Genomic DNA, 143,265 nt, shown 5'->3' on the forward strand with positions numbered 1-143,265 from the left:
CTTCTACTTGGGGTTTAAAGTTATTTCCTTCCCCTTGGGGAGAAAAAGTATTTAAAACCATTTCATTCATGCTTCCAGTGCCCTAAGGCATATATATATATATATATATATATATATATACATACCGTGGAGCTGCTACTTCTCATTTTATAAAGGTGAAGAAAAACAGGAAAAGACAGCACTGCTTAAATAACCATACTCCTTTTTTGAGATATATTAGTGGCAGGTGAATACAGATATACAACTCAAACGTAACCAAATGTGAGATTAGCAGATCTTTGATCTTGAGCTTATTAAAATATATGTACATATAAGGGTTGAACCGCTTTTTCAAGGACCATCTTGAAAGGGATGAATTTTTAACACAGTTATAAATGGATGTGTAAACAGAATTTTAATGTGCCAAATATGTGACGTTTTAAAAATGGACATTACCCTGCCTGTATCCTAAGTATCTTCTTTAATTACTGGATCAAAACAGTGATAATATCAGAAATACCATGTCCACAAGTCCTTTTTGATCTAGGTAACTTTATTCAACAAATGTTGCCACATGCCATGAATTGTACTCTGTAACATTATCATGAATTTCATTTTGTAGCCTAAAAATGCTTTCCTGGTTTTTAAAACAAGCTAAGGTACTTTCTTCACAAAAGTCCATTATGTTACTGGTTAATTAACTTTCAATTTCAGTGAGATTTGAAATGTGGTTCACAAATTTAGCACCAATTTGGAGATACATGGCCCAAATGTGAAAGAGCTCATGTATGCCGCTTGACCTACGTCAGGATAAAGTTCCAATGGTTGTTCTGTATAGTGTCCTTTTCCAGTTCAGTCTCAAATAGCTTGCTGAGATTCAGGCTCTTGCTATTAGCTCGGCATTTCAGCATGCTAAGTATGGGCATCATGCACGATTCGGTAGACAGACTCAGGACATTTCATAACCCTCTCCCATCGGTAGCATCTAGCACAATCATGTTGACATCAGCTCTCCCAACTTAATGGGTTCAGAGAGTATAGCAACGTTGCCCAACAAATTTTGGAAAAAAAATATTTAATAAACCATACACTATTCAGTACAAAAATAAAAAGAATCATTACTAACAAGTCCTATTCTGCCACTACTTTACGTGGTCTTTACCAAGTCTCTCAAAATGAGTGCTCCTTCACCTGCAAAAATGAGTTGGAGTAGGCCAAATTCTGAAAATTCTGCAGTTAATGATGTCAAGTGTGTGCACACGTCATTTCAACATCAACTGCATCAATTTTTTAGTTTTCTTATTGATGTTTCAGTGGCATTTATCTTCCAATCTTATCCCCTCCTAACTTGCCTACAATAACATAATGCTCACTCCTCCCCACGATTACTGTTATACAGGCTGTTTCTTCCACCCCTAAAACATCTCCCCCACCTACTCTCCTCTCCAGCCACCAAATCTTATTCACCTTTCAAAGTTTTGAGAAAGAGAAATCAGTTTCCAGCAGAAACTGCCCTATAAAGTACTTTAGTCCACTCATGAATGTACATGATATTCCAACTAAGAATTATGGCACCAAAAAACAAGTCTCAGATTTTCTTACTGCCCAATCCTCTGAACAGATTAAGAATTTGCTTGGGAAAGATCATGTATAATACCTTTAGGAGAATAAGAGAAAGGATATTAGGTTCCAAGTCCAATATCAACTTTCGAATAAACCTCCAAGTAAGATTAACAATCTACTGTATCACTGACTCATTCATTAAAAATGGAGAATAGTCTAAGTTATCATCTCTAAATTAATTGGTTCAAAATGGGATTTAGAAGAGAATCAAAACTGTTCAAAAAATCTAAAGCTAGAAATTACTAGTATTTCTACTGTTGATGTTATAAAACATTTCAGGGCATTTCAATTAGCATTGTACAATGATGATTTATAGCACATAAGCATTTATACTAGAGATTTCAAAATGATCAAAGATCTAATTATAGAACTACTGAAGATCTACTTCAGAAAAAATGATCACTTAATAATTCACCACTGTTTTCTTTTTAAGGCAAAAAATAATGGAATAGAAAAATGTAATAATCCAGTCTTAGTTTTTGATCAATGTGGATATTTATAAAGAAACAAAAGTTGTATGCTCAAGTAATTCAGTTTTCATTTCAAAATTAAAAATGATTTTATTCACATTCATTCATCTATCAAAAACATTCATTAAACCACTATGTGCCAGGAAAAATGTTAGGTACTAGAAATATCGAATGAATAAGACTGATCCTACTGTAGAATTACTTTCAATTGTTGTAACATTTATAGTTTTAAGAACTTCAGGCATATATAGTCATTTTAAACCACAAACACACTTTAACTTTCACCTTACCTTAGTTTTTTTTTTCCTTCCTCAAAACTACCACCACCACCACATCCATCTTAATGAAGAAAAATCCTAAACTTAGTAAAATCTCTCAAATCTCCTGGCAAAATCTTCCTCAGTTCTCTGAGCTTGTCTTTACTATTACTAAGAGCAGGGCAGAATGTTTTATTCGTTTTCATGCACAGTGCTTGAACACAGAACATAGTCAAGAAATGCCTCTGGTAGAATAGGTAGTATAAATGAGCTGCCGTGTTTGAATAAAAGTGAAACTATTTTGATTCAGCATCTTAATTTCATTGTAACGTATCAAAGTCACCAAAAGTGATGGAACACTGGAAAACAGTAAAGAATAATCATTTGCTAAATCAAAGTACCAGAACAATAGTTTTCTTCTAATGTTTAATTATTTTGCTTGCAGTGTGTTGTTGTTGTTGTAATTTTTTCTAAGTCTTTCATTTCTTTTTTAGTTTTTACTGCTCCTATGACCGCTGGAACAATGTTAATACAATTCTAAATTCAAATAGGTGTTATTTAATTTCAGCTCTTAAGTTCCAAAAGAATGTTAAACTGGGTTATGGCATGAAGAATACCAAAAACAACCTCAAATTTTAATTCATTTTAGGGATGAACATTTACACAGTACTGTGGAGTTATCAATAACAAGTTGCAGAAATCCCTTTTCACTGAAGTCTAAAATCCTTCCAGACCTTCCAGCAGATCTAAACATTCTTGCTTAAGGTCAACTTGGATGTAGTTATGTATCTAATCAGAAAAGTAAAGTACTTATTTCCAGGATTTGCTGTCAAAGTTCCCTTAACTTCTCAGTAACAACTCTAACCTTAGCCAGACCAAATGCAATTATACTGAAGTATGTTCTAGGACACAGGATTCCAATCTGAGTGGGAGAATGTTTTACTCCCCGAGTCTGCACATATTTTGGACTGTGTGTTTTAGCTAATACATTTAGTGTCCATTAACAAGTTGTGAATCTGGGTGCTTAACAGTTAAAGAAGGCTGTCCGAGGTACTTATGTCTCATGACTATGAACTAAAAAGATCAGGGAGTTGGGGATCACAGAAGTCAAAGCTGGGCTGGTAACAAAAGCAGAAATACACTAGACTTTATTACTGTCAGATCAGTCCAGTATTTAGAGGAACAATTCTCTTTACAAATAAGTTTTTACAATTCATTTGAATAAGTACTCTGGTACCGTCTTTAGGGTTACCTGAAAGTAAGTTTCTATTTATATATATTCTCTAGGACTTCTCTGTAGAAACTAAGAATAAAGAACATAATAGCCTGTTATCCCTATAGTTCATATTATTACTTCTAAAGATAGTTATTTCAGTCTGTTAAAGTAGCCTTGAAAACAAACCAAAAAATCCCAGACAAGAAAAAACTAGAGTTCATCTCCATCAAACTAGTATTACAAAAAATGTTAGATTTCTTTAAAAAGAAAAAAAAAAAGATCAAAAATATGGATAATGCCAGAAACTACATACCTATCAACAATTACTTTCAATGACAATGGATTAAACACTCCAATCAAAAGGCACAGGGTGGATGAATAGATAAGAAAATAAGACCCTTACATATGCTGCCTAAAGACTCAATTCAGATCAAAAGACACACACAGACTGAAAATAGATGAAAAAAAGATATTTCATGAAAATAGAAATGAAAAAAAATCTTGGGTAGCAATACTAATACTAGATAAAACAGACTTTAAAACAGAGGCTATAACAAGAGACAAAGAAGGACCCAGTAATTCTACTGCTGGGTAGTTGTCTGAAGAAATCTAAAACACTAATTCAAAAAGACACATCCATCTATAGGTTTACTGCAGCATTATTTACACTTGCCAAGATATGGAAATGACCTAAGTATTCATCACTAGATGAATGGATGAAAAAGTGGCACATATATACAATGGAATATTATTCAGATACAAAAAGAAGAATAAAATCTTGCCATCTGCAACAACATGGATGAACCTAAAGGTATTGCAGTGCGTGAAATAAGTCAGAGAAAAATACCATATGATTTCATTTATATGTGAAGTCCATAAAAACCAAAAATAAACAAACAAACAGAAATGAACTTATAGACAGAGAACATTTCCATGGTTGCCAGATTTGGGGGGTGGGCGGGGGGAGGTGGTGACAGGTGAAAGGGTAGAAAGAATTAAGAAGTACAAACTGGTAGTTATAAAACACTCATGGGGATGTAAAGCATAGCATAGGGAATATAGTCAATGGTGCTGTAATAACTGTATGGTGTCAGGTGGATACATTTATCAGGGTGATCACAAGTTATATAAATGTCCAAATGTATGTTGTACATTTGAAACTAATATAATGTTGTATGTCAACTATAATTGAAAAATAAAAAATAATTAAAAAAAAACAAAAAAAAACAAAAACCAAAAATCTTTTTGAGTTACCTGGATAACTGCCTTATCTTTAATCAGAAAGGAACATACATCAAAAGAGAATGATTACTTGAAGTATGTGCCATTTACTAATGTTTAAGGTTGTGAAAACTTGTTTACTAAAGAGTGGGTATCAAGTTAGATAACCACCATCTACTTTATTTCTGTCCATTAATATTTCCTATTGATCAAACCCTATTAAAAAGGAGGAAGCCAGGTTATATTCCGAGTTCATAAATATTGCACTAATAATCCAGATAACACCGCTACCTTATATTAAAATTGAATTAAGGTCCGGAAAGTTCAAATAATTTGTCCATTATACAAACGTATTTCCCAAGTTTTAACAACAATAAAAAAAATCAAAGTTGAAGGAGTTGTATCATCAACTTGTACAACCAGAATAAAAATTCCAACCACTAGCCTCAGTTTTTCCAATGTACCATGCTCATGAAGACTGAAATCAAATCAGTGTTATAGATTTGAACTCATCTTGGCCAACCCCTACACATATACAAATAAAAGTGCTAAAACTGAAGAAATAATATATAATGACAGGAGAAAGGTAAAGAAATAAGAGCGCTCACTCCTATAAAAGCAGGGCAAAAGGGATATCAGGAAACATCAAAGGGAAGGTTAGAGTGTTCTTTTTTCCCCAAATAAACATAAGCTTAAAAGAAAATTTTTGACCTTCACATTTTCATATTAAACACTTAAGAACATCTTTATTTAAGCACGCATGAGATTGTAATCTGCAGCTTTGTAAACATGTTTTTCAAGCTTATTCATTTACTATTCAACCATCCTAGGTGGAAAAGACATGTTTATGACAATGCTAATGATACTTTATTGAGCCAGGAGAATGAAATTTTTAATGTTTATCAATTTAGTTTCGAAAGATATTTGCAAAGGCAAAGTGCAGAACAGTATATACAGTAAGCTCCTATTTGTGTAAAATAAGGGAGCTATATTCATTTCAATATTCACAGAGAATTATAAGGACACATAAGACATTTCTAACAGTGTAATGATGAGAAAATAAGACAGGCTAGATGGAAAAGAAACCTACTTTGACTATTTTTTGGAACTGTCTGAATAGTTTTAATAGTTTATGAAATAATTTTTCAAGTAAAAAAAAGATCTTTGCTACTAATACTACTAGTACTACCACCACCACTACTACCATTACTACTACTACTATTACATGACATATAGTTTATTCTTTACTGCCACACTCAAATAATTAAGATTCACATAAATAATATAATTTTAAATATCCAGATTCAATTTAAACATAAAGTTTACTCCCCAATTCTATCTTTCCATGAAAAACAACAAAAACATTTTGTCCTTCAACTTTTGGATAGAGGTATACTAATCCTATGTGTTACTTTCATGGGTATTGAAGTTCAAGTGTTCACTCGTATTACTGCTTAAGTACTAAAAAGCCTGTAAAACATTTGCCATTTTAGTCTTCTATAAATAACTGGTAAAATTTCAAGTTAGCAAGAAATTTTATACCATATACCTTATAGAGATTTCAATGAATCCCACTAGTCCAAAAGAAATAGAAATCATATAAAAATACAATAAACACAAAGTAGAATGACATTGCTTCTAAAAAAAAAAAAAAAACATTAGAAAAGGTAATTCAGTTTTAATTTATTTTCATCACTTTTTCTTCATGATCCAGATATTTTAAAATGCAAAGAAAATTAACTTTCCATGATATGTCAGGGACTGGCACTAAAAAAATTTCCAGACTGCAAATGAGTTATACAAATGAAAATATCAAATGGAGATCCAGTTATCAAAATGAAAGCATTCAACATATTAAAAGTTCACAATTATTTGTGTAGAGCACATAAAAAAGTTGGTTTGCTAACCAACTGTTGTGATTTTAAAGAACTATTGCAGAGATCTGAAGAAAATAGATTTATTAGTTAACTTATAAAGAGATTAAAGAGCTTGAAACAAGTATTAAAAAGAAATTTGTGCCTTTATTAGAATGGCATTAGGCTTTAAATATACCAATTTTGGTAATCAAATTATTCATTTTTAATAAGAAATAACACTACAGAACTGCAATACTTGTCCAACAGTCTTGTCTTTACTTTTCCTTTAAAGCGACAAACAGAATGCGAGTAATCAGAAAGCACTAGCAGGCATCAGTTAATCCAAGATACTAGCTTCTTAGTTCCAAAGCATTTGCAAAGAAAACCAGTGAGGCAGCACAGGGATATAGAAGCAATTCATAATAACTGGAATCCCATGAGTGTGTGTGTATTTTAAGTCTCATGAGGCTATTTTTTCAATTTACCCTTTACTTGGTCACTTTTTTGTACTCAAATACTAGTTTTTCTTTGACTTTTTTTCCTCAAAGTATAAAAAGTATGAAATATAAACAAGCTCTTGCACTGCACACTCAGAAGTGTACAATTCAAGCATTATAGAGCTATCTACATACCGATAAATCCCATCAAATCTTGGATAATTCAATAATATACAAAATATCAGGGCACAGAGAGAACTAAAACCCACTTTTTCTCATTACACATAAGATTCAAATATTCAATCTAAAGAAAAACAATCATTTTGGCTCTCCTTTACATTCGCATGTTGATATACTTATTAAAATATCTTGTATAATTATGTTTGGTCTTATTATTTCAAGTCAGGTTTAAAACCTCAAAACCAGCCATCCAGACAAAACAGGTAATCAGAAAGATTATTTCTTCCCCACCTCCCTAACCCCAATAACTAGGCAGTCAATTTTACGACATGACTCCAAACACTGGATTGTGACGACAAATGCTAGGTCCAATTTCTTCATAATCCTTTTTGGTGTGGCATACTTGGTAGAACTCAGGCTGAAAATAAAACATATATTTTTATAAAGGCCAAAAACTATTACTTTTCAATATGCTTTAAAATAGATTTGTTAAATCTAAAATGTTTATAATTAGTCTATCCATAGTACTTGAATGAAGCTTCAAAATTCTAGCAACCATAACTTAAAAATCACCTCTAATTCTAACTGAGAATTAAAAAGAAGCATTTAACTCATATCCTTCCACTTTTTCCTCAACACTTGTTTGTCCTTGAATTTTGAAATTTTGAGGAATGGGGAAGGAGGATTCTCAAATACCCAGAAAATTCTACTGTGGCTTTCCCAAACTGTACATTGAATCAATAATCTAAAGCAGCAGCAATTAATTTGAAGTACAGATCAACTACTCTTAGTCATGCTACAAAAACTTGTAGATCAATTTGCTTTCCTCACTCAAAGTTTGGTATAAACAAACTATTCAATGTTTCTCATCTCTCAAATGGCAAAGCTACGAAACCCAGTAAGTTATATGGTACAACTGAAGATGACTAAAATTAAGGAAGAAAATTAACTTTTATCTCTTATTTTTAAATGTTTTTAAATTCAAGGTCGCATTAATTTTCAATAATTCAAAATAAAAGGTTCTTCATTTTACTTAATATTCTGTGCACTATAAAATAGGGCATCAATATTTACTCAGCTAATATCAAAATATTTTCTGAAGTGGCTTTAAGATGTTTTGGTTTGGGGAGAGGGCTCTTAGAACAATTCCCTCTACTTAGTTTAGAACACTGTACTTCCTGTGCAATAAAACATTACTCTTATCTTAATGCTTTTATATATTTGCACAAAAAAAACAATGACCTGATATCTGTATTACGACAGTTAATAAAATTTCCCTACAGATAAATTCAAAGACTCTAAATACTCACTCTAAATGTCTAGCAATCAAAGAAAAATATGAACACTAACTCCAAACGACTTATATTTTTTAAAATGCCACATACCTATATATATCCAATTTTAAAACTTTAAAAAATGTACAGAAATTTCCCTTGTTCTTCTAAATTAAGTATTGAGAGACTTTTCTAAAAAAATCAAATTATAAAAGTAAGTTTCATCTTATTTACCGTGGAAGCCAGCATCGATCCTCCAAACCAAACTGCATACCTCTGCATGTGGTGTGTAATGACTTGTACATCGATAGGTTTTGGCTAAAAAAGACATAATAATATCAGTTCAATAGTAAATTAAAATAACAGTTTTGGTACCATTTAACCTTAAATGTAAATATACATACACAAAAAACATGATATTTCACAAACTCAAAATAAAACTTTAAAGATGCAGAAGGCACATAAGGCAAAACAATACAGCTGAAAAATATTAAGCTAATTTTATTTTATTAAAAACATAACCACAAAGAAGTTGGGGAAGAGACTAATCCAAGTAACTTGGGAACACAGTATTATGACTATGCCCTCAGGCTTAAGATAAAAATTAAGCAAATACTGAGCCTATTTCTCACAGTGGTATGGATCAACAATTCTGAAACTACCATATACATATATTCCAGGACTGAGCAAAGATATAAGTATATTGTACATAATGGAAGCCTGGTTTCTTATGATCAGAGAAGGGCATTACAAATATGGAAAAGTAGACACTAGAATAAACCTCTGGTATTCTGGAACTAGCAATATCAGTATAATTCATTGTTTTTAACTTATATAGAAAACTAGACAGAGGTGTGTGTGTGTGTGTGTGTGTGCGCGCGCGCGCACCCACACACCCTAGCTCTGACCAAGAAGGCCTAGAAGCAGTGACCCACATTAGCAATGAATATACCTAGTGTCCAAAACTTGGTTTCTTAATAGTATTCTCCACTAAAATGAACAAGGTTGCCTTGGGGAAAAAAAAAAAAAGCTGATTCCTAGACTGAAAAAGAGAATGTACATACAAGATGAGCCTGGAATAGCTTGCTGTTCCAGAAATTGAGAAAGTGCTTGAACAAGACTGGGACCTCATCAAAACAAAAACAAAAGCCACCTGGAAATGCTCCCACTGGCTAAATCTGAGAAAATCTAAGCATCAAAAGTATTGATACTAATAGTATTAATATGTTGGTATTAAATCACAATGATATTAATGATATAGCCTACAGAATAATATGACAAATTAGGAGTTCACACAGATCAGAGGGAGGGAAGGAGGAACGAAGGAAAACTCTTCCGTAAGTAAAACATAGAAGAAATGAAGGAATTTGCAAAATACCATATGGCAACTACAACAGTAATAACTATTTTAGGAAAGAAAAATGGATGGTAAAATCAGTGGTTCAAAGTCTGATGAGAATCACGATGGTCACACAGTTTGAAAGTATTTCCCCATAAGAATCTTATTAAATATAAAGGAAAAAATAACAACTTTATGCAAGAAAACCTGTGAGACACAACTTAATCAACTTATCTAAATTAACATATGGGACAAATCATATTATGTGTCTAGTGATATAATGCAATAAAAAGAACACAACAGAAGTGCATAATCTGAATCTGATCATGAGGAAACATCAGACAATCCCAAACTACGAAACATTCTGCATAACAAATGACCTGTCGTCTTTAAAAATGTTAGGGTTACAAAAGACAAAAAAAGACTAATTGTTCGAGATTGAAGGGACATGGTAACCAATCTAAACATGTAATCCTGGATTAGATCCTAGACCAGAAAAAATACATTTTTTTCCCTTTTGCTATTAAAAAAAAAAAATGGAGAATTGGTGAAATTTGAATCAGGTCTATAACTAGATAAAATATTGTATCAAGACTGAATTTCTTGATATTTTGAATTGTAACATCCTGTTTTTAAGAAATACACACTAAAATATCAGGGATAACGGACCATCGCATATGCAACTAATTCTCAAAACAGTTCAGAAAAATTTTTGCATGTGTAGGTATATGTGTATGTTTGTGTATATATAAATAAAGGAAAAAAAAACAAAGCAAATATAAAATGCTAACATTTGGGGAATCTAGGTAAACTATATGTAAGAGTTCCTTCTACTAGGTTTTGCAACTTTTCTGTTAAGTATGAAATAATTTCAAAATAAAAAGTTTTAAAACAAGTCATAAAAAGATATGGCTTATGTTTGTGGCTTTTTAAAAAAGCTAGGTGGTTGCCATTAAAAATTATAGAGTGAAAGGGAATAAAGCCAGATTTAGATACGGATATATAAAGACATTATGAAGATCTATAAATGACTATCGAATAAAACAAAATGGAAGGAGGCAGAATTCTTAGCATACAGGGTTTTCACTATCACTATATATGTCAACTGCTAACATAACTGTGGAAAAAAATATTTCTTATTTAGAAATATATCAAAAACTTAAAAACGTTAAAACATTTTTACTTTATTGACATACTATACTCAAAAACAGCGTTTTTTTCATTTCATGGAGTTGTAATAAATCATTACAAACTAAACAACTACTTAAACATACTTTCACTGCACTCCGAAGGAAAAGATTAAGATAATCAAAATTTAGAAGGTAAAAACAAGCAGGAAACCCTAGAGTGTTGTATTTTACTTTTAAGTAATTTTGAATGACTATGGTAGTCTCAGATGGAGCCTTCAATCTTGGTAATTTCCTAAGTTGAATAAAATGTGTTTTATTTACCAATGTATTCTATGAATCAATGTTTTGTTTCAATATTCTACATTTAACATGGATGAAACAAAATTTACTGAAAATTTGTCTCATAAATAAAGAAAGCAGACATCTAAAAATTTAAAATTAATTTTGATTTTTTGACAGTAACCCCAAAAGTCCAGGACATGTAACTGAAAGGTTATTTTGCTAAACCACATTTTGATTTCATACTATAAGGCTGCTATTGGGGAGGCTAGAGTCAGTTTGTGAAAGTAGACTTGACCTCGCAACATCAGTTTCTCTCATATCTGTTTTATCATCCTGCGATAGAAGTTATTTTAAATTTTGTGGAACCATAAAGAATATTATCCCTAGAATATACAAGGAATCTACTACTACTGCTAACACACACATGCATAAATTATCTATGAGAGAGATTTAAAAAACTCTCACAGCTACAACTAAGAATATTTTCCAGAAATGTAGATAATATCCTAGAGAAATCAAATGATCAAGAATCTCATGGACATGAATCTATAATATTAACCACTTTCCAACAGAATACCTGACAAATTCCTCTTACTTTCCTAAATAAAAGCAAAAGCTGGCACACATTTCCCATCTTCATTACAATAATCATCTTCCCAGCAAATGAAAAAACCAACCTTCAATCTACCGCCACTCAATTCCTCACTTAATTTCAGCCTGGCATCTACAGTTCTTTTCAAATCTCGTTGCAAGCGACGTCCGAAGTCCCTGAACATGGTTGACCCGCCAGAAAGGACAATATTCTATATTTATGGAGAAAAATAAGTAAATATGACTTATATTTAAAAAGAAATAAAAATTTTAAAGATATAAGAAATGGTACTAAAATCCTTATATTCTTTTGATGTGAGGTGTTTCTAAATTTAATAGTTAACAATGGAAAGAAAATAAAGTTTTTTAAAGGTATGACTTTGAATAACAATTTAGCTATAAATACTGACCTTGTAGAGAGGACGTCTGACATCAATAGGGCAATTCTGAATTACTTCATCTACAACTTCTGAGATAGGTTGAGTAAAGTCTGGATTAGCAAACTGAAAAGTAAGTTGGATATATAATATAGATTAGATCACTAGTTACTTAAATATCAGAATTAAAAATTAAAATTATTTTTAAGCTCATTCCATTTCCATAATGAGTTATACTGTCAAAGCAACGTTCCTTCTCAAACCTCCCTCCCTAAGAAGTCTATTAAAAAAAAAATCTGTAGAGTATGTTGTATAATACACTTTTACCTACCATCCCAAATAAATTCTACAACCTTAGAACCTGTCAAAAGCTTTAAAAAGATTTAATCCTCAAAACTAGGACTGAAAATATTAACAATTTGACAGAGGATATATTCTATAACATTCATTTAAAGATGTTATCAGCTTGTTAATATACAACTTACAAATTCTCTACATTGTCCTTTGTTAGCTGTACTCTCCATTATTTATCCAAAACACATGCACACACATACACGATTAACCTTCCCATAATATTTTCTCTACCCTTAAAATAGTTTATGTGCTATACTATGAGCAAGTATAAGGCAAAGAAGATAGGGTCATTCATTCCTGTGCTATATCTCTGCACCTTTCTCATAGTTGTTTTCAATCAAGAACATACAAAAATGAAAAATTTACAGAACCTTTAAATATTCACGAAACCTGGATCCACCCACAGAAATCCTGATTTAGAAAGAAATGAGGTCTGATTTGAAAAACTTTTGAAAAATCCCAGGTGACAACAAATAGAATATGAAATAAAGCAGCAAGCAATGAATATTTATTTAGTAAATAAATGAAGGAAAAGAGGAGTTAACAATAAACAAGTTAACAATAAACAGTTGGAAGTTATTCAATACTCTAATATTAACAGGCTCAATCCAGGGTCCCTATTAAGACTACTTTTAGGCCTTTTCTTTCACTTTTAGCAAAAGGATTAGTTCTGCCTCTATATAGCAGCGTTCCCTAATCAGGTGGTCTTCATATTATTGCAAGTGACTATCAAGGTAGGACCACTCTTTCTCTCTTCTGAAAAATTTATGGAGCATACATCCAAAGAAACACATCAAGCTAAAAAGCTTTACCAAAAAAATTTAATTTCCTTAAAAAATAAAAAGCCAAACCATTCCTTCTAAAAACAGTACTTTCTAGTTATTTATGATGTAAAATTTAGCAGTTCAAAAATAAATATCCTTATTCTTTCATACATTTTATCTTCAGTGTTCAAGTTCAGATGCCTATACTTTAATCAAAATAAAAACCAGAGGGAATCCTGACCAAGGAACTATGACAGAAATATCTAAAACTATAGGAGAAAGAATATTAAAATTCACTTGGGAAATGACACAGTTTATATAATACAAAAAAAGTTCTATTCTCAGAAAACAGGGTAAACTGAACATACACATATAATCTTGTTCTCTCTCTCCTAAAAGCACCATTAAAAAGAATTTTTCAAAACAGCATAATCCCAAAGGTATGGAAAGAATAGGAAAGCAACAAAATCTGGTAAACTAGAATCTGGAAAGCAGATAAACAAGACCACGCATTCCCTCCAAAACAGTTAAGTCAACAGTAGAGAAGGCCGAGAACCAAGCTCTTCTGTACCACACAAGTCCCACAGGGAACTGGTTGTACCTGTTATCACTGAAATTGAGGTGGAAAGAGGGCAAGAAGATAGACTGGTTGAAGGTCTCTCTCTAAACAGCAGTTAAAGCCCCAGATGCACTCCAAAATAGTCTATGAAATGCCTCCTCCTCATTCAAGGAGAAAACTAGTTAATCTATTCTCTAAAGGGAATAAAGATATGCAGCCTAGTGCAGACACACAAATGTCAATCAACCCTCTTCAATTTGGCTGCCAATCTTTACCTTTCAGGTAGGAATCTTCTCTCGGAATTGGATTACTCAAATGACCTAAAGAAACACACAGTAAGGGCATTTCTCCAAAGATAAAGCTATAGTCAACAAGCCCTATCCACAAAGCTCAGATTTTCAATCAGCTTTTTAGTGTCTCCTTCTTAAATGAATGACCCTCCAAAAGTCTCTAGCATAAAAAAATGCAGGAATCAAAACAAAAGGAAAGGCAACTTGGAAGAAAGAAACTATGCAGAAAGAATATAACGTCAAAAAACCTAACAGTAATATCCCTAGAAACCAGAAGATAGATATGCAACCATGAAACAAGAACAGGTTATCATAAAAAAGGAATATTCAAAAGCAGGAAAAGAAGAAGCTCTTGAAAATTAAACGTTACCAGAAATAAAAAATTTGATAGAAGGTTCAGAGGTAAAAATCAAAGATATCACCTAGATTTTAAAACATTGTTTTAAAAGACAAGAGCAACTAGAAGACAAAATAGCACACCAAAATGCTAGGGGACAAGGGAAAATCTACAAGCACCGAAGAGAAAAAAATAAGTCCTATACACAGGGGTCCCCAACCCCAGGACCGCGGACCAGTACCTGTCCGTGGCCTGTTAGGAACCAGGCTGCAGAGTAGGTGGTGAGCAGTGGGCGAGCAAGCGAAGATTCATCTGTATTTGCAGCCGCTCCCCAGCACTAGCATCACTGCCTCAGCTCCACCTCAGATCATCAGGCATTTAGATTCTCATAGGAGTACCAGTCCCTGGTGCTGAAAAGGTTGGGGACTGCTGCTATACAAGGTTTAGAAATCATATGGTTTTTTATTTCAAGTTATAATGGAAAGCAGTGGAACACTGGCTTCAAAATGCTGAAGGAAAATGATTTCCAAACTATACATAACTATCAAACAAGTGTAAAGATAAAATGAATGCATTTTCAGACATGCAAAGACTTAAACTTCATATCTCCCATGTACCCTCTTTTTATCAGGAACCCTATTTTGATCACTATCAAAATAAAGAAGTTAACATTAAAAAAGAAAAACATATGGAATAAAGAAAAATAGGATCTAACCCAAAAGAGAGGCAAAGGGAATCCACAGAATGACAGTGAAGGAATATGGCAACTCTATACCAGATGCAGAAGAAAACAGGTTCAGACTGGGACATATCATATGTGCTAGAAAACTGATGGAAAAACCTTATGCATCTGAATATCCTGAGAAGACAGTCATAAAACTGGTAAAGAGAGTTTACAGGTGAGTTAATGATGACTATTTTAAAATTAAGCAAACAACTTACGACCCCATGAAAACCAAAATATAGGAAAATATTTCATGTTGAACTATATGGCTCAAATCTGAATAAAATTTGTGTTCACAAAAATATAAGCACTAAATTTTTACCTAACTGAAACTATAATGTAATAACTACTGGGACGAAAAGGTATGAAAAGGTACTGTTTGCGATGGAAAAAAAGGAGAAAAAGGCAAATCATCTTCCATAGATGGAAGTTGACAGAAAATGCCTAAAACTAAAAAAACTTGAAGTTGCAATATAACCAAAGCAATATGCAGCTATGGAGGCAATACCAAAAGAATCAGTGAAAAAAAGTTTGAACTGATTAGCTCTAAAAAAAAAAAAAAAAAAAAAAAAAAAATAGGGAGAGAAGCAGGCAGGGCACTCCTAGTTTTTATTAGAATTTAAATAACTTCAATGTTTGAATTATGTGCATATATGTAACTGCTATTTACAAACAACTTAAAAGAGAAAGGAAAATCAATTTCTTATACAAGAAATTAAAACATACAAGAAAAATAAAGCTATGGAGAGTAAAAGGTATTTCAAAAATTTTAAAAACTTAACAAAGTATACTTAGCAATATCAAACAATAAAGATTACTTAAATTAATAACTGGAAAAAACTATATGAAACATTAGCAGCAAGATGAATTTTCACTCAGACAACTTTTCCTTTCTTAAGTGATGATACAACCAAAACTCATTTTACTTACATATCTAATGTTTCAAGGTTTTTAAGACAGTCAAGACATTAGCTAAGGATGTCTGTAAAGAGTATTCCATTCAAATGCTGCCTCCTTTGAAATCCAATACATCTCTTTTCTTCCATGCTACTATCTATCTTGTGATACTGATCCTACTCATCTAGGACTTTGGTTCAAGATCTTCTATAATACTCTAATTCCTATTCTCAAGCTGGGGTTTTAATATCTCTCTTCAATATTTTCAACTTCAAAACAATTGATGTTCCTTAACTCAGGTGACCTTTAATCCACCCCTACTTCAGCCACTCACATATACATTGCACCATGGGAAAATTTGCCCTGACTTCCAGCTAGCTACACATGGTTATCTCTCCATCCTCTTGAATTCCCATTAAAGTGACAGAAAGAAATTAAAAGGAAAGGCGAATACTCAAGGAAGAAAAAAAGGAGGCAAAGAAACAATAAAATATTTCAACTGTGTTTGGAATACAAAAAAGGAATGTAATATCCTAAGTGCTTCCAAAGGGGCATATTGCTAAGAAGTAAACCAATTCACCCTGTAGAACCTTCAAAAGGCCCAGAGATTGAAGATATAAGAAACCACACAAAGAAATGAGGCTTTAAAAAAAAATTGTTAAAATTCTCCATATGAAATAGGGAGACACCAGGTTCCCTCCCAGAGCTTGTATAGCCAGGCAGTTAATTGTAACTTTGTTGAATAAATAAAAGAAAGAATAAATAAACAAATAGAAAATGATACAAATGAAGAAATGAGGCAAAAATTTAGGAAAAATTAATTCTGAGAAAAAAAATCACATTACATTACGTCCTCTAAAGTGAACATTCTATAAATAGTATGTAAACAGTATAACATTATTGATTTAGCCAATAACTATAACATAACGCATGGACAAAGTTTAGGAAAAAGAGAGTCTAGGAAAAAAATCAACTAACTGAAAAGGAGGTTAGTAGATAAACTATTTACATTGATTTATCAAAAAAAACCCCAGCAGTACAAGCATAGTATTTGGAAATGAGAATATAATTACCAAAAGTAATGGCTAAGAGCTAGTAGCTGCTCTGCAAACACAAAACAGGTGGAGAAAATGGGGGTGGGAGTGAGGAGCTGCCTTTTTTTTGTTTGTTTTAAAAGCCTGTCAGTGTTGACTTTTACTGTGTGCGTATATCATTTTAATGTATTTTAAAAGCTGCAAAGAAAATGTGCTAAAATCTCATAACTCCTGTATACTTGTCTGACCCCAATGTCTTATCCTTCAGGTGCTGATTCCTTTACTCCTAATTTACAACTACATGCCAATTCATCGTGATTTCCATCCCTGCCTACATCCCTCACTATCTCTTAAGTAATTCAGTCTTCCTGATTCCCTCTTCTCTATGCTGCAACAATCTAACCTCTGTCTTGTCAAAACTGACTGCCTTTCCCACAACTGCCTGTGGGAGTGGGGGGAGGGGGCAGAGAGGGGGCAGAGAGCGGGGACGCAGGACACTATTTTATGATTAAAAGTTTTGGATATCTAACTTAAGTGGTTCCTCACTGTTATCAATTCTCCTCAATAGTGTTTATAAAAGTCACTATTTTCTCCCAGCCCTCAACCTACGTCCAATCCCTCTTCTAACCAAACAGCTTGATCCCATTTCATGAAAAATAACTGAACCTACGAACCATGAACTTCCTCAGCTACCTGCCTGCTTCTCTACTCTTCCCAGCTCCACATTTTCCAGTTCCTATACTTAACTCCTTACCTCTGTCACTGGAATAACCCCTCTTAAAACTAAAACTAACCTCAGCCTTATTGCTTGCAATTGACTTCTTACCAGTCTGCAGCGGTCACAATGCTTTTCTTTCAGAGCCATCTCCCAGGATGTCCAGACTGTCAATTCCCAATCTTTTACCTCTCAATGATGCAACAAGCTGCCTCTATCACACCATTCCATTGAAACTGCTCTCCTAAAATCACCAATAATCTGAATGCTAAAACTCATGAGTACTTCTCAAGTTTCCTCTATTACCTCATTGTATCAACTAGAACTAATCTTCCTCCTTCAAACATTCACTTCTCTAATGTTAGCACCACAATCCCTTAGCTTCGCTTCTCTCTTTCTGTATTTTTCAGTATTCTTTGCAAGCTCCTCTTACTCTGTCCATAAATGTTCACTAGGGCCCCATTCTTCCCCTTCTTCCCACTCCACAATCTCTCCCTGATCAAAATGTCTTCCTTTGCTCCATATGTGGTGATGACTTCATATCTATCCTCACTAGAAGACACACACACCAATTCAAAACCCTTTAGAATCCAAATGTTTCTTTTGGAACTTTTTAAAGATGAATTATAAACTCATCTCATGTTTCCACCTCACCTATTCTTCCCTTTCACTGTTTCTAATACCAGTGTATGGCATGACATCTAGTTGCTGAAGTGACAAACTTGAGAATGATCATAGATTCTTCATATTCTTACTCTCCTCAAATCTAGGGAATCGGTTAAATCATGTTGATTCTATTCATTTTCTCTCAGCTCCTTTGTCATTCTTATTGGCCTACTGACATTATCTTCCATCTGAAAAAAAACTTCAATAAACTCACGTTTCCAACACAATTCACACCTCTGTTCCAATCTATCCAACCCACAACTAGTGAACCTTCTAATACCATATGAAAATCTGTGTCATTTCCATGCTGAAGTTTCCCGCATGACTAAAGAATCCAGTAATTCCTTTGCATAGCATATTAGTCCCTCATGAACACACCATCTGGACCTATCTCCTACCAGTCCTTTCCTTTATACTTTTATCATCTAGCTCTATCATATCCCAAACCTCTACCCAGCTTATCTCCTCTGTTAGAAATATATCCCCCTAGCATTCCTGCCTGACAAACACCTATTCATCTTTTAAATCCCAGTTCAAATGTTAACTCCTTTAAGAAGTTTTTCTGGTTCTCCTAAGCAAACTTAAATGCTCTATGTTCCTATGCACTCACTAGATATATCCATTCATCAGCAACCATACCTTTTCAGATATTCATCTCTCTTATTCTTTAAGCTTGATAAGAGCAAGACAAATTAATTTCTGAATACTCAATGCTTTAACTGAGACCGCGAGAATTATATTCACTTACTATTTGCTGAGTAAATAAACAAGAGTAAGCATTTAAAGTTAGTAATTTTATTACTAAAGTTTCTTAAACTAAGTTACTAGAAAAACTTTTCACTATTAAAAGCACATATTTTTTATTAATATAGCCTGCACGTTACTAACATTTCAGAGAGAGAAAACTATTTTGCTCATAGTTAAATACTTTCTTATGATAATCAACTGTAGGTTCTTTGTACAATGGTGATTTTATATGAGGAGAGTTGAGGGGGTTCCAGAATCCTCCCAAAATACTTTAAACGATCATAAATTTTAAGGACTCCCTTTTTTTGACCTCACATAAGTCATAATTATAGAGACAAAAGTTTCATTTTTCTAAATATATGAAAAATATTAACTGTTTAGCCTATTTTAACATAGGCAATTTTTTCTTAAACAATAGGACTCACTTTAATATTTTAGTATACAAAAGAAAGTTCCTGAGATTAACTCTTTCTGAATCTTACAGCTGATCGATATTTTCTGCTGAATATTTTAAAACAATTACAACTAAAAAAAATTACCTCTGGATGAAAAAAGATTTCAGGTCCCAAGAATCTCTCATAACCAACATCGATGGAAAATTCTTTCTTTGAGATAGCATTGATTCCAGTATACTGTTTAATCCACTTTGATCCATCTGTATCATATTTGTTAAATTCTTTTACTAAATCTGGGCAGACATAACTATAGCGCTCCTAGAAAAACAAAGAAACAATTTTTTCCTCTTGTTTTAGAAAAAATTAAAAAAGGATAGCATATTTCCAGTCAACTAGAAATTTTTTAAAATCTTATTAATTTTAAAAATAATTTTAAAAATAAAATTAGGAAATAAAGCTGAAGAAAATTTTGTATTAAGATATTATTATATGTACAGTATAAATAAACACCTTGTCTCCTACACATAATTCCTGGCTTCATATAGGAATAGAATATGATTTGACAAATAGAGTCAAGTTCTACTATTTCAATATCATTTTATGAAAATGTTCATTAATGTCCTCTAATATTTTATACCATTTCAGTTAATAAAGTCTATATTCTGAAGAGGAGAAAGCATAACATAAACATAGAACTGAATAATAACTATTAATTGATGTATCCTTACAAATTAATATAGAGCCTTTAATATCTCCCGGGAACAAAACTGATTATGTGGTCTAAGTAAGTAAGTAAAGAAGGCTGAATATAAACTATTCTTTTTCATTATATTACCAGCCATGCTGAACTACTGTATATTTGGTTATATGTCCTAAATAAAAGTTTTCAAATAAAATGCAATTCAAAAATATTGTAAGTTTTAACAATCTATTTGCAATTTATGGACCCTGACTGCAAGACTATTTCTTTTTAAATAAGAATATATATTTCATATATTTTTATAAAGCAAGGATACTATCCAAAATAGATAAAAACATTATTATTGATATCAAAAGAAATAAAGGGAAAGTTAGAAAACAAAGAATTTGATCATGTTAAACTCCAGAGATTTCCCAAAGATACCAAAACAACGGTGTTCATATTAATATTTTACATACTTAATATTGATGCCACCAACTTGGGGTAGTTTTTGGCAGCCATTTAGTAATTCTCTTACTACCTAGAAAGCAGTAAATTCATTTCCATTCCTAATCTTTGAAGAGCAAGGAAAACCCTATAATCATGCAAAGACAGGCAAATTAATGAAGTTATTTTTGCCAAAGCCGTTTTGCTTTTACACATTCAAAACATATGTGAGAGACCCACTGAAATTTTTTAGATATGTTGGCAAATGATAAATTTTAAAAAGCAATGTTTTTTGACAGTTTTTATGCAACACTGATATAAGACTTACACAGCATACAAATTATTAAATACCTTAATAGCCTTCACATTTTTCTTCCACTTGCCATATCACTTGAGCCAACTATTCTATAATCAAAGCAATCAGTTACACCAAAAAAAAATTTGTAACAGAAAATTGTCAGGATTAAAATAAGGAATTCAGTGAAGAAATTGAGATGTGAGGACTCTTAAGTGAACTAATTTATTTTTATGAAAAAGAATTATCACAAAAGGATATGTTAAAAATCAAGTGGTATACATGGTCTCTCAAAGGTGAAATGTGGAAAGAATAGGAAAAGAGTTGATAATCCCCCAAAATTTCCTTACAAGAAACACAGAGAAAACATATATATAATAAACGGTAATGAATCGTAACTAACAAGTTTTTTTTTTAAGTACTGTTCTAAAGAATTTTCATGTTAATATTATAAAATCCAATATTAATTTCCAACTGAATTATACTCTCATCATTACTTTTTACCTTTACTGCCTTAGCAGTTTCCAAGGATTGCTCTGGAGGGATTCCTACTTCTCGGTCTCTCAGCAACTGCTGAATAAAATATGTTATATCTCGTCCTGCGATGGGAATGTGCTTAATACAGCTGCCAATCACATATCCTTCAGCCTAGGAAAAAAAGCGTCAAATTTACTGTCGATACTTTCAAAATTAATACAACCTGAATAATTAGACATTAAAGACCAATATCTCAGCTTCGGGTATTTGTATTCTCAAGTATTGCTTTTATCCCAGGAGAATTCTTCTAGTCTTTATTCCTCAACTATATTCCTCGCAGTTTACTTATAAATTTTAATACTGTACAGATATTCTGAACAAGAGGGCCACCAACTAAGACATATTCTAAAACTGAGAAGAGTTTAAACCAAGACTGAAACGGCTAAACAACACAGAAAGAATGATTTTTAGAAGTATTAAATGTTTTAGGTAGCAGACACAATTCAGATGACACGATTTTTTAATCTTCTCTAATTTCAATAAAAAATTGCATTGTAGGAAATCTGATTATCTCACAAGTGCTATCATTTTTCCTAATGAAGTAGATACCAATTTCAAACGACTGAGACATTCCATGCACCATCGTAATGCCAAATAATTAAATTCTGCAGAATGAGTTCATAAATTTACTGATACAAGTCAGAAGTACAAGAAATAATGTAGAAAAATTAAATTTCATTAACAAAAAACATCATGGATGTCTTCATCTGCCCATGACAAAGTATTAGGGATTAGATTCATCCTCTCACCTTAAAGATAAAACAGGACAAATTATATTAAATAAAGGTTTTAGGATATTGGAGAACAAGCAGAGTAGGGCAGTGATCCCTACTAAGAGAAGGGAAAACAAAGTAAGTGCTACAAACACACCCCATCTCACTGCCTATGGAGAGTTCTCAGGCAGCAATAATGGGAGGGAGAACCCAAACAGAGTCTGGTGTTCTCATTAAGTTGAGGATACAGAATTTAGATTTCAGAGAGTTCAAGGTGGCTACAGTTTGCAAGTCACGTTACTAAAGTGGAAAAAGCTGCATAGCTAGTGAGCGCTATAGATATGAAAAGTTATCATTTTAGCAGACTAGTAATTACCACATGCATGTGAGGAAACCATTAAGGCCAGAGAAAAGAATCTCTCAAAAGGAGTGGGCAAAACAATTCCCAAAGCTCATACATAACTGGGAATAGTCTATGTTCCCACTAGCCAGAGTTTAAAGACTTCGAACACAGAACACTGAGTAGAGTCCTCCAAAGAGTATTGCCTCCATACTGAGAGAAAGTTGGTCTAGACAAAAGGTTGTTCTGGACATGCTTAATGTTTTAAAAGAGTCCTTGAAAGGCTCAAACTGACTTCCTAATAACTTAACTATGTCCCAAGGAAAAAACCTTAAAATATTTAAGAATATTTTGAACTCCTAGGACTCTGAAAACCCTAGGACTCTAAAAACCCAGGACAAAACAATGTAAATATATAATATTCAATCGAAAATTACAAGCAAGCAAGGAACCAGGAAAATAGAACCCCTAGGACCCCCCAATCAATAAAAAAATAGAAATGTCAAAGATATAGAATTAGTAGAGAAGAATATTAAGAGCTAATATAGTCTGCATGATAAAGAAGACATGGAAACATGAGGAGAAATGGAAAATATACAAAGACCCAAAGAAAACTTCTAAGGAGAAAAAAAATCTGAAATTAAAAATACATTACATATAAAAAATAAAAACAGCGAATTTGAAAACACAGAAATAAGAACTATCCAAAATGATAGAAGAAAAATAATTAGGAAAAAAAATGAACAGAGCATCAGTAAACTATGAGACAATCTAAAGCAGCCTAAGATACATGTAATTGGAGTTCCCAAAGATAGGAGGTTAAGGGAGAGAGAGAAAAGATACCTGAAGAAATAACAGACAAAAACTTTTCAGATATGATGAAAACCACAAATCCATAACTAACATGGAAGGTATTATGCTACGTGAAATAAGTCACACAAAGAAAAATCCCGTATGATCTCACTTATTTGTGGAATCTATAGAACAAAATAAACAACAAAACAGAAACAAACTCATAAATGCAGGGAATAAGCTGACAGCTGCCAGATGGGAGAGGGACTGAGGAGTGGGGTGAAAAGGTTGAAAAAAGATTAAGAATTACAAATTGATAGTTATGAAATAGTCATGGGGATGTAAAGTATAAGAAATATAGTCAATAATAAGGTAATAACTATATAGTACCAGGTGGGTACTAGACTTGTCAGGGGGATCACTCTGTAAATTATATAAATGTCTAACCACGAGGCTATACACCTGAAACTAATATTACAATATTATAATAAACTAATATAACAGTGAATATTACCTGTAATTGAAAATTTTAAAAAACAGGGAGGTAAAGGGGAATAAGAGCTTCAAATATCCAGGTTTAAAACAAATAAGCTGTGGACATGTGGTGTACAGCATAGGGACTATTGTCATTAATATTGTGATAGCATTGTATGCTGTCAGAGGGTTGCTGGATTTATCATGTTTATAACTTATTTAAGTACATTAATGTTGGAAAGAAAAAAAAAAAAACCTACAAATTCGTAGATGCAAGCAGCTCAATGAACCCCAGGGAAAAGAAACAAAGAAAATCACATTTAGGTAAACCACAATCAAATTGCTGAAATCTAGTGAGCCAGGAATATATTAGGAGAAAATCTTGAAGGTAGTCAAATTAGAAACATTATATTCAAAGCCACAAACACTGGAATGACAGCAGATTTATTTTCAGAAACAAAGCAAGCCAGAAAACAAGAGAGCTACATCTTTAAAATACTGAAAGGAAAAAAAAACTGTCAACCTAAATTCTATGCCAAGGAACACTGTCGAAAAATGAATGCAAAAATAAAAATTTTTTCAAAAGATATACATAAGTTGAAAGAATTCATAGCCAGTAGATCAGCATGATAAAAAATATTAATGGCCATCATTCAAGCTGAATGAAATGATGCTAAATGGAAATCTGATCCTTCACAAAGGACTAAAAACCAGTGAAAATGATATGTGATTAAATATAAAATAATTTTGTCTGCTTTTCAAAATCTTTTATAAACATGACTGTTTGCTATGAGCTGACTTGTGTTCTGCCCCTCCCAAAATTCTTATGTTGAAGTGCTAACCCCCAATACCTAATAATGTGACTGCATTCAGAGATAGGGTCTTTAAAGAGGTAATAAGTTAAAATGAAGTTGATTGGAGTGGGCCCTAATCCAGTATGACTAATGTTCTTAAATATTGCCACATAGACACAGAAGAAAAACCATGGAATATCAGGTCTTCTATGAGCCAAAGAGAGAGGGCTCAAAAGAAATCAACCTTGCCAACACCTTTTAGCCATTGTATCTGTGAAAAAATTAATTTCCTGTTGTTTAAGCCACTCGGTCTGTGGTACTGTTACAGCACCCTAGCAAAATAAGTATACTACTTACAATGAAACAAATTAACAATGTACTATTGAGTTATAACATGCAGAAGTAAAATGAATGACAATGACAGCACAGACTAGAAGAGACAGACTTGCATGGTTCTTATGTCAGACTTATGAAATAGAATATTATTTGTAGAGTGTGATAAGTTAAAGATGTTTACTTACAAACCCTAGAGCAACAACCACCAAAAATAAGCAAACAATAAGAGAAAAAGTACAGCATAGCTAATAAGTCAATTAAAATAAAATAATTATTAAAAAATAATCCATTAATTCAAAAAAAAAGCAAGAAAATAAAGACTATAAATTTGAGTAGTCATTTTGCATCTGAGGCACAATAAAAAACCTAACTGGTCATTAAGATTGCACAAAGCTTGGCAGAAAAATGCTTCCTCGGACAAATAAGCCAATCTAATGCATTTTTCTTAATATGCTTTACCAAATTCAAACCATAACATACAATCTTATCTTTAGCTTTTGTTCAAAAAATTAATTCCCCTAAAGTCAATAATGATCATGTGCTTGCAACTAACTGCTATTTTAGTTAACGCCACCTGTCTGAAATCTGTGAACTAAAGATAAGGCTATCAGCTGGCTAACACACACAAAGACACATCTAAACTAGAAAACAGAATTCTATGTTTAAGAAAAGAAAGCCATATATATTTCCATTCCAAATATGCCAATTTATCATTTCCTAATTAGGAATTAGAAACAGCATATATTTCTAATAATTTTCTAATGACAGTACAAACCTATAGCAAAAGAAACAAATATTTTGGAATTTGTTTATAAAATTTTAACAATTTGACTAAAATTTAGCTATAACTGAACAAATGGTCAAGTTACAAGTTTTTAAAGTATAGTATTTAAAGTTTTTAAAATGTGGTATTAATTCATATAATTTAACTTTGTCAGATGTATTATTTGATGTCTAGCCTAGTAATTTTAAAATTTCCTTACCACAGGAATGACATGAGTGACACCGTCTCCACTGTCTATTACCGTACCAGTCAATGTCCGTTCTCCTACTTGTCTTGAGGTCCAGGATGCAGCTAAGGCAAGAACAGCCTTGAACAAAAAGAAATAAAACAGGTGAAAAATAAAAACAAAGAGAAAAAGTTAATAGAAAAAAAATATTTTAATGGAGTGCTTTATTTAATTTTAAATGTAGTTATTTCTAGGAATAAAATATACAAAATTAATTTACATTATGCAATCAAACTGTTCACATCCTACACTTTATTAAGACAAACTTACAGGCTTATATTTGCTTTTAGAGGCATATTTACAAAATTTCCATATTTTAGTGAAGGCCATTTTTCTCCTAAAAAAAAATGTGGAAGACTAACATAAAATTGTATACTACTACGATTACCAAGATTTAAACTATGTTTATATGGGACAGTCTGTTACAAAGTAGGTAGAGAAGCACACAACCAACCAACCAATCATCAGTTATTCAATACATAGATGGCTATAAACAAGTAAGCCTTATAAGGTTAGCTCCAAATTTTCTAAGTGTAACATGTATTCAGGAATATGGAACAAGTTACTTATCCACAGAAAAAGCCATTGCACACTTCCAAATGCTATGATTTAATTAGGAAACCAGGTTGAAAACATTTTTCTATGAAAAATCTTGACATCAGCAATAAAGTATAATTCTTTTTTTAATAAAGTCTATGAACTAAGAAATCAGCACAGCTAGTTCATTTTTTAAATTTAAATTTCATATTATCTAAGCCTCTAACAAGATATGTGACTAATAATTAAAAATAGAGCTACACTGGCTTTATTTTATCTACTTGCAACATAATAGCTGAAAGGGACTCAGAAAGATATCTAGGTCAACCTCTAATTTTAACACAGGATCACACCACATCATTGTGGACTAAAAGAACTATACAGTAGTTTATACACTTAATAAGCATTTGCAGTATGCCAGGTATCACATTTACTACGAGATTAAAAAATAAGAAGTGAGTTCTGATCCTGAGGGGTGGGACAGAAGCTGTTCCATACAGATACATACATGAATTAAGTGCAGTAAAATATTACAGGGATTTATGATATACAGGATACAAAGAGGCACAAAGGAGAAGGTGGTCAAATATACTGAGCAGTAAACCAGTCAAAACATACTATAAAAAAAAAGGACACAATGAAAATATTACAAGGATAAATGAATATATATATAAAGGTCTTGACGTGGAATAAACACATATTAGTTCCTTTTATTTCTGTCCTATGAAAGGCCTTGAATTATCCAAAAACCATTTATTGTTAATATTTCTTTTGCTGACTAAATAACTCCGTTTCCTATATGATTTCTAAATTACTGATTCAGGAGAGAACTATGACATGCTTTGAGACTGTGAAATAAGTGTGTTTATTGTGTGTGTGTGTGTGTGTGTGTGTGTGTGTGTGTGTGTGTGTGTGTGTGTAAAAATCAAATTAAACCAGATTAAAATTTAAGAGTGATGCTTATCTTGATTTATGAACTTGCTTACCTGCACAGCAATGTACAAGCCTGGAACATTGAAGGATTCGAACATTATTTCAGCAGTATATTCCCTGTTTTCTGGAGTATTCAGTGGAGGTTCAGTCTATTAAATTAAGTAACAGTTTAAATAAACAGTATCAGATTACTTTAATAACCTTATAATTTTAAATGAGAAATTATTTTAAACACTATTTAAAAGTCATTGAACTTAAAGGTAAAGACTGACATATAGAACAAGGAAAAACTACCACAAATTCAAACAGATCTATACATGTAAGAAAACAATATGGTTATTCACATAAAAAAAGAAACAACTCCTGTCATACTACTCATAAGGGTTAAACATTGAGATAGGGAATGGGGGGAGAAGAGAGGAAGGAGACCCAGTCAAATCACCTTGTAAAGATGGTAGTAACAGACCTCCAGGCAAACATGTCAGTGATATTTGCTAGAGAAAGAATCTTCATCTATGCAATGTTTACAGCAGGATGTACCTGGTCTGTCTATAATTATAGTAAATAAGCCAAGATTCTACAAATTTATGGCATGGCTTCCTGGAAAATGTTATGTAGCTGTTAAAAGTAAAATGAAGATGTTTGCACAGTTCTCTTCAATTTAAGTTATGTAGCTGCAGCATACATCACTTAGATGACTGCGGGTTAAGTCTGTGGCAAGAAAGGTCCTAGGGAACAGCATTGGCAATTCTGGAGTTCATGTTTCACCTATGCCTCATGATTATTTAAATCATTTAATTATTAAAGCTTGAAATTGGGTAAGATCTCTGATTCTTATGAGTCTGATTTGACAATCCAATCCTTTTTATTATCTCAAACATTTATACTTGAAAGGCAAAACTTTTAAACTTAAAACATATAGAATTATTTTTTTGACCTGAGGTAAGTCATCATTCCTTAAATTTAGAGAGCAAAACTGCAAAAGGAAAGAACACTAAAACTTAAATTTATTACAATTTAAAATTATTTTTAATTTTAGAAGACACTATAAAGTATGTTAAAAACTAACCAGAAGTCTTTTTCAATATGTAAAACTGCCTGATGTGCTTAAAATTATTTAGAAGGGTTTTGGAATTATACTGAAGAATATGAAGATTTTAATAATAGGTATATAAAAAATTAAGCAAACTAAAAAAACAAGGCAGTAAAACTATAAACTTCAAAACAAACACTAAGTTCAGAGGACTTCACAAGGAAAACATACAAGTGCTCAAAATCATTAGTCATCAGGAAAATGCAAATTAAAAACAAAATGACAGATCTTATCCACCAGAATGGTTAAAATTAAAAAGACCAACACACTAAATATTGGATAGAATGTAGAGCAAACAAATCACTAATATACCATGGATGTGTGTAAAAAGATAAAATCCTTTGGAAAAAGTTCTGAAAGTTTCTGAAAGTTTTCAATCATGTACCTATCCTACAACACAGTAATTTCATATCTAGGTATTTACAAAAGAGAAATAAAAACATGTCCACGAAATAACCAAAGAATGTTCATAATAGCCAAAATATTCTCAACAGAGAATGACTGCAAACAGCCCCTGGGTGATCATCAATAGGAAAATGGATAGTGAGGCATATTCATACAATGGAATACAATCCAGCAACACAAAACAACACATCACTGGTACATGCAACAACATGGATGAACCTCAAGATCATACTGAGTAAAGTCTTATTAGAGAACACATCTTGTATGATTCTATTTTATGAAATCTCAAATACAGGCAAAATCTGTGCTGGAAAAAATCAGAACAGTAGTTGCCTCTAGAGGCATGGGGGCAGGGATTAACCAGAAAAGGGCCTGAGAAAACTTTCCAGGCAGATTCATTCTGTATCTTGGTAAAGGTTAACGACACATCTGTCAAAATCAGGGATGAACAAACTACATCATACATCCTGTAGGCCAAATCTAGCCCATCACTCCTTTTATTTAAATACAATTTTATTGGAACACAACCATATCCACTCATTTAAGTATTATCTATGGCTACTTTCCTGCTACAACAGCAGAGTTGAGTAGCTGCAAAATACACCATATGGCCTACAAAGCCAAAAGTATTCACTATCTGGTCCTTCAGAGAAAGTCTGCCAGTACCAGGTCAAAACCCATAGAACGTAGGGTTAAGATTTATGCATTTTTTGACACATTAGATCAACTGGTCATAACTGACATTTACAGAGCATTTCATCCCAAAACAGCTGCTTATATATTCTTCTCTAGTGCACATGGAACATTCTCAAGGACTGACCACATACTGGGACACAAGAGATAGCCTCAACAAATATAAGAAGGTTGAAATCATACCAACCATATTCTCTGATCATAATGCTATGAAGCTAGAGATCAACTGTAAAAGGAAAATGGGAAGAACCAAATACATGCTACTGAAGAAATGACTGGGTCAGGGAAGAAATAAAGAGAGAGATCAGGAGATACATAGAAAAGAATGGTAATGATAGTACAACATATCAAAACATTAGGGACATGGCAAAAGCAGTCATAAGAGGAAAGTTCACATATCATTATGGGCCTACCCCAAAAAACAAGAACGAGCCCAAATAAACAACCTAACGTTTTATCTTTAAAAAACTAGTAAAAAACAAATGAAGTCTAAAGTCAGCAGAAGGAAAGAAATCATCAAAATTGCAGAAGAACTAAATGAAATTGAAAAAAGAGAAAAGAAAAAAGAAGTGCAACAAAGACCTGGTTCTTTGAGAATGTTAAAAATTGACAAATCCCTGACTAAACGCATTAAAGGAAAATGAGAAAAGACACAAATAAACAAAATCGGGGATGAAAGAGGGAAAATTATGACAGACATTGCAGAAATACAAAGGATCATACAAGAATACTATGAAAAAGTATATAACACCAAATTTAATAACCTAGGAGAAATGGACCAGCACTTAGAAAGTTACAACCTTCCTACACTGAATTAAGAAAAACTGGAAAATCTAAATACACCAATCAGCAGTATGGAAACTGAAACAATCAAAAACATACCAAAAAGTAAAAGCACAGGACCAGATGGCATCACCAGTGCATTCTACCAAACATTCAAAGAAGGTTTAATATCTTTCCTCCTCAAACTTTTCCAAAAAATCGAAGAGGAGGCAATACTTCTCAAATTATTTTATGAGGCCAATATCACCCTGATACCAAAACCTAGTAAAGATAACACAAAAAAAGAAAACTACAGACCAATATCGCTCATGAACACAGATGCGAAAATCCTAAATAAAATATCAGCAAACCAAATACAGCAACATATTAAATAGATTATATACTACGATCAAGTGGGCTTCATCCCAGGGGCACAGGGATACCGTTCAACATAAACAAATTGATTAATGTGATATACTACACAAACAAATTAAAAAATAAGAATCATATATCAATAGATGCAGAAAACGTTTTCAACAAGATACGGCATCTATTTATGATCAAAACACTTAACAAAATCAGTATAGAAGGAAAGTAGCTTAACATAATAAAGGCCATATACAACAAACCCTCAATCAACATTATACTTAACGGTGAAAAACTAAAAACCTTTCCTCTAGGATCAGGAACAAAACAAGGATGTCCACTATTGCCACTGTTATTGAATATAACATTGGAGGTCCCAGAGAGTGCAATCAGGCAAGACAAAGATATAAAAGGCATCCAAATAGGAAACAAAGAAGTCAAACTGTCACTATTTGTGGAGGACATGATTATATAGAAAACCCTAAAGACTCCACAGGAACATTACTAGAAACAATAAGTAAATACAGTAAAGTTTCTGGATACAAAAGCAATGTTAAAAAATTCATAGCGTTCCAATACTCTAATAATGAATTGTCAGAAAAAGAAGTGGAAAAAGAATCCCTTTTACAATTGCAACAAAAAAAAATAAAATATCTAGGAATAAATTTAACGAAACATGTGAAGGACCTATATAATGAAAACTATAAGACCTTATTAAAAGAAATTAAAGAAGATACAAAGAAATGGAAAGATATTCCAGGTTCCTGGACTGGAAGAATGAACATTGTTAAAATGACCTTATTATCTAAAACATTATACAGGTTTAATGCAATCCTCATCAAAATCCCATTGGCATTTTTTAAAGAAATAGAACAAAAAATCATCAGATTTACATGGAAGCACAAAAGACCTCGAATCGTCAAAGTCATGCTGGAAAAAACAAAAAACAAAAAACAAAAAACAAAACCTGCAGGCATCACTCTGCCTGACTTGAAATTATACTACAAAGCGACAGTAATCAAAACGGTATGGTACTGGCAGTAAAACAGACACACGGACCACTGGAACAGAAGAGAGCCCAGAAATAAACCCATGTTTATATGGGCAAAAAATATTCAACAAAAGATCCAAAAACATACAGTGAAGCAAGGAAAGCCTCTTTAATAAATGGTGCTGGGAAAACTGGAAAGCCACTTGTAAAAGAATGAAACTAAACTATTGTCTATCACCACACACCAAAATTAACTAAAAATGCATTAAGGATCTGAATATATGACCTGAAACAAATTGCATGGAAGAAAACATAAGGAACTAAATTCAAGGACCTCGGACTTAAAGAGGATTTCATGAATTTGACCTCCAAGGCAAGGGAAGTAATAGCTGAAATAAATAAATGGGACTACATCAAGCTTAAAAGCTTCTGCACAGCAAAAGAAACCATCAACAAGGTAAAGAGACAACCATCTGAATGGGAAAATATATTTGCAAGCAACACGTCCAATAAGAGCCTAACATTCAAAATATACAAAGAAGTCATACAACTCAATAACAACAAAAAAACAAATGATCCAGTTAAAAAGTGGGCAGAGGTCCTGAATAGACACTTCTCCCAAGGAGACATACAAATGGCCAAGAAACATATGAAAAGATGCTCCATATCGCTAGCTATTAAGGAAATGCAAATCAAAACCACAATGAGATACCATCTCACACCTTTAGAATACCTGTTATCAACAGAACAAGTAATAACAAGTGTTGGAGAGGATGCGGAGAAAAAGGAACCCTCATACGCTGCTGATGTGACTGTAAATTGGTACAGTCACTATGGAAAACAGTATGGAGGTTCCTCAAAAAACTAAGAATTGATCTACAATATGATCCAGCAATCTCTCTACTGGGCATTTAGTCCAAAGACTTAAAAACCCATATCTGAAAAGATATTTGCACACTGATGTTCGTAGCAGCATTATTCACAGTGGCCAGAACTTGGAAACGACCAAAGTGTCCCATGATAGATGATTGGATAAAGAAGCTGTGGTACATATATATAATGGAATATTACTCAGCCACAAGAAGAGATGAAATACTGCCATTTGGGACAGCATGGATGGACCTTGAGATAATCATGCTAAGCGAAATAAGCCAAAATGGAAAAAGTGGAAAACCACATGATGTCACCTATATGTGGGATATAAACCCAAAAGCAACAAATGAACAGGACAAACAAGCACAGACTCATGGACATGGACAATGGACTAGTGGTTACCAGAAGGTAGGGAGGGCGCAGGGAGGGACAGGCGGATGGAGTAAAAGGGGTCAAATATGTGGTGATAGAAAGAAATCTAACTATGGGTGGTGAACAAACACTGCAATGTATATATATATGCCTCACTGTTGAATTGTACACCTAAAACTTATTGGATTTCATTAACCAATGTCACCATAAAAAAAAATTATGCATTTTTATAGCATGTACTTTTTATATATAAAAAAAAATTATAAACAAATAATAAATTCTAGTTGATATGCATGCTAAAATATTTAAGGGTGAAATGACTCATTTTGAAGTGATTTAAAAAATAAGATGGACTGATGAATGAATAACCCAATAGATGTCATAAAACAATTATAATAAAATTAATTGTTGAGTCTAGGTTGTGGGTATATGAGTGTTCATTGTAATGTTCTTTCAAATTTATGTTTATGGTCCAGTCATAAAGAATACAGGTGAATCATATCTTATCGTGCCTTCCCAATTTTTTTTTTTTTTTACAAATACAGCAAGACCCTCAACCAGCAAAAAGATTACAATTTGCTTCATTATAATGGTCTGGAATTGAATCCTCAATATCAAGGTATGCTTGTATTCACAAATTTTGTTATGATAAAATATAAACTATTGATTTAACCAAAAACTATGACATAACTATATTGTGGTAAGAGGGAGAAGATATAGATTCCGTATTACAAAAAGGAAAATAAAAGAAAAAGAATAAAACCCTCATCGTTCCTATTATGTAGTAGAGAGTGTATAATATTTAAAAAACAAGTAAGAAATAGAAGAAACACTGTTTAAATCTATAAAATACTATTAAGAAAAAATTCTAAAAATTTAAAATATTAGCCCCTGGGAAATATGAATCAAGGGTTGGGAGAGGTAAGAAGTAACAGTGCTATTCTTTTGTTTTAAATCTTACAGTATTTGATTTTTTTTATGCTATGAACATGTATTGCTTTGGTATAAAGAAAAAAGTTTAAAAATTAAGTTAGATTATATTTATTGTTACTAAAAATTACAAATAAAGTAATCAGACTAGTTATTAAAAAAGGAAAGTGCTATGTTTCCAACTTTTTTCTGAACCTCACTTACTATTCCTACCATAAAGGTTACATATTATCAAAAAAAAATTAAGTGCCTAAACTTTGGTGCTTCAACATGTTACTACTTACTCTATTGGAACCCAGAAATGGACAGTCTTAAAGATGATAGTTTTCTAAAAAAGTCTTTTAGACATGACAATTTAATAAACAATAAAGTATGCTCTACTGAGTACAGATGTGATTAAAATATTCTCATTAAGTTTCTTCAAGATTCCTCCATGAAATTATTATCTGTACTTACCAAAAGAAAATAATGGTCTTCAGGTTCTGCCCTTAAATATTTAAAGATCACTTGTTCCATAAACCTTTCCATCAAATCCCAATCTTCAACTATACCATGGCGGATAGGCCACTATTAAAACAAAAAATATATAAATTAAATCTTATTAATATCAACAATAAATAAAACTACCAAAAAAATTAAAACTCAGGGAATACTAGATTATTAGTGGATATTAGATGAAGACGGCATTTCTTCAGTGTGATAACCATGCTGTAGATCATTCTTTAGGAGATGCATATGTAACTATTTAGAGATAAATTATTTCTATGACGTATTTTCAGATGGTTCAATTAATGTAAAAATGTTAAAAATTACAACATTTTAATTTTTTAGATTTCTGAAAATTTTGTAATGAACTTAACCTATTAAAATTAAGCCTGTGAAAATTATAATTACAATTTAATTTTTAATTTATTAGCTCTTTCACAGATACTTGTTGTGTGCCTAATAAATGAAACACAACTGTTAAGTATATACCAAGAATAATCATAAATCAAGCATGTAAAATTTTATAAGAAAAGCTGTATAAATATTTGTACAGACCCATGTTTCCAAAACTGAGTCCCAAGGTACTGCAGCAAATTCACAAAGACAATACAAAGTACTTTAAATTTTCCAGGGAAATATAGTGATACTCAAAATCTGAATGCTAAAAACCCATGAGTACTACTCAAGTTTCCTCTATTACCTCACTGACACAAACGCTAAGGACACGAACACCCTGCCCACAAGAAACTCAGTCTAATGAAAGAAACAGATACAAACGTTATACCGTAAGTTTTAAAAGAAATAAAGTATATAAGACAAGATGATAAACTTAGTTTCTGAGGGAAAATATGAAGGTTCAGAGGTCATCTCTAAGCTGGGTCTTAAAGGAGCAACCTTGTCAATTTTATTTTCTTGGAAGAGGGGGAAGGAAAAACATGTAGCCAGAGAATAGAAAAAGATATATTCAAAGACAAACACTGCATAATATACAAACACTTGATTGGGATAAAGGGAACCAGATTCTCAAACACTATAGTTGCCTTGTACCTGGGTTTTATTCTACAGAAATAAAGCATCAGTAGAAACTTTTAAGCAGGGGAATGACAAGAACACCTTTGATTTTTAGGAAGACTATCATAGCAGCACTGAGAAAGCTAAAATGAATCTTAAAAGAACCAAACAAGAGAGAATAAGAGCCTCAACTATGGTATGAATGTTAGGCCAGGTTCAAGATTTCAGTCAATAAGAATGAGAAAAACCTCAAATAGGTTTCTACCTTTGAATTCAGGATGAAGAGGATCTATTATTCAAGACATAAAAACTGTGTTTTGTCTTGTCTTGGAATAAGCAAGCGTGAAGTATATATAATACTTTTTTTTGGATATATTAAATTTGAGAGCCAGGTAGCAGAGGTAGTTGACAGTAGGTAGCTGGAAATGTGGCCAAGGAGTTGGAAGAAGAGATTTAGGTGTGACTAAAGAGAAAGGAATAGATGAGATAACCTACAGAAAGTATTTAATAATAAAAATAAAAGAAAATCAAGGACGGTATCTGGGAAATACTAACATTTGAGCAGTGGGCAAAGGAAGAGGAACCAGTGACAAGAGGGGGGAGGGGAGGACCAATAACAAATAAAAATAACAGTTCATGTCAGAAAGAAAAAAGACAAATCAAGGAGGAGGAAGACCGTTACATGAAACTGGATTTAACAAAGAGTATCAAATAATTTGAGACTAAACAAGAAGATCAGTTTTAAAAGTAAAGAGAATTAAAGAATAGCTTAAAAAAAAAAAAGGCCAAGGAAAGAAGGTAGGAATAAAGATTGAGAGAAATCTTGTTCTGGTTTGTTTGTAGCATTTGGAAGATTTGAAAAATTGTTTAAGAGAACAAATCAGTGCAGAGAAACTCTGGCTCTCAGCACTGACTTCATTACCTTTAAAGACTTCTTTTCCACTTCGGCCACAGTTTAGATCTTAATATTACCAATCCTAAATCCCTGAAATGCAAGAATATCCCACTCTGACCACAACCTTTTATACGACAGCATCTCACTATATCTCTTTTGATCACGATTAGGCTAGTAGCCCACTGACTATTATAACTATTCCTTAGCTATCAACGTCTCCCTCACACACACTCTTAGATTTAAGTTAAGCCCCATCACTTTGACTATTCATATTTCCTTTTGTCATCCTATCTACCAAAACCCAACTCAGTATGACCCTACCCTCTAAACTTGCTTATACAGAGAATACTGATTGTACTGAGGAAACATATGTAACTGGGTTGATTAAACTAAATATTCATAATCACTATTCTCAAGTGGACCTAACTTTGTTTGGCAAGCCTTTGTTTCTCTACTCTGTTCATCTTTACTCTCCACAATAATGATTTAAATGTTCTTCCTACCACTCAAATTTCACATTCTCTACTATTCCCTGGGAAGCAGAGATGATGTTACCATGTATTTCACAGAGAAAGCATAAATCAGCAGTCAGAAATCCTTTCACCTAATCTGTAAAACTTATTCTATACTTACTTCTTTTTCTCTTTCACTTTTTTATAATATAACAGATGTTCCACATATTAATTAGATCATCTGTGCTCTGGATCTCATCCCCTCTAAGCTTTCTCAGAGAGGTAGATTATACTCTATCATTCCTGTTACTTTAATCTTTTTATCTAATGGCTCTTTCACAGTAGCATTTAAACATCTCTTCTTTCTTAACCCCACAACTTGTCTCATCTACTTAAACCCATTAATGTGGCCCAAAGGACAATTTAATTCTTTAACATGGTCTCGCAACACTTTCAACAATCTTATCCTGGCCTACCTATCCAACCTCCTCACTTCTTTCTACCTCATTCTGTTTCAGACACATTGGTCATTCACAGTCCCAGGGTCCTTCATAATTTAGTCTTCCTGAATACTGGAGTCTTTGCCTAGAACAACCTTGCCTACACAATTCACCCAGCTAACTTATTTTATTCCTCAAGTCTCAACTTAAAAGATTTACTCCTCACAGACTTTTCTGAGTCCACAAACTAGTTTAGCTACTCCTGTTATATACTCCAAGAACATCCCATACTTTCTTTTTCTAACAGCCTCATCATTTGGTATTATTTCTTCAATGTTTTCCCACATTATAATAGTCTCGACATCAGGGAAGCCATTTTCTTACTTACCACTGTATTTTCAGCACTTACCCAAGCTTTCTACAAATGGTAGTTGTTCTTTAATGAATAAATTATGAGAATGGAAGAAATTAGATACAAAGGAGGAAATTTGAAATTAAGGAAAGTTAATATCCAAAAGTAAGATAATAAAGGTCAGAGGAGTATTTACCTTTTGGTGGGAGTGGGGTGGTAACTGGGGGAGTAGGTACAAGAAAAGGATCTGGGTTACTAGATTTACACTATATCCTGAACTTTTATTAGTCATAATTTTTAACTGTATAATTAAGACTTACATATTTTACTATATATAAATTATATCTCAATTAAAAAAAGAAAAGAAAGAAGGACAGGGAATGAGAAAAGGAAGAAGAGACGGGCACTTATAGATGGCATACGCTTCAAAAAGGAGAGAAATCGGGTGGGTCTGAATATGAACGAGAAGGAAATGTTGCAATGTGGGGAAGAGAAAGCCAATCACACTGATGGTTCTGAGATCTACTGAGTATGGAAAAGTAAATACTGCTCACTTGAACAGGCTAAAATTTTCCTCTTAGGGAAAGAAATAATAAAGTTAAAGTAAGGTTGGGATGGGCCACAGGGAAGAGGAAACTTCTATTGTGAAGAGGTTGAGAGTATTAGGCCTGTAATGAGTGAAATTCCAAATTGGCACAATTATTGAACAAACTAGTTTTTGAAAGAAAATTTATTTTCTTTATTTTCTTTTACAAAGTTATTTATTTATTTTTACAAATCATAAAAATTTACCTTTGTTGCATATGTAGGTTTTTCTATTGCTTCATCACCAATGAAGAAGTCTAGGTCATCAACACCTTTCATTACTCTCCTCTGAGCTTGATCACCCACTTTTGCTGACTCCTTAATAGCAATACCTTTAAAATAAAAGTTATTTACATGTCAAAATTTATTATTTTCAAGTGAAACAACTTTGTAATTTATACTTCTTCCATTATAAAGTGTTATTAAACAAAACATGCTCTAGTATATTTAAATCGTCAAACTAAAGCACAAAGGTCATAAGAAACCAATGAAAAAATTCACTTAACACAATGAAATCTCAACTTCCGCCCAGAGATAAGGCCTCAAGTGTAAAAAGTCAAAAAAAAAAGTGCTGCTGTAGGATGTTTCAATTGTATCTTTAAATACCATACTAAAATCTATTTTGATTTAAGTAAAATTATAACCTAAGTCAAAATATGCTTGATAGACAATCAGAAATTAAAAACTGAAAAATACTAACAAATGAAAATAGGAAAATTGCAAGGAAAATATTTTAAAAATAAGCTTTTTTCATATTTCTATCCTATTTGATCTATTTCGGATTATTTAAATCTAACACTGACATATGGCTCTCTCAAACTTTAATCACATGTACATAAGGAAATTTCAAACCATTTAGGTAAAACCCACAAAAATCCCTTTAAATAAGTTCAGAAATTCAGCATACAGTTCCAGACTTAAAACTTGTTACACATTTCTTAATTAAGTCATAAATTTCTGAATTCGAGTTAAGCAGTCAGTCCTTCATTATAATTACCTGTCTATATATAAATATCTACAATATAAATAGATAATAGTTATCTACATACACTTAAGTTATATGACATTCATCTGTTACATTTTTATTTAATAACAATTATATCCTTATGAGTAGAAAGTACTGAAGGAAAGAAATTCTGAGCTATTTCATCAGTGTCATCGAAAATCTGTTCCAGGTATTAAAGAATCAGACTTAGGTAGTAGCCTAATTTCTTATATAATAAAATCCTAGAAAAGTATACCAGAAGTATAACAGAAAGGCAAAAGTCGAATAGCTTTGTTTTCAAAGAGTGAAAAAAATATATAAAAGATTTTTTTAATTCATTCATTTTTGTCTTTAAAAAGAGAAATTTGGGAGACTTGGTATATGAAGAGCTCAATATAGATCTGAAATGAATGGTCGGAGGTGCAGAAATGAGGCCACACTTAAATCTTGGCAAACCATGTTTTTTAAATGATTAAATATTACGGTGCTCAGAAATGGTTTCTCTTTTACTTTAATTATTAAGAAAAATTTCTTTAAATCAGTTTATGTGGCTTAAAATACTTACAGGAAGGGATAATAAACTGTGGTTCTGTATTTCCAGCATATCCTAGTTTTGTGTATCTGCAAAACAAAAAGAATTTTATAAGGATATCACTAATATCTTAGCAATTTTAAATTTAACTCTTAGATTTTCTTTTATTGTGAAGTGAGATTACACTGTGGGTAAATAATATATAAAATTCCATAGCTTCAATTCATTTAAACATCTCTAGTTTCAAAATTATTATATCCATAGCTTTTAACCTAAAATTCCACTTCTAGAAACTGAGCCTGCAGGGATATTCATACATGTATGAAATAACGTATAACAAGATAATGTTATTCTACATATACATGTATGTAGATGTATATACTGCATTTTCTTTTGCTATAATCTTGCTTATAACAAACAGCAAAAGACTGGAAATAACCTAAATAACCATGAAATGAGAAAGTAGTTAAATACGTTAAATTTATACTATGAAATATACGTAACTATTAAAAAGAAATTAAAGCTCTTTAATGTCCTGATATGGAACAAACTCCAATATATTGTTAACCGAACAAAGCAAGGTACAGAACAATGTTTCAAGTAAACAGATGCAGTAAGAACATATAAAATATAGTTGACTGTACAGGTGCAGAATACCCCTGGAAGAGTATTTAAAAAATCAGAAATTTTAGGGAATGGAACTGGGTAGGTGATGGGCAGTGGTGATAAGGAGATTTTTACTGCATATTGTTTCATACCATTTGAATGCATTACTATTCAAAATTAACTATAATTTTTTAAATGTTCTGCTCTAGTGGATTCAGCCTATATTCTTACAACAAAGATGATGAGAAATTATAAAAGCTGAGATTTGACTAGCAGCAAAAGGCTGGGGGTTGGGGGGGAGAGAAGCTTCTTAGGAGATAGCTGGATACTTCTGGACTATGTAGGAAAACCTATTAACTATGAGCAGGCTTTACAGAGAAAATGACAATATTTGATTATTATGATTCCATATCCAAACCCAATTAAAAAGTAGGCAGGAAAATTGCTATGACATTCTTGTATTCTAATAGCTGCAGGAAATTTTTTTTGATATAAAGGGGGAAATCTCTCTTTTGGGGGTATTTTAACCCCAAAACTACATTAAAGAAACTTGATACCAAATAAACTAAATCATTAAAAATAAGGAGAAAATATAAACTGTTCAAATGTGATTTTGCTCTACCTACTAAACTGCTTCAAAGATTCCCACTTTTTAGTGTGTTTTAAATAATAAACAAAATTTCTTTATAAGGCATACAAGAGCCCCTTTAATCTGGCTTCTGACCACCTCTTCCAGCAGCCTTGACACCACACCAGACTTTCTACCCATAAAACTGCTGACAGTTTCAGAGCAGACCAACTCATTTCATGCCACAGAGCCACTATTAACACTGCTCTAACTACAGATGAGCTCCTTTCAACGCTGATTGCAATGTCTACTCTTACTCAATCTTCAAAATTCAGCTTAAATTATCTCTGCTTCTATATGAAAACTTTCAGAACTTCCCTGAGAGCTGATTACCGCTATTCTTGTTGAGTACAAATATTATTTAATAATTCCTAAGTATAGATTCTCTCAACTATAAAATAAGAAGTAACTCAAGATTGTTCATAGTATTAAATAAGAGAAAGAGAAAAAACATTAAGCACAGCACCAAGCACAGAGTACACATTCAATACATGTCAACTCTAATAGTAATTATTATTTTTTTTTTAAGGCGAGGCAACCCTTGGTTGATCTCACAGATTGCAAAGACCTTGTCAGCTTACAATCCCTTATCTATTATTTTTTATGCCTACAGCACCTGGTCTTCCTAGGTGGTCTCTCATCTAAGTACTAACCAGGCCCGACCCCTGCTTAGCTTCCGAGATCAGACGGGATTGCACTTGTGAAAGGTGGCATGGCTGTAGATGTAATTACTCTTTTTATCCATTCTCTCTAAATTTTCCATTCCTCCAATAATCAGATAAAGGCCATGCAGATACCTGAACTTTTACATGCTTACAGTTATGATATAAATTATCCCTTTATTCATAAACTAAAGTCAGTCTGTAGATTTTCAGATTATACTTCATATCTGATATATTTTTACCACCCTTCCACTGCCAAACTTTTTTATTCTTCTTCCAAATCAGAGTCTCTCAATGTGAGACCTTCAAGTGTAGAACAGAATTCCTATACTAGATGAATATCAGTATAATTGAACAACTCGCACTCCAGGGACAGAAGAATTAGAATTACTCAAATGAACAAAACCAGCATCATCAACTGATGTGAATAATCTGTTCCCACTGAATTCACTGAAAATCAGCTGTAACCTAGCTGAAATAAGAGGACAGAATTAGTTAATACAGTACTTGAAAAAGTGGAGGCCACAGTGGTGCCAAGAGGAGGGCCAATAGTATATTTAGCCCTTCCAGTACACAAACAGAACTGAGCCTTATCAAAATAAAGACTTCTTTAAAACAGGACAGCCTAAAACTGAGCCATAACACCCTAAAACACTCGACTGTCTGACCAATACTTAGTGGAAAGATTAATAACCCAATCATTCCTTTGACTAATCCCTCCACTTGTCACCACAGCAGTTCAAGTCATTATACACAATACACTAACAGACAGAATAGAATGCCTTGCTTCCAATTCTATGACACCTGCAGAGAGAACAGAACCATCACCCCCGAAAAAATCACTGTCTAACTCAAAATCATCTTCAAATGAGGCTCTACTGCCTACAAGATTAAGTACGAACTTGTTTCCCATTTCTAAAAAATGATTAATTGTAAACAGTTCCTAAAGTCGCTTTCAGATAAAGTTACACGATTCTGATTCCTTCAGCTAAATATTAAGGTTCTCCATGAGTCCCAATTTAACTGTATAAGTCTCTCATAATTTGTTTCCATAAATTCAACTCAAAGCACACTCATTTCTCCCTATGTGACTTGCACACATCCCTTCACATATTATCCGTGCTTACAATGCACCCTCTCAAAAAGCTCTCACCAAAACTTAGGACTCTTGATCATTCTAACTAGGAGGCATCTTTTCCTTCAATAAACTGTCTCAACCATTCACTTTGTTATTTTTCTGTGTATAAAATACCATCTACCAAATATGATATTAAGGTATTTGAGGTAGAAACCATATTACAGTAGAAACTCTCTATGAAGCCTCCATTTAACAAGTTCACCAGATTAATTAATACTCTATTCCTGGTCAAAATCAAACTCCATAAGTTGAGCACATTCAGCAATAAATTACTTTCAAAACAAACACCAAAAGAAGAATCCAATTGACTTACTAAAGAAAACAGTCAATGCATAATCAAAATAGGTATGCTCTTCTCCAAAAACACAAAAATAACTACATATATCAACTGTATGGATATACCAAAACATCTAATCATTTCTACTATATTTAAAACACCATAGCAAAATAATTTTCTAAATTCTGGGGGCCAAGAGCAAAATGTGTTTACTAATGTTCTATTGCCTTCAATTTAAAATTTGAAAAATATTCCAAAATAACAAAATCATGTAAATTCTAGATACACTGAGTACAGATCACTAAGTTATAGTATTTAATGATTATTATAGAGGACAATATTTTCACCAATTATTAAGAAATATAAGGGGAAATGTCCTAGTTCACTTAACTTTAAAAGCTGAGCTTTGAAAATACTCAAAAAATTTCACAAAACAGTTTAGAAAGCATTTAGAAACCATGTCATAAGTTAAAAAAAAGTCAGAATAGGACCACCGAACTCTTGAAAAAGACATTTCAATGCTCAGATCATTTTACTGCTCACATATGACCAGAGAATAGAAGTGCTCAAGTGGGAAAGGAGGAGAGATGAGAGGGAAAGTAGTCAAGGAAGATTTAAATGAACTGAGACAAAAGCCAAGTCTAAAACGATCAGCTGGAAAAGTAAATTTCCAACTCTTTACACAAATGCAAACAAGATATGATTTTATTTGAAGAGTATATTCAAAAATGGGATTTGGATATAGCTGTTAAGAGGTTTGCTTTAAAACTTTATTTAAATTTTCTTTATTATATAGTTATTAGGAAAGATATAAAACTCTAAATTTACAAACGTCAAATAAAAGCTTTTAAATGTAAGTTTCCATTAACCAAACCTAATTCTATCAGTTTTTATACTTGAAATGGCTAATTTGTTTAAGACATCTTCATAGTAAACTCGCAAAATTCTTGATAGCCACCACAGAGAAGAAACCATGCAAGTAGACAGAAGTTTCTGTCATTTTTTCTGACTAAAAGAAACTCCTTTCTCACAATTAATTAGCATCTGATAACTTGAACTCTTTAAATTATAACTTAAGGATGTGTTTATTTAAACTAAAAGCTCTTGGTTTTCATTGATCCATGCAAAGTTCAAATTTTTTGTAATAATGCAAATAGATTTCAAATCAAGCATTTTCATATTAAGAATTTATCTAAGCATACACACATGTATCCTAGCTATAATGTTCTTTAAAATTAAAAATAATACTGACCAAACATCATAGTGAACCATTTTATTTTAATCTTACTTTTCCAAAGTGAGTTTTGCTTTGAATTCATAAATTCTATCTGTATACTTCATTATTCTACAGTCCTTGCAATTCTCTATTAAGTTCTTTGGGTGTTCAAAAAAAGTCATTTATAAAATTAAGCAACTTCAGAAGACAATACATAACAAGATTATACAACATCTCCACAAAATAACATTCACACACACACCAAAATCTTCCAAAGTTGCCTTTAGCAAAAACTCTTCCTTCAGCATCTGAAACTAATATAATATTGTATGTCGACTATAACTGAGAAACAAAAAAAATCATTTGAAAAAGAACCTGTTCCTTCACAAAGCTAGTTGACACTTTGATAACACAGCCTCCTATTATGTTTTAAATATGAGATTAAATAGCTTGGATTTTTCTTAAATTTGCCAACAGGATAACCTCAGTTAGTGTAGGATTCAGACTTGGGACAAACTTTCACACTTGCAAGCAATTTATTCAAACCGCTCTATAGACCCATGCAGTCCCTATCAAAATCCCAACAATGTTTTTTGCCGAAACAGAAAAATCTATCCTAATATTCATATGAAATCTCAAGTGACCTTGCCAAAACAATCTTGAAAAATAACAAAGTTGGAGGTCTCAAACTTCTTGATTTAAAAACTTACCACAAAGCTACAGTAACCAAAACAGAATGGCAGTGACAGAAATACAGACTAATGGAAGGAAAAGAATACAGCCCAGAAATAAACCCTCCCATATATTAAAAATTAAAAACTTCACAGATATATACCAAAAGTGGCCAAAAGTGACCAAGAAAAATTATCTGTATTCAGAGACAAAGAATTAATTTCCTTAGTATATAAAAGATACCTACCTAGAAGGTAATGACAAGGGAGGGAAATAAGAAAGGGGAAAAAAAAGAGGAAAAGCAAAAGATATTACTCATTCAAAGAAAAATAAATAGAATGTCTATAAATGAAAAGATGTTCAACTCCATGGGGTAAAAAAAGAATACATTAAAACTACACTGAGGTAATTATCTTTCCTAGCTGGAATGCAAAATGATACAGCCACTTTAGAAATTACTGAAGCATTCACTTACCATATAACCCACCAATTCTACTTCTAGGTACATAAACCAAGAAAAATAAAAACGTGTCCACACAGTGATGTATACACATTTGTTCACAACAGCTTTATTCATAATGGCCCAAAACTAGAAGAAAAACATATGGTTCATCAACGAAAATAAATAGGAGTGGTATAGTCACACAAACAAAAATTACTCCACATATGAAGAATCAGGAAAACGTAACCCATTCTTCAAGGGAAAGATATTAACAGAAGATAAAATGACCCAAATATTAGAATTATCAGATAAAGACTTGAAAGCAATTATGGTTATCACAATGAAGTAAAGAAAAATACATTGTAATGACTAATCATATAGTAAATATCACCAGAAACTCAAACTATAAAGAGAACAAATGGAAATTCTAGGACTGAAAAATGCCATATCAGATTTTAAAAAGTCACTGGATAAGCTAAACAGAATAGAAATGACAGGAAATAATCAGTGAACTTGAAGACAGCTGAGTAGAAATTATCCAATCTGGAAAAAGAAAAAAAAAAAGCCTAAAAAAGACACAGAGAAAAGAATAAAGCCTCAGAAACTTGGAGGACAATATGAAAAAGGTGACATACTGAAGTCCTAAAGGAGAAGAGAGGATAGTAAAACCTTTTATGAAGGAATAATGGCTGAAAATTCTCGAGTTAGTGAAAGACATAAAAATATGGATTTAAAAGGCTCAAGGAAACCCAAGCAAAATACATACAAAGAAAACCATACCTAGGAAATATCATAATCGAACTACTAAATATCAAAGAGAGAAAATAAATCTTGAAAATAGCCAAAGAAAAATGGCCCATTACCAGGAAACAAAAATGCAAATCAGTACCACCTTCTTCTGAAAGGCTAGAAGACAGTGGAATAATATTTTTTAAGTCTGAAGTGGGTGGCGGAAACAGTCGATCCAGAAATCTATAGGAGCAAAAATATCCTTCAACAATGAAAGTGAAATAAAGACATTTTTCAGATAAAAGAAAACCCACTGCCATTAAACCTATGCTATTAAAGAAAGTGATTCAGACTAAGGGGAAATGACATTAGAGAAAAACCGAAGTGTTAATGAATGAGTAACATCAGAAGCAGTAAACAGCTAGGTAAATATAAAAGACTATTCCCCCCCAACACCGTAATTTTTTAACATGCTTAAAACTATTCAAAGCAAAAATGATAGTATCATGTGGGGTTATAATATGCGTAGACATAATACCTATGACTACTATAGCATAAAAGAATAGTGGGGTAGGGAATGGGAGAGAGTTAACAGACCTACAGAGATGTAAGGTTTCTACTCTTTGCATGGAGTTTTAAAATGTTAACTCTAAGTAAATGGTGAGTAGTAACTTTTCTTAAAGATGTCTGTTGTAATCTGGATAGCAATAATTTTTTAAAAAATGCAGAGATATAGTTAAAAAGCCAAAAGGTAAGTTAAAATGGAATTCTAATATTCAAATGAGTCAAAAGAAAGCAGGAAAGAACAGAACAAATTTTAAAAAATAAATTATATATAATCCAACTATGTCCATTATGACATTAAATTTAATAGACTAAACTCTCCAATTAAGAGAGAGATAGATTTATTTTTTTAATAAAGGCAAACCCCAATTGTATCTTGCTTGCATGCTTTGCACTTTAACTATAAAGACAGAAAATAAGAAAAGATGGATGGAAAACAAATAGTAAGCATAAGAAGGCTGGAGTGGCTATACTGATATCAGATAAAACTATTTAGAAAATGAGTAACACCAGAGATAAAGAGAAATTTTATAATAATAAAAGGGTAAATTCATCAAAAAGACCTAACAGTCTTAAATGTGTATGTGCCTATTAACAGTTTCAACATAATTGAAATGTGTCTGAATTAAGTGCTGCAATAATTCGACACTTACAGGAGGAAATTCTGTCACCTAGTCTCTTAGCAATCAGTTCCTCCCTCAAAAAAAAAAAAATCAGTAAAGACAGAAAGGATGAACACTAATAACCATTTTGATCTAACTGATATTTAGAGAATATATACTCAAAAACTACAGAACATGAATTCTTGCTAAGTATACATGGTACATTCATGTGGACCACAGATCAGCAAAGTATAGCCCAAAAGCCAAATCCAATCAGTGCTCTGTTTTGGTGTCACTGGTGAGTTTAAAATGGTTTTTACATTTTTGAAGAAGGGAGGTGGAATGGAGAGACAGCTGACAGGGAGGGGAGAAAGCAGCAGCAGCAGAGAGAGTCCATAAGTGACTCACAAAGCCTAAAATATTTATTATCTGGCCCTCTACAGAAAAAGTGTACCAATCCCTGACATAGACCATATGCTAAGTCATAAAACAAGTCTCAATAAATGTAAAAGATTTAAATCATAAATACTAATGTTCTCTGACTATAAAGGAATTAAATTAGAAATAGCAATATCTAGGAAATCCCCAATTATTTGGAAATTAAACCCACTTTTAACCATAATCAATGACTCAAAGAAGGTATCACAAAGGAAATTAGAAAATAAAAATATCAACATTTGTGGGATGCAGCTAAAGCAGAGCTTAGAGGGAAATTTACTTTACGTGCATAGGTTAGAAAAAATAGAAAAGTCTAAAATCAATGACCTAAGATTCCCATTCCACCTTTAAAAGCTATAAAAAGGAAAGCAAAGCAAATCCAAAGTGAATGAAAAAAGGAAATAGTAAACAGAAGAGCAGAAATCAAGTTAATAGAAAACAAACAGAAAATTAACAAGTTTTAAAGTTGGTTCCTTGAAAAGATCAGCTAGGCTGATCAAGAAAAGTAGTACAGAAATAGCCAACACGAAAAATGAAAAACTGGTTAATACTATAGATCATACATCAAATGGATGAGAATATTACAAAACAACCAAACCACTAAACAACTCAAATGTAATGGACAAATTCCTTCAAAAACATAATTTAGTCAGTTACCAAAATCAACACAAGATGAAACACAAAATCTATTTGAATAATCCCACAGCTATTAATAATCAGTAACCTTTCCAAAAAGCAAACTCCAGGTCCAGATGCTTTCACTGGGAATTCTACCACACATTTAAGGAAGAAATAACACTTATGTAAGCACTTTTAGAAAACAGAAAATCTTTTAATGAGGACAGCATAATTCTAGTATCAAAAACAGATAAAAACATTCCAAATATAGAAAACGACAGACCAATATCCATCATGAAATTACTGTTGACCCCTGAACAAAGTGGGGATTAGGGATGCCAACCTCCCTGAACAAAAAATCTACATATAACTTCTGACTCCCTAAAAACTTAACTACTAATAAGCTACTGTTGACCAGGAGTCTTGCCGATAACATAGTTGATTAACACATATTTTATATGTTATATGCATTATATACTGTATTCCTACAATTAAGTCAGCTAGATTAAAGAAAATGTTATTAAGAAAATCATAAGGAAAATGCATTTACAGTACCGAAAAAAAAATCCAAATATAACTAGACCTGCACAGTTTAAGCCCATACTGTTCAAGTGTCAACTGTGAAGCAAAAAATCCTTAACAAACAAATACAATATGCAAAAAAGATAATACACCATAACTAAGTAGAGCTTAACCCAGGAATACAAATTTGGTTTAACAATAGAAAAATCAAGCCTCTGCCTTTTAGAACAACTCAACAAATTTCACTGGTTTAAAGATCATGCTATAGTCTGACCCCAGAGATAATTCATGCAGACTTGTGTGCGGGTGTATATATATACACGCACACATATACATATATATACACATATATGTACATACACACACACACACATATTACCTTAACTTAAAACAAGTCATTAGGTTATCTGAGCAGTCAAATTACGAATCCACTTTACTTCTTTATACTTTCCTATACTTAAAGAAATGTCATGTTCTAAATGGTTTTTAAAAAGAGACCATAATATGAAAAAAGCAAAGCTACCCTAACCTAAGTTTATGAAACCCAGAATGTCAATATAATAGTTGGAAAAACAAAAACTGGACCCTTTGTGGTCCAAGGAAGCAAGTTAAATATACAGAAAATCTCCCTGAATTATAGCAGCAATGAAAAAAAATCTACAAAGCTGATTTTGGTTAGCAAAGGAGAGAAAGGACTTGAAAACTGCTTAAAGAAGGGAATATAGTAAAGAAGATAATTCAAAAACACTTCTGAAGTTATCAAAACTTGGCGACTAGAGAACAGTACTGGAAATGTAATAAAGTTAGAGAGAGGGAAGGCCTAGACTGACAGAAATGAATGGCAAAAAATAAATGAGTTGAGTTTTATCCAAGAAATTATTAATCTATCATGGTCCTAATTGCCTCCAGGAGGGGAAGTCTATTTGGGGACAGTCATCAATAATGCTCTTTAACTCTTAAAAAGCAAAAAGATGAAACAAATATGATAAAATGTTAGCAGGTAATAATTCTGATAAATAGGGGTATGTTACGTTAATCATTGTACCCTTCTAAAACTAGTGACTGAAAGAACCTGGACTCCTTTGAGTCAACAGAAAACATTCTTTCAGTCCTTTTAGGCCTAAAACAGACATAAAATCTAACTCCTTTTCACTAGTGGAGAGGAAAGAACATGGAACTTAAAAACAAAGTCATGAGTGAAATGTTTGTTCCAGCATTTACTTTCCTGTGATCATAAACTTTATTCCTAATGTATAAGGAATAAAACCGAATTCACAAGGCTGTCATCATGATTCAAGAAGACAACAGTGAATGGCACTCACTAAATATTCAGTGAACATTTTCCTTCCCAGATCATTTTCCTTTATCCATAGGTCTCCTTTTATTCCTCTATCCATTCCTGTAGTTATTATTTCAAAGACCCCTGACAATGTTTTTCCAATCTTTTTGCTAGTACATCAATCCAACTATCTACCACTAAAGATGTAGATTACGGCAGTCAATATCTGTTTCATGAAAGAGGCCAGTCATAAATGGCGACATACCAGAATAGTAAATCCATCTAAAGACAGGAAGTAAGTTAGTGGTTGCCAAGGGCTGAGGGCAGGGAGAATGGAGAGTTGATAGCTAATGGGTATGAGGTTTCTTTTGGGGGTGATGAAATGTTCTGAAATTGATTGTGGAGATGGTTGCACAACCTTGTAAATGTACTAAAAATCACTCAATATACACTTTAAAAGGGTACATGTTAAGCTATGTGAATTATATGTCAACAGAACTGTTTAAAATAGAATAAAATACTACCAATCTTCTGCTTCATAATCTACACAATCTACACCTATCAAACCAATTGCAAACCATAGCGCACCATTTTAAATCTTTCTGAAATAAGGCAGGATATAAAGAAATAAGATAAACTACTTGCTGTCCCACAGCTTCCAACAGGAATACTTCAATTCCAGGAAGGGCAATCTTCTAATTGTCCCCTCCTTCAAATATTGTGAAATTCCTTCCTGACTTTCCTTCATCAATTAAATATTTACTGGGAATTATTAAATACTATGCATGAGGAGAGCGAGTGAACTTGAAGAGAGTGAACAAAAAAGACATGCTGCCATCACATAGCTTTCAATTTAGCTTACATATTTCACACTGACAAAGTCTTCCTTCCCTTCTACATATCATATCCTTTTTATACTTTTCCAAGGATTTGGTCAAGTTCAGCTCCTCCAAAAATCATCTTCTAACTACTACCACCCTTATTAATCTCTCTAAACAATTAAAGACTAATATGCCATCCTTAATTATTTTACATACTCTAGTTTCATCTTTGGAACTAAACTGTAACCTCAAGTATAAAAGCATGCTATAGCTTTCTGTATATACCATAGTATTCAGCACAGAACTGAGAACATTTTAATACTGAAATAAGTAATTACTTTCATACCTGTATATAATATTTATAACTATAGCTACCTTATATGTTAACTACTTTGCTATGCACTTTATATTATCTCTAATCTTTATCATAACTCTGTAAAATAAATGTTCTATCTCTGTTTACACACTGAGAAACTGCAGCTCAAAAAAGCCACTTCAAATAAAGCTCGATTGGAACTCAAGTATCTATAATCTTCCAAAGTCAGTGCTCTTTTGTACTGAATCCTTTAAGTATGAGTAGTTACAACCAAAACACAACCAGAGGAAGAACTAACAATACAGTTTATCACACTAGCTAAGTGACCTTCGGCAAGTAATCTATACTGTCACAGTTTCATCTGTAAAAAAGTAATAGCATCTAATTCATAGGGTTAGATATCAAATGAACTGACATATGCAAAGCAATCAGAACAGTCCCCGCACACAGTATGCAATATATAACTGTTGGCTATTATTTTTATCATAATTCACCATAATGAAGTCATCAAATATACTTCCTACTCTCATAAGCCTGGTTTATGATAGATTATGGCTTCATACTACCCACAACATAACTGAAGTGAGAATTCAAGAACTTCCAGACTGCCATAATGCAGCTCCAACATATCTTTTTCAGTTTAATTCAACTCAAGAAATACCTATTGAGCATCTACCATGTATCAGACTCTTTCACATCTTTTCTGTACCATAGCAAACATCAGTACTTCCTTGTACCATATCAAACCTAACATATCCAAATGTTAGGTTCAACCTTTACTTTTCCCACATCGCTTTGTTTCCTCCCACTGTTTTCTCACCAGGTAACACTAATCTTATATCTGCCAATCAATACTTTACTCATCTTAAAGGCCTACTTCAGTTATTACATTTACCAGATAGCCTTTTTTCATCTTCCTTGGAAAATATAAATTTTTCCTTCACCTTCAATTCTAAAAAGTTTCATTAATACCTGCCAAAACATTTATCGCACTGTCATAATTATCTGTACACATCTGGGCTTCCTAAGGACAGGCACCATTTTCTACTCAACTTTATAGTATCCATAACAAAAGTATTGCAAAAGTATGCATTTGCATAGATGATGCTTATTAGATATTTACTGAAACCAAGTTTTCCAACTACAAACCAGATGCATAAGCTATTTCCTCCCTTTCTAATACACACACACATACCCTACTATCATCTGGGAAAAAAATGAGTTCAGTTCAAATTCTTTAAATTATAATTCTGGTTCACTATTAAAAAAACACACAGCCTCTCATATCACTGCATTGGCAAGTAGGTGCTACTTGCCAAATACTCCACAATCAAAAAATTACTAGACTGTTATAACTCTGTCCTAATGAAAAAAAATCCCATATTATTACACTATCAACTATTTTAAAAAAAACTGCTCTTTCACATATTTAGATTGAACACTGAAATTCACAAGGGTTTTTGCACTTTTGGAAAAGAATGTGTTAATTCAAATCACTAGTTAGTACTGGATCAAGTAGTTATTAAAATAAAATTAAGGAAATTAAGACAACAAAGAAAAACTGGCAACATATTTCCCTATCCCCATCTTTTCTCCTACATTAGACACTCATTTTTTCAGCCAGAATCGAATCCCCATTCCTGTTCTAAGGGACTCATCAATGATTAGGTCTTAGCAAGAGGCAAAACTCCACATCCATTAGAGAAGGAGGGAACTAATATTGACCCATCCTAATGCTGTCAGCTACTATACAGCAAATGATCTATGTCTTGCCAATCTGAGCTTAAGGTCAAAACTTTGAATCTTGACTGAATATACTCCAAGATGAAAAGATGGTTTAGAATTCATATCACTAGTGTCCAGTTGTAGCATCCTGCAGACCTCCCACAGCATGACTTTGATGGAAGGCTGTTGTTATCTGGACTCTCTTTTTCTCTGCTTTTCTGAGCCTGATATCTCCAGCCTTCCCATCGGCTTTGTGATCTACACCATATCCTTTCAACTAATTCTTTTTTTGTTTGTTTGTTTGTATCAACTACAGCTTTGTTGTTTACATCCAATGTTTCTCATACAGACACGTTACCTTTCTCTTCTTCTTTTCACTGAGTCTTTATATCAATTTTAAATCCTGTTCATTAAAAAAAAATCAAAGCTTTGTTCTGTTTTTTAAATAACTTTCTGCAATTTGAAACAAGCAAGACAGATCCCTTTGAAAGGCATTTTAGAAGCAATAAAATTCTCAATTAATCTTTTATGCAAATAACAAATTAACCAAGGCAGAAAAAAAAGATCTTTCTCCTTTGCTTTGTTACCGCTATCTTTTTCATTATACGGCAAAATTTTAAAATAAATACTTTCAAACAGGAAACATACAATCTTCTACTAAAACTGTGTGCTTTTTATATGAAATGCATCTAAATTCATCTTTTACTGCAGAAATAATAATCTCTTTAATTCTATTTTAGGAAAAAAAATAGAATCCTGGCAATCCATGTGTTTCCTTTAATGTATATATTCATTATTTTCAGAGGCAAATGCCAAATACTAAGTCCTCTGCGCTTAACAAAAAAAAAACTTTTTACAGTTATATATTAAGTTCTTATTCTTAAGCTGAACTATTTCGTTTTATGCAGTCATTGAGAGAAGAATGACTTTTTAAATGTATCAATTTTCAAATTGCAGCTATATGCATACTTTCATTTTGAAAGTTATTTGTAATTAAACATTTCATTAAATGAACTACCCTGAATTAACTAGCAATTGTCAGTTTTATCATGTTAGATACAATATATGTCCTTGTAATATTCAAGGCTAATAAATAAGTCTGTCATTTAATTTGCAAGTGTTTCAGGTTAATCAAATTAATAAACTGGTCACTAAGACCTCTCTATATTTTTCATATTTGTACTAAAAATTTGCAGTTCTAATAATAGGAGATATTTTATATGTATGTTTAAATGTAAACACTCTTCAAAAACTGGGTTAACATTTTAATCACCTTTGTTGAACATATCCCACCTAGGGGCAGTATAGCAGTGGGCTCTGGAATCAGACTGCCTCAGGGCTCAAATTCTCGATATACTACTTAACTGTATCCACTATTTACTTTAGCAAGTTACTTAAGCTCTCTATACCTTAGTTTCCTCATTTTTAAAATGGAAATTAAAGTACTTACTTCACAGGGTTTCTGAAAAGGTTACAAACAATTCTCTCAAAAACAAAATTTTTAAACGTCCTTGAAATGTCTCATTTGTACACAATCCATGTAATAAGTCTATAAATAACTGAAATCTAAAAACTAAAATAAATATATCTAAGATTTATATGCCTAAAATAATTTAAAAATAAAATTATTTTTAAACTTGGTTTAAAATGTTATGTCGAACATAAAAATTAGTTTTTTATGTCAGATGTGTTTGCATTGCAACAAAAACACTAAAACACATGTGTTGCACCAGGTCTCAACTAAAACTACCTCAACTATATATAATATACATTACGTTATTTCAACTTCTAACAAGAAATTTCAACTAGATGGGAACTCTGAAAAAATTTTAAGAGAATTCAATAATGCTATCAATTAATAATTAGGAACACTTCTGAAAGACATTTATCAACTCTGGACCTCTGTCTCATTTGTAAAGAGTGGTTTAAATTCTTTCTCAAAGTCTTTTTAAGTTCCATAAGTCTATGTGAGTCATTAGACACTTCCCTTAATTCACGAAAGTATCACAAATACATGTTAAATGCTATTTTTGTAGCCTCAAGTAACTGAATTTTAAAAATGCTTATATAGCAGTACAACGTAACTAAACTAAGCTCTGAAACTTTAAGCACACTTGTGTCTTATGATAAACCAATACTATGTATTTTTTCACTATTTCAAAAACCAATCCTAAACTGTATTTTTGTACTCCAATTGCCCTTTGTAAGATGTTATCTTCCTTATGACAATTCCCATTCACACTAAATACTGTAACTGAAAACGTCTTAAAGACACCCTCCACAAAGGGCAAGAAGCTTTAAAGGAGAGAATGTTTAAAGATGGAATGGAATGTTCAGCAACAGGAAATGAATAAAATGTTATTTTGAAGTATGTGTTAGGGAGAAGGAATAGAAGGGGAAAAGAATATTATCTAACTACACAAATTCAAGATTATTCCTTTCCTGGTTACAAGGGGTAAGTAAGAATGAATTGAGTTTAAATCCACAATTTGGAAAGGTTTTGAAAAAAAATTTTTTTAAAGAAAATTATTAAAATTCCATGAAATGATCCTTTGGAAAAATTAGGATATCACATTTGTCTTTTTGCTCTGGTATTAATCAACTATGTAGATACCTTTTATATATTTTGATATAAAGGCTCACGTAAAACAAACAACACACGAAGTAATATTAATCACCATCTTACTCTGAAGAACGAAACTTAAAACATTAATCCACTAACATCACCTTATTTTGCACTGTTACTTAATAATGCATGTATTTATAAGTGCTTGGTAAGCTATAAAGCATGTTAATGTAGTGTTATTACTTAACTGCTCTGCTCTTGCCTCTTTATGCCAGTGGCTATAACAGATCAGTAATGTCATAAAAGAGGCTACAAGTTCCAATAGAATTACAGGTGAGCATTCAAATGCCTTTTTATAGAGGAATTTTGTTTCAGAAAACACTGCTTGGAGCTACGTTTAACCATTCCAACACTTCTGCCTCTAATCCAGGCATTTATCTGTTTCTACATGTTGGAGGAGGGGAAGCATACTGGACAAGGAGGAACACCAAGAAGGGAAATTTAGCCCTATTTTGCGCAAACTCTCATCTTAAGGAGGAAAAAAAATGGGATGAGGTAGGAGACTGGCTGTTAGCATAGCTGATGGTTCACCACTTCAAGCTACATGTGCTCATTCTTCTCTCTGTGATGCTCGAGAAGCCAAATCACATATCCAAGATTTTTTAAAGAAGAAACATTAATACTCAATTTTTGTTTTCTCCTTAAAATGTAACTTTATTAGCTTCATTGTATAAATTAAAATCATAAATGCCAAAATCTGCGCTTCATTCTTGAAGTTCCTGTATTTTTAACTTCCTCTAGAACATTTTCAATTATGAATCATCAACTTCAGTAACAAATTCCAATTTCACTCAGCTTCTTAAAACCAACTCCCTTACTGTCCCACCCAAACTCAATCTTGCACTCTTCACTGATGCCTATTTACAATCCACTAGAATCAATTGCCAAGTCCTAGTTTTATTTTCATCTCTCAAATAAGCAAAAACTGTAATAGGCAAAGCACTGCAGGAGGTAAGAAAACAAATATGACATTGTGTGTTCCTTTCCTTAAAATCTTCAATTAAAAAAAAGAGCTAACTGATATGTAATAACTACAATGTATTGAGCTCCTATTATGTGCCAAGCATGATAAACCACTCTTAAGTTAAAAAAAAAATAATAAAAATTAGATACTATAATCTCCAAATAACAGACCTGAAAAATAAGACCTGTAGAATTTGAAGTGCATAGTCAAAGAGCTAGTAAATGGTAGAGCTTAAACTCAAAAAACAGCTATGACTACAAAGTCCCTGCTAACTATAAATAAACAATACAAAGCGATATAATTGCCAGAGGAAAAGTACCACCGAAAGAAGCAACCTTTCCCATTATTTCTCTCCTCTGCTCCAGAGGCTGGTGCTAGCAGAGGGCTGCTTAAATATAGGGGGGTAAGGGGAGGGTAAAGTGCGTAAAGGGGATCAAATATATGGTAGCTGAAGGAAACTGGACTTTGGGTAGAATATACAGATATCGAATTATAATGTACATCTGAAAATTATATAATTGTATTAACCAATGTTAGTCTAATAAACTTAACTTTTAATAATAAAAAAACAACTAGGAAGACCATTTAAGTAAATATCCCTAGGTCCAATCCTTAAGATCCCAAGTCACTGGGTATGGGTGTTTCTGATGATTTTTTTTTTAAACCATACCCCTAATTCTTGTTCGTTCATTCACTCATTCATTCAACAAAGAACTGAGTTCCTACTCTGCACCAAGTCCCATAACTGCTTCCCAAATACCTCTTTTACATCTGATCCTTCAGCATTCTACTCTGCAAATATTCTAAAAGCCTTATTTTCAACATTTCACTCCTCTAGCAGGTTTTTATTCCCTATCAAGTAAAATTATTTTGAATCACAGCTTTGCTCATGTATAATGAACAACTAGTACACAGTTAAGTGCTCAATGTTAGTAGTACCTTTTCACATTACATAATCTGCTCTGAATTATACTATTATGTACTCAATTCATAAAGTAGGGGACTGGTGTAACATATGCTAAGAGGGCTAAAGACAAGAAGCAGCTACTCTTCCCTTTCTGCTATATATGCTTTTCCTTCTCCCTGCATCCTTCTAAATTCTTAAAAGGAGAGCTCATATCCTACCTTCAATAAACATTCCTTGACTCTTCACGACAATAATCTCTTTCTTTCCTTACAACCTACAGAATTGCTATTACTGTCAGAAAAGGACGTATCTTAACATTTGATTTAATGCAGTCCTCCACCATACTCTAATTTTTTAAATGATTTATAGCTCTTGTCTCATTAAGATTCTTGAGAACAGACTGTATTATACATTTTCATTATAATTCCAAGAGTGCCTGGCCTACTGCTAAGTATATAGTAAGCCTTGATTTGACAATACTTTTCCACCTGTGCAAGTACTCCTTAAGTTATTAACATTGCTTTCTGCCTTTATAACATCACATATGAGTTCTCTCAAGAATATCTAAATGATTCAAAATTGTCAAAGGCTCATCCTCTATGTAAGGAGACTATTATCTAGTGTAATGGCTTTATCACACTTGTTTGCTACAATATCTTGGGCAAGTAATTTAATTTATCTAAGCCTAAATTTTCCTGTCTATAAAGAGGTAATACTTCTCTGGTTGCTGTGAAAAGTAAATGAGGCAACAGAAATTATTTACCACAGGGCTTGACACATAATTCTTGATATATGTTAGCTGTTAGCATTTCCTGATAAACAAAACATTTAATGTTTTTCTCCCTTTTATATGAAAGCAAATTTTTTTTCTAGAGATTAAAATTTGAGCAAAACTAAAAGGAAATAAGTCAATAAATTCACAAACCCAGAAAGAAAATCTAGTCAGAAAGATCTGAACTGAAAGGTTCTCTAATTAAATCAAATGCATACGGCTGGGGTTTCGTAGTAAGATAATTTTAAACAAAAATAGAGTTAATCTTACTAATAAAAATAAAACAAAGTACATAGTTCTGAAAAGGGGCTCAAGAGTCCTCACGGTGTAAAATAAAGAACACAGGGCTTAAATACAGAAAAACTTAAGTCCAAATAGCAACTCTCACTACCTGCTAACTACATGACTTTAAAAAGGTAATCCAAATTTTCTAATCCTGTTTTCTCACTTGTAAAATGAAGTAAAAATAGCTGTCACAAAATTAAATAAGGTAAACAAAAATATCTGGCTGGCAGGTCCTCCACTGCTGGATCTTTCTCTATGCTTAAAAATAAAATTTCTGAATTGTGTTTTACAATAAAGCTGGAAAGTTCATTAGAAACATGCAATTAAAAATCAGTTTTTCAACACAAAAGTGTCAGGCAGAAAAGGAAGAAAGAATGAGATTTAGAAAGTCTAAGTAAGGCTGCAACTTCTCGACATGTTCCTGTCGAGAAGTTGCAGCCTTACTTAGACTTTCTAAATCTAACATTTACATTTACTTAAAACATCATGCAAAACATAAGCCATGAAGGAATAAGAATTTTAATGAAATTTTATTTTGGTAACAAGATATTGTGAATGTTTTTGCTCTTGGAGATGGCTGGAGAAACAGTACTATTAAATATTATGTACAGAATTCATGAGAAAATCATGAACTTTCCACCTACTATGTTTTCACCCACACACTCAGTCCCTCCTCCCCTTGCTCTCAAACAAGATCATCCTATCTACACTTATTGCTACAATGCAGCCACAGGATGAATAAAATAAGCTCCTCATCCACTGACACCAACAAAATATTTACGCTTACATTTTAGATTGCTAAGAAGTTTAAATTAGACATATTCTTTATCTCAATATATCCAAGAGTACTACAATAAGAATATATTAACCTCTGCTAACATAATCAGTGGAAATAGTTTACCATGTTATTAGGGAAAAAGAAAGCCATAAAGGGGAAAAAGAAATTTTATAATACAAAGCTCTGGAGCCAAGCTACAACATAATAAAGTGCATAAGAAATTCCTCTATTTCGTTTGAATGTTGAAGAAATTTGAGTGAAAACATGCAAAAAATAACAAGATAATCTTAACTCTGCAAGTGTTACAGCGTATTTAAAAATGCTTTTCTAAAAAAAAGTTTTCCTCACCACTAGCAGCAGAGTTGAGTTCTGTAATTTAGTTCTTGAACAACCAGCTCTATCAACGAGAATCTCTGTGGCCAAATTTTATTCCACGGTTTTGTAATACAGACCAAAAAAGTATGTAGACAGGGTATTGATGAAAACACTCTAAATTCTTTTTAAAAGATGCTATTTTCTTCTATGCTCTGAGCTCAGGTGGTTCTTCATTTTATGTTGAAATAAAGGATCTCTGCTGGAAGATTTTTAAGTTCCGGGATTAAGCTTCATGTTCCTAACTCTTACAAATTTCTTATCTAAGACCACCAAAGTTTCACAGATGGCCGCATTTTTTCAGACATCTTTTGCCTAATTTATATAATTAGATGGAATGAGCAGCCTGATTAAGGTAATTTTTCACTTAACGTTAAGTGGAAATTGCATTTAGAGACCTAATACATGAACACATTCTCTAAAGCACAAAGAACACACAAATCATAGGTGCACAATTTGCATCTGGGGAACCACAATATTCTGGAACATAAAATTCCCTACACTAAGGCCTTACTTAGAAATGCTTAACCCAGGCCCAAACTCAATGAGCTATCCTCTACATGCTAATAAAGCTAAAGGTGTAACATTCCAGGAGCAGCATTAATAGGCAACTGAAAGACCAAAAAATCTTATGAAGACCAAAATAAATGGATCTCTAAAGATGGAATTTCAGATTGTGCTGGATGGTAAAAGAAAGTGATGGGCAATAGGGAATCCTAATCAGTTCCATTCAATTCGTGATGAGTGTCCAGTTAACAACTTCTCTTTGTGAGGTAAAACTAATGTAATGTAAAATGTAATAACTGAAATATTAAAACAAAAATATCCTATATATTGAACCTCTCTCTCCAAGCTTCCTGGTCATTCAGCAGGTGTCTTAAATTTAAGGCTGCCCTATCAGAAAGAGGTCACTTAAGGACAATTAACTTCAATGAAATACCTAGTATACTAATTAAAAAATAACCAAAACTGTATTTCCAAAGGGAAAAAAGAAGTGAGAAATAGTGACATCCTACTAAAGATATTACCCTGTTATTTATTAGGGTGACAATTATCTACATTAATTTTATTGACAACCCAATAATTTCTAAAGTATAAAATATTAATTATGTAGCAGTATTTTTCACTTTAAAACACACTTGAAAATTCTTTCTCAATCAGGCCAAATCTAATTTTAAAACTGACCCTAAACATAAAACTACTCACCAATTAGACTAAGAGATAAAACAATACTGGTTCAGGGAAGGGAGACTGGATTAAGAAAAAAATTAATTTGAAGCTGGTCACCAAAAAAATAAATAAATAGAAATTCCAAGGCTAAACTAGGGTAAAGCTTCCCAAGAGAAAATATTAATAAATCGGTTGTTACCCTATGCATGACTAGGATTTCAGAAAATGCACACTAGCATGAAGTTAAGAGAAATTTTACAGGGAGTAAGTGTGGAGTACACTATCCTTTCAGGAAGAACAGTTTGCTTTATAAAAAAACAGGGATAAAGAAGGCTGGCAACCCACCCCTCACATCCTCCTCACCGCCCAAAATTAAGAATATTTTGAGAATTAAGAGATGTAATAATAAATAAGTTCAGAACACACCCACAAAAAAACACTTCCAATACTGTAACATAAAGAAATCATTCTACATTAAAATATAGATAGTATTTCCTCTACGATTATTGCCCACTAAGCCACTTCATCTACAGTACTTTTCTTATAGGGAAAACGTGCCTGACTTTTAATTAATGCATGGTTCCAGAGTGTTCACATTTTATATGTTCAATCCCATACTGTGAATGAGGGCTGTGCTGAGTGGGGGACCCTAAAGTACAAAGTGTGGCATAACTAAAATGTCTAATACAAAAGGAGCTACCACTTTAACGCCATCCTATTTTAGTGACTATAATAAATAACTCCTTGAAAAGCAAGCACATCTCTTTATAACTGTATACCTTCCGTCTCACTTTAAGATATCATCACAGAATGAATGTGTACAACTTAATTATTTTCCCGGGTGCTTCCTTTCCTTCCCTCCTCGTAGAACACAAATATATTTTTTTAAGTTCACATAAATTGATACCTAGCACTAGTAACTCGGTCTATTTGAAATGGGCTTAATTTTGAAAGTTCTAATAAGATGTGTTCAGGTTGGAAACGAAAAACTACCTTATAAGGGTATAAAAGGCTGAAAGCAGGAAGCGGCTTTGACAAAACTAAGGAAGTTGCAGCGCGCTTGCTCACTGGGGGACTTTTTTGAGGCAAGAGAAGTAACACATGACATCTTTCTCTCTCAAATTAAAATGTGACTTGGTTCACCGGCTTAAAAACGCAGTGGGAGATGGAAAAAACCGGGAGTTAAAAAGGAAGAGGAGGTGGGTGGTTAAATGAAAGCCCCGATTTAGGTTCCCATTTTCAGAGTCTGAGTCTTCCCATTCCCCCACCCACACCCCGGGCAGTGTTGTCACACCAATCTTGCAAAACCTACACGGAGCGCTTCTCTTTTCTCGCTCTTCTGCCAGGCGAGTACCCGCGCTCGATTCTCAAACCCACCGGCAGGAAAGGGTGCAGAGGGAAAGGAGAGCCTGGTGCCCAGGGCTCGGCGACCACCCCCACCGTGCCCGCGAGCCCCGAGGAGGCGACCGTCCCCGCATCTCCTTGGGCGGCGCTGCCCACAGCGGTGGGGGAAGGGCCGCGAAGAGTAGCACGGAGAGATCCACTCCACGGCGGCTTCCCGGTCTCAGGCCTCTGCCTGGGTCCCAGAGGGTGAAACCAGGGTACAAGGGAGGCCCTGCCTCTCCGGGCCCCACCCCTCGCAACCCAGAGGGGCTAGAATGACACTGCCGGCGGCAGCACCTTGCCGCACCATTCATCTCCCAACCTCCTCCCTCCCCCGCCATTTTCCTACCTCAGCCTCAGTTTCCCCACCCCCGCCCGTCAGCCCCCTTACCCGGTGCCACAGTCCACCACACAGGCCGGCAGCCGTCCCGCCATCTTCCTCCTCGCCTGCTCCTGCTGCTGCCGCCGTCTGCTCCGTACTGGTCGTGGCCAGGGATTGGAGGCAGGGGATAGGAACTATCTGACCATCCACAGCCGAGCCGCCCTCTCCGTCCGGGGGGGAGCCGGGAAGCCGAAGCAGTAGCGAGAAAGCAGTAGGCTCGGTCAGCGACTACCACTTCCGCAACCCAGGAGGGCAGGCAGTCCCCGCCCTGCCCCGCCGCGGCCTCCTCCCCCTCTTTCTCCCCTCCTCCTCACTCCTGCCCCCACCCTACAACTTCTTCCCCTCACGCCGCCTTTCCCGGGGAAGTCAAGATGGCCGCCAGTGCCGACGCCCTGGCCAGGCCGGGCCCCGGCGGCGAGCGCTCCCCCTTCCGGCTCCGAGTGGGAGGGGCGAGGAGGCATGCGCAATAAGGTGCGGTCGCCGGCGGCCGCTCCCGTCCCGAAGTTAAGGGAATCCAGTTCGGGTTTTCCTAGAGCGTAGGGGCGGAGAAGTCAGCCCGAGCCTCCAATTCCTCTGAAGCTGAAGGGGGCTTTTAGTTTCAATTACTTCTATGCTAGGGTGAGGAAGGGTGGAACCGCATCCCGCAGCCACGAATGTCTTCTCCTGTGCCCGGGGCAAAACGGCCCAATTGATAACGTTGTCAGCAGCACACACAACCATTCTTATAACTTGAGCGGCTGCTATTCTGGGTGGAAAGCGATATCAGACCGACGGTGAGCAGTCGGGGGTCAGAGGAACAAAGGTTTGCACCGTGACTCTTTTGCCTTTGTGCCGAGGTTTTAATCATTTACTCTTGTGCATTGTAATCACATTTCACATTATAGTAGTTCTAACGTTTAAATTGTAGCGTTCCCCTTCCTCCCTCCCCCGCCCTCCCCGAGAGCGGGCCTGCGCCCACAAGGAAGGCAAACCTTCCGGGAATATATGAATGTATTCTACATAATATGCTCTACACAAATAGGCCTTTATTCAAAGCTTTCGGATGATGGCAAAGATTTCCCTCTGGAATAATTTAAAATTATGCTATTCTACTAGCAAGGTTATACCAAAGATTAAGGACCCCCAAAAAAAATTTTTTAAGGGTTAAAAACTGGAAAGCTAGAACGGAGTTTTTCAAACATTTATCAGAATTAACTGGAAGGCTTGTTGAAACAGATTGTTGGGGCACACCACCAAGAGTTCTCTGATCAGGGCCTGGTAATTTGCATTTTTACCACGTTCCCAAGTGATAGTCTGGGACCCCCACCCTAGGAAACTAGGTTTCCTCTCCACTAGGCTTGTCTTAAATTGATAAACTGTGAATTTGCTTATATGAGACTGAAATAATTTTTTTTTTTTTTTTCAAAGAAAGGATGTCTAATTTACTCCAGAAGATCACACACATAGTGTGGTGTTAGACTGGCCTGGGGGTGGAATGTGGGTTTTTCATTCATTTGATAAAGAAGTATTGCTCATCTCTTATGGATGAGACTATGCTGACCCTGCATATTCAGAATGCACAAAATGGTAAGGTCTCTCACAGAGTTTGCAGTTTAGTGGGGAAACGTAGAAACTGTTAAAAATATTAGAAGGCAGAGAGCAGGAGATGAGAAATGGGTATCATAGGTGAGAGAATGGCAGGAAAGTGAGAGATAGGAAGGCTTCTCCCACATAATGACATTTAAAAGCTGAAGGCTGGAAGGTAGTAAGAGTTAGGGGAAAGGATAAGGAAAAAGGGGAGCCCTCCAGGAAGGGGGAACAGCAAACATCAAGTCCCTGAGATGGGAAAGAGCTTGGCTTCTTCCACAAATTGGAAGAAGACCCAAGAGGTCAAAGTGAAGTGAGCCAAGAAAGATGAAAAGGAAGTTGAAGTCAGAAGAAAGAAGCAGAGGATACAAGGATTTGTAAACTTGTGTAAGCATCTTAAAGTTTGGCCTAAAAGCAACTTGGAAGCCATTGAAAAGATTTAAGCAAAGAAACATTGTGGCTGCTTTGTAGGGAATGGATCCCCCAAAGTAGAGTGAAGTGCATCTTCTGCTTAAATTATATGCTGTAGTTCAGGGATAGAAATATGTGAGTAGAAGCATCCAGATGGGATCAGCTATGTGCAGAGGAGATTCACTTAGGGGAATCATCATCATCAATTAGTACCCAGCATACCCACATCTACTTACAGAAAAATAAATAAACAAACAAACAAATAAATAAATAATCCTGGTGGGTGGCTTTCCTCAGAGATTATCTTCCAAGAAGTCAAACAAAAGTGGTTCTTTTTTCAGATGCATGTTTGGGTTTTTTTCCCCTTACATTTTAGAAGATGCTAAATGGGAATTCTCTGCTGCCTTTTCCACCATCAGGTCATTTGGGAGAGCAGATGCCCGAAGATTGGTTCTGGCAGAAAAGGGAGATGTGGCTTGCTTGGGGTATATTGTTGCTTCCAGCATTACAGATGTAAGTCAGGAGCAAAGGGATCCTACCACAGGGGGCCCAAGGACAGAGGTTAGGAACTTGAACAGGTCAATCAGGGAAACCCACACTGGTAGATCCTCAGGATGGCTGCCTACCCACAGCCTTGGGTAGGTTGTCATGGAAGTAGTTTCGTCAGAGGTCAGAAACTGGAATGCTCCCAGGGTCCAGGCAGGTGACATTATGAGTGAAGAGGGCTATAAGGAGAGTATGACAATGTGGAGAACCCACATCCTAACAGAAAACAGTAGGGAATTTGCTATGCAGTAATGTAGGCCCAGTTACCAGAGCCTCCCTTTTTTCAAGAAATGTTGGAGATCTGTACTTTTGTCTGTTGGTAACAAATTCTCTAAAGGCTAGATTTTACTTGTGTGATACAAGTTTTCAACTTGTGATTTAAGAGGCTGTTTAACATTTACTTGTGCACTACCTTCAAATATGAAACTCATGTTGGTGCTGCATACTGTATCTCATTTCATAGGTATATACATAGTCAAGACTGTCTGTTCTCTATAAAGGCTGTGGCTGTTAGAAGTGTTTGGAAGCTTCCAACACTTTTTAGAAATGTCACTTGTGCTTGTTCCTCTTAATTTGTCTACCCAAACACTGCTTGCTTAAGACCCCTTCTACTTCCTGCTTGCTCCGTGTCAAATTGGTTAGCCTCCGTGCTGTCGTGGTGGCTCAGCCTTTCTTAGCTGTGCGGAGCCTTCGGATACACATCCTGCCAAAGCATTTCTGACCACCATGTTTGCATATGTCTCCTTCCTGCTCACTCTTCTCCAAATACAGAGAAGCAGAAGATGTCAGAGCTCAAAGGACCCTGAGAGATTATCTTATTAGGTATGAAAAGGAAAGCAGTGGTGGATGGGTGGGGTTTGTTTGACTGCCCTACATTCTTTACTCCCTAATAGCACCCTACTTTCCTTTTAACTCTGGTCAACCCAATGCTTGGTTCTTGTCAGTTTCCAAGCCTGGTCCCCAACCTTTCAGGCATTTGTGAGCCTTATAATATCTTTCCAATAAATCCTCTTTAGCTTGTTAGTAGTAACCAGTTTCTATTACTTGCACAAATTTATGAACCCTAAGTGATACAGAAGCCCAGAGAATTGAAGTGATTTTCCCAGTATCTTAGAAAAGCTGGGGAACAAAGTCCAGACCAAAACCTGGTTCTGACTCCTTTTCAAGGCTCTTTAGTTGTAACGCTACAAATATTGTTTAACTTTGACTGATATACTGGTCATGAGATTTCCTAGGGTATTCTAATGCTTTAAGGCCAATGTAGCAAATGTTTCTGGATCTTGAAATGTTTAAGAAATTTACATGTCAATCAATCTCTATTATTTTAAAATTGGAAATATTATTTTTTTAAAAACGAATTTAGATACTTGCTGTGGGGATGACTATTTGCAAATTGGCAGACCAATCAAATCCACAGAGAGCATTGGGGAAGAGCAGATAGATAAATGCTCAAAATGTCCATCCACAATTTGGCGATGGACAGGGGCGAGGGGGTTGGGAGACTGGGAGAATGGGGTGAAGGGCTAAGAAGTACAAATTAGTAGTTGATAGATGGCCACAGGAATGGGGAGCACGTCATAGGGAATGCGGTTAGCATTAATACATTGGCTAGGTGGAAGGTCAGGGGAGGGAGGGAGCAAATGGGGGGATTGTTTTATAAACTATGTAAATATCTAACCAATGTACTGTATACTTGAAACTAATTTAAAACGAATAAATAAAAAATAAATTGAAAAAGATGTCGATTCAGCCTAGTGGTCAGAGGTGGCTGTGAACCCTGGCTTCCCCCTTCTCAAGTTTCATGATCTTGGACAACTAACGTAGTGTATAAAGAGAGCACTGAACTTGGAATCAAGAGATTCGAGTTAAGTATGAGTTCTTTAATCTGTCTCTTAATCTATAAAATTGGAAAAACTACCTAACCTACAGGGTTGTTGTAAAGCTTAAATTTTTAAAAGCATATTATTAATTTAGGAATGATCTTATGAACAGATAAAGAAGAATATGATAGGATTTAAAGTAATGACCCTTTTACTTATTACTTAAACATAAAGACTTAAACATGCAAAAATTGGTCTACTTTTTTCACAGAAGTTATCCTGGGACCTGTGTGCTTACTCTGTTAATGCTACCATTGTACAAAATATTTTTGGAAGGTCTCCTTCAGACTTGCCTTCAGAGCCTGTAGCACATTCCTGTAAATATCGTCATTGATGGCAAATCTTGGCCCTTGTGGGTAGATTTGACTTTGGAATTAGCCAAAAGTCATTTAACTGAGGTAAGTCCAGTGAATAAAATGGCTGATTAACTAGGGCTATGTTTTTGATGAAAAGCTTTGTGTGACTATGAAGTAATAAAACTGGTTTTCATAGGTGACTTATCAACTGCTTCTGACCATGGTTCTAAAAAGAAGTTCCAGAAAGATTTTACTCAATGGCCACATCATTCTCTGGGATAAAAATATTACACTCATCATATGTTTAATTTCAATTGAAAATATATTTCACATAGTAATAATAGCTGTGCAGTGTTTAAAGTGAGGTGAGATTTTGTGGGTTATTACCCTAATTCCCCCCACCGCCTGTAAAAAAATGAATAGTTTATTTAAAATATAACTCTCAAAGAAAATTTGAGAAAGAAAAGTTAGACTGCACACACACACATCATATTACATATAAAAACAAATTCCAGATGAACTACAAATCTTCAATGTAGAATAAAACTCATACCCTTCATTACGGCCTAGTAAACCCTCTGTGTTTTGGTGCCTGCCTTTCTCTCCAGTTTGTATCTTCCTTTCTCTGACTCATTAGGCACATCAGCCTTCTTGCTCTTCACACACACCAAAGCCATTCCTACCTACATCTTTTCCCTGTACTTTCCCCCTAGTCATTAGGTATTCTTGAATTAATTTAAAACTCGCCTTCTCAGAATTGCCTTTCCTGACCACCCAATCTGAAGCAGCCTACTTCATGCTACCATGTCACTATGTTTTCATTCTCTGGTGAAATGCCTGGTTCATTTATTGGTTCATTTGTTTATTGTCTCTCTCTCTCCTGACTAGAAAATTACCCCACTAGAATCTAAAGAGGACCTGGTATCTAATAAGTGCTCAACAAATATTAGTTGAATTAATGAGTTCAGTAGTAAAAGCAAAACTATAACTATATTAGAAGAAAATTTAGGAAAATATTTGTATAATCTCAAAGTAGAGGAGATTTTCTTAAGTAAAAATAGAAACTCATAGCCATTAATGGAAAGATTTGGTTACATAAACAAATTTTCATTGGTTAAAAATTTTTTGAATTTATAGAAGAAAATATTTACATCGCACATGACAAAAGTTAGTATCTCTAATAGTTAAAAATTATAAGAAAAAGGCAAATAATTCAGAAAATTAGCAAAAGGTTTCAACACAAACACCCTACTGAGGAAATTTAAATGGACTATTAACATAGAGAAATAGTATTTTTATTGCTGGTAGTAAGGGAACTACAAACTAGACAATGACAGATATCATTTTTCACCCGTTATTCACAACACTTAAAAAGAGAAAAAAATATCTAATGCTGATAAGTTTATAGGAAAACGAACATGCCTTGGATACTGTTCTTGAGAATATAAATTGCTATAACCTCCTACAAAGTTAACCATCAATATCTATTAAAACTTAAAATTTTTGTATGTTAGTCTTAGGGATCCCATCTGGGTGACTCCTTTAAAAAATGTACTGGATGTTGAAGGAAGAGAAGATTATGGTCATGAGGAATTATTTAAAAATTGGAAGATTTAAAAATATATTCTTTATTTCAAGTGCTTCTGTAACCAGGTAAATCTCAGGTTTCTTTTAACTTAGGAGAGCTAGGATGTTGAGGGACACTCACAGTCTCTTCCATATGTCCGCATTAATTTGCAGGGATATGCAGCTGAGATTGACATGTATGCTTTCTCCTTAAGAACAGCAACTGGATTTTATTTGAGTGCCTATGTGCCCAGCCAAACTACCACATTTCTCAATCTCATTTTCAGGTAGGTGTGGCTGTCCAGTTAAGTCACTGCCAATGAGATATAAGTATTCTGGAAAATATCTTTAAAGATATTTAGGAAGAGCATTTTGGTTTTGTGTCCTCCACTTTTCTTCCTACCTGAAACACAGATAAAGTGATTAGAGCTTCTCAGTCATTATGGATTATTAACTCACCTTGAAGACTAGAAGCCATGCCTTAAAATGGAGCATAAAAATAGGAGCTTATGTCCCTAATGGCTCTGAAGTACCCCATAAAAGCCTTGGATCACCTACTTCCAGATTTATTTTACATGAGAGAAAAATAAACCCTTAGTGTTTAAGCAACTATAACTTGGCTTTTTCAGTTACATTCAGTTATGCAGCTGAATCTATTTCTAATTGATAATAACATAATATGTTAAATACAAAAAGCAAGTTGCTAAATAGTATCAGAAGGATATAAACAAATGTTTATAGATGATAAGCCACTAATATAGAAAGGTAGATTGGTGAAGGTATAAATAATAGGGAATAGAGAGGACCATGTTAAATTGGAAAACTCATGCAGCATCAATAATATTATTACTGTGTAGGCATGTGGATCCAGATTTTCCAGTTTTCATGTTAAAATTGCCTAATACTTTGCACGCAAAACAGTTTTCCTGATATATCCAGACTTCAGGCCATCAGTTTATGACCTATGATTTATAGTATGATCTAACATTTGGAAAAACACAGAAAAGGCAGGAGTAAAGGAAGAAAAAGGAAACAGTGAGCCCTATATATATACATATGTTTATATATGGTATAAACATAGAGATGATATGAAAAGTTGTATATAAAACAATGGAAATCTAAGATGGATGATATTAAAGAGGAAGATTATTAACTCTCATATTTTCTGTTTTGTTACAATGAATGTATATTAATCTGTAATTTTAAAATATCTGGTAGTATAAGAGGAAAATTTCTAAGTTGCTGAGACTGAAAATCCAATGTCAATGCCACAACACAATCATAGAAAGCTTTAATGATAATTCAGTCTGAGCAAGTTCAGTCTGTTTTAGGAACAATCATTAATTTAAGTATTAATATCTAAAATTGGAAAAAAACAGATGTAAGAGAGAAAACACAAACACATTGTACGTTGCAGTGACTTTGTACTGAAACTGGAAATCATATATAAACGTGTGCTTGCTAGTTGGAGAAAAAAAATGTTACAGGAAATGATACCTCGATTGTCTTTAAAACAAAAAATAAAAAGAAGTGCGTTCTTAATTCTTTGAAATTACAATGTGGTCCAATGTGTACATTGTATTTGGTTTAACATGTCATGTTGGTTTTTACTAAAATGAGCTCTAGTTTTACAGCAGCTCAGATCTTTAAATATTCATTCCTTTTTTTTTCTTAAATTTGTCTCAAGCATTGCCATTCTCTTCAAAACACGTGTTTGAAAAATGTTTGGGCTTCTCATCTCAATTTAAGACTGCGTATTTGGTTCCAGTTTGATGAGAAGAAACTGGATTGTGAATACCTTTTTTCTGACACATCCGTTTTCATCCTTTGCTAAATTTGACAACTTGTGACACTTCTCACATTTCTGAAACAAGTCTCCCAATTACAAAAGAAGCTAACAACAATAATATAATAAATAATAAATTATTTGGCTGTTTCAAATTTTATCCAAAATGAAGTTTATCAAATTTTCTCCTTATGCTCAACCCCATAAATCCCCCACCAGCCCCTGATGCATACTATGTGCCACTGGGGCATTTATGCCTGGGGGATTATGATCCTTAAATAGCAGTCAGTTGCTCTAACACTGTATCATTATTTTCTTTTTTCATAGAATAATAATTTTGCAGGACTTAATATAACTCCCCAGTTTAACTCCTAAGTTTTACAGACAGATAAGTGACTTATTTACGATCTCATAACAAATGATTGCAGTATTTCTACTTAAATATATACCTAAAGATTCATAGAAGGTAAAAGCTGTATTGAAAATTCACACAATTCTTGTGGAATATGACAGATTTAGTGATGTTATAAAATCTAGCATTATGTCGTGCCTACTGGTGAAGAAGTTTTGGTAGTAAATTGAAGAAACCAAACTCAAACCAGCTCAAGAATAAAACGGAATTTTTTTTTCTTTAGAGTGGATGGAGCTCAAATGTAAATTCCAAGGTGTAAATTTGGTTTGAGCATGGCTGGATGCAAAAACCAAAAATATCAGAATCTGCCTGTCTTCATTCTCAGTCAGCTTTACTCACACAGTGGCAAAAATGGCTTATGTTCTAACCTCAGTGCAGAGAATACATCTTTCTCAGTGGTCCCAACAAAGGAACTGGGAGCAACTCTCAATAGCTGGCTTGGATCGAGGGTCCTTCCTGAGCACTGCACTGTGACTCTAGTCCCACCAGAAAAAAAAAAATCACATGGATAGAAAGTGGAGGAAGGGTAGTCACAGGGGGAAAAATAAGTGTTTATTATCCGAAAAGAGGTAATGAATGTAAGGCAAGCAAAAACAAGTTAAGTTCATAAAAATTTCCACTGATGTTGAATTGTAAACCTATATAACTAAGTTAATTTCTTGCTTAGTGGTTGCGAGTTTATGATATTTTCATTAAAAAAAAAAAAAACTACCAACACTAAAGAAGGGGATACTGTATATAAAGAAAAAGTAGAAATACACTGGAAAATATTGTTGCCTTTGCCAAAAAAAAAAGTTGCATTGCATGTGTGTGTGTTTATATTGTCAGTCCATAAATGAACAAAAAGGCAAATGAAAAATAAAAACATTGGACATCTGCCAAACATGACATTAAATGTTTAATGATCCCCTCAAACCTGCACTGGGAAAGTAGTCATTATATTTTTACAGTAGGCTTTGTTTATTTTGGATTCCATTTCATTACAAAGGCTGATGAGCTTGTGCTAGCTGCACTTAATAGTATTCTATTGGAAGTTATATAATTATTCAGTTCATAAAGAGTAATGGCCTCATATACAGCCAATTTTTTATCAGTGTAACTAGAACTCTGCTCATTCATTTGTCCATTTGTGTTCATTTATGTTATGTGCCAGTTATGAATCAGGAACAAGGCTGAACACTAAGATTAAAGAGATGAGTAATTTGTAGCTCCACCCCTCGAAGAAGTCAAAGTGCAATAAGGGAAACAGATCAGTAAAAATTAGAATACAACATGAGAAGAGATTTGCACAAGGCTTTAAAAAAGCAAAGAAGGACCAATAGCTCACACAGCTGAGAGACTGGGGGAGGTTTCAAAAAAAGAAGACTTAGGGAATGCTTTCCAAAGAGGAAAAGGAGATGAAAGGCAATTCTGGAGAGTATAATATGTGCAATGACACAGAACCTTGAGAGTTTCAGAAATGGATTACAACTGTGGCTATGGTATAGGGTGTGTACAGGGGAAAAGTCAATGTGAATATGTAAATGAATTTGTGTGCTAAGTTTGGACTTTATCTTTCAGTTCCAAAACCCTGGACCCCCAACTAGAACCAGGCTGACAGTAAAGAACGATCTGGAGAACTTGTAAACAATAAATATAGATTGCCCTGGTCCCACTTCTGAAAATTTTGGTTTGGGAGGAATCTATGTTTTAAAAAAAGTTTCCTAATAATTCTGGAGCACAGCCAAGTCTGCAAACACTGCATGTAGGTAACGGATATCCACCAGAGGGTCCTGGAAAAGAGAACATGTTTTGGAAAGAGTTTTTTTGCTAGTGGAAAGTTGTAGTAAAGCAGGTCAAAACAGGAGATGAGAGACCTAATAAGAGATGGTCGTGATAAAACAAATTGAGAAATGGTGAGCAGAGACAGTGCAGGTGCAGCAGAGGCTAATGTTCAGAGATATTTCTGAGAAGTATAATCCGTAGGGCTAGACGATCTGTTTGATGTAGGAAGTAAAGTGTGTGTATGTGTCAGCGGTAGAATTCTAGTTTGTAAAGAGTAATCTTGAGAACTGAGAGTGAGAGGTTGGCAGGAGGCGTGGCTGTGTGTACAGCAGTATGATGTTAGCTCAGGGTGGGAAACCAAGCTGCACCTTGCCATGGGCAGAAGGCCAAGGCCTGGGATCTAAAGGCTCAAATCTGCAAACCCTGAGATTAAAAACTTGCTGATGGTTCCTCACATGAGGATACCTCCCTTCTTTGTGCCTCCTGTGTTACCTACCAATAGTCATCTCTCATAGCCCCTATAATAGCCTCTCAGGCTTTCTCACTAGCTTATAAACATCCTGAAGCCAAGAATTATGTGAGCCTATATGTTTGCAGAGCCAAGCCTAGTGCCTGCACATATTTGATAATCACATTTCTAGGTGAATGCATTTTATTAATTACTTAGGTAATTATAGCTATAGCAGCCTCAGTATACCTCTATAGGCTTTGGGCCTCGTGTGTGTGTGTGTGTGTGTGTGTGTGTATAAAAGTGTGTTTCTGTATTTCTACATGCTTTGTTTATGACTTTCCAAATTTCACATTTTTATGATGAATACCAGTATGCAAAATACACTGCTTTCTTCCAAACATTAATTATTGCAAGATGCCTGTGTAATTAGTGAACCAGGCATTTCCTACAGATATTTAGATTCCACTGAAAAGAGCTTGATTAATAAAACATTATTAAAAAACTTTCAATCTAATTAATTAAAGACAAGAAATAATTTTCAATTCAGTTATCCAAATAATCATATATGGATTCAGAGAGATTATTTTAAGTAGAGTGGTATGATCACTTTAAAGTGTCTTATTCTCACATGGTGCTAAATGGAATAAATAAGAAGCTGCCATGAAAAATAAATAAATAATATAAGGACAGAAAATATAAGATTAATTTGAAAGTTGCATTACTCTTTATGTATAAGCTTTTGTTCTGTTCATTGATTGGATGATTTCTTTTTTATTCCCCATTATCTTTGCCTTCTTCATTGCCCTTAAGTGCCCTCTGAGCGCTAACAGGAACATTGTACTTACCGAGTTTGAAATCAACAGAAAACTCAAATAGTTGCAACTTTTCTTTATAATCCTCTCTCGTGAGAATGAGTAATGACAAGTAGGCAAGCTAATATCAGCGATTTCAAAGTACAATTTACAAGCAGATGTGTGAATGAATTCGGATAACTAAAAAATGCAAAATGGCAAAGGTATTGGCAAAAACTAAGAAAAGTGTTCTTTTGGATTCTAATATCTATATTTCAAATTGATTATTTGGAATGAATTCCTACATACAGGCCTCTAATTATACCTCTCTAAGCCTATTTGACTCTTTGTTAAATAGACTCGTGTATCTTGATGTTTTATCCCCTTGATGTGGCCTAATTACTGTAAAAATCTATAACTTCCTGTTTCCCTGATCTTCAAGAAACTGTTTTATCCTTCTCAACTTATAATTTATGATATGTATGTGATAGTCCCCTATGTTACCTCAACTCCTATTTATCACCTTGTATTTTGTATGCAATATCCATCATAACTCACTGGCCTTGCCCAAACCCTGGTTTGGGCCACTCTTACCTGCTTTGTCCTTTTGCTGCCCCAAACCCTTTGTTAACATACTGCTCTAGCTTTAATGTGCTGGTTATTTTCCTACTTGCTCTCAGATCAATTCATTCCTTGCCCTTCTCTTATTCTGTCTGTACCTAAAGAAGCTGATTCCTGCCAACTCCATTTGCTGGAGTCACTTGCCCATGTCTCAAAGGAATTAGGACAATGAAAGATAAAAAGCTAAAGTAGGGAACTGGCAGAAAAAGAGAAGCCAAGATACTGCTTCCCCTCTCTGATTCAGGGAGCTTCTCCCATAGTGGCTGCTTCTCCTCTATGATTCCCATTCTAAGGCCAACCAGGAACAGTGACTCCAGTTAACTTAGCTCCTCTGTTGGTCTTTCCAACCCTAGTGTTGGAGGGTAGAGGCTTTCTGCTATTGCTGCTCTGTGGGGTGCTCTTCCTTCCTCAATATGGCTTTCCAGCCCTTTTAGTACATTTGTAACTAGTTTCTGCTATTAAATTCTCTCAATTGAACTACCTCACTTCGGCTCTGATTTCTGACCAGAGCCCATCTCATAGCTGTGCATTCATATCCCAAATTCTACTTGTATACTTGGCCAGTTGTTAGGCAGGGAACAAAACGATTGTTATCACCACAGAAAAATTTGTGTCAGTATTGCAAGGCTCACATCTCAAAATGTCCAGCAAAAGATATAAAATAACAAATGAACATGTTAAAAATATACAGAAGAATGGAAATCAAGTCATTTAATTTTTTAAAGCCACTTTTATTTCATTCTTCATTCATTAGTAACCTCCCATCAATAGGGAAACCATGGGAAATGGAGCAGAGTGAACTAAGAATCATGCCCACACTGAGCCCAAAATAGTTCCAAGTAGATTTGCCTGCACAAAAGAACAAAAGATGTGATCAGTACCCAAAGTAGGGAGCATAGCACATTTAGTGCTGTTAATGCTAAATAAAAATAAAGGCTCCTCTGAAGCCCCCTGCCCTCAGAAACTCTGTCTCTCTGCATTAATTTGACCTTCCCTTGACACAAAAGCAGTCAAGCCTATTGCATAAAAGAGTCCAGGACACTTGTCAGTCAGTGGTCTAAATGACCTTGGAGTGACCCATCCTTTGAGATAGGTTTTGAAACCACACTTTTGTGCTCTGTAAAAGGTGGAGGCTGTGGTTTCATGATCATGGTTAGGATTCAGTTCATCATGTTTAGCTTTAAGCACTTCTTTTTCTGGTTTTGTTGAGGTGGAGCAGAACTAGAAGTCACAAGTGGGGCTATTTTATTCCTCAACCAGTGATGGGCCCTGTAGTAGTTTTCTAGGGCTGTCGTAACAAAGTACCACACACCGAAATTTATTGTCTCACTGTTCTGAAGGCTAAAGTCTGAGATCAAGGTTTTGGCATGTTTGTTTCCTTCTGGGAGCTGTAGGGGAAAGATTTATTCCAGGCCTCTCTCCTACTTTTGGTGGTTTGTTGACAATCTTCATTGTTCCTAGACTTGAAAAAGCATCATCTGATCTCTGCCTTCTTCACAGGCATTCTACGTGTGTGTGTGTGTGGTATTGTGTGTGTGTGTGTGTGTGTGTGTGTGTCTGTAGCCACATTTGCCCTTTATAAGGACACCAGTCATTTGAAATTAGTGCCTTCACTAATTATCTCATTTTAACTCAATTGCCTCTGGAAGGCCCCCATCTCTGAATAAAGTCACATTCTGAGGTACTGGGGGTTAGGACTCCAACCCCTCTTTTTGAGAGGGTCACAATTCAACCTATAACAGGCCATTTACTCAGATCAGTTCACTATTTTTTGCTGAACTCTCCTTTCACACCCACCTACCCATTTCTCTTCACCAAAGCCTTGGGCAGAACCTACAGTCAAGAAAACATTGGGTAAGCTCATTCACACTGAAGTATAATTAATTAAAATTGTCTTTGTCTACTTATAAAGTACAACAGCCCAAAAGGATATAAAGCAACAGTATGAAACTGATAAAGTTTAATATCTTGTCCCTCCTAGAAATATACATATTTTAATAAATCACCAGGAATTATACCCATTCTTCACTGTAGCATAAGTGGTAGCAAAACTTGGAGTTTGAGTAAAAACCTGCAAAGCAACCCTTAGCTTTCATTGTAATCAACATAAAAACTTCATTTTCTATTAATAGCAAAATATGGTTGAATTCTATGTTGATACAATGATATTCACTCATAATAGTGCAGATGTCTTTAATAAAAGATACAAACATTGCTGAAGAAACTGCAAACTTGGTAGCTGTTGCCACATTATCTGTGTCATAAGTCGTTCAAAATCTATGAAATTGGCAAGATGTTTGAACCACTCAAACCAGCAGTGGCTTTCCTTTGAGTCTATGCCTTCCAATAATGTCTCCATCTATAGCATTTAAGAGCCATTTTTGCATATATATACATATATATGTATCTATGTATGTGTGTATGTATGTATGTATGTATGTATATATATATGTATATACACATAAAAGAATTTGGGATATGAATGCACAGCTATCATATTTAAGAAAAACAAACTGACACTAAGAACTAAAAATTAAGATGGGAAAACTTGACTTTATGCGTCATACACTAAAATACAGTTGATTCTTCTTATTATTTTCAGTAGCTATATTCTTTAAAGTCTCTGCCAATGCTGAATTAGCAAATACTGAACCATTGTTCCTAGGAGAAATATACGGTTAGGTCCCTGCAAGCCCCTAGCCACAACATTTTTTGTCAACCGAATGCATAACCTTTTTTATGTGTATTTGTTTAAAGACACGTTATTTAATACACTGTCAACTCATTAACATTTAGCTGATAACAAACGCTATAACTAACGCCTGAATGAAGTTTATCTAACACTATTTTCTCCGTAAAGCATGTCACAGCCTAAACACAAGACTTAGGAACATTGGACAGCATTTTAACACTATGGTTTGGGACCATTTTAAACAGCAAAATCAACAACAAAAAGCACAAAAATGCAAAAAAGTGGCACTAAATAGACCACAAATGGACACTTGTTTACAGTATGACAGCTGAAAGAAGGAGGTGTCGCCTTGGTCGATATCAGCTGGGAATGTGCAATCAGCAACTCAAATTTTTTGCCACTCTGCTAGTGTCTGGGAATGACTGAAAATACCACAGTTATTGATTTTTTGGTTACAAATAAATAATAAGTGAGTAGGAGAATTCACAAATATGGAATCAGGAATAATAAGATACTTTTTATCTGGCTTCCATTGCCCATAAAAAAATGAATAAATAAAAATAAAGCTTTATTTACCTCACAAAATAGGTTGTTTACATTTAAAGTTTATATTTATAATGTGAGAACTTTTAAAGTAGTTGGTAAGTGTTATTAATATAAAGCACAGCTACTGATTCTCTGAGTGACCTTGGGCAAAGGGACTGGATACCCGTAGGCCTTAGCTTCTCTCTCTCTCTCTCTCTCTCTCTCTCTCTCTCTCTCTCTCTCTCTCTCTCTTCTCTCTCTCTCTCTCTCTCTCTATATATATATATATATACATATATATATATATGTGTGTGTGTGTGTGCGTGTGTGTGTATTTTCATATATATTCATATAAATACAAATATTTATAACTATTTTTAGAACTCTAATATACAATAACACATTTAAATGTATTTAATATCAGGAAAATATATAAGAAATGATACTCTGGACAGATGGAAGACAGTGATGTGATGGGAAATGTTTTACCGAAATTCTATTTACACTTTTTGGTTTTGAACCGTGAAAATATTAACTATTTAAAAATTCAAGCTTTATAAAGAAGAAGAAAGAGAATAAGTATTAAACTTTAAAAAGAAAAAAGAAAAGAAAGGAGGAAGAAGAAGAAAAAAGAGAACTCCTATAGGCATTTTATATTCTCTATGATAGGGGCAGATATTTTAAGCTCAGATTATACTATGACTATTAGACCATAGGGCTTTATGTGCATATATTTTTTTATAAATCATGTACTTATTCAGCACTTACTGTACACCGGGGACAGTATTAGTATATTATTCTATTTTTTTTTCTTATGCCTGTGAAGTAGGTATTAGGTTGAATCACATGAAATTGCTGATATTCAATGATTTTTGACCTACAAAAATGTCAGTTACATATGTTCAACCTAGTGTTAACATCCCCATTTTAATGATGAAGAACTCAAGGTTGACAAAAGCTGAGTAACTTTCCAGTGGCATGTACAGCTTGCAAGAGACTCTTGGCTTGATCCTGCTTCCACTAAGTAGTGGATATGAATTTCAGGCCATGAAAGTAAATGTATAAGAAATGTTCAATTTTCCTTTCCTATGTGTAACCTTAGATGCCACCAAGTGGTAGAGATTTCACATCAGTTAAGTCAAGATCTTCTCTCATCATTTCCCATTCATTTTCCAGAATTGTGCCTAGAAAGTGCCTGAGACCCAGCTGCCCAGGTTCTCCCTGCCCCACCCCGCTCTGGTATCTCACTGTCTTACCCCAGCTTGGGGTGCACCTGTGACTTCCACTCTCAGGCAGACCATGTCATAGACCACTTTTTCTGAAACCTCTAAGTCCGCTCACCACTGACTTCCTAACTAGGGCTCCTGGATCCTGACCCTTACTAGCCTCAGGAAGTAGACAAATCTGGCTCTGACACACTGCACACCCTACAAGCCTTGAGTCTCTTTAAGGCATTTGCTTTGAAATTTCAAAAGTTTAATCTTTTGCCTTCGGCAGACTCCTCTTATACTCTTCCCCGCTTATGATTTCAACGTCTATTTTAAAATGCAAAAAAATATATATCAAGAATCACTCTATGTTTTCTTTCGTGCTTTACTTAAGGCAATAAAGGCAAAATAATTAGTAGCCTGAAGGGTGAGAGTGAAGGGAGGGGTAGAAATAATGAAAGAACGGATGGCAAAAAAGTAAAATATCAGTTCATTGATGTTCAAAATACCATCCTGCCACATCCATTTGTTATTCTTTTCTCAACACAGCTTCTCAGGTAGTTCTCAAATTGCGGATGTTTAAGAAAGGCCCAAGGGAGAAACACAGAACCCTCCTTTGTTTGAAGAATACTGCTCTGGACCAATGGAAACAGGCTAACCCTTATGGTTACGTTAATTTACACTTGTGAACATGTCCGGATTGAAAAAAGAGCTTGCAGTCTTACAAAATAGAAGAAAAAGTTAAGTTGAATAAAACCGAAATTTATTTTTTAACCAATAGTTGAATAGCAACCTAGCACTATTTGAATAGCAAAGCCCATTGTGACTGCAGCTGTGTGGCCCTTTTGCTTTGCCTGTGAAGCAGTTCTTTTAGGCACAGATGTGGTGCTGGGCCATTAGACACATAACATAGAAATCCATCAAAGTGATATGACAAATCAGAGAGGAGAGTCAAGCAAACTGTACTGTGGTGCTGAATTTAAATTGCAAAGGAGATGAGAGATGAGGAAAACAGTGTAATTAGAGGCATTTTAAGCTCTCTCGTAGGAGGAACAGCAAAATATTCTATATTTGAAATTGTAGTGTGAACTTGAAGTTCTAAGTTGGTAGGGATAGGGGCAGGGAACAAGGAGCAGAGAAGAAGCCACAATGTGCACTCAGACTCACAGAGAAAGTATTTGATCAGATACCCCAAAGAATCAGAAAAAACAAAGGAGAAAGGAATTAGGAAATAGCATTTCTCCTAAGTACATGAAAGATGTAAGGCTGGAGAGAAAAAGAATGAGAGATAGTGAGAGAGGGTTTGACATGACAGAAAGAACTGAAATGGAAGCAGATGGAATATTTTTTACAAATAGAATAAAAAATGGATTTTTTAAAGTAAAAAATATTTCATTAGTACAGTCTCTAGGCATGCCATGTTTAATTTAGATTACGTGGCTTTATCATGCTCACTATGTATTTTTCTAAAAATGTTTTTAAAAGCGCTACCCAACCTTCTGGGCCACAGTTCAGAGTACGATTATGGACCCAGAGTCCCTTTTTCTGAAGGTTAATTTTGTTCTCTACCTGACCCTGCCAAACAGAAAATAAACACAACTTGTTTCTTCGGCAAGGAGCAACTCTCAAAACTGCTCCAGTTCTTACAGGAGAGGCAAAAATACCAATGTTTCAAGCTTCTGTTATAAAAAGTTTCTACTTATATGAAGAATCCCTCACAGTTATATAGCCCTTGATGTTTTTAAAACGCTTTCAGATGCCTTACCTCATTTAAATTTCAGTGAATTCTATTATAAAGAGCATTTTCTATATCAAGTGTTTTTGTATACTACTTTTTCCACTATCAAAACCAATAAAACATTACTTATAGTTAATTAATTTCTCATACCCTAAATACTCTCAAGCTTTCACTATTTTCACATAGTTTTTCCTTTCTCTTTCCTTCTGATTAGAGAACATTTTATGTTCCTGGTCAGTTCTCTTGACTCTCCAAATTTCCAGTCTTTCACTTAGCAAAATAACACAAGACCTGTAAGACCTAGGAAAAGTCCAGGTTGGGATGAATATCTGGCCCTCTATATAATAGCCAATTGCCAGGTCATTCATTGGGAGTGTGGGAGCCACTGTGGTCTCTCAAGGCAGTTCAAGGACATCAGGGGCTATTAACCAAAGTTTTAAAGCCAGACTATGCCTGGCTTTGAACTCTGGATTTACCACTTATAGCTAGCTGTGTGGCATCCTCCATAAGGTGGTAATATCCATTTAATATCATTTGTGAAGTTTCTAAGCACAGTAAAGTTCCTGCCATTCAGGAGGACTGTCTAAGCCACCTTCAGCTTACATGACAAAGGCTGGGGGTTGATCTTCTTGACAGAAGTGGAGATGGGAACTCTACCCTCAGTTACCCAGGGTAATTGTGTGCACTGTTAAACTCTGACCGGCCCACCACGCCTACTGGAACCAGGGCATCTGCTGACACCTGAGTGAATGACATAATCCCCATCGAGCAGGCCATGAGGCATCTGCATAGCACAATCCCAAAATGGCCCAAATGCTACCATAATCTCAAAGAAGACCTTTCTAAACAGCCCTTAATTATGCAAAAACAAATGCAGATATCGCTGGTCAACCATCATCAGTTAGATATTTTACTTCCCTAACATGAGACAGAAACAATTTGAGTGTTTTGCTTTAAAAGATCTACCCCCTTTCACCTTTCTCAAATCTTATCCCTGAGGGCCTCCCACATCTGTGCCTCTGTTAAATTCTCTGGGTTAAATTCCCTGGGCTAAATTCCCTGCTTTTCCATTTAGCACTCAATCTTAGGTCTCTAATTGTTTTCATTTTTTCTTTAACAACATATAGAAACAATTATTGACTAGGCTTGTGGAAAAGCCTTGGTCTTTAGTACCCTATAAAGGAAAGAAAATGAAAGCCCCTGTGAATACTATATAATAAATGTTGATTCTCTGTCTAAAGGAGACAGCAAGGTGAGAGAACTAGATTGGAAAGTGGGAAGAAGCTGTTTCAACAGGAAGACTGATTTCTCTGTGACAGGTGGTGGCTCAGTTTTGACAAGCATATTTAAAGTACCTGCACTGGCCAAATACTGAATTAGATGTCAGAGACATGAAGATGAGCAGAACATGGTCCTTATCCTAAGGACTCCAAAGCCTAGTGGAAAGGACAAATGAAACACATGGTACAACACATCAGGACTGGTGCTAAAAAAGACTTAAAATGAAAAGCACTTTGGGGTCACATAGTGGGAGTGGTCAATTCTAACGGGGGAGGGTCGTAAGAGAAGGCTTCACACGGGGTAATACTAATGCTAATTAGCATCTCCATGTTGGTTCCAGCCAGCAGTGATTTTGCGAAAATGAAATAAATTGTGGAGTTTATTGGCATTTCTGGTATGTTTTAATTCTTTTATTTTTTTCTTAATGATCTTTTCAAGTTATTCATAAATTTGTATTTTCAAATGTATATATGTGTGCATATATGTATGTATGTACATGTATGTAGATGTATACATTAGAAACATTGTACTTTCTTTTGTGACTTTTACTCTTACTTCTCTGACTTATGTTCAAGTGTTTAAATATGTTTGAAGCTATGCTTCTTCTACATTGTAGATATAAACGGTGATTTCTTCTAAATAACCGAAATTTAGATCAGTATGCATTTTATATGTATGTGCCTCTTTTGACGTTAATCTTCAAACTACTTTTCTTTCTTCCTATCTAAGATTCTCATCTTTTATTTTCTACCCTGTATTTTCTTCATCATGCTTCCTGTATATAGTCTGCCAGCATTAACAGCCTGTGACTCAGCAACATACTCCAGGATCCCTTAAAAGAAACACCTGGAAAGGCCCCGCGTTGCGGCCTTAGTATGCAGCTCTGTTCTTTCTTCCAAAACTCCATGCAATTCTAAAACTTCCAAATAGGTTTGCACTTTGGAAAGTGCTGCTGTCTTTATTGGGGAGAGATGCTCTATGCCTTGCACTGCTCTCTTAAAAGCCCTCAAGAGAATTTTCTGTTAATGGTATATGTGCCGGAGCTCTCAATTTCAAAGCTGTCCCTCCCTGAACTGTCACTGAGTCACACTGATCTAAAGAGAAAGGGATTTTTCTGTTTCCGTTTCAACAGGAAGAGAGCTCGAAGTAGTGTAACCTAGAAAAGATTCCTTAACTAGACCAAAGACATTACCTTTTGTACAGTTCCAGTAAGTGCCCTCCCTAGCTGCTGCTGTCTTCAGCATTCCATACCCACTCTTGGAGAGTGGGGCAGCATTGGTGGAAGCTTACCTCACATCCCTCTACTATACAGGCCACAAAAGCACTTTGAAAACTATAATGCACTGTATAAACATAGCGTATTATTGCAATTATGTTGGAAACAGCAACCCGTTAAAGGGTAAAGTCTTTCTGCATAGATCACACCCATTCCCTCTTTCCTTTATCACCATTTACATGAACTGCTTTGGTACTAAGTCAGCTTGTTCCTTGGACTCATTAAGAGGCTATCATGTTCCTGCAGAGAGTCCGAAGGAGACTTCGGCTTTTCAGGAATATTCCTTTATTTTAAAATAATATGATGAACATCTATTCATTCTGGGTCTATGAGTATTTTTGTTAGCTATGTTTTTTTTCTTCATTTGTAAATGTCTTCAAATTAAACAATTAGGAATCTCTCTGAGCAGAACTGTACACTTGCTAAAACATACAAGAAATGGGGAGACAATTCTACTGAATCAACTGGCTCCTAAAGGTAACTTCTAAGTCTCCCACACTTACTTTTTTTCCTTTAAAAATCTTCATTTTCTGATTTTTCTTAGCATCTCCTGTAGGAGTTATGAGATACATCAAAGAAGAAAATCAGGAAAGTGATTTTAAATTTTACACCAAGACAGATTTAAGACTGGGCCTTCACACAAATGAAGGGTTGAAATTGAAGAGGACATTTCCTAACTGCATCTCCTATATGGCCTACAGGTACATATTTATGATACAGTAGTCCCCTTTATTCATGATTTTGCTTTCCAGTGGTTTTAGTTACCAGCAGTTAAACACAATCTGAAAATATTAAATGGAGAATTCAGAAACAAGCAATTCACAAGTTTGTGATGAAATCTCCTGAGTCCTGCTCAGTCCCACTTGGCCTTGAGTCATCTCTTTGTCCAGAGTCCGCATCTGCTGTAGACACTCCGTGCTTGTTAGTCATATAGTAGCTGTCTTGGTTAGCAGATCCACTGTCTTGGTCTCGTAGTGTTTATGTTCAAGTAACACTTATTTTACCTAAAAATACCGTATTCAGATAACTTTTATTACAGTATATTGTTATAATTGTTTTATTTTATTATATATTGTTGTTAATCTTTTACTGTGCCTAATTTATAAATTAAACTTTATCATTGGTATCTGTATAGGAGAAAAGAATATGTATAGGTTTATGTATAGGGTTGGGTTCTATTGTGGTTTCAGGCATCCACTGGGGATCTTCGAATGTATCCCCCACAGATAAGGGAGGGGGTAACATACTCCCCACAGATAAGATAGGCAACTGGAAACAATAGATACTAGATGCAGACGTTGAGAATGACAAGTCTGACTGAAATTGTGTCATGAATGCATGTTCGATTTTAAAAGTGGTATACAAATTGTATGTTATACTATAATTAAAATTAGGTACACATTGTATACATGTGTGTGTGTGTGTGTGTGTGTGTGTGTGTGTGTGTGTTTAGAGAGGGGAATAAAATTGGGAAGGAATATGACAAAAAAATTACTGTGTAGTAATATGGGAATTATGGATGACTCAAATAATCTCTTGTAAAAATTTAAAGTCTATTTAGTAATAAAGAAAAATGAATGTTCTCACATTTACATCTTCTCGCCGCTGAGATTTTCTTTGCCTCCCGTTCTTTTAACTTTGTTCTTTCTTTTGTGACTTTTGCTTCTGCTTCTCTGGCAGGTGATCAAGTATTTAAATGATGGATGCCATGCTTCTTCTGTTATACATTTGAGCTATAAATGGTGATTTCTTCTGCATAAGCTGAAAATGGTTCTGTGTGCAGATCCCTGTCCCTTCTTCCTTAAATTTCATTTCTCTGGAGTGTGGTTAAGCACCATGAGGGTAAGCACCATAACGGTAAGCCTGTATGGTTAAGCACCATAAGGGTAAGCCTTGTCCCTTGTTCCTCTGATACTCTCTTTCTACCCACATTGTGAATATAGTGAGGAGACTCAGTTAGGAAATGTCCTTTTCAATTTCAGCCCTTCATTTTGTGTGAAGGCCCAGATTTAAATCTGTCTTGGTGCAAAATTTAAAGTCATTTTCCTGATTTTCTCCTTTGGTATATCTCATAACTCCTCTGTAGCCACCAAGCTATTATTATTTTTTTACCCTTTTATGGTATATTTTGTGCCTTGTGAGTCATACTCCTGGAACTTGCTTGGCTTTGTAGTAAGATTTATCCCAAAATCTGAGAATTTAGAAATATTAGGGCTCCCCAGTTCCCAGTAGCTTTCATTTTACTTTTGATACTTATGATATATATGGATGCCACAGTTGCGTCAAAAATATATAATTATGTATTAGAATAATAAACACTGAATTAATGAGAGAGATTTTGATATAATGATAAACACTGTGGTAGAAGAGAATCAGTTATTAGAATAGGAACCTTCAATGAATTGGCAAATGCTTTCTCTTATTTTTTTTTTTAAAGAAGAGAAAACATATTACAATGTTTATATTTGATACAGCTGAGTGGTGTATGAATTGTGTTCTTATATCAGTCTCTATTACTGTCTGTGTGCATGAACTAGTTCACAATTTTTTAAATATTATGAAAACTTCTTATTACATTGTGCTGGTCATTTGAAATTTTTCTTTGAAATCTTACAGAAAATAGCAGTGAGAGTTTTAGAAAGGGAGGAGACCAGTACAAAGTGGGGAGTTGAGAGAGACAGGTTATAGTTAATAGAACAGGAAACAAAGGTACATATTTTAAGAAAGTTACAAAGAGGAACTGAAGTAAATGCATTACCTGAAATTACAATACAGAAGTTAAAAATAGTGAGACATTTATATTGAGAGTGGGGGAGGGGTAAGTGAACTAAGCTCATCTATCAGAATGGAAGGAAGTTTGGACATAGTCTGTCTGTTTGATAAATAAAGAAGTGGCAATATGACTGTATTATTGAGAGATAGGGAAGTAACCACCCAGAAGAATAAAAAAATTGTAACAGTTAAAAAGTTAAACTTGAGTGCTTCTCAAGTGTCGACTAGGGTTTGAGTGGAAGGCAAAGGAGTGGGGTAGAGCTAGGACATAGGAGCAAAGCATTCGTACCTTTTCCAGTAAGCTCTTCAGCACGAGTGATTTTTTTTCTTTGTGGTAAACATGCACACATACTGCTTTGACTAAAAAAATTTTTAAAGATAACACAATAAAAAGAAACAGATAACAGAATAGTAAGACTATAAAAGACCCAAGAACATGTTTCTCTCTTCAATAATCTGATCAAGGTACTATTTTCCTCCTTAAGCTAAATCACCTGCTTGCTAATAAATCATTTACATTTTTATCTTTTAATTAGTATCCTAGAATTATCCTTTATTTGTTTTTGTTTTTCTTTCTTTTAACCTTTATCCTCTGAAAACATTTTAGAAATTTAGATTTCTCTATTCAAAAATTTGAAAACTATTTATCCATTTAAGGAAAGTTTGTTCCTGATAGACTGTTAAGTGAAACAAAGAAGGCAATACAACTGGTTTAAGATATGCCTATGACAAATACATAGAGATAGAAAGTAGAGTCAGGGCCTAGAGAGATGGAGAATAGAGAGTAACTGCTAAAGGATTTCTTGAGGGGGTGATTAAAATGTTTAGACTTAGAAAGTGATGATAGTTGCACACTTTTGCGAATATATGAAAATGTCTGAATTATACACTTGAAAATAGTGAATTGTATGGTATGTGAAATATATCTTGTTAAAAAAACATATCCATGAAAAATACTACATGGAAATAAACTAAAACTAGAATGATAGTCATTGTGTGTGGAGGGGAGATTTCTTCTATCTTCTACTTCCCTAAAGTTTTGGTAATGTCATATTACTTTCATAATTTCAGAAATATTTTAAAGTAACGTCATTATCTTCAGTGTGTGGTACCATCTTCACGTGTCTAATTTTTCCTCCTAATTCCATAACACCCTTTATTTTATCCTGTCCTCTAAAGCACATAATTACATGTTAACTTTTTATCTGTTTTCTTTATAGTTTGGGGTTTGGTGTTACTCTCATTCATTTGACTTTTTTCTTTTCATCATCTTGATGCTGCCAAATCTTTACCTGCAGTTTGCTCTTTCTGCTGTTTTCTTTACTCACTATAACACTTTGCTTGAAAGCTCTCCCTAAATTACATATAAATGGCTTAAGCAAATCGTGACTTTGTGAAAGGAGAGCTGAACTTTCCTTCCTTGAATCATTCCTAAATTTAATCAAAACTGGGAATCTGGAGGATTGGGGAAAGGACAAGGAGAGTAAGACGAGTAGAAACTGATATTTATTGAGTCCCTTCTATGTGCCAGGCTCTGTACATGCAGTTTTCTTAATCCTCCCTCAAGCCTGTTACCTTCTTCTTTTTGATGCACACACTGTGGCTCAGATAGGTTAAGCAACTTGCTCAAGGTTGCACAGCTGGTAAATAGCAGCAGTAAGTGTCAGACCCAGTTGTGTCTAACTTCGAAACCAGTACTCTCTCCTCTACACTTTCATTTTTAGTTGTGGTAATTCTATTGAAACATATTACCAAGATGGCCTCCAAAAATTTACATTAGTTTATACTAATGATCAGTGAATTTTCATGTTTATTGGTCATTTACATATTTACCATTAATAAATTTTCCTATGCATATTAGCCATTTGTATAATTTCTTCTTTGAATTTCCTGCTTATTCCCTTTTCCTGTTCTCCTACTATATTATATGTTGTTTGTAATTCTTATTGATTTGTAGCACTCTCTATTATGGCTAATGATTTTTTATTTTCTGTTATAATTATGATTTCCGAGAATGCCATTCACCCCCAACTTTGTTTATAGTACTTTTAAATGTAAAATAATTATAATTGTTCACATTTTAATCTGTTTTCTTTATAGTTATGGGTTTAGTGTTACTCAGAGGAAGAATTTTATCACCTTGAGATAATTCACATTTCTGTGAATTTTGTTCCTGGTTGTTTTATTGTTTCATTTTTATTAATAAAATGTTCAAGTGTTTGATCTATCTGGAATTTAGCTTAGTGTATGGTATGAGAGAGAATTAACATTATATTTTCTCCTAAACAATAGCTAGTTGTCCCAAATCAATTCATTTTGTTTTATAGACTGATTTTGTGCAGTACTTTTGAGGAGTAATACACACACACACACACACACACACACACACACACACACGCAAGAATCTCTAAATTTTCTATTCTGTTCCATTGATTTATTGCCTATTCCTAAACCAATGCTATGTTATTAATTTTTCTATTTGGTAGGACAAATTGCATCTTTTTATAATATTTGTTAAACAAACAAAGCCTCACAAATAAATAAATAAAACTTGCACATTGCTAAATGACTTGCTCAAATTCATGTATCATTTAGAGATTGGATTCAGTGAATAATTTCAGTCTTCAGAATTTAGGTCATTTATTCATTTTCTATAACAGATTTTACTGAACACCTACTATATGCCAGAAGCTATTCTAGCTTCTGAGAATACAGCAGTGAAGGAAACAATAACAACAACAAAAAATCTATCCCTCCTGGGACTAAAACATGTTCAACAATATTATTCATTTTCAAATAGATAGATCCTCCATACATCTTTGCTAATTTTCCCAATTTTTGAGAAATAAATCTTAGTTATTACTTCAGCATAATTAAAAGAGTTGGAATCTTGCATTTTATATCTCACAGCTTTTTCTTGTATATCAATTTTATAAGCTCTAAGTTTCATTTCTCTTTTTTAAATGCAAACTAGTTTCTCTTATACATCCAATTTTGGTTTCTAAAAACCTCTTTGTAAAGAATTCATTGTTAAGTAGCTTAAGACTTTGGGAGAAAAATTAGGGAAATCAAGGTCACAATTAAACTAGAAAAAAATACACATTCTCCTTAGACATTTATTAAAATAATGTAATACATGTAGCATATATTATGCATCTGAAATTAATAATTAATTTTCATTCAACATTTCTTCCTTTAGGAGAACTTTTTGGAACTTCTCTGTTAAGAAATTTCATCAAGATGCATGATTATTTTACTTTATAGCACATGATATTCATAATAAGAGTATTTCTCTTCCCCTATTTTATTAGTTCTTATCACATTTCAAAATTTATAACTTGGAGTAGTTGATTCCTACTATCTAGTCCAAACTGATCCCAAAGAAAGAGAGTAACTTGACAAGAATTAAATATAATTATATCTTTGGGCTCTGAGTTGTATAGATTTGGATTCAGACCTAGCTTTGCCACAGAATAGCTGTGTGACCTTGAGCAAGTGAGATAAACTTCTAAGTTAGGTTTTGCTATATATAAATTGGTGAGAATAAGAATAGCACTTCATAGATCGCTGAGAAAATTAAAATAGCTGGACTAGAACATGGAAAGTTAACAGTCCAGTGCATGTCACATAATACTTGTTAAATAAATGCTAGCCAATATTATTATTGAGAAATTTGTCAATATCCTTTCACAGAGAACAATGGTTCATTTGGGTGAATAAAGTAGGGGTATTATGAGGATATTCGTGGAAGTGAGGACGGTGAGGACCTCCTGGGAATTCAAGAAAAGCTGTGGAGTCTTGGGCTTCATAGGGACTGGCAGTCACTCAGAAATTAGAGGCATTCAGTGAAGAGTCATTGATCTGAGTCATCTCGTTGCCTTGGCAAGTTCAGGGATCCCATAATTGCAGTGACTCAGCATCCCTCCATCTGCGCTGTTACCGTTCCTATTTCTACTCACAAATTTCTCAACTCTCTCATGGATACCTTTTGATTTCGACTTACTGCAGCTTCTTCATCTTTTCTAATAACCTAAAGCCTTCAACTTATTCACAATTTGTCAGTTCCATGTCAGATTTCTAGGAGATAGTGTCTGCTGACCCGATAATATCCTTATTTTGAACAGAGGTTCTATGCCAACCTCTTCATAAGCCATAAACCCATCTAAAAATTGGTTGCTTTGGGCTGACATGCTCATTTCTAGTTCTAGTCTCCTGCAGTGGGAGCACTGGAGAGTGAAGGGTTAGGGAAGGGTAGCAGAGGTCACATGATGTGGGACATGACTACCTTCCTAGGCGCCACAGGTTGTCTGTTTTCCCATGTGGTGACTGGTTTGTCCATAACTTACACCTTGGATAAATTATACCTAATCTAATCTATTAAACCTAGGCAAAAAGGAATGTATCACCCTTCTTCCCTCCATCCATAGCTTTTTTATTATTTTGGTTGGTTTCAAGTGGTGTAAAATGAAGAAATTGTTGTATCAGAGGTTCCGGAAAAGGTTTAAAAAGTAAATACTCAAACCCAGTCTTTCTTCCCATATTACTTTGTTTCTTCTTCTTTTTTCTTAGAAGCATTATTTGGTCTTAGCTAGTTAGCAAATGGAGCAGATTATAATTCTTTATTAACCCTCCTTTAAATTTTAAGAATCTCAAGATTAAAGATGACCAATTAATTACCGGGTCAAGAATATAATTTTACCCCTTGAGAAAAACATGAAGATTGAGGCCACAGAATTCTGCCAGGAATCAAAGAACATTAGGTGCCTTTCGCTGGATACGAATAAATAATAGAAAACCCAATGGTAAAATTTCAAGTTTTGAAAACCAACCTTTCTTTTTAATTTCAAGTTTCAAAAACCACCCTTTCTTTACCAATCCCAGGCAACAAACATTTCCCTGAGTGTTCTTTACGAATATCTCATTACAATTAAATACCAGAGTCAGAATTTTTTCCTTATCAAATGCCAATCTTATGATGGATGTGAAAACCTATGTCCAAATACTTGAAAACACCTTCTTATATTACATAATGGGCTAATGGCTTATGTGAGGTCAAACATTAGAGGGGTAAATTTCTAGTCCACTGTGGTTATGCTGACAGATTTCAACTACCTGGGCAGCACTTATCAGACAAGTCACCGCTAATTTCATGCCTTTACAAATTCAGCCTCTGAAGGCCAGTGGTGAAGATCCAGATATTAAAGAATTAGGAAACCCCGGCCAAACCATCCCAAGATGATTATGCTGAAAATGTAATTTTGGCACTTCTGCCACATCCTTTTTAACATTGTATGCACTTCTTGGGATCCAGCAAAATGTTCAGCCAGAATGCCTTTATACCTTTTAATATAACACAGTGCCAGGTAAGCTGGTATTTTTGTTGCCTGCAGCGTTACTTTCATGAGTGGTTGATAAAATCTTATGATAAAGGACAGGCCGAAGAGCTGATGAGCACAGACAAAGCAGCGGAGCACTGAGCAGAGAGGCTTTTGATGAAACATATAAAGTATTGCACACTGAACTGTAATGACGTGGGCACTACAGGGTAACCAGAGGTGGAGCCAGGGCCTCACCACTATGGAAGAATGTCTACTGAGGCTGCAGATGGGCCCATGCTCTAGGGACAGCCATCCCCACTGGCTTCTCTTTGAAACACAATTGCAGCTCTATTCTGCATTACCGGAAACTGCAACATAATATTAAATATGTTGGTCTATGAATGGCTGTGTATGTGTTTCTTGGGACCTGTGTCACAAGGCCATGTGCCCAATATGCTGGGAAGAAGGCTGGGAAAACACCACGGCAGTGCTGAATGACCTTCACTCAGAAAGTATCTTATATTGTTTCTTGTTTTAAAACTTCTTTTCTTTAGATCCCTATAAACTGTGACTCTAACCTTAAATGATTTAATGCTATCTCAGTGACCTGTTTCTGGTTTACATAACACTTGGCCCATATGTATAATCATTTATTTTTAGCTCCTTAGGCTTCCTTCAAACTCTTTTTACTTCCTTAGATTCTTAATTTTTTACTTTCTTCAATCTCAGGACTCATTTTACTTCCCTTTCTACATTCTTCTGTCTTCAATAGCTTAGGCCCTCCATGGCGCTTCTCATTTGCTTTGGGCTTTACCTCCATGGATTTCTCTGGAAGTCCTTTCCCCCTACTTCTTCCTTGCCTCTTTGTCATTGAGCTCATGAAGTTTTCTCTCCCAGTGACTCAAAATAAGGGTATCTCTGATGGAGTGGCAATCTTGGTACTCGTTCCTCAACAAAGGTTTATTGTGGCAATCACTGTTCAGTTTTTCTTATTCGTTTATTTTTATCTACACCATTTCCTGAATTTCACCTTCTTGTTTTTGTCTAATCTCTTCTCTCACCACTTTTACTTCCTTATTCTCATATGGAATCAATGAATGCCCCTGCATTTAAAGCGCAAATGATACCAGATATTACTTGTATTAACTTTCTAAGACTGCTGTAACAAAGCACCATAGACTGGGGCTTAAACAACAGAAACTTATTTTCTCATGATTCTGGAGGTTGGAAGTCCAAGATTAAAGTATCAGCAAGACTGGTTTCCTCTGAGATCTCTCACTGTCTTGTAGAGGGCCATCTCCTCTCAGTGTCCTCACATGGTCTTCCCTCTATGTCTATGTCCTAATTTGCTCTTCTTATGCAGACACCAGTTGTATTAGATTAGACTCTCTTAATGACCTCATTTGAATTTATATACCTCTTTAAAGATCCTATCACCAAATATAATCACATTCTAAGGTACTGGGGGTTAGAACTTCAACATCTGAATTTGCGGGGTGAGGCACAATATAGCCCATGACACTGCCTATACTTTAAAATACAGATCAAACATTTCTTCTTTCTCCTTGATGTTTCCTGATCCGAAAAACTCACAGTGATTTGGTTCTTCTAGAACTTGTGTGGAAGTTACTACCTTGACCATCAACCTGGTAATCAGCCATGTGCCTTCTTGTAAAATCTCTCATTTTGCCATTTTAAGTTATTATGTATGATTTATGTTGTTAATTTCTTATGTTCTATTTTATTTCCCAAAGAGAATAGATGAAGATGAACCACACCTCTCACTCCCTTAATCTCCATAATATCTGGCCCAGTAATTTGCATGTCATTTGTTCTCAGTAAGTAAGTCTGACAGTTTAGTCAATGGTCTCTCACTTTAGATTCTTCTAAGTTCAAACCATCTTAAAGCTTGCCACCAATTACTTATGTTCAATTCCTAAAATTATGTTCTCTTTGGGAAAGGGTCCTGTTGAGTCACATCAACAAGAACCCAATCATGTAGGACTAGAGCAGTGATGGAACAGGCTTGAAGTTGACCCAATAAGGGTCAAAATCAACTGGGATTACTGGTAAGGTTCAGATGGGGTCAGTTCAGGACCAGGTCCTTAATAAGATGGTGTCAGAGAGCAGGTGACAAGGTCCATTGGATTGGTAAGGTGAATATGGGACAAAGACACACCCAAGTGGCAAGTCAGGCTTTTGTGGGTGGAGCAGAGAGAAGGCATCAGTCAGTAGATAGCACCTTAGGTGAGTCTGAGAGAGAAACTCCACCTCAATGCTTAACTGTCAAGAAGCACTTTTTTACTAAATGCTTCATCGTCAGGGCTCACTGTTGGTACAATGACCCATGTACAAGAATTCATCTTCTTAACTGGAAAAAAAACTCTCCCTGGTCCAATGACTGTGGCCTTAAAAAGATCCTCAATTTCTACCTCACTGGAGACTTCTTCCACTGGTGCCTTAATTCCCCTGCCACTGGGCCTTAATATCTCTCCAACATTCCCAAACAGCCCTTGAAGAGCATGTGACTGAGGCCTTCTTCCATTTGGTCACATCTGCATCACTAAATATGCTCCCTCACAAAGCAACAGGTAACTTCCTCTTTCCCGACAGGGCCCTTGCCCCTCACTGCCTTACGTTCTCAAATTTGGTCATCCAAAATCACTTCATGTTTTTAAGTTAGGGTTTAAGTCTTTACTATATGTTAAACACTATGGTAATACTTTAGAAACATCTTTTTATTACAACCCTCTGAGATAGTATATGTTTTCTATTGCTGATAGTTCTATAAAAAATGATCACAAACTTAGTGGCTTAAAGCAACACTACTTTATTCTCTCACAGTTTCTGTCATCAAGAGTCCAGGTATATGTTACCTGGGTCCTCTGCTCAGGGTCTCGCAGGCTGAAACCAAGGTGTCAGCTGGGACTACAATCTCATCTGAGGCCTGGGTTCTCTTCCAAGTTTATTGCTTGCTGGCAGAGTTCAATTTCTTGCAGCAAGATGCCCAAGAGCTGCCTTCTTGCTATCAGATGACAACTGCTTTCAGCTCCATGTCCTCAGATTCTTGCCATATGGCTGTCTCTCATGATCTGTTTGATTTCTTCCATGGCAGTAGGGAAGTATCTCTGAAACTTCACCTTCTTCCTGATTAGGCATACCTGATTAGGTCAGGCTCACACAGGATTATCTCTCTTTGATTAACTACAAGATAATAGATTAATATGTAATTACAAGAGTGATATCCCATTATATTCACTGGTGCCATCCAACACTCAAGGAGAGAGGCATGCACACCATGAGGCGGAACTCTCGAGGCCATCTTAGAATTCTGCTCACCACATGGAGGTACCACTGTGACTCTCATCTAACAGATGTGAAGCATAATCACACAGCTTATAAGTGGCAGAGCTGAAGTAGAATTCCAGGAGTTTTGATTCTTAAACCAGTGTTCTGATTCAATGTACTAGACTGCCTTTGTTATTTCAACTTCTGCTTCCAACATTGTCCTTAGGCCTATTTCTGCCTGAAAAATTCCATTTCTACCATCTATCAAAGTTCAACATAATTTTCATGTCCCTCATGTAATTCTTTTGATTAACCGACCTTGTTGTTGACCTCATCTAGCCATCATATATTTATGTTTTCCGAATCATCTGTCAGTTAAATGTTTACGGGATACATTAAGTATCAAGAACTATTATTCTGTGTTTATGCTAGAAATATATTGGCTACTTTCTATAAGTGACCAATGATTGTCAAATTTTGCCTAAAAAACATTTTACCCTAGGACAACCTTAATATAATTTCTATAATTAGAAATAAAAAAATGAAATCTTCACTGTTTCTACTCCCTCAAAAGGATACAACCAACGATATACCCTTAGACCATGAGATAAACTATTGGAAAGGTTAAGGTCTTTTGGAATTGGACCTGCAGGTTGTGCATCAATGTGACTAAAAACCTGAGATCAAGCTAAACGTGTTCAGGAGAGTTAATCCAGGAGGAGTCTTGCTTTCTGATGCAGGATTCCTCAAATTCGAGTACATCAGAATCACCTGAGGGCTTGTAAAAATACAGATTGCTGAGCCCTATCCCCCAGAGTTTCTGTTCAGTAGATCTATAGTGGGGTCTGAGAATTTGCATTCCTGATAAGTTCTCAGGTAATGTTAATGTTGCTGATCTGGGGAATCACACTGAGAAACACTATTCTGGAGAGCAGAACCAATGGATAAACAGTATAGGATAGCCAGTTTTAGCTAAAAATCTGGAGGAATTAATTTTTAAGCCATTATTACTCTCTAACAATGGCCAGGCTCTTCTATGAAGAAGAAAGCTTTCCATGACTAGAAATGTGCAGACATTTGGATGATGGCTCATTGGGGGTATTGTAAAAATGATTACTTCGTAAGCAATGGTGTCCTGGGTCCAATCTATGAAGCCAGGATTGATCTGAGGGGATAGGTGTGGGGTTGGGAGTTGGGGGAGTGTGGAGTTTTGCCAGGATACAGTCATAAGAAAGAAAAGCCTAGGTGGTGACTCAAACAGGCTTGGTATTACCTGACAGAGAGTTTTAGATTTCACCAACAAGAATGAGAAATTAAAGCAGTAAGTAGGAAGAAAAGATTAGACTGGGGCTACAAATAATCAGACCTGCATCATTCTAGGATTATGTCGCTTATAAGTGAAGGGTAGGTTGAAATGCAAAATCAAAGTAGAAGGAGAAATAAATGTTTTTGAATTATGGGTAAAGATATGTGTACGCTGATGTTCATATAGCAGCATTATTCATAGTGGCCAAGACATGGAAACAACCAAAATGCCCTTCAAGAGATGATTGAATAAAGAAGCTGTGGTACATAAATACAATGGAATATTACTCAGCCATAAGAAGAGATGAAATACTGCCATTTGTGACAACATGGATGGATCTTGAGGTTATCAAAATAAGTCAGACAGAAAAAATTAAGAACCATATGATTTCACTCATATGTGGGATATAAAACCGAAAGCAACAAACAAATATGACAAACAGAGACTCAAGGACACGAACAAAAGTTTTGTGGTTACCGGAGTAGGAGGAGGTAGATGAGGATAAAGGGGGGTCAAATATATGATGACAGAAGGGAATTTAACTCTAGGTGGTAAAGACACAATTCAGTATAAATATGACATATTATTGAATTGTCACTTGAAACCTATATACTTTTATTAACCAATGCCACCTCAATAAATTTAATTTTTTTTAAAAAGTAGATGGAGAGAAAGCAAGGCACTTCAGGATAATAATCCACAAATGCTGGGCATCCACAGAATGGCTCTATTGTGTAAGTCTGGTCAAATATTTCCAGATTGGGAGGACGGGTGGAAGATTGGGTGGTAAAGAGAAATCACTAAACAGAACAGAGTTGTACTAGAATTGCTTCTCAAACCTAGCTGATCATCGGTCACCAATGGGTAGATTGTAACAACTCCACATCTCAGAGCACCAATGAGTTTAGTGAGTGGAAGAGGGACAAAAATCTAATTCCCAGGCACTTTCAGCATTGGAATCCACTAGCCCTGATAATCTCTATCAGCATTAACAGATGTTTGGCAGCTGTCCCTCAAGTCATTTCACAACACAAGACTTAGGCCTTTGAGGTATTAATCTAATCCTTAAGCAATTCCATCCAGTCTTCTTGATGGAAACAAATTTATTTTATTGGTAGGCCACTGAATGAACCAGAATGCTTCCACTTTTATCTTTTTTCTGTATTGAGCTATAATGTGGTAATTTTCTTTAAAAACATTTAAAAAGACATTTGTTTTTAAAACAAATGATTTGAAAACAATTGGGTAGTAGTGGAAAGAGGCTCAGACTTTGAAGACAGAGACCAAGATTTGAATCCCAGTACCACCACTTATCTCACAGCAACCTTGGATGAGTTGCTTCATCTTGGAGTCTTGTTTTTCTTGTTAGTTTATCGTGAAAATGAAGCCAAGTGTGGAGGTGGATACAAATTCTTTAAGGTCATTGTCGTATTCCTAATCCTTGGCACTTAGTAGTTGCTCACAAAACATTTGCTGAATGAGCTAATAATGTATATGTAGACGGTCTAGCACAGCACCTACTTAATAAAAGGAAGTTCGTGTTATCACTGCTGGCTTTTTTGTTTTTCATCATGCTCAAATATGGGCAAAATACAATTGAAATTGGCCAAAGGGGACTATATTTTGACCTGCAACTTTTATAATTTTTGCAAGGAAAATATATTTATGTATTATTTGTTCAATTAGGAAAAAAGTAGAAACATTTAAAGTAAACTAAAATCCTTCCTCACATCACCTCATGAATGCTCTTCCAGCCAGCTTAGAGGATCTTTGATTTTTCACTTATAATTTTGTGTGTATGCACGTGAGCGCGTGCACGCACACACACACACACACACACACACACACACACACACACGACACTCAATTTTTCATCTAATTAACATATTTTCATTTCCATTAAACAAGTTGCCTTGAACTGCATAACCCTTTTCTGCTGGAGAAATATGTATATCTCTTCTTATTCAGTAGTTGCCTCACCCTCTGACATCTAAATCCTTTATCTTATATTCTGAACAATTCTGATGAATTTATTAAAGTCTTTTATCTTGTCTCATGAAGGACTCTGGTTACCACATCTCTTTTTCTCAGTGGTCAGCATGCAGAGTGTGGTGGTGTCTGCAGCCTGGGCATAGAGTGACCTCTTAACCCTTTCCTGCCCCAAAACTCTCATTTGACAGCGATCAGTCCAAAATTCTCTGCCTGGCTGGCAGGACCCACCAAGCTGGGCCTCACTTGACAGAGCATTCTTTTCTAGCCAAGTGTAGACTCCTCAACCCTTCCTGTGGATGAGGAACTCCTTGCAAGTGGCACCTAAGCCTTCAAATTGTTTATGTCCCTTTGTCTTTCTCCCAACAGTGCCTTGGTCACATAGGAAATATTCCTGTTGGATGAATAAAACCCGAGTTTTGATCTAGTATTTTTTAAAAATTGCTCAGTCACTACTTTTTATTTATAATAAATAGAAGTTGTGGCCAAAAAAACCCTAAAAATTCGTAACCATTTTTGTAACAAGGATTTCTAGTTGTCCACTATTTTTCAAGGCTATCTCTAACTTCTGATTAAATTTTTTAAGTGTAAATGTTTTAACTTCTCTTGGCCATGTACTTAAATCTGTCCTGAGCTCTACTCTAAATGCCCTTTATTTTTCCTCGTTTATTGATTTCACTAATGACATCTTCAACTTCTGCTCTTACAGAATATGCTGATTTTATAGTTTATTCTCAATAACAACTGAGTCATTGGATGGGAATATTTTATTGGACAAAATTCAATGTCTTCTCATCCAAAGGGTGTTTTATTTGTTTTATTTTGGAATTGCTTAGTAAAGACCGCTGGATCAGTTTGGGTTTGAATCCTGGATCTGCCATTTTGTAATCGTGTGGCTGTATACTACTTATTTCACTTTTCTAAGCCCTTATTTCTCATTTATAGTATATATTTTAAAATGCTCATAAGTAGTTTGTGTGATGATTAGATGAGAAGACGATGATAAGGACTTAACTCAATGGCCAGCCCATAGTTAGTGCTTAATAAATGATATCTATGATTATTATTCAGGCGGATATTGTGGACTTTATTCTTTCATTTATTCATTTGTTTATCTAGCTGTTATAACATGGGTATTGCAGCAAAGCCATTTCCCTAGACACTATGGTAAAACAAAAATGATTGAGACACTTTTCTTGCCTTTATTAAATGGATGTATGTGTGTGCACACGTGCGTGTGTGTGTGCAGGGTTTCTTTGTTTTTTTTTTACTATTGCTATATATGTAACTATGCCAGCAATGCTGATATAATTATAAGTTATTGGCAGTATCTATGCTTTTTTTAATGTTTATCATTCACTCAACAAGTCTTTATGAAATATTCTCAATACTTGATACTCTGAGGCACTCAGAATTACTATACTGAAAGGAGTCCTTATAAGAAGTTTCTGTGGGGTTGTAAATAATTAGAATATCAAGGTGCAAAATCGTGGACTACAGATCAGTGATTTGTAGCCTATTCTCAACCAGGACACACCTGAGGGACTGTGATTTACAGGGACACACTCTCTGGTTAAGCATCGTTGTGCCAACATCTGTTCCATCCCTATTACTCTCACTCAACAGGATTGAATGAGTAAATGTAGTGTTAAGACAGGGATAGCTCTGAACTCAATCTTTTCGTTCTTATGTCTGTTATTAGCAAATTTCAGCATTTTCACTGCTTTCAGATACAAACAGAGTTAGAAAAGGGTCATAAACTAAAATGCCTACAGTGAGTCAAGTGAGCTGAATCTGAGCAATGATGGGAGGCTGAGGAGGAAAACCTTGGTACACAGGATTATAAATGCCTTCCAAATGGGGCTATAATATAATTTGTAAATTATATGCATGTACTCAAAATCTATGAATTTAATGTAATAACGCCTTCTTCCTTTTAGGAAAAAAGTAAATCTATATAGATGTTCTCACATTTTCTTCACCTTTGTGGACTATTTTGGTGTGCTGCACTGTGGAGATCGCTGCCTGGACTTTGGGTGCTGTAGACGTTTGAAGGTCATGGGAATTAGAGAAGTGAAAAGTAGGTCTCTCTTATTCTTTCATCACTGATACCCAAGTTCCCCTTCCCAAAGGAGCCACTATAAATAGTTGTTTTTTAATCCCGTGTATATATTTTTATTGATTATTAATTTATTTTAAAAATACATTAATAGCTACAATGCATCAGACCCTTTCTTGAGTGCGAATGCGATAAACACAACAGACAAATATGGCTTCCCTTATGGGACTTTACATTTTGTTGGGGGAGACAGCTCATAAATAACTAAATATTAAATATATTTAAATGTCAAATGGTAATAAGTCCTAGGAAGAAAAATAAATTGGGGTGAGGTGATAGACAATGACAGGTAGGTAGCATGTGGGGAAAGAGGGTACAGAGAGAGGAACTATGAAAGTTCTCTCTAAGAAAATGGCATTTGAGCAGGGATCTGGGTGAGAGGCTAGCCTCACAGACACCTGGGGAAAGCATTCTGAGCAGAGGAGCTATGACTTGCAAAGCCCCTGAGGTGAGAATGAACCAGAACAAGGTGAATATGAGGTCAGAACCAGATCACATGAGGCTGTGGAATCTCAGTGAGGAGTCTTGTTTTATTCAACACATAAAAAAAAAAAACTTTAAGTTTTTTGAATGGGGAATGATGTGATTGATTGATTGATTGATTGATTGATTTTAATTGTGTGGAGATTAGAATGAAGGGTGGAAGCAGGGAGGCCAGTGAAGCAATGAGAAGGCAAATGAGCTAGTGTAGGCAAGAAGTGATAGCTTTTCCATGGATGAGAATGACAGAGGAGGGAGATATGGTTGGAATTGAGATTTATTCCGAAGGTAGAGTCAAGAGAGCTTGCTGATTAATTATTCTATGTATATAAAAGCATATATTTACATTTTCCACTTCCTCTGTTTTTAAAACACAAATAATAGCTTAGTATACAAACTATTCTGCATTTTGCTTTTTGTCACTTGATATTAAACAGGGATTATGACATATTAGGTTGGATTAAAAACACCAATCAATTTTCTTTTCTCTCTTTTATTAAAATTATTATTTGTACTTAAGTTAACAAGCACATACTTTTAAAGACAAATAGTTCTCCAAGACTTATTGTGAAACTCGTCACCTCACTTATCTCCTTCCCAGAGGCACTAGCTTTACCTCTTTAACCTGATTTTTTGGTAATTATCTTTCTTCTAGATAACATTCTTGCATTTTTACTTCTTGAATGTCTAGTTTTAAACATGATCTCTTGATTTCCGTTTAGGCAGAGAAGTGAAAGAGTAGGGCTCAGCTCTTTTATCCTTCCTGCCCCACCATTTTTACCAACTTTTTGCACCCTCTCTTTCTCCTCACATAGCCAAATTTGAAATTCTGGTTAGTTCAATATTCATTGTTAACTGGCTGATTTATGACTATGTAAACACTAATTACTACTAAATTTGTTGCAGACTATGGTTATTTTTATTTGCTAAATAATGTTCTGTTATCCTCAGATTTAATAATTATCTATTTTTTTCCTTTGCTTAGTTATCATTATATTTATCATGAATTCAACACCAAACTTTTTGACCATTGTCTGAATCATTTCTCAACATAGTCAGACACAGCAGGTGCATTTTACCAATTTTATCTTCCCAAAGAAATTTCTCTTGGAATCTTCTGATGATCTCTGTGCTAGATTGGTAACAAAATGGTCAATTTTCTTTCCCGTGTCCATGCTCCCTTGCTCTGTAACTGAGTGTACTTTTGACTTTGTTTCTGAGCTTGACCACATGATTTGCTTTGAACAATGAAACATTAGTAAACGTGACACAGTAGAGGTTTAAAAAGTCCTTGTGCTTTGAGCTCTTAGTAGGCTTGCTGCCATATGAAGAGCAAGGCTCACCTGTTGGATGAAGAGAGAAACATAGCACAGTCACCAGCCAGGCCCCAGCCACTACTACACCACCTGTCAGACATGTGTGAGGCCTTCTAGAACCAGTTGTTCCCAGTTGAACTGCCAATCAGCCACAGATGCACGACTGAGGTTAGCTAAGATCAGCCAGAACTGCCCAGCAAAATTGAGAGCTCAATAGATGATTGTTTTAAGCCACTGCATTCTGAGTTGATTTGTTGTGCAGCACTAAATAATTGATACAAGCTACAAGATAGACTGGTTTGCTCTGGGGTTACCATCCTGGGACTCTTCACCATCATCTTGAAGCTGACTTTTGCTTTTTTCGTGTATTGGATTTCCTGTTTCCAGTAACCTATATCTTTCTCTTTCTTGCTTTCCTCCAGTGACTTCCCAAGAAAGAATACATGAGAAGTAAATTGTTTAAGATCTTGCATGTCTGAAAATGAACTTTTTTTTTCTATTCTCGTATTTAAACGACAGTTCGGTTAGATGTAGAATATTAGGTTGTTATTATTTTCCTTCAGAATTGTGAAAGCCTCTCTCCATTGCTTTGTAGCTTCCAATGCTCTTATCAGAGGTTAAAAATCATTATGTCAAAGGATGATAAGACCACCACACAATATCTGAAATGAAAGGACAAAGATGAATTTACTGCTTGCCATAGTAAGGGAGAGCTATGCTGGTGAGGCTTAATCTCTCCAAACAGAGCAGACTGCTAAGCTTGTCTTGAGTTTTGGGGAAGCATGGAGTTTGGGACTGGTGGACTTATAGAGGTTGCCATAATCTGTAGAACTGTGGTTCCTTAGGTGTGTTTATTGCAGTGAGTCCATCCCTGACTGGCCAATGCTCAGAAGCGAGGGACCAATGCTAATTGGTTGGCTTGCAAAACCGTGTTTATTGAGGGGAATTGACTTTGATAGATGAAATGAGTTAAAAACCAAGTTTCCACAGCCACTTATTAACATGACTACAGAACAATTGCCTTTATCTAAGTTTGGGGGAACATTTTTCATTTTTATCCTCACTAATTACTGTGTATATGACCTGGATATGTATATATTTTTCTCTTTACGGTTATGCATTATCTTCACTTTGTCTTCAGTGTTTGAAGTTTCACAATGTTGTTGCATTAGCTTGAGTCTTATTTCACTTGGTAAATCTTTTAGTCTGGAAACTCAGGTCATTAACTACTTCCGGTCTCTCCTCCCCTCCATTTTGTCTATTCTCTCTTTCTCTCTCTCATCCAGGCAGTCTATTTTGGAGGAATCCTAAGAAACACCAGTAGGGTCATAGAGAATTGAGACAGAATTAAAAGAAGCCAATAAAAGTGTTCATTATTAAGCAAGTCAATACTTTGGACTATTGAGTACTACACTGCTGGGGAGTTCTGAGAGCAAGTGAAGAATATACTCTGCAGTTATCCTACCTGGGGTGCAAGGGAACTAGAGTACTTTCATCAGTTACTGAAAGACAGTTCCTGTCAACCATCCATTGAAGATTGTTGTCACAAAGACAAGGAGAATCAATGTCCAACACATATAGGCACTAGTGGCCACAGAAAACCTTCTGCAAAGGGATTTAGATGCTGCCACTTGAGATGTCAGGCTGCTGTGTAATGAAATGGTAGTCATGGCCATCAAGGAGATTTATGTGGGACACTACTTCTTTCTTAGTGCTAACCCTCCTTGATCAATTTCCTAATTATCTTCAATTTTCGTCTCCTATTTTCCATCTCCTTTTCTTTTTGTTGGTAAAATTCCTCAACTTTATATTTCAACCTTTCTGTCAAAAATTCTAACTTCTTCTATGTTTTGGGAATGTTCCATTAATTAATTTGTTTGTTTGCTTATTTTGGGGTAGAAATCTGTTCTTGTTGCATGGTTATTGTAGCTTCTCTTTGTGAGGTTTTGATATTTATTTTATCTTTATATCTTCAACATTACTTTTTTCTCTTTATTTTATTTTCTATCTTTCAGGTTAAAGATAGAAAATATCTCAGTCCTTGTATCTGACAATATTTAAGAGTGAGACACCAGCTGGAAGCTCTGAGGATATGAGAGATGCTGGTCTGATGTGAGCTTCACTGTAGGAGCATCAAGAGTGGGTTATTTAATTGTGAAACTTCCAATGTCAGCATCATTCCAATACCATGTCTTTCATCGTGGGCTAGCCATCTTTCCCCCCAAATAAATTCTTTCGGTGTCCTTCCAGGGAGGTGAAAGTCTAGTTTTCAGTGTCCTGGACTCAGAATGGAGAAAAACAGATTCGGCATGTTATGTCTCCAAAGCTAATATGCATATATTCATTTAATCCCCTATTGTTAGTACAGTTCCCTCATCCTCAGCTCCGCTGGTATTATTCATACAGATGATTTTATTTCTTTCTGAAAATAAACCATCACTGTCAGGTAAGGAAGGGGCAGTTTCTAGGATGCCGATGGATCTGGGAAGAAGTGTCGAGATCCAGTCCCATCTAAAACAGATTTCCAAAAAAGCTTCTTTATTGAGACCACACATCTTATACCCTCACTTTCACAATTACCTGCTGCCATCAGTTTCTAAATCTTTGGATAGTCTGTAAATTGGATTAGTTCCTAGTTTTCTCTACTGCTTGATTAATTTTAATTTTCTCAGCTATGCTTATTCTATCCCTATGTATTCATCTCCTTTTCAGCTTCCAAAATGATCTCTTCTTTAACTCTCTGCCTTTAGAGTTTAAATATCCCTTAAGATATTTTAAAATATCCTTTAACTTGTGTTAGTAGGGTTCCTGGAAGGCGAGAAGGTAGAAGTGCATGCTGAATCTTCTATCTTTACACAGAACTTGTTTTTAATTTTCAATTTATGTGAGGTGTGTTACTGGCTTCATAATTGAACCTAGCTTATAATTCATTTGTGATAGATCTAAAACTATTTTATGAAAGATGGCTCCAATTACAATAAGCTTAAAGTAATGCTTTCTTCCTTAACAATACAAAAAAGAAAGGGTAATTTGTCACTAACCCAGATGAAGGGGGACACATAATTGTAAGTCAAGATTAATAAGCCTGGAATCATTCTTCCCATGCATTTGTATGCCCCTTTTAAAATATAGATTGCATAACAACACTAATAAGAAAATTCCTGAGCCTGTGCAAACTTGAGGTAGAGGCATAGTCATGCATAATCTCACACTAAAATCTGACAGGCAGTGCACACTACGGAATTCATAATTTCAGTCTCCAGAGTAGCTTAAAGCTGGAAACATATGTGCTCGTGAATCTTTGTCAAGTTAATCACTTTTCTCCGCTGCATCAAAAGTTTAATATAGGCTTCTTAACAACCTGTTACTAGAGTAATCTGCTTACTAATCATATGATAAATCACACACAAAGTAAGTTGATGTTGTTCTAAAAGTTAATATTGTTCTGTTAATTGCAGTCATTTTTTTCCAGAGCTCTGCTCTTCTGTATCCTTTTGGGGATGACTAGCTTCCTCACCCAGAACCAAGCCAGATAACGACACACTGCAATACGGCGAAACAAAAACAAACAGGGAAGTACGTTAGGCAGTTAATCCATCTGCCTCTGAAATTGCTCCTTATTCTCTGCTGGAAATCAAGATCCACTCTCCTCACCTTCCTATGAAAATCTTCCCTTGAGTCTGCCACCTCCTGAAAGTTGCCTTTGACCTTCCAGTGGTCTTTTCTTACTTCCATCCTCTTTCATCCCTTAACGGTATTTGCTGAGATGACTTAGATCGTCTTTATTGAAAGGTAACTTACAAAACAATTCAAATAGAATGATCCTCAATAGGATATCTTGATTTCTCACCTCAAACTCAAACCGTTTCTCTTTTAACCATATTTTAATTGGTAATAATAAAAGCATATATTGAACAGTTATTTAGATATTATGCTAATACTTTACATATATTAACTTTTTTCATCATCACAGTAATCCTGTGAAACAGGATTAATTATTATACCTATACCAATTAATTATTATACCCATTTTTATAAATAAGAAAGCTGAGTCCAGAGAGTTTATGTAATTTTCAGGTAAAATGCTGGTCAGTGGCAGGCAGTGCATGTATGTGAACAGTATCACCGTCCACCCAGTTACCCAACCAGAAGCGTAGGTATCAGAATTAATTTCTCTCTTTCCCTTTCTTTCCACATTCTTACCATCTTAGGACAGGCTACTATCATTTCTTACCCGGACCACTGTACCAGCTTTCCACCTATTTCCATTTATGTTCCTATAGACTATTTTCCTTATAGCCGATGTATGAATTTGATAAATCCACAATAATAATGTGATATTTTTAACAAACTTCTTTCAAAAACTGACTTCCTGCCATCGAAACAGTTACATAAATAAAGATGTATCTTTAATGTCTGGATAACACAACTAACAAACCAGGTCTGATGGACCTATGCAGAACATGCACATACATACAAAAGATAGAGAATAGACATTCTTTTCAATGACACTTGGAACATTTACAAAATTTGACTACATCTTAGGTTACAAAGTTAGTCTCAGCAAATACCAAATGATAATTATATAGACCACAATCTTTGGTCACAAATCAGTAACAAAGGTCGTCAACTCCTCTGCACTGTTTTTCCCTACTCTCCTAACAGGAAACTACAATTTCCAGGCTTCCTTGAGCCCTGGCATCTGGGTAGTCTCTACCGATGGGAGACATTGACAGCACTGTCATTAGATTGGGGGTTGAAAGGGGAAAAGGCTAGCTGCTTCCTGCTTCCTCTGAAGAGTCTTTTTTGGCTCCTGGCTTAGGTCGGGCAGTCTCTACTTGGGCTCTAACTCATTTCAGGTGGCTCCAGTTGTAAGCTTGGGAAAGCCACCTCCTTCCATTGTCCCTTCAGACCTACAGATGATAATGGCTTCCTGCTGTTGCTAATCTCTGGATTGCCTCAGTGTTTAATCCAGTTGGCTTCTCAAAACATGGCCACCATAGAATTTAATTCTCTGTATTAAACTCTCCTCTAGTCAAATTTATATATTTATCTATTTATCATTGTTACATAAAATTTCTCAGGGCAAGAGACCAAAGAAAAAGGCTGACAACTCCAGCATTACAATATGAGTTTATTAAGTGAACTTACATATGAGGCCTATCTTAGGTGGAAGCAAGAAAACCTAGATATCCTCAGCACCACGTGACAGGTGCTAAGGGGTTATGTAAAGAGGGCTGGATAGATAGGGTTACTAGGATGTGACCTGCCTCAGGTAAGGGGTAAAGTATGCCTTACATACTTGCCGAAGGCAGAGTGAGGACTTGTTCCAGGAACTAAAATGCTTGGGGAATGGGGAAGGAGTTAGACAGTCTCTGAGGGGAGTTACAGGAATCAATCTCTGTTCTGGCCTGGATCTGGCTGATCTAGCATGAGGGTCCAACAACAGTCACATCATGGAACATTCTCTGCAACACAATTATCTATCATGATCGATATAACACCACATATTTAGAACTGATATCTAAATAATTTATGGATTAATATTTGGAAACGAGCTACCACACAAACTACATATCAACATTTTGGGATGTAGGTAAAGTATTACTGATAGGGAATTTTATATCTCAAAAAAGCAAGATGTCATACCAACCTTCCTCATAGTTTGACTGACTTGTTTGTGCTGTATACACCAGAGTATTTGTTTTAATTCTTTTTCTTTCTTTCACCAATTCTGTATAATTTCTCAATTTTTGAAGCATCTGTAGCTTTTTAATGAATCTTCACTTGTACTACCTTATTAGCCTTGGAAATAATACTTTCGCCCCCTGCTTGCCTCAGGCATTAACTTTATGCTAGTTGCTATGGTATAAAATTTGTATCTCTTGCCCTGGCTTCTCTCTGAAACTTCATTCTTGTGTTTACAATTGTGTACTGGACATAGTTTACATTTTCAGAACGCCAAATTTAACATGGCTAAAACTGAATTCATCATCCTGCTCCTCACCCTCTAGAATCCATTGTTCTTAATCCTCCGCCTGACCCTGTCGCTTTCCCAAATACACATCCTTGAAAACTCATACACTTTCAGAGCAGAGACTGCATCGCTTCTGCTTGGCTTTTGTTCCAAGCAAAAAGCCTAATACGTAGTAAATATGCAGTAAATATTTTTTGAATCGTTGAAAGTCTCCACCCTCTCTAATACTATATCCCTTTCTATTTTTTATAGCTCAGTAACGCCACCTCAAATCCATTCTCTTTTTGCTATTTTTGTTGTGACTGACTAGTCTTCCTGATCTCTCACCTGGAGAGGCAGCAGGGCAGGCTGAAACTCCGAGAGTTAAATTATAACTCATCTCATAAATATGTTTAACAAAAGCCTTGTTAAAGGCAAAATGCTTCCTGGTAAGCAAGACAAGTATGATCTGACTATAAGGTTCTTAAAGCTCTTAACACAATTGAGAAAGAATGTGTTGATCAGATGGGGAATTAGTATGCAGAAAACACCATAAAGGCTAAAAATGTCAGCAGAGTCTAGTCAAGCCCTGTTCAGAATGCTTCCCTGTACCAGGGGTTCACTTCCTCTGGTGATGGATGTAGCCCAGTTGTTGCAATACTTTTTGTTGGATTTAACTTCTCTAGAACCAAACCTAACCAACCTCTAAATTTTGGGCTATCCCACAACTATTCCTTCGATTATCCAGGCTCAGAATGTAAAAATTATCAAAGACTCTTGGTCCCCCCTATTCCTCTTATGTATTTGATTGATCCTTTTTGATTCTTATTTTTGTATTTTTCCTCTCTTTTTTTATTCCTGCCTCCTCCCTTCCAACCATAATTTATCAGGTGCCCATTAAAACACAACCAAATTAGTCTTTCAATTAAATCTCTTTGCCTCTTTCTACTCCTCCTGAGAGTTCTATCCAGAGTCCTCATCCTCATCTTGTCTTTCACTATGTAATGACAGAAGATCCAAAGATTCTCAGCAGTCTTTCTATTCTGGTATTTAAAATAGGCACGCCTTCTTCAGCAAACCTGGCACTTTCTCTCTCAGCAACATGGCTGTGGGTTTCAGATTATGCTCACATTTGTCCCCAGGCTTTGTACCCAGGGTACCCAAATCAAAGCCATACTTCAAAGTTCCAATTCCTCCATAAAACCTTGGCTGATGTTCCTGGCTGACAGATTCCTTCCTTCTCTGGTGTTCTTTTAGGCCCAAGAATATTTAAGAGAGGTGGATTTACCACAAAGCCAATGAGGCTTACATTTGAGCACCCCTTACTTGGACAACTCCCTCCAAGACTGTATACCTAATTTTTATTGATAATTTTTTTTTTTTCTTAAAGAAGATCTTCCAAGTTGTAAAAGCCCTGAGTTCGACATTATCCGTCCCTGAATTTGGGCTGTTAATTATATTCTAGATCTGTCCTTGAATTTAGGCCATTAATTATATTCTTTTCCTGAACCAATTTCCTAATTGGTTCTTATATGACCAACTTGTTTTCTCAACTTAGGATAAAATTCTTGCTATATAATGTAGTGTATAGCATGGTAGTTAAAAAAGTAATTGATGAAATCCCATAGACCTGTATTCAAATATCACCTCTACCAATTCCTAGCTGTGTGGCAAGTCTTATTTCTTAACTTTATTGAGTCTCATTTTCTTCATCTGTTAAATGGAAATGATTAAGATTAAGCTGAATTATGACTTTCAGAAGCTCAAGGTACTTTTGCCTTCGTGGGCCCCTTACTCTACAAAAAAATGGTTATAAATTATATTTTATAGCTGTGTGAGTATAAAGACTAATATCCAGGGAGGATTATATTCCTTTAATTTCCCTTTTGATTCTGAAAAAAAAAAACCTGAAACATTTTCACAGACTTCTAGAAGTGTTTAGGCCCTAGGTATTGTGGCTACTGGGCCTAATGGATAAGTCAACGCTGATTATAGCCTTCACACAGTAGAAGTCTGGTAAATAATAAGAGACAATGAATGTAAAGCTTTTAACAAAGAGCCTGGTATATATTAGATGCTTGATGATGTTAGCCATTATAATTTTTTGTTATTGCATGCCTCTTTTGTATCTTTCATAATGAATAATGAATATAAATGCTGACTAAATTGATTTAAATAGAGGATGATATTTGTAGTGTTAAAAGATAAACTGAGGCATATTAAAAATTTTAAGAGTTTGTTTGAACAAAAATCTACTGGAATCAGGCAGTGCCAAACCAGAAGAGCTTAGGAGTACTCCATAGACAGGAGACAGGAGAAAGACTTTTATAGAGAAGAGGCAGAGGCAAAGCAAGGAGACTTTTGATTGGCTATAGCTTAAGTGGTTACTTTATCTGGGAAAGCCTCGTTGGCTGTTTGTAATTATTTGTCCTTAGATTTTGATTTCTTAACCTTGAGGCATTTTATACTTACATTTTAGTTTACTTACATGGGCTACTAAGGTATTAAAACCACCTCAGTCTAATGACCTCCTTGTTTAATTAATTTAATGGTAGCAATGGGAGTTGAGAAACAAATGTCATCTTATTGTGTATTGTAATTTAATATCAATTAAAGCATTTATTATGTGTTTGCTTGTGTTTCTAGACTTGATGACCAACTTCTATTTACAAGAAGTTATTGCCTGCCAAGTAGGTTCTCAGATACCTTCAACTTAAACTTCCCAACAAAGATTCTAATACGCTAGATTCTCGGACTCCACACAAAAGATTCCAGCTTAATGGCTGAAGTGAGATCTGAAGGTATGTTTTTTTTGTTTTGTTTTGTTTTGTTTTTAATTTCACTCCCAAGGTGATTTTGAAGAGGAGCTAGAATTTTTGGAAATTACGATCATAAGAAAGCCAGTAGAGGACAGTGGTGGCTGAAAGAGTGGCACATAGTGGCTCTAGTTAACCTCTTCTAAAACTTTGTAACATCTACCCTCAATCACTGCAAATAAAAATGGCAAGCCTGCTATGCGAATTCAGCTTTAAGAAAAGTCCCTTAGGCTCTCTCTTACCAACCATATTGTACCCTAAAATTCCCTTAGTAAAGTAATTCTGGAGTTGCCAGCAGAAGTGATATATATAATTCATATTGTAGAACTTCCAAGATACACTCAAATTAGGATAGCATAATTTAAAGACTGAATGAGTACTGTAGACATTGAGTATTCATTCAGAGGAGGAAGCACTACTATAACCTGAGTTGTTGGGAGAGTCCTCGCAGTGAAGAATAATTTGAACTGAATTATGAAGAAGGTAGACCTGGGATGTATTGTAATAAGGAAAAAGAACACTGGACTGAGGGATTTGGGAATAAAGCTGGGACTTAGAAGTAAAATTAACTCTGCCATTCACTAGCTGAGTGTCTTTGAAAATGAAGAAATGGAAAATATAAACCTGTCAGCATCTATTTTAAACAAAAAAATATAGTATAAGAATATTATTTGTAAAAATATAATTTAAATTAAAGGCATTATTAACAATAGAGAAGGATATAATACTATGATAAAGAATAGTCCACTAGCAGGATAGAATCATCATGAACTTGTATGCAATCATCCTCAAAAAACAAACAAAACACAAAACAAAACAAAACAACAACAACGAAGCCTTAGAACATGTTAATCCCCCAAACAGGAAGAGTTTAACACATCTCTGCCTGATAATGACAGATTACTCATTTAAAACATTAATAAGGATATATTTTTTTTTTAATTTGAACAACAAGAAGGAGAAATTGAAGCACAGTGCAGTGAAATAACTTGTCCAAGATCACATAGTGGTAACAGAACCAAGATCAAACCAGGGAAATCTATTGCCAGTCCTTAGTTAAAGTTACATTTAGAGAAATAAAGCTTTAAAATATATTAACATAAAAAATATTAAAAATAAGCCAGTTAAGCATTTAATATTCATTAATAAGTTAGAAAACAAAGGATAAATTCCAAAACGAACAAACAAAATTATCAAGCCCAAAAGCTGGTTCTTCTAAAAGCCTTATAAAATAGATATACTCCTTAAAATATTGACAGAGAGAGAAATTCGCAGAGAATAAAAATTCAAGAAAGAGACAGAGAGACAGAGTGGCAGAAAAATGAGCAAAGAAGGGGACATAACTAGAGATACAGCAGAGATTTTAAAAATTATAAATAATAGCATAAAGAACTTTTTGCCAATAAATTTGAAAACTTAAAGATAGCATGTTGTTTTCTAAAAAACAATTACCAATATTACTAAAAAATGATAACTCAAAGAAACAATGTCTAATAAAGAAATGAGGAGCAGTCAAGAATCTTCTAATCATCTTCTCTCCATTTACAAAATGAGCAGGTATAGACAATTATATGCTGTATTTTAACAAACCTTTAAAGAAATGGTAATCCAAAGTTCTCAGAGATTTAAAGAACAAGGAGAAAGAACGGGAATAGGAAAACCATGTACTTTATTTTAAGAAGTTATAATTATGTTGACACCAAGATGTGAAAAGAACAATATAAGAAAAGAAATTAAGGATGAAAAATTTCTATGTAAAATATTAGCAAGCAGGCCTTTAGTCGAGTCCCAGAGGAGTCTACTTATCATGTGAAATAGAAAGAAGATAAAAGGGAATCTTAACAGTAAAACACTGGATCTTCCCTACTGCCCAGTTTTCCAGATTATGAAGAATGAGGCATTCCTTAAAATACAATTTTTAAAATTGGATCATTTATGGCCTTAAGAAGTGAATTCTTATTTTCTAGTGCCAGTACCGTTGATACTTTGTTGTTCTTGATCTTGGGTGGATGCAACATGCCTGAGGTGCTGGTCAGCATTATAATCTCATCAGAATACTACATAGTCAGTACTGTGTGGAATCTAATACTAGGTACCTGAAGCTACAAGAACTTTATTAAAACCATTGACTCCAAACTCCACCTACAACAAACTTTCAACTAGATTGGTTAGTGCACAACAGGACTGCTTTTGTTCCTCCTCCTAGGTTGCATGTCTTATTTCTATTTTTATAGTCAACACTTGGCTAAACAGAAAATTCACAAAAGATACTTTCAAGGTGTCAGTTGTCAAAATCTCTTTTTGTTTTAATTAATTAATTAATTTAGTGTTTACGCTTTGAATAAAAAGGCCCTTCATATCAGAGAGATGATGCTTAGCATGTTTTTGCTTTTCCTGCTTTTCAGCAATAATCTGGTTAAGAGTTTTAAGAGCCATTCTATTTAATAAAAAATATATAATTATATAATTTGCTATTTGCATATGGGAGATAACGTTGAATATTCATGTTGAATAAGGGCTTTGGATTCAGAGATGGTTGTATTCAAATCTTGGTTCTAATAGAAAGTGGTCTGGCGATAAATACACCCAGTTGTTAATAGAGGTTACGTCTGGTGTGAGGCACAGGCGAGAGGCTGAAGCACTCTACTCACTTGACCCGTCACTAATTAATATTGACTTGTTATAATGAGCATGTATAATTTTTGTAACTTTAAAAGAAGGGAAGAGAAAGAGAACTAATTCTGTGACCGGAGGCAAACAATTCTGCCTCTCTATACCGCAATTTACTCATCCATAGTATGGGGAATTTTGAGAAATTATTATGAAGAGTACATGAGATAATGCATATAAAACATTTAGCACTCTGCCAGGCACAAATGCCACATCCAGTAAATGTTAGCTATTATTATCAGGCAAAGTGGTATCTGGCACGTAGTAAGATTTTTAAAAAATTGTTAAATATTTTTAAAAAATTAAATAAAATAGATATTTTTACTAACTGTATTTTAAATTTTTATTTAACTTATAATTATTTTTTTTTATGCTTTGCTAGTTTTCCTTGTTTTTTGCTTGGTTCTTTGTTTGACCAGGTCAAAGCCCAAATTGAGAGACATTCTTCAAAGTAATGGATCTAGACTCTTCAAAAGTATTAGTGTCATGAAAACAAAGATCGAGAAGCTATTAATGCTGATATTGATAACTGAATACTCATTAATGTCTGAAGTTATATTAAAATATTTAGTTACTAAAAATATGCAGATAATGGAGAAACACTGTGATCCATTGATAATAAAAAGTAAATTGACACAACTTTCCTGGACAAGTTGGCAATATCTTTCAAAAGCAGAAGTGCACATACCCTTTGACCCAGAAATTCCAGTTCTAAGTAATTGTCCTATAAAGGTAGTTCCACATGTGGGAAATGATTCAAATAAAATGGTATATTCATTGATTACGAGTATTCACTGTAAGCAAAGTTTAAAAACAACATATATAACCAATGAGTTGCATAAGTAAATTATGATACACATACAGTAGAGTAAAATGAATATAATAGACTGTTCTATATGTACTTTTCTGAAAAGAATTCCAAGGAAAGGGAAGTTAGGAGAATAAAATATAGAACACTGAGCAGATTATGATCTCATTTATGTGGGGGGAAATTTATGTGTGTATGCATATATATGCATTAATTTTAAATGTATCTATTTATATTTTATATGTACATTTATATATATTTGTATACTTCTATATGTGTTCATATACATATTTTAATACATTAATATATACATATACTTATAAATGCATATATTTGTAATTAGCACTATAACGACGCCTAAGAAAGTTGAGAACATTTTTACCTCCAGAGAAGAGACTGAATTGTTGAGAGATAGAAGGTGAGAGAGACTTCTTTATATGATTTATATGAGACTCAGTACACAATTTTGTGGATTTCGTGTTTTGTGCAATGTACAGCTATTACCTATCAAAAAAATTTAAAGAATAAAGACAATGCATAATATTGGAGAGTCAATCTGAAATCAATTGAAAAGAGTGAACATTTGTTAATAACATGAGTGCAAGCAGATGGAGAAGGAACTTGTACTGAACAATTCTCCAAATATAGAAATAATCTACTGGAGAAAGTCAGACAAATATGGCATAATCAAAAATCTGTTTCTAGTTTAAAGGTTATCTTTTTATGGAGTGAGCGTTATCACATGACTCATTTCTTCTTTTTTGCAAAATAAAGTTAAAAGGGTTAATTTTATAGTATATAAATTAAACTTCAGTTAAGAAAATAAATAAATTTTAAAAGTTAATGGTGATGATGCATCCACACCATGGAATACCACTCAGCAATAAAAAGAAAGAAAGTACTGGTACGCGCAACAATTTGGATGAGTCGTCAACGCATTGTGCTAACTGGAAAAAAGCCAGTCTCAGGTTACTTGCTGTAAGATTCCATTCATATAGAATTCTCCAAGACGAAACTGTAGGGAAGCTTCCAGGGGCTGGGAGTTATCACTGTAAAAGGATGACAGGATGGAGGGTTTTTTTTGGTGGGGGGAAGGTAATTGTTCTGTTTCCTGATTACGGTGATAGTTACGTGAATATATACATGTGTTAAAATTCATAGAACTTTACCTCAAAAGAAAAAAATTAAATTTACTGTATAATAATTTATAAAATAAAAAAATTTTGAAGTTTTTTAAAAAAACACCAAAATGTGAGGGGTTTTGCAAGAGTATAGCCCCAAAGTGGAGTCCAGAATTTTAGCATTTAAATTTTGCTTCTATACCAAGAGTCAACAAGGTTTTCCTTGTGATTTGATTTTGTGGTCATAATTGTTCTGTTGTCTTTCAACATGATAACCCTAATCCTTTCCATGATTCTTTCAAGAGTCAGGGAATAACTCCATCCCCATCTTTACCAGAAACACAGTGGCTACCTATAGTAAAGCCCTCCTATATGAATGAGCCAGCCAAGTAGACTTTGGTGGATGGTCATGACACACCCAGTCACACCCTTTTACAATTCATTGTCACAACACACCCAAATTGCTAGTATGAAGATGATTCAACAAAAATGAAGAACCAGAGATTCTAGGGCAGTGTCAGATCTAGAAAAGCAATTCCACCACAAGTTCTTTCCCTACAGCAGCTTAGCAATAGTCATGTATCTGGAAGGTTGAAAGGAAAATCAAGTTAAACAGGCCTCTCTAAATACAAAGTGTAAAATACCAGATGCCATCTTTGTTTCTGTGATGACATTAAATATTAGTTGATATGAGCTATTATACATTCTCCACACTTCTCACCTAAGCAGTCAAAAGTTAACTACCATCTTTGAAATGTAGATGGAGCAAAACACCTCCTATCTTTTATTTCCTCTGCTGGTATCCTTCCATAGCCTACTTGTTTTACACATTTGTCTCACACTTCATCCCAAATAACCTTAGAAAATGCAAAATGGGCTGATGATTTTAATCATCCCTTCACTGAAGAAGAAACTAGCCTGAAGAGAAGGCTGTATAAAGTACTTCTGGTTGAAAAAGAGGTCTCTGGAGTCAGCAGTCTTAAATCTGAATCCTAACTCTGAAATCAGCTGTGTGACCTTAAGTAAGTAACTGAACTTCTCTGGCCTCAGTTTCCTCCCTGTTAATTATAGTTGCTAAAAGGAACTCATCGAATTGATGATAAGATTAAAGGTGATAATGTATATAATGCACCTAGTGCAAGGTCTGATGCTTAATGTGTATTCAGGAAGTGTAAGCTATTTTCAATTGCAAGGTCATTTTCATGTTTGTGAACATGAAGTGATGGGAAGTTCCAGGAAGGTGTTTAAATTCCTTTTGCTGCCTAATTTCTCCACTCTGCTTAGAGTGACCTACAACATTCCCTGGGCAACTCTGCCTGCTTCCCTGCTGGGCTCATGTTCCATTTCCTTATGTCTTTTGCTGATCTGCCAATCAACATGGTAAACTAATCATCATAGGGATGTTTGTGACTTTATTTGACTTTTCAACTTAGAGAATGGTAGCTTAAGAAGTGTACTTCAGTCTGGGGGCAGCTGGGGCCATTCAGCAGCCTTCGGGTGATAACCTCTTTCCACACAAGTCAGCCTCACAGCGTGGGCTGTGGGCCCCTCTGTCAGTTTGCCATCTCACACTTATGGATGGTTGGATGGGTGGGTGGGTGGGTGAGGCCACCTTTTTCATGCTCCAGGGTGTTTTTTTTACATTGATGACACCTATCTTTCTGCTTCTCTTCCTTTCTTCTCCCTTCCTTCCCAGATCGGAGTGGAATAGGATTCATTAAAGCTTTATACGAATAGAGCCAAAATAGAACTTCGGGAGCTGGGCTTGATCAGAGAAAAATCATTTAGTGAAGATCGACTATATGCTCTGGGAGCCTTTAGGCAGCCACTGCTTCCATTTAGTGTTTAATATTTACTGCTTTCTCATAATCTTTGAGCCATTGTATTGTCAATTTTACAAAGACTAGAGGAAGAGTTCTGTAAATATTTATTTTCTACCACATAATATATTTACTATTTGGCTTGAAATTTTGAGTTTCTTATATAAATTATGAATAAAATGTAACAATTATCACGACTGCTTTCTGGTGAAGCATATCTTATTGCACAACAATGTGTTATGCACAAGCATTTGACACACTACAGTGATGACACAGTATTAAAAATGAAACTACCAATGGACAAAGAATCTATCAGTGTCCAGAACCTGTTGAATATATTATGGTACATGACAAGGGGGAATTGAGGGCGCAGGTGGAATTAAGGTTGCCAATGGTTTGACTTTAAGATACGGAGATTATCTGGGTGGGCCCAGTGTAATCACAAAGATCCTTTCAATTGGAGGAGGCAGGCAGAAGAGGAGGTCGGAGAGAAATCTGAAGATACTGTGCAGAAAAAGACTCTCCTTTTCTCCGTGAGAAATCTGAAGATACTGTGCAGGAAAAAACCCCTCCTTTTCTTCGTATCTATCTCCAGCTATTGCTCTATTGTTGTCTCTCCCTTCACAGCTTTACTTCTTAAAAGCACTGTCTATGTTCTCCGCTCAGACTTTCTCCCTTCTCAATCATGATTTAACCCATGATACCTGACTGCCTTTATGTTCTACCGAAATTATGTTCCCTAAGGTCACCATTTACCTCCTTGTAGTTAAGTCCAGTGACCATTTTTTTAAATTCATCTGCCATAGACCTCTGAGAATCCCTCTGTCCTGAGATACTCTTACCCACACTTGACTTTTATGGTCCCACATTCTATTGCTGCTCCTTCTCCTACCTCTCTGGCTATTCCTTCACTGTCGCACTTGAGGACAACATTTCCTCTGCCTGTCCCATAAATGGTATTTATTATGATAGACCCTCCACTTCTTCTACATACTCTTTTGAAAATCACCTACATCCACAACCTCAATGAGCAAACATATATTGATGCCCAAACTGACATTTTCAGTCCAAACTTTATTTCTGAGCTTCAGACCTTGATATCAATTTTGCCTTCTGAAACCTCCACTTGGTTGTTTCACAAACACCTTCATCTTAGACTCCAATACTTTGATTTGGGTGCAAATACTTTATTTTGGAGGGAGGTGATTCCAGGAGAAATTCTAAGAGAATGAGAACTGAGACAGGAAAGAACACAAGCCAATAATGAGCAAGTTATTGCTGTTGGCAACTGTGGCTCAGTCTCACTGGGGACCCTCTGATATACTGGGTGGAAGATGCCTCAGGACCGATACAAAAAGAGACAAGAAAGCTGAGGTATTTATTCAGCAATTCCTGTCCCTCACTGTGAATGGTCACCCCTGGGACATTAACTTTCTGGAATTTCAAGTCTGACTACATGTGCTCTGTAGCAAAGCTCATTCTAGTGGACAGAGAATGGCCTCAGGCAGAGAGATACATAAGCTGTCTTCACATGCTGGGGTTGTCTGCAGTCCACCTCAATGATAGGCCAAAGGGATGTGAGTGCGTCACTGACATGGTCCACCACAGGCTTCAAATTAACATTTCCCAAACTGAATTCCCAGTCTTAACCTCCAGGTCTGCTCTTGCTCCTGGGTTTCCTGTTTCAAGAAATGACCTGACTATCAATCTAGTGTCCAAGTAAGAGATTTGAGAAATCTCAGTGTCATGTTAGATTTCTCTCTTTCTTACACCATCCATATCATGTCTGTCATCATGTCCTATTAATTCTACCTTTTACATTTTCTCAAATCTGCTCATCTTGTGCATTCCATAACCAATACTAATCTCAGGTGACCATAATCTCTTACCTGGATGCCTGCATAATCCCACACACTGATCTTTCTATCTCCTACCTCTGGAGTTTTTCTCTCCCAATCTATTTTCAACATTGTAATCAGAGTGGTTTCTAGAACCAAATTTGATCATGCCACTTCCCTGCTAAATTCCATTCAATAACTATTTCCATGAAGATAGAGGCCACACTTCTTAATATGTTTTGTTAGATTTTCCATGGCCTTGCATTTTCTTAGTCTTTTAACCTCATGCCTTATCCCTTCCCTATTCAATTATTCTCTAAAACACATGTCTCTTTCCCTTACCTACACACATAATTTCTACAGTCAATCCTTTAAATATACCAACCTCGGGGCCTTTGCTGTCTCTCTTCCTCTGGTTAAGGCATACTATTCCTGAGATCACAATTACAAGTCATTTCTTTCAGGAAGTCTTCCCTGATTTCCCCTGCTGCAGGATTCCAATAGCACCTCGTGTGTCCTCATCGTGGTATTTCTCACACTGAATTGTAGGCTGTTTACCCATCTAGATCCATGTCCCTCTCCTCAGACTGAGAGCTCTGTTAAGTGAAGGGTTATTACTGTTGCATCGTTGGCACATAGCACTATCTGGTACATAGAAACAATACATATCTATTGAAAAAAAGATATCTCTTTCCAATGGCAAAAGCAACAAATATATAAATTTTGCTGGCTGTTGACTTTTTTTCCAAATGCCTGAAATCTGAGAGCTCAAAGAAATTTTTAGTTTTGAATACCACATAGCAAATAAAGGCCTGTCTTCGAAGTCAGTGGGCCAGGAGAAAGAGTTATATCACTAGACCTACCTCCCACCTGCTGCTGGAGGAAATTATCACCACTTTGAAGAGTATCCAGGAAGGTATGTTTCCCAGAAAAATCAAACCAATGATCTTTCCAGAGCTCCTTCTTTTAGTAACCCAGTACAGTCCATCTATTCATCTTTTTGGTAATGATTTTTTTCTTCTCAAAGCACTCAATTCATTTTCCATTGCTGACATGTAATCCAGAAATAATAGAGATTGGTCTAGTAAAACTCATATCTAAAAAGAGAAAGTACCAACACCCTGAAAGAAAAGCTCTGAGTTAAGTATTACCAAAAATAATTCTCAGCAAGTCAGGGGTGGATAAAAAGGCCTATTTAGTTGTAGATGATATTTCTTTTTGTTGTTTATTATAAATATGACCTCCCAACAGGAAGAGTTAAGTTTGAAACACTGTTCTGGCACAATCTTTGTAATTACATCCCAGGATTCAAATGTGAACGTTTTTCTAGTTTTATTTTCTACTCAAAAGTGCTAAAATTTGAACCAGTCTTTGAAAACCCTAAACTCCCACTGTGTGGCATGTGTTCAAATATAAAAACTGCTTTGAGCTCTCAGATGTCAGACATTTGGAAAAGAGTCAAAGCAGATGACCAGAGCCCTGGTGCACATGTAATGTGAGCAAGAAATAAACCTTTGCTGTTTTAGCCACTAGGATTCAGGGGTTCTTTGTTTCTATAGAAGAAGTAATAATTTGCTGTCAACCCTCTGAGTGTATACAAGAAGTGTATGCAAAAATCAGACATTTGGAAAACTAAATATTCAGTCTTATTACTTAAAGTGCCAGTTTAGAGAATGAGGCATAGATATTAGCCAAAATTAGCTTCCCCGAATCGATCCTGCCCATCTCAAACTTCGAGTCTCCCCACTAAAGAGCCAGATCCTGACATACCAAGCTTACCTCATGGAGAAACAACATGATAAATTCTTGAGGGGAGGTAGGGCAGGGAATCAGAACAATAAAGCACAAGGGCTAAGCTGAGCATGTTCAGTTTCTTTTCCCCATCCCCAGTGAGATCAGGCACTCCTCCATGGGAAGTAGTCCCATACTTTCCCTTCCGGAGCAGAGGAACTTATTTACCCATGGTGGAAAAACTCACGGTTGAAACAATGGAACATTGATCTGATTAAGCTGAAAAGCAAAAGTTGAAGGGATGTAGAGGGTCCTTTCACCTCAAATTCATTTTGAAAATCACCAGTATTGTAGATACTAAATTCATGCGATGTGGTATCTGTCCTGGGAGATAGAGAGTGCAGAACCATCTGTCTTTAAGAAAAGCAGAATCCTGTACTGTTCTTGGGAGTGTGAGAAGCTAAGTTAAATAAAACCACATCTGGGTTCATCTGATCCCTAAGACCAGATATGAAGGAGAAAAAGTCCTAAAGAACAGCGTGGATAGAGGAATCTGAAAGAAAAAAGACAGTCCTATCATTTTGTCAATACAGAAAGAGAGCTCTGGTCCTTGTTATAGGCATATCAGCCTCAGAGATTGTAGCAGCTGATGATAAAAGCACATTCTTTACCCCATTTGCCTTCCTTAACTGCTGCTTTCCTCATTTACCAAATGAATGATGTTTAGAACTATTCATTTAAATCCAAGATGTTATTGTAGTTTTCATTATAGAAATAGTATGGGATTTAGCTTTAAGTTCATGACAAAGAAGTTTTAAGCTAGAGGAGAAGCATGATATAGGAACATCTTGGAAAAAACAACCAATGAATCCTATGATTGTCATGTGGAATTTATCAATTGAGTAACAAACATGTGTTTGACTTCTAAAACAACAAAATGCCTTTGGCCTCTGCCAGGTTGTCACACACACACACACACACACACACACACACACACACACACACACACACTCATGTAGAAAGTCAGGATAGATAAACAGAAAGAGAGAAAGAGAGGAAGAAAGGGAAAGAGGGAGGGGAAGAAAAAGAAAAAAAGGGAGAGTCTTTTTTCTTTTTTTAACAAATTTATAAACTATATAAGAAATTGAGTCATTTTTGGTCAAATGCCTTTTTTATGTGTAATAGCTAAGAAACCACAAGTTCATCATGTGAAAGAAAGAATCTGGCATTACCTCTTAAATTGTAATTCTCTTCTTCCCATAAATATTGGAGCAAAGGTTTTCATATCATGTTGTTTCTCCATGAGGTAGCTTATTTTTGTAAAACAGTCTGCTTCAATTGATCCTGGGACATCACTTGGATGAACCACACAGAAGCTAAGAAGCTGTCAAGGTAGGCTTACGTCATTGGTATTGCTGTTGAAACTTGCTCTTTCTTTTGCATAAAACTTTTCTACTACTTGTTTATTTCCTTCACAGTTTCTTGTTTAGTACATAGGAGCCTGAATTGTATTCCTGGAAAAGTATGCTTTGGAAATATTTTCAGATGGCCATGAGCGGTTTTTTTTTTTTTATTATTCTGAGATTCTCCAAACTCAAAACATTAATGTTTCTCATTACAAAACAAACAAATGAACAAAAAAAACCTATATGTTTTCTTAAATATTGGTATGGATATTATGAATGGATATTATTTTTTCTCTGGAGAATGCAATTAATTTAATTTTGATGGAGAAAATGATAATCTTTTAATGTTATGTTGCCTCATTCTCATAGATTTCAGTTTGGGTATTGTTTATAAATTTTATTAAATAAACATTTCAGAGAGCTATGATTAGCTTCTAGAAAGTTTTAGCTAGAGAAGCACAAAGAGACTTGAAAGGCTTCCTCATTAATGAACATTTTTATCAATAATTTTAGCTTCAGGTTAAAATTTATTATTTATTTGGTATGTTTATTTGCAAGCATTCTATTTGTACTGTAAATTTTGTTGTGAATTTCTAGCATGGCTTTAATATGTGAGACAGTATCCCACTTGTAAAGTGTGTTTTCTGGTGCTTTTAAACCTGAATTATGATTTGCAGTCTTGGATTGTTTCTGACTCTAGTTATTCTTCCAAGATGGGTAAGGAGAGCAATGAGCACCAGGACCCCAGGGGAAAAGACGGGAGTTTATTTTCTGCAGCAAAGAGATTATAATAATTTCGGTCCACTGTGGCCTGTTGATTACAAGAATACAGACAGCTGCTCTTCATGGACCATTTGCTCTATCTGGTGGTCCTAGGGCGATTAATCATCTCCACTTGCCTGGCACTTGAGGGAGTTACCAGCACGTGAGATTTTCAATGTTAAAACTGGTAAAGTTCCAGATAAACCAGAATAAGTTGATCACCTAGATAGTCCCAAATTCTGAAAGCTTGCAATCATGATTTGGAGAATTCAGAGGTCTATGACTACTGTAAGAAGCATTGTGGATCTACCTGCAAATGCAGCTCAGTGGCTCCAGGTTTGCCTTAAAATGACACAGGGAGACCATATCTGTTCATGACCCATAGAAAGTCAGGGTCTTCTTTCAAAAGTACAACTGTTTTTTATCTTAACTGTTGCCATGCTAGTAAGGGATTCATTCTTGGTGTTAGAGTCTAGCCCTGCAGTCTACGTGGTTGCCTTTTCTTCTCTAAGGCTTTGATGGGTTTGCTAAAGTAAAAATTAACATTCTCAGTCATCTATTGTTTAAGTGAGATCTATCTTCTTTTTTATTTTTTACGGCTTTATTGACACATAATTCACACACCATACAATTTATTCATTTAAAGAGTACAAATCAATGGTTTTTAGTGCCTTCACAGAATTTGGCAACCATCACTACAATCTAAGATTAGAAAATTTTAATTACCCCCGAAAGAAATCCTGTACCTATTAGCAGTCACTCTTCACTCCTACTCCCTTCATTCTCTGGCAACCACTAATCTGTTTTCTGTATCTATAGATTTGCCTATTCTGTACATGTCATATAAGTTAAATCAAACAATAAGTGGTCTTTTGAGTCTGGCATCTTTCAATTAGCAAAAGTTTTCAATATTCATTTATGTAATAGTATGTCATTCTTTTTTATAGCTTAATAATATTCCATTATATTCATATACCACATTTAATCCATAGGTGGACATTTTGGTTGTATCTTCTTTGGATCTATTATGAATAGTGATGCTACGAACATTCATGTAAAAGTCTTTATGTGAACATATGTTTTCAATTCTTTTGAGGACATACTAATGAATAAAATTGCTGGGTCATATGGTAATGCTATATTTAACCCTTTGAGGAACTTCCAGACTGTTTTCTAAAGTGGCTGCACCATTTTATATTCCTACCAGCAGTGTATGAGGGTTCTAATTTCTTGACATCCTCACCAAGTAGATGTTATTTTCTTAATTTTTTATTTTAGGAATCTTAGTGGGTGTAAAGTAGTACCACATTATGGTTTTGATTTGCATTTCCCTGATGACTAATGATTTTGAGCATCCTTTTATATGCTTATTGGTCATTTTTATGTCTTCTTTCAAAAAAAAAGTCTACTCAAGCTGACTTCCATTAAGCTAAATCAAATCAAACAAAAACAAGAAGACTACACATAAGATGAACTAAATTTCTAGCTTTAGGATGCTTAGACTTTTAGGTCCCCTGAGCACTCCTTTTTCTGTCACTTATGAGACAGATTAATCTTCTGACAGTAACACAGTTGTCACAGGACTTACTCCTGGCCCAGATGTAAGTGAGATGATAAACAAATCCAAAATCCTTCACCCAGCAATACCACTTAACTTTTGTGACAAGTAAATTTAGAGTTCTCACAGAACTGGTAAGATGCCAATCAATCTGACCCTTTACCCCTCACTCATTGGTCAGTCCAAACATGCAATACTATTATTCCCCCAATGGCAAGTCAGAAAAAAAGGGTTGGTAAGGTCAAGTATAGGATGGACATTAGAAAGCAGGAGAGGCCTATTAGCTCCTTTAGGAGAGGCTGATCATTGCAACCTTAGTTGGTTGCATTTGAAGCTAGTAGGAATGGGATCAACGGGGTTACCTGGGAGAAGCAGTACTTTAAGCCATTCTTGTTCATCAGTTCCTGTGATTTAGTTTACCAGCTTAGTTAGAAAGCATTACAGAATACCGAGCAAAAAAGTTTGGTTGTATAATCAGAAAGTAAGAAAAGTCATGGATTATTGAGTGGTGGATGAGCCCTTTTGGGGAAAACTTTAGGGTGCTTAGAGATGGAATTAGAAGTACTGGAGCCCATGTCAATGGAGACAGAGAATGCAGGGAAATTGTGTTCATTGTTGATTCTGTCATTCACCCAGACTGCAGACCAGTAGAACTCTTATCAAATGATCCCTCACCATTCTGCTCTAGCTCAAGAAAAGGTAGGAAGATGTTGCTTAAAAAAAGGAGCCCCATGGGATTGATACACCAATAGCTGACAAAGACTTCATAATAATTCAGGAATCCTTCATTTTATAGCAGCCTGGAGGTTAGCAGAAAAGAGTCCTCTAAGAATTTCTTTCCCCTGAAGCTGAATTCCTTTGAACCAAGAAAAGCTGAGCCTTAGGGCAGTTCAGTCACCACTTGGAAGAAATGACTGGCTTTTCAGTCATCAGTATTTGTTTCCTTGCTCTTAAGGAAAGCCATCTGTATACTGGAGAGTAGGATTTTGTTTCTGTCTGTACAGGGTCTTTAGATGGTGAATTATGACAAATGGAACACCGGGATCTAAGATGTAGGATCTCATCCCTCCACCTTTTTTTAAATGTCAGTTCACAGCGTTTCTCCCTGTTTGTTGCCCCAAACAAAATTTTATCTATTCTTTTTTTTTTTTCCCCCATTTAGATAATATTGACTCTGTTAGCTATAATTCTATGGCTTGAAGAAGAAATGAAGTTGTGGGCAATAAAAAATAGTTGATTTATCTGAAACTTTAATCTATTGCAATGATTCTTTTGGCATTGTACATAATACTTTGGTTTAATAATTTATAATGAAATTTTTAAATGAAGAGGATTTTCCTTCTAAGACTCTACTAATTGTACTAATTTAAATTTGGTAGATGCTCATTAATTTAATTTACTAAGCACCTAATGTATGCCAGGTATTTTTCTAAGCATTGGAAAAATGTTCATGCACATGCCATAAAAAGCAGCAGTAAAAAACAAAAGGCCAAGAATCTGAATAGTCCTATCTTGTGGGTTCCTGGACCCAATTCTAATGTGTGTATGTGCACAGGAGGTAGGGCATCTCACACAATGCCAAGCAATTCTTGGACACCAGGAGGATGTCAGAGAAGTCAACTGAATTCTAATACTGTCTACCCAGAGATAACATTAGATTTTACAGGTTAAGGATTTAGTCCAACAAAACTGCCCCTTTCCCTGCCCACCCTACCCCCCACTTTGGATACCAGGAGGAAGCCCAAGCTGTTACCTGGGCTTCTGACCAGCCAGCTACAGATTAAAGGTTCCCATGACCTCCTCCTAGGACTTCAAATGACAGTCACAGGTCCAGTTTGTTACCTGTACTTCTGACTAACTGGCAATAAATCATAAGTTCTGACAGGGTAGGTAGATAGGAGCCACAGAGAGAGGGACAGTGAGGGTTAAGGAGGCCCGAAGACCAGCTCAGCAGAAGAATACATACAATCAGATATGTGGAAGGCGTCTAGAGCCTTCCTGGTCCTCGCAAGGTCAGAAGCCAGATAAACAGGCAAGACATCTAGTAGTGCTTGGTGCCTTCCTCACCCACCCAACTCCCACCTCCACATCTCTCCCCACCTCCCCCCCAATCAATTAACTGCAAATGATCATTATATGACCTTACTCTGGAGATGCTCGCCCAGTATGGGCAAAATTAGTTAACTGGGCATGTGCATGACTTCCCATTTACAGGCATACACTGCGCATGCCCCAGGCTAGGAGTAGGCGGGTCTGGCGTAGGAGCAGGGAATTCTCACCATTTGAGGTAGGAAGGACAGAAAGAGAACAAAGAAACTATGGCTTATAGAAACTCAGAACCCCAATTACTCAGCACACTCAATTTTTATCAAGCTGCTTGCTTGGACTTTCTTCCAAGTGTACTTTAGTTTGCTTTACTCTACTTAATAAAATTGCTTCCATTTGCTATTCTTTGCTTGCTGTCTTTCTTTTCCAAGCATCAGATCTCCACATAACTCTTTTAGGGGGGATGGAAGTACTGAGCCCTACTCTCAAATAGTGCAGATACCTGATTGTCCGATAACAGTTTCCTTCCAAGTAATTTGCTAGAGTGGCTCACAGAACTCAGAAACATTTTACTTACTAGAGCACCAGTTTATTATAAAAGGGAATAGCTTGGGAACAGCCAGATGGTATGGCGAAAGGGTTCAGAGCTTCCATGTTCTCCCCACGTCCACTGTTAGGTAGCTAGTCAGACATGAGCAACAGGGGGAGCAAAGGAATAGGAGCCCAGCCTAGAGACTGCCCAAAGAACACCCCAATCGTAGTAGAATTCTAGGTACGCACATGCGCACTAGGCAGCCAAGTGTCAATGAAAATGACCTCACTTGCTAATTACCTAGGAATGCTTTGGAATCACCCATCGCCACCCAGATATGAAGCAGACAAGCCACAGACTGGGAAAAAATATTTACAAAAGATACATATGACAAAGGACTGTTATCCAAAATATACAAAGAACTCTTAAAAACTCAACAATAAGAAAACAATCTGATTAAAAAATGGGCCAAAAACCTTAATAGACACCAAAGAAGACACCCAGATGGCAAATAAGCAAATGAAAAGATGCTCCACATCAAATGTTATCAGGGAAATACAAATTAAAACAAGGAGATACCACTACACACCTATTAGAATGATCAAAATTCAGCACACTGACAATACCAAGTGCTAACAAGGATATGGAGCAGCAAGAACTCTCATACATTTTTTGTGGGAATGCAAAATGGTAATATCATTTTGGAATAGATTTGGCAATTTCTTGTAAAATTAGACCTACACTTATCATTTGATCTAGCAATCAAGTTCTTTGGTATTTGCTTAAAATTTTATATCTATGAAAAAACCTGCATTCAAGTATTTATAGTAGCTTTGTTTATAATTACGAAAAAGAGCAACCAAGGTGTCTTTCATAGCTGAATGGATAATTAACTATGGTACATCAGGACAATAGAATATTATCCAGTGCTAAAAAGCAATCAAGTCATGAAAAGACATGGAGAAAACTTAAATGCATACTACTGAGTGAAAGAAGCTAATTTGAAAAGGCTACATACTGTATGATTCCAATTATGTAGCATTCTAGAAAAGGTGAAACTATGGCAAGAGTAAAAATTTCTCCTGTTGTCAGGGGTTTGAGGAGAAGGAGGGGTAAATAGGCAGGGCACAGAGGATTTTTTAGGGCAAAGAAACTACTCTGTGTGATACTATAATGGTGGATACACATCATTATAAATTTGTCCAAACACAGAATGTACAACATGAAGGGTGAACCCTAAGGTATATTATGGACTTTGGGCAACATATACCACTGGAGGGAAATTTTGATAATAGAGGAAGCTAAGCATGTGTGGGGGCTCTGAGAACCTAAAAGTATTCTGAAAGATAAATTCTATTAAAAACAATAAAAAACAAAAGCCAACCCCCCTGCCCTTGTGATGCTGTCAGGAGCCCAGCTGAGCTGGGAGAGAAATAAAGTCCCTCACAGTAATCCTTCAAAGCAACAAAGTTAAAAATCAGAGTTAAGCTTTCAGTCATTTAGTGCACAAGGAAGAGTCAAAAACTGGAGAAAGTACAGACTCCCCTTGTCACATTACCCCCCAAAATGGCACACTAGTGAGGGTGAGGTGCATCAGTGTAAATGTGGGAGTCTTTGGCAGTGATATGAACTCTGGGGTGTTGGGAGAATGGATAGGTAGGGGAGGGTTAGGAGTGGAAAAGAACTGGGTACTGAGCCAGAGTGGGGGAAAAGGGACTTCAAAGTTTCTCCCTCTTTCCCCTTTCATTTGTAAGGAAGTCTCAGCAGAGGAACCCAAAGACCTCTCTGCCCCAGGCCTCAGATAAAGAGATCTAGGAATGAAGGCTTCAGAGTTGGAGTGTAAATATTCAAAAGAGGCTCTGAGTCTTGGACTGAACCTCTCCTCAGAGACTAAGATGGGCAGTGAACCAACTCTGCCAGGTAAAGCCTCTTTGATCACCTATGGCCAGGTCTGAAAAATCACACATAGGGTTTTAAACAGGAGCCCAACTCTTCACTAACATTCTAGACAATAAAAGGATAAATATGTAAATACACACTACATTAGTGCTAAATTCTAATTAACCAATTAACTAACTAAATTAAAAAATAGCCAAGGGAAGCATTCAGGGAGTAAATGAGTTTGGGTGTGGGGGTGTGATAACGGTTTAAGACAAGGGAAGGCAAAGGAAAGGAAGCTTCACTGAAAAGGTGGCATTTGGTGAAAAACTTCAGGGATTGAGCCTTGCAGATAACCAGAAGGGTGGGTTATGCAGAGAGAACAAGAAGTAATGATCACCTAAAGTGGCAGCCTATGCATTGGGTTAGAGGAGTGGAGTGAGCAAAGGGAGAGGAGCAGGAGATGGGGTCATGGGATGGAGAGCTAATGAGAGTCTAGATCCTGCAGGGCCTTGTAGCCTCTGTAAGGACTTGAGCGTTTTCTCTGAGTAAGAAGAGAGACCACTGGGGATTTTCAACACAGAAATAACGTGATTTTACCCAAGCTACCCTCTTGAAAACAGAGTTAGGAGAGGAAAGGAAGGGATACTAAGAGCAGAAGCAGAGAGACACCTTAGAAGGCTACTGGAAAAATCTAGGACAGGTGATGTTGACTTGGACCAGGGTGGTGGGAGTGAAGCTAAGGAGAAGGGAATGGATTTTGGATATATTTTTAACACAATGTTCCCATTTAATCCATTCTAAACACACATTTTTCCTTCATATTTTAACATATCTAAAATCAGAATGCTTCTTACATTGGTATAGCATCTTATGATTGCTAGCAGCTAGGTGGCAGTCATGATATAGTTTAATTAGCTAAAAATCTGCCCGTAGTAACATCTGGTAATTGCCAACATCAATCCATAGATACAGATATGTTGTGTCAAAGCTTATTTTAGGTAATTAAATTTTAAAGTTTTAGATCTTTGCTCAGAAACACATCATAAATGTGGCTTCTTCCCTTAACAGTACTTTATTTGCGGCCCTCATCCTTTGGCACCTGGATATTAACTTCCTCCAGATTTCTCCAGGCTTCTAGTCTCTTGCCTCCAAAAGCACTGCAGGCTGGTTATGTTCCTGAAAATCAAGACCCTCACAATCTGCCTCCCACCTATTTCTCCAGCCTTATTTCCCATCACTCCCTAACTTGTACTTTCTACTTAAGCTACACCAAACCCTCAATTTACTGTGCATTCAGGACCTTGTTCCAGCTTTACAGCTTTGCACCCATTTCCTCTCCTCTTGTCCCAACTACTGCTCATGTTTCAAGCTCCAGCTCAGATGTCACATCCTTTACATAATTTTTTTGACTCTCCAAGCAGACTTAAATATTCATCTTCTCACAAAACATGCTGCATTGTCATGCTGATCATCTGTCCATTTATCTTCTCCAACAAGCTATGATTTGGGGACCTCACTCATATTGGCCACACAAAGTCTCTGAATGTAGTAATATATTTGGCACTGAACAGGTATACAATGTTTGTAAGAACCTATTTTTACTATATTGGACTTGACAAACCACAGTTTCCTCTGTTGCAAAATGCGATAATAGAACCTACTTCATAAAGGTATTTTAGGAGTTTTGAGGATTATGTAAGATAATAATGCATATACCCGGTACAAAGAACTAAACGTGGTACATAGTGCTCAATAAATGTTTGCTCTTTTAAAAATTTGTGTTACATTTTAAATATTGTTCTTAATGTTTTTAATTATAATAAATTTTAAAGTCCATCTTAAAATTGTCACATCTATTTTTAAGCCTTAGAACAGGATTTGTCCCACCACAGAAAAGAGGTGATAACCCCATTTTATTTCTCTCTTGACGACAAAGTGCTGGTATCTATGATTATTTGAAAATTCTAAATTTAGAGCACTGATGACCCAAAAAGCTCTTCTCAAATTTTATTTTTTCTAATAGCTTCTGAGAAAACACTCCCAAGAGTATCAACTTTTAGTGTCAATCTAGGTAGTTTGTGCAATTTACAGTAGTGTATTGCATTTTATCGCATTGACTCTATCTCACAAGAGTCCATTTATGTCCAAACTTCTTTTTCATGATATATGCATCATCCAATTACTTAGTCTCTTTGCCAATGTGGAAGTAAGCAATTTATTATTAAAGCATTAAAGTCACTAAAACAGACATCTTTGGGTCCCTATTAATTCTAAGATATGTGACTCTGAACAATACTTTAAAATGTACTTCCTTCTAAGACTTAGGAATTTTCCTGACTGCTGAATTGACACTGATGAATTTTGAATCATGATTATTAAATTCTCTTAGGGCTTTTAAAGAAAATTCTTCAACAAATTCATCTTGATTTGTGCACTGTATTGTTCTTTATACTTATAATGGCTCTCCTTCATTCTTTTTCTTGTTTGAAATAGTCAGAAAATTTAGAATTTATTGGCTAAGTGAGATTCTATAAAAGCATAATTTTCAAATTTGCGTGATCAACATGAGATGTAAAGTATACTAGAGGAATACGTTTCTAATCTGCCTCTTCTTTCCTCTCCTTCTTAATGATGACCTTGATTCATGCTTAATGAGAAATATTAACAAAAAACAAACAAGCACTCTCTCATCTTCCTTCCTCTGCGTCTCTGTAGCCTCTTGACTCTGGATTTTATCTTCCAATATGCTGCTAAAGCAGAGAATGTCCCTGCTCCTAGTTTGGTCAGCCCTACCCTTATGCTCTGGATTGCATGCCCTCTCCTGTTCTCAAGGACTTTACTCCTACAAATAGACCCTTTTCTTCTGCATTACTGACTTCCTTCTCTCCAGGGAATTGTTTGCATCAGTTAACAAATCTTCTCTTGACCTCCCATTTCAGTCTAGCTTCTTCCTGCTCCCTAACAGCAAAACTTCTCAAATGAATGGCTTTCCCCACTACGTCACCTATTTTCTTTCCTCAGCCCATTTCAATTAGACCTATGTCCTCACCACTGCATCTGAACTTCTAACAGGTTCATCAGTGACATCTATGTCAGCAAATGCAGCGATTACTTTTTGCCTGCATCTGAATATCTGTGACGTTTCTACCAAGTGACCACTCTCTCCTTGAAACTCTGTCTTTTCTTAGCTTCCTTGATACCCTTCTCCCCTGGTTTTCTTCTTACATCACTGCCTGTTAACTATAGGCTGGTAACCAAATGTATATATCCAGATTTAACCTTCTCTAGGATCCCACCTTGTATATCTAAATACAAGGAGACATCTCTATTTGGATGTCTAATGAGCATCTCACACATTATTTACTTATTTATTTTAATTAGTTTCAAGTATACAGTACATTAGTTAGACATCTATATAGTTCATAAAACAATCGCCCCAATAGCTCCCTCCCTCGCCTGACCCTCCACCTAGCCAACATATTAATGCTAACTGCATTCCTTATGCCATGCTCCCCATTCCCACAACCATCCATAAGCTAATAATTTGTACTTCTTTAGCCCTTCACCCCATTTTCCCAGCCTCCTGAAACCCCCTCCCCTCTGTCCGTCACCAAATTATCTACTATATTTGTGAGTCTGTTTTTGATTAGTTTGTTTTTTATTCCTTAGATTCCACATATAAGTGAAGTCATATAGTGTTTATCTTTCTCTGTCTGACTTAAATATCTTCTGGGCCCACCAAAGCAATATATTTTTCCATATCTTTCCTTTTAGTCTGTGTGTAATTTTTAATCTGAAGTGAGCCTCTTATAGGCAACATGTACAGGTCTTCTTTTCCTTTCCATTCATCCACTCTATCTTTTAGTTGGAGCTCTTAATTCTTTTCCATTTGAGGTACTTATTGATAGGAATGTAGTTGTTACCATTCTTTATTCCTGTTTTTGATACATGTTTTTTTCTTCTTAAAGAAGTCCCTCCAAGATTTCCTGTAATACTGGCTTGGTGGTGATAAATTCCTTTAGCTTATTTTTGTCTGGGAAGCTCTTTATCTGTCCTTCAACTCTAAATGATAGCTTTGCTGGATAAAGTATCCTTGGTTGTAGATCCTGGGTCTTCATCACTTTGAATATTTTGTGCCAAGTCTTTCTGTCCTGCATAGTTTCTTCTGAGGAATCAGCTGCCAGTCTTATGAGTGTTCCCTTAAATGTAATTATTGGTTTTTCTCTTGTTGCTTTTAAGAATCTTTCTTTGTATTTAAACTTTGGCATTTTAATTATGATGTGTCTTGGTGTGGGCCTCTTTGGATCCCTGATTTTTGGAATTCTCTAAGCTTCCTGAAATTTTAAGTCCATTTCCTTCACCAGATTAGGGAAGTTTTCCATCATTATTTCTTCAAACAGCTGTTCAACATCTTGATTTTCTTCAGGTATGATAATGAGATGGATATTTGGATACTTAATAGTGTCCAATATGCTCTTTAAATTATTTTTATAGTCTTGACATCTCATCTCTTGCCATTCTGATTGAGTGTCCTTGGCTTTCCCATTCTCTAGATAGGGCATTTGATCCTCTTCTTTATTCACTGTGTTTATTCCTTTGTTTATTTCATTTAATACACTTCTCAGATAATGTGCTCTTCGTTTCAGACTGGTTCCCTTTTATAATTTCCATTTCCATTTTTATGTTTTTTATCTCTTTTTTGGAGTTCTCTACACTTCCCAAAAGTTCATTGAGCATCTTTAAAACCAGTGTTTTGAACTCTGCATCTGTTAGATTGGTTGACTCCATTATATCTGGATCTCTGTTTTGTTCTCTCATATGGTTTCTGCTTCTTTGTCTGCCTATTTTGGCTGCCTTTCTGTGTTCATTTCTATGTACTAAGCAAAACTCCTAAGTCTCCTGGTCTTATTAGTGTGGATTTATGAAGTAGGTGTCCAGTGGCACATTCCTGAGAGGGGTTCAGTTGTAGGCCAAATTTAGCTTAAGCCTCTGTCCCTCTAGAGCCACCTGTTAAGATTCAACAAGCAATCCACAGATGCTGTGCTTATATGTGCCTTAGAAGGCCACTCTAGAAATCGAGTTGGGGGAGGTGAGGTTTCAGGGAATCCTCTGGGCAGAGCAATCTCTGTTATCCAGGTTGACGATGTCACGGTTATGGTGGCGCTGTGTCCGCACACTGAGAGTGGGAAGGGCTCAACAGGGAACAATGGATACCACCGGCACCTCTGTATGGAGTGAATCTCTGTTCAGCCCTCACTCAGACAAAATCTCCTTGTAAGTCTCTGGTGCCTCCTGTCCGCCGCTGAATTGGCACTGGTGCTCAGAGTGAGCAGGTCCATCACCACAAAAATCTGCTCACAGATATGGCCGCTTTAAGAGGCTTCTGCTGCTGTTGCTGCCTCCATCTCACTCAGCCGCTGGAAACCGGACAGTTACATGTCCTCGCCCCTTCCTACCTTCTGTCGTTTCAGGGTGATTGCTTAGATTTCTCCCTAGTTATATGGCTTGTTCATCTAGATCCCAGGCAATTTTTCCTTCCTGCTTGCTCCTTGTTTTCATCACAACTTTGATTTGGTCTCCAGAGGGATGAACAGAGCCTCTATCATCTTGCCATTTTTCCCCCTCCTCATACCTTACTTTTTGTTATGATCACCTTACACATAAATAAACATACATTTAGAATTCTTTTGCTGTTCACTCTGCCCAATACTCTCCTCTCTAATTCTCTCCCTTTATTTCCTTCCCCTACTCTTAAACCAGCCCCTAGTAGATTAGGTTCCTTGGTGATTCCATAGCACCCAGTAGTTTTCCTTTGTAGTAATTAGCACACTTATAGTCAGTTAGTCAAATGCATGATTATCTGGTTAATGTCAATCTTACTCTTTTAGCTTCTAAGATCCCTGAGGCCAGAGATTTTCTGTATTGTTCACTATAACTCAACACAGTGTCTTACATATATTAGCAGCTCAATAAATATATTTATTTCTTATCTTTATACATCTAGATTGTTCCCTATTTTTCATTTTTATAATCAATTCTACAATAAACATGCATGTAGCTAAACCTTTGGTATGTCTTTAATCATGTGCTTAGAAAAACCATAGAAATAGAATCACTGATTTTTATTGTGAGATGCAGATTTTCAAGTCTATTGTTATAGTGTGGTAGTCTTCAAAATGACCACAATTATCTTCTCTCCTCCCTATATGAGTAAGCCACTCATCCATCAAAAGATCTCCTTCCCTTATCCTTGAATGACTTTACCTTTAGAATGTGGTGAAAGTAGGATTGCTAGATGTGAAGCTGGATGACTTTCAGGAAATAATGTTCTGAAAAATCAGATCTTTGAAAAATAAATAAATAAAAGCATTGATTTATAGCATTTGCCAATTTCTGTGGTGTAAATATTTCAACCATGGCTGATTTCAAGCTACCAGTTTGATATCACTGATCATGAAGCATGGGGTAAAATACATAATCAGCCCTTATTAACTTGTACAAATGGGCTTCTGAATGCCACTGCTTCTAGATCTAATCTTTGACGGGTCTGTCAGCTTCCATTTTTGCTTTCTTGGAATTCAGCTGACATGAAGGATCCTTGGGTGAGGCTCCTGAAAAATGAGAGGTCAAATTGAAAGAAATGTCACATGGAGAAGAAAGCAAGCCTTGGGCATTCCAACCCTGGCTGAGCTCCCAGCTGAGTGCAGGTGCATAAGTGGCCCCAGGCAACATTCACGGAGCATAAGACCACCAAACCAATTTATAGAAATGTGAGCAATAATACATTGTTGTGGATTTAAGCCACTATATTTTGGAATGGTTTATTAGTCAGCAAGAGGTAACTGAACATGTATATTGCCAAGTTGTCATAAAAAAAGCTGTTTTGAAAAAGCCTTTGACAAGATACAGCACCCATTTATGATCAAAACACTTAACAAATTCAGTAAAGTAGGAAAATACCTTAATATAATAAAGGCCATATATGACAAACCCTCAGCCAACATTATACTTAATGGTGAAACACTTGAAATCTTCCCTCTAAGATCAGGAACAAGGCAAGACTGCCTACTATCACCACTGTTATTCAATATAACATTGGAGGTCCTAGCGAGTGCAATCAGGCAAGAGAAAGATATAAAAGTCATCCAAATAGGAAACAAAAAAGTCAAACTGTCACTATTTGTGGATGACATGATTCTCTATATAGAAAAACCTAAAGACTCCACAAGAACACTACTAGAAACAATAACCAAATACAGTAAAGTTTCTGGATACAAAATCAACGTTCAAAAATCCATAGCGTTCCTATACTCTAGTAATGAGTGTCAGAAAAAGAAGTGGAAAAAATAATTCCTTTTGCAATTGCAACAAAAAGAATAAAATACCTAGAAATAAGTTTAACGAAACATGAAGGACCTATGTAATGAAAACTACAAGACCCTATTAAAAGAAATCGAAGAAGATACAAAGAAATGGAAGGATATTCCGTGTTCTTGGATTGGAAGAATCGATATAGTTAAAATGAACATATTACCTAAAGCATTATGCAAATTTAATGCAATCCCTATCAAAATCTTATTGGCATTTTTTAAAAGAAATGGAACAAAAAATCATCAGATTTGTATGGAAGCACAAAAGACCCAAAATTACCAAAGCCATCCTGAGAGAAAAGAATGAGGCTGGAGGCAACACTCTGCCCGACTTGAAATTATACTACCAAGTGACAGTAATCAAAATGGCATGGCATTGGCAGAAAAACAGACACAGAGACCACTGGAACAGAATCAGGATTCGAGAAGTAAACCCATGTTTACATGGGCAAATAACTTTTGACAAAAAATCCAAAAACATACAGTGGAGAAAAGAAAGCCTCTTCAATAAATGACGCTGGGAAAACTGGAAAGCCACCTGCAAAAGAATGAAACTAGGCTGCTGTTTATCACCAAATACCAAAATGAACTCAAAATGGATTAAGGACCTGAATATAAGACCTGAAACAATAAAATGCATAGAAGAAAACATAGGAACTAAACTCAAGGACCTTGGACTTAAAGAGGATTTTATGAATTTGACCTCAAAAGCAAGAGAAGTAATAGCTAAAATAAACAAAGGGGACTACAGCAAACTAAAAAGCTTCTGCTCAGCAAAAGAAATTGTCAACAATATAAAGAGATAACCATCCAAATGGGAAAATATATTTACAAGCAACGCCTCCAATAAGGGCCTGATATCCAAAATATACAAAGAGCTCATACGACACAACAACAACAACAACAACAACAAACGAAAATGAGCAGAGGATCTGAACAGGCATTTCTCCCTAGAGGACATACAAATGGCCAAGAAATATTTGAAAAGATGTTCAACATCTCTTGCTATTAGGGAAATGCAAGTCAAAACCACAATGAGACACCATTTCACACCGTTAGAATAGCTATAATTAACAAGACAAGTAATAACAAATGTGGGAGAGGATGCAGAGAAAAAGAAATTCTTATACCCAGCTGATGGAACTGCAAATTGGTACCGCCACTATGGAAACAATATGGAGGTTCCTCAAAAAACTAAGAATTGATCTCCCATAGGATCCAGCAATATCTCTACTGGGTATTTACCCCAAAGACTTGAAAACCCATACCCTAAAAGATATTTGCACACTGATGTTCGTAGTAGCATTATTCACAGTGGCCAAGACATGGAAGCAATCGAACTGTCCTACGATAGATGATTGGCTAAAGAAGCAGTGGTACATATGTACAATGAAATATTAGTCATAAGAAGAGATGAAATACTGCCGTTTGCGACAACATGGATGGACCTCGAAATAATCATACTAAGCGAAAATAAGCAGACAGAAAAAGTTGAAAATCACATGATATCACTTATATGTGGGATATAAACCTAAAGGCAACAAGTGAATAGGACAAACAAACAGTGACTGATAGACATGGACAATGGACTAGTGGTTACCAGATGGTAAGAGGAAGGGGGATGGAAGAGATAGACGGGGGAAAAAAATTTTAAATCATTTCTTCAATTAAAAAAATAAATTAATTAACAAAAATAAAATAAGTTGTTTCAAGTTTTACTTCCATTAGCACTATATGAAAGTGTCTTATTCTTTACATATTAGCCCACACTATGCATTATCATCACTAGGTTGACAAGTTTTCTAAAAAGTATATTGCAGTTTAATTTGCATTTTTTGAAAATGAGTTTAAAGCATTTTCACATGCTTATTGTCCATAAATTGACTATGACTTCTGTCCATTTTTCTATTGATTTGTAAGAGTTTTTATATTTTAATAATAGTAACAGCAACTGAGGCATATTTTGCAATATATGTGACTACACAAATGGTGCCTGAGTAGGCCATTTTCTGTGTTTCTTAGAACATGATCATATCCAGTTTGAAGATCGTTTGCTTATTTTTAGTATTCCTTAAATTATTCAAATATTTTCCCTGGAATTTTTTTTACTAGTGATTTTCTTCAAATGAAATCTTTAGCTGAAACTCAGTACAAAATGCACTCCCTCCAAACCCCTTGCCATTTTGATTTGAACAACACTGGCTTAGGCCACTGCTTAAGTGGTAGGTTAATTCTTCAGCCATTTTTGTGTTTGGAAAGCCTTTGGATAAACATGAGGTTATATTTCATACCAATTAAAAATTTTCAAATTTGAAACCACATGATATAAAAATGTTATTAATTTATACTAAAAATTTAAAATTATTTCCAAATGAAGTTTATTTTTTTAAAGCATTTAAAAATTTGCTTTAAAATGCTCTTATGTATTCTGAGAATGCTATTCCATTTATGTTATATCAATTCCTCTGAATAAATAATCTATCTAGAATTATGCAAGTTTTGAATTATGTGAGGTCTTTAGGATGTTATCCCATGAATATAATTCACTGCCATGTGAATTATATATTTGCATCCCATTTTAAAAACCAAAATAGAAAAAAACTGAAGATGGAAGCCTGAATTATGAGCTAAAAGAAATACCTTCTCCCAATAAAAAGCAAAAACAAAATTAAAATTCTCTCTCTTTCAGTTTCTGACATTAGAATTGTGGCAGCAAAACCTTATTATGCTATGTGATCTTTGGACAAGTATTCGATTAAAGGCTTGGCTTTAAGTGTGGAATCTGGAAACCAGGTCTTGGTCTAACTCCATGAAGCAGAAATGTAAGCACATGAATCTAAATCTTGCAGGCACAATCATAAATCTTTATTAGAAATTTGGCATTTGCTTATGCAGCTGGTAGAATTTCCCACCTTTGTGTTTGTTCTCTTCCTTCACGAGTGTCTTTGGAGTAGAGGATTTTAGTTTGTCATCATTTTACATTCCTCTGTAGGTTTCTTTGCAGTAAAAAAATATATATCTTTTTATAGATTTCACAGTTGTAAAAGAAGTTCTAATAATTTAAATTCTAGATGTTTCAGGATTTACAATTTCTATTGTTTTTCTCTCTATTTAGAGTATATGTCTTGAAATTCTATGATACACTACCCGATGTCTCATTTCTTATTATAGCCTCTCTCTCATATTGAGTGGCCTTTGGCTAAACAATGCCGTTCATTATATTTTACATTAATTTGAATTATCAAATTTAAAACAATGAGCAATGAAAAATATTATTGAAGTCTCACTTTATGTACACACACTGAAAGAAACAATGTGAATTCTCCACACTATAAATTGTTTAGTGTGCATTAAAGAATAAGTTTGATATAAGGAACACATTACAATGGCCTAGGTTTATGAGCACTAAGAGTGTTATTTCTTGTAGTACATTATTCTTAATGGAAAATCTGTCTGGATGTTTTATGCATGTTTTGAGTTATATGAGGTTTTCAGGAGCTATTCCTAGCATGGCTCTCCAGTGGCTCAGATGTTCCAAATCCCCTATCGTGAATCTGTTTTATTATTATTGCTGATGTGATTGCTAATAATAAAAGTTATTGGTTCCTTAATCCTGTGCCAAGTACTGTGTTGAGTACTTGTGTATTCAACAATGTATATTACTCCATTCCCCATGAGACTGATGTTATTTTAATATCATTTCCATTTTGTAAGTAAAAAATCTCATGCTTGGCGAATTTAAGTAACTATGTCCAAGGGAATATCTTTGGATTTAGAGTTAGAATGAAGATTTCTTCTCAGTCAGTTTCAAGATTTTTGCTAACCTAGTCAGTATAAAATATTTACTGAATTGGTTAGCAAAATTCTGTTACTTTAGCCTTGTCAAAAGGTGGGTAATATCTTTGCTTCTGTGATCATGGTCTTCCAACTTTAAGTTTTGATTTGCTTCTTGGTTCCTAGGTGACTCATCTGCCTTGTAGGAAGGCAGCCCCATGCCATTACGTGGTGATTGGACGAACAGAGTATTTTACCACTTGGAATTGTTGATGATTGAAGAAGCTGGTTAACTTTTTTTGTTTGCTGGTTTTTCCTTGTTACTTTTAATGTTTGAACTTTTCCATATAAATTGAAAGTGCTCAGTCTTTTTCTACATATCACTTCTTTAAACAACAGTGTCTCCAATCATTATTTTCCCCCTTCTTAAGAGGGTTGGTATTGTTCATTGTAATATAAAAATTAATAGCTTTTTCTTTCCTGCAAACCCTATTTTCGTTTAGAATTTTTTTTTTTTAAGGTAAATCTACTCATCTTAAAGAGAGGCAATTTGGCTCCAATTTGTCTGAAGCATTTCATGGCCTATGATGTAATTTCCTTCTCTAAATCTCTCAATTTAGGGAGGCAGTGACCCTAGGGCAGGGAAGCAACTCAATTTTTCCAATGTTTTCCAATCTTTGCTTATGGTTAAACACCTAGAATGGATGAAGGTGAGTTGAGCTGGAAATGGGACATTCATACTCCACTCAGTTTTATATTTTCTGTCCAGAAAAGTGTAACCATTTTTATAAATTTTTATTAACCAAAGAACTAAAGTCTCATCTATTACAATAACAATCTTTGCAGAACCTTCATTATTAATTCATTTTCTGTCATTCAACCAAAAGTGAGCTTCATGGAGGTGGGGACTTCGTCATAGAAGACTGCCTGATACATCATGGGAATTAAGCTTATTTTCAAGAAATGGATTATGGTCCAATAACTGAGATCTTAAAGTAGCTTCAGTTGAATTTAAGAAAAGGTGTAGAAAACAGCAACATAGATGGAGCACTAGAAGAAGAGTCGGGAGGGACTGGGTTCTACTTTCAGCTTTGCTCTTAACTGGTGAAACCTTGAGCGAGTCCCTAATGTACTCTAAGTCTTTCTCCCTCTGATTAAACTCTTTGGGTAGAGACTTATGTTTTGCTTTTCTTTCTGAATATTATTAGCTCTGATTCAAGGTTCTTACAGCTTTAGTTGATGAAATAGTGAGATATGATGCACTTTGACAGTCTATACCTGATGTCATAGATTATACATTAGCATATTTCTTAACTAAAATATTAAGGCTGTGACATACACTATAGACTTAGTAACTATTGCATTTTAAAATTTATGATATATCGAATGTTACTTGTTAAATAGAATTCAGTATCTTTAAAAAAATTTTCTCTAGGGCCTTCTATATTGTATCTTCTATTCACTTTAAAGTTTCACATTGTTTCTTTACTAATTTAAAGGCTGCTCATTTTAGGAGAGGGTCATTGTTGTTGGAGGGATATGCCCAGAGGGAGAGCATGGAGTAGATTCATCCTAAAAATCAAAGAAGCCAAGTCTGTGATTCAGACTGCCTATATAGAATTGGAATTACACTTGTCAAGCAGCCAGAGGAGAGATAATAAATATCCCGACTAGGAGTCAGCATTTTCTTATCTTCTTGATCACCTGAAAATGCCAAAGGCAAAAGGCAAGTGGAATCCTGCTGTTAGAGAGGCACCTGAATGTTTACTCTGCTCTAAATTTAGAAGATGAGCTAATTGGGGCTCTTGATATCTGGATGCCTTTACCCAACAAGTGTATTACTAAGAAAGACAAAATATCTAAAAGCAAAGAGAAAGCAGCATTTGATAGTGCTTTTATTTATTTATTTTTCATTTATTGCCTATTTTAGAGACACTGTATTCCAGATCAGTGTTTTCCAAACTTCTTGTAAATTTACAAACTGTAAAATATGAGAAATATACTTTCCATCTCAACCCATTTTGCATACATGTACACATGCAGACATGTACATGCTTATGTACACTCACACAGACACACACACATGCAAACTAAAATTGTTTCCTAAAAATAATGTATATCCTAATTACAGTTGAGAGATCCGATATTTTTATATAATGTTTCATTTTTTGAAAAGCACAGGTTATGAGTCAGTAAGTCAGTGTCATGATCCTCTACATTATAAAAAACAAAATCAAAAACACTGCTCTACGTGATTTCAGAAGATTCAAAGACAAATTTGTGGCCCTTATTAACAGAGAAGCATACATTCACCAAATAGTCAACATAATAAATGCTATCCTGGGAGCTGGGACTACTGAATATCTACATGCAAAAGAATGATTTTTATTTGTAGATTTTTTTTTTGACTACCAACTCAGTCTCTTTATTTGTTATAAGTTTATTTTTATTTTCTATTTCTCCTTGAATAAATTTCTGTAACTTGAGTCTTTCTGGGAATTTATCCATTTCATCTAGGTTACATACTTTATTGGCATGCAGTTGTCCATAGTATTTCATTTCTGTAATGCCATTCTGGACTTAAGTAATTTGAATCTTCTTACTTGTTCTGTCTAGCTAAAGTTTTGTCCATTTTCTTGAGTTTTTCAAATAATCAACTTTTCAATTTGTTGATTTTCTCCTTTGCTTTTTCTATTCTATTTCATTTTTTTCCTCCTGTAATCTTTATTATTGCCTAACTTCTGCTTGCTTTGGCTTTATTTTGACACCTCCCTCCCCATCCAATTTCTTAAGGTGGAAGTATAGGCTTTATATTTGAAATATTTTTTTCTTTTTTAATATAAACATTTTTAGTTATAAATTCCCCCTCTGAGCATTGCTTTTGCTACATCTTATACATGTTGTGTTTTTATTGTCATTCAGGTCAACATATTTTCTAAATTCTCTTCTGAGTTGTTCTTTGACTCACTAGTTATTTGAGTGTTTTTAAATATTCACATAGTTGTGAATTTTCCAAATTTTCTTGTTATTGATTCCTCATTTCATTAGACTGTTTTGAAT

At 35.1% G+C, this 143,265-nt stretch overlaps 1 protein-coding gene, 1 long non-coding RNA gene and 1 pseudogene across 5 annotated transcripts; 1 reads left to right on the plus strand and 2 right to left on the minus strand.

The window, feature by feature from the left end:
- Positions 1-6,434: 6,434 nt before the first annotated feature.
- Positions 6,435-63,086, minus strand: ACTR3 (actin related protein 3). Of its 2 annotated transcripts, XM_039874511.1 has the most exons (12): positions 62,728-63,086; positions 39,858-39,913; positions 38,515-38,639; positions 34,543-34,653; positions 27,655-27,750; positions 26,105-26,212; positions 21,640-21,783; positions 19,859-20,032; positions 12,266-12,358; positions 11,942-12,067; positions 8,748-8,831; positions 6,435-7,657 (listed from the first exon to the last, which is right to left on the minus strand). In XM_039874511.1, the coding sequence occupies exons 1-12, from the start codon at positions 62,769-62,771 to the stop codon at positions 7,562-7,564; spliced, it is 1,257 nt and encodes a 418-aa protein (XP_039730445.1). In that variant the 5' UTR covers positions 62,772-63,086; the 3' UTR covers positions 6,435-7,561. The 2 variants fall into 2 exon arrangements, with proteins under 2 accessions (XP_039730445.1, XP_039730447.1); XM_039874513.1 differs by lacking the exon at positions 34,543-34,653 and having other exon boundaries at positions 6,438-7,657; positions 62,728-62,931.
- LOC120612065 (uncharacterized) lies at positions 41,663-41,782 on the minus strand (annotated as a pseudogene).
- A 73-nt stretch (positions 63,087-63,159) lies between the features above and the next one.
- On the plus strand, positions 63,160-111,426 carry LOC120611920 (uncharacterized). 3 transcript variants are annotated; one of them, XR_005655322.1, is made up of 5 exons: positions 63,160-66,063; positions 67,333-67,519; positions 84,073-84,229; positions 100,142-100,281; positions 110,719-111,426. It is a non-coding gene; the product is annotated as an uncharacterized LOC120611920 (long non-coding RNA). The 3 variants fall into 3 exon arrangements; XR_005655323.1 differs by lacking the exons at positions 100,142-100,281; positions 110,719-111,426 and adding an exon at positions 85,209-85,581; XR_005655321.1 differs by lacking the exons at positions 84,073-84,229; positions 100,142-100,281; positions 110,719-111,426 and adding an exon at positions 68,306-75,096.
- Positions 111,427-143,265: the final 31,839 nt, after the last annotated feature.

Source organism: Pteropus medius, unplaced genomic scaffold, assembly GCF_902729225.1.
Source record: "Pteropus medius unplaced genomic scaffold, Ma_sr-lr_union100, whole genome shotgun sequence".
NCBI classification, from domain to species: domain Eukaryota; kingdom Metazoa; phylum Chordata; class Mammalia; order Chiroptera; family Pteropodidae; genus Pteropus; species Pteropus medius.

Coding starts and splice junctions, on each gene's coding strand:
- ACTR3 (XM_039874511.1), bottom strand. CDS start 62,771: ATGGCGGGACGGCTGCCGGCCTGTGTGGTGGACTGTGGCACCGG. Junction 39,914..62,727: donor GTGGTGGACTGTGGCACCGG/GTAAGGGGGCTG, acceptor TTTGTTTTGCAG/ATACACAAAACTAGGATATG. Junction 20,033..21,639: donor AAACTGCTAAGGCAGTAAAG/GTAAAAAGTAAT, acceptor TTGTTTTTCTAG/GAGCGCTATAGTTATGTCTG.